At 44.7% G+C, this 144,179-nt stretch overlaps 1 protein-coding gene and 1 long non-coding RNA gene across 2 annotated transcripts; one reads left to right on the forward strand and one right to left on the reverse strand.

Moving 5' to 3' along the window:
* Window positions 1-16,151: 16,151 nt before the first annotated feature.
* cdh11 (cadherin 11, type 2, OB-cadherin (osteoblast)) lies at window positions 16,152-112,366 on the reverse strand. The gene is made up of 16 exons (XM_030441807.1): window positions 111,812-112,366; window positions 69,356-69,421; window positions 48,156-48,512; window positions 47,037-47,176; window positions 45,979-46,273; window positions 43,358-43,477; window positions 41,261-41,428; window positions 35,450-35,637; window positions 27,874-27,987; window positions 26,574-26,713; window positions 25,836-25,972; window positions 23,129-23,250; window positions 22,916-23,033; window positions 21,078-21,329; window positions 19,774-19,925; window positions 16,152-18,842 (listed from the first exon to the last, which is right to left on the reverse strand). Exons 3-16 carry the CDS (start codon window positions 48,298-48,300, stop codon window positions 18,480-18,482), a joined length of 2,454 nt encoding a protein of 817 aa, XP_030297667.1. The 5' UTR covers window positions 48,301-48,512; window positions 69,356-69,421; window positions 111,812-112,366; the 3' UTR covers window positions 16,152-18,479.
* LOC115596596 (uncharacterized) lies at window positions 39,669-54,263 on the forward strand. Its single transcript, XR_003986929.1, has 3 exons — window positions 39,669-40,272; window positions 53,487-53,603; window positions 53,725-54,263. It is a non-coding gene; the product is annotated as an uncharacterized LOC115596596 (long non-coding RNA).
* Window positions 112,367-144,179: the final 31,813 nt, after the last annotated feature.

Below are 144,179 nucleotides of genomic sequence, written 5' to 3' on the forward strand. Positions count from 1 at the left end.
TGCCCGTACACACTTCATACACACTTCACAGCGACCGTCATCTTTTAGCACGATGGTTAACCAGCAAAGAAGATTCATAACACACCAAATTAGCTTTAGATTTTGCAATGAATGATCAGTTCATTAAAAATGCATTAAATATGAGCGGGTTCAGTTGATGCTAAATGGAAGAGGGGGTGGGGGGGATTAATCTAGACTGTCTCTCTCCCCTGTCCCCCCTTTTATACTCTCGTTCCCTCTATCCACCCCGTGCGCTTTCTGCATTTTTTGGCGCATGCAGCATCACATCTCAAACAGCTGTAATATCTTCTTTTGTATCAGAGTCAGTATTTAACTAAGATGGTGCAGGATCAAACCATTCAACCTTCTCCATCCATTGGAGACACTGGTTTGGGCTCAGTTGGTGCACACTCGTCACGCACTGTAGTTTCACAATAGATTAAATCAGTGAAATATTTCTGAGGTATTTTGACAGTCTGGTTCTGGCCCCAGTGAGTTCACAGTTTTCTTTTGAGCATGTATGATTTACTAGGTGACACTGGCTAGAAACTGACAGACCCAACAGACATCACAATGTCACGATTATCGTGGCTAGAAGAGTTTGCTCTAACGACGTCATGATATCTACTAGCCTCTAACTATTGTCTGTCATCATGGAAGTACCGCGCTAACTGGCTAGCAAGTTACTTCATTGTCTTCTTTTAGGCAGCAATCAATGTTATGGTACATTTCTCCCAACTGCTGTGACAATGAGAATTATTTCATAGGCACCAGATTATTTACATGATATTATCATACGTGTGTTATTAACACGATATCAATATTTAAATCTTAAATTATCGCCTGTATCGTATCACTTTAGACTTTAGACTTTTATTCATCCCTAATTGGGGAAATTCACTTGTGACAGCAGCAGGTAGACATACGATAAGTACAAGACTTAAAAACACTAAAAAAGATTAAGATAAGAGAGAACAGATACAATATATAAAGGACTATATGCCATGTGCGTTATATACAGGAGGCAAAAATGTGCATTATATACATTTAAATAAAGTGTCAGAGTATTGCCTTGTTGGAGGTTGGATGCATAAATAAACACAGTGTTTAACGTGACACCCAGCAGGACTACAGTGGGACAAGGACAGACTCTGTGTTTGTAACATTGATGCTTGGTGCTCACACACAGTTGAAGTGGATGGACAGTGTTTCCCTGATGTCGAACTTTTGATGTGAAATTGCTGAGCACATTATTATCACTATCACTTTGCTGCTTTTTACAATTAACCTGACACTCATTTAAAAGATGCACTATGTGTTAATGTATATCTTGCGCTGGTCTGTGTCTGTACAGCTTTTCTCTGCGCTTCCTTCCGTAATGGCAGGCCTGCTTCCAAACGACCGCACCAAGACATTTAGTATCAAAATACAAAAACCAACAATACAAACAAAAAAACCCCACATATTTTTGTGGTTACAGACCTGCTGCCTAATGCATGCCGGCATGACAGAATGACAGAAGTCGGGATGAAAGGAGAAGAGTAACTGCAGGTTGGAGAACTGATAGCTGCTTCCCGAGGAGACGGCGAGGTGTGTGAGATTGTGTGAGGAAGACGAGACACATTCTCTGCACACCTATTGTTATCTTTGTGCAGGTGCCAGTGGGAGACAATGAGGTCATCATTTCAAGTAAAAACCCAGCATGCTAAGCTATTACGCTTTGGAGGAAAATTCAGGGACTTCATCTGAATGACTCATGCCGGCACAGGAATCTTATCCAATCATCCTCAAATGCAAAGTATATTTTGGGACATACAAATGCACACAAGCATGATTTAATTAAGAATGCATACTTTCTTCTGTGCTGTTCTTTAATCTGAGAGGGGGGAGGGGGAAGTAATATTTACAGAAGCTACATTTAAGATTTAAGATTTTACTCCTGCCGAGGATGAGCATACCGTGAGTGTAAATATTCTTTGTCCAATCTCTCGCTTAGTATGAAATTATACTGGAGCATGCACAGGATGTTCTGTAGTAAACACAGATTGTGGAAGTGCATTAGATGGGCTTACACTGGTCAGCAGAGACCGAGACAAAGCACATCTTGCAAATCTTACAAATGGAATCATGCAAAAGATTTAACTCAAATATCAGTAAAACCCAAATGCATCCTGACTAAAGGTGTCAATATACTCCAATTCAAGTAATTGATTGTTGGAGAGTCACACAGGCACAGCTGTCTGACTCTGCATCTGACAACTTCTTTAACTTTGGGGAAATAAAATTGATCTGAAAGTCATTTCCACTTCATAAAGCATTTTTCAATGTGTACAGAGGAGGGAGAGTCGGGCAGCAGGGATTAAGCTTCTTTCTCAATCTTTATTTTTTTCATTCCTTGCACAACTACTGTATTTCTGTCACTCTCGTTTCCCTCAGATCTTTAGAAATGTTAGGTACACGTAAATTTGGGGAATATCAGTATTTGTAAGTATGACACCACCTGGACATTTTGCAGCCATGTTTGTGGTGACAAAACTGGGTGTTTTAAAGAATATCTGCAGATCTTTCCTGCCGTGTTTTTGGCGGCCAAAACAGATATTTTAATCCCAAACATGACAAATGTTTTTTTTTTATGCTTAAACCTAACCAGAGCATTAGTATAGCCTTGTATGAAAGAAATTACATTTAACCTTAAAGGCTCCATATTATGAAAAACACGTTTTCTCTGGTCTCTACATATATAAACTGGTCCTCCCTGAGCTTGCCAACTCCCAGAATGAGGAAAGCAAACGAGTCCTGCATCGTCTCTGCAGCCCACACACTGGTAAAACGGTGCTCCTACAGGCTGTTCAGATTCAGCTCCTGTCGCTACGTAACGACATAGCAGTGTTTCGCAATGTCGTCGCTTGAAGCTAGACACGCAAATTGCTCTGTTGTTGGTTGTTAAAATCAACATCAGTGCCTATATTCTGTCCCAGCTACAGAACAACAGAAGAGACAGTGGTTGCGTTTCATTTTTAAATGACAACGTGCCAGCTGTGGTTCATGTTAGCTTGTTTGTGTGTGCTCACCACTTCACATCAGACTGCTTCAGTGACAAGGGTCAGTACAAAGCTGGCTTTGCCTCGACACTGACCCTCGTAAAAGGATCAGTCCCACCCATACTGGACCCAGCAACTGCACCCAAGCCACAGGTAAGTGTCGCCACGGTTTGATAGTATTTACAGATGCTGAAGAACTATAAGTTACCTTTACCGTTAGCGGGAGCTAGCATTAACTACATGGTAGTAACTGTAACAACACATACAAACAAATTAAGTAACATATTCAGACACACTAACCATTCTGAGACGTCCTGCTGCAGCTGCAGAGTCTGTACTTCTTCAGGAGCCTCTCCTTCTGGTTCTGATTCTGGGTCAAACTCTTAGCGGAGCTCATTAGCATTTAAAGGTGCAGGCACAGAAACAGCCTGCTCTCAGGAAAGCTCACTTAAGCGACTTTTAGACAGCTGAAATTCAGGACCACGGATGGGTTTGAGTCAATGCATTTCGAATACAGTGTTGTTGGACCTCTGACAGCTGTGTGAAATTGATGAAAAACTGTGTAATATGAGACCTTTAACATAAAGCTGCAACATAAAGACATGTAAAGCTTTAACTTATCTGTAGTTTTGCAGAAACATACTTGGCAAACATTTATTCTGGCAGAGCAGATAATGAATAAACAAAACACGAAAAGCTCAATGATAACTTGCTAAACAAGTCCACCGAGGACTGGCTGCAGACATAAGTTTGTTTTGATCCTCTCTATATTAATATTACTTTCATTTGGCTGAGGTGGTGCCCACATTGGCTCGGATGCTGCCCTTAAGCCTCATAATGTCAGTGAAAACGCCTCCCAGGAGAGGCTGCCCCAGATTATTGCGCCTTACCCCTCTCTATGGCGGCGGGCTCTTCCCCTGACCTTCAAGATCGGCCGTGCGAAGAGACCCACGGAGGATTTTGAGGACGGATCAGGAGAGGAGGACCAGGAGAGAGGGGGGACCTGGTCTCGGTGGATCCCACACAGACTTGTTTCACTGTCTCGGACTGGTGGCTCTGCTGCAGCAGTGTGAGGGATCAGGGAAAGAGAGATGATGATTATGGAAATGAGCAAGCTCTCTTTCTGAAAGATTAAACAGGCCACTGATTGCTTTTACATAACCTTCACTCACTGACACACAGGGTTGCGCCGTCCCCCTCTGCCTTACTTTCAATCACACACACACACACACACACACACACATGCACACACATAATGTCGTTGTTTTCTCCAAGTGTCCTCTCCTTAGCTTATGTCATTTGTTATGTTCGGCTTCAGAGACACACACCAACACACTTCACACAGCTACAGGGCTGCAGTTGGATTCATCAGACCTCAGGGGTCAATTGCTCTCCATAAGACGAGCTGCTCTCACGTCTCTGTGTGTTCGTGCATGATTTTTCTCGTGTATAGATTTCTTATTTTCGTATATATGTGCATGTGACCTTGTGTTGCAAGAGTTCACACTGTGTTTGTGTATCTGAGAACCAGGCGAACTCCAGACATGGATCTATACGCGAGGCCGTGACATGAAACAGGCGCCTGATGAAGGCGGTCATTTTTCACATAATGCAGCAATCAGTCAGAGCAATATATAGTTGATGGATGTATGTAAAGGGATGGACGGACAGATGGCTGGGTTGATGGATGATTAGATAGATGGGTAGAAAGAAAACAGAGATGTTTAGAAAATAGAAATAAGTTGTTTTTCTTATGACTCCTCTTTTTGTTATTTTCTTATTAAACCTGCTCAGCTATAGGCAAACCCGAGATGCATATTTGCATTGGTGGCAGTGGTGTTTATTTATTGTGGGAAGCCATTTTCTTAGCTTCCTCAGTTTAGCTAGCCATCTAACTTTGAGGTCAAACAGAGGTTAAACACATTATGCTCACCCGGCGGGGATGCAAACGTTTTGATCTGCCTGCTCTGCTCCCGTCGCTGCTGACAGGAGACAATTTTCTAAACTGGGTGAGGCGGTTGGAGGATGGTGTCATAGCGACAGCAGCAGCAGACAGCAGTGACTACACCGGTGACCTGGTAAGCAACTCCATCCCCTACGGCAACTCTGAGGGGACACGCTACCTCATCGACAGTGACACACGGTAACCACCAACCCTTCTCCCAAAAACAATGTCATTTTCATCCACCTTTTTTCACTGTGGACATCGCTGTATGCTTATTCAGTACATCAACCAACCCTGATAGATGGATAGAGACAGACATTTTCCTGGAAAGTGCACTTTTTCGTCAAACAGGGATTTTCCTGCATGCGGCAGCGCTTGCAGAGGCATTTTCGACAATAGGCTTGAATACCAATTTGTCCTGAATCATTTGGGGACCTTTTTAATCTTCCCATGACACAGCTTTGACTACCAAGCCAGATTTTGACACATAATGGTCCAGCTGGTGGCTTCAAACGGTGCTAAGCTTTTATCTCAACTAATTGCCAACACAACCTTCAATTTATCAGAAATTGCATTAAAAAACACCCTTTTTTTCCTCTCTCACGTGTCCCTGCAGGACATGTGGCAGGTGCGTCACACAGCTGAGATTTAGCCGCTGCAGTGGTCGGAGAGCTGGCTGCTGCGGTGAATCCTTGTGGACATGAAAAGTTTCCCACCTGAGGACATGCCTAACAGTGTCAGCAGTCAACAACATTATGAACAGTGTTTACCTTTCGACTTCAACAACTTCATGAAACAACCAGAATTGCCTCTCAGGGTGGAAATTGTTTTCCTTGTGATGTATTTTTTTGCAGAAAAGTCGGCCGTGATTAATTCGGGTAAGACTGGAACTCGTCTCTTGGCGCCTTGTCCTGCAGAACAATTTGGGAAATTGTTGCTGTCAGATTAGAGAATGAAAAAATGTTTTTTACTCAATTTTAGTCACTGCCAAAATTAAATAATATAACCCCACTCTGGCTGACTTAGTTTGTGTCGTGTCGTCCAGTGAAGCACATCACAATTCTCATCCTCAACTGGAGATGTGAAAGAATATCTGGTCAAGTTTTCCCGAGCCAGGACCTGATTTTAATTAAGTCTTAGTCTTGTGTTTGCATGAAAATATATATTTATTGTAGACATTTGATATTCTGTTAGTTTCAGTCTTAGTTTTGTCAACAAAGACTCCAGACATGGAGTCTAGTTTTTGTAATGAAAAACAATTAGTTTTAATGATTTTTGGCAGTCTGCCTTTATTTGACAAGCCGTAGAAAGAGAGAGGTCGTGGGGTACGACATGCATCGAAGGTCCCCTGGCTGGGAATCAACCCGTCGACGTTGTGGTTATATGGTATGTGCTTTCACAGTCGAGCTGCAGGGGCGCCCCTGTCGTGCATTTTGAGGCAACAGCTGTCGCCTTCTTTGTTGTGTTACAGTTCTATCACGAGGTGAGTGGAAAGGGCGCTGTTCACCTGTCCACACACACAATGTCCGCGTCACGGCTCTGCAGTAATAAAACACCCTCTGACTCCTCTCGGTAAATCCAGTTGTCATTCCCTCTGCTGCTCCCTGGCTGTTGTTTCTTTCTCACCTAGCATTACTGCAGCCGTGTGTTCTCTGCTCTGCAGGGCGGATTCACTCGCTTGTTTTTCTATACACCTGTTTGAGCTTGACTTGAAGTTGTCAGATAATGTAATGATATTTCTTTAGCAGATATCTAGTGGGAAATATAGACAGTCGACCGTCAACATTGATCCTGAAAATGACTCATTCCTTTTATAACAGTAACACGAGAGATAACAGACAGTTATGGTAACATCCGCATCCACAGTGCTTGATAACAATACGATAATCATCTCTGAAAATATTACAGTTTCACACTATCATGGTAATCTGTATCGCAATTTATTTATTTTTATTGTCAGTGTTGGTTGCTGTGACCCTTGAAGGAATGAAAATAGAGCGTTTCTTTTCGTTAAACGAATGCTGCCAAAATATGAAATCCTGACAGACATGAAACTTGCTGCAAACTTGAAATAAATATTTCTTACATATTACTGTCAGTTGCTTACCTGTCGTTATCATTTAGGGTGTAACGGTACAAACCTGATACCGGTAAAGGGGTCATGGTCATGGACTCTTAGCATCATTGATGGACACGTAGGTGATGCTATTTAATGTGTATTTACATGTTTAACGTGTCTCACATACAACTGTCAATCAACACTGACACAGCGCCCTCGTCCGATCTTCTACTCGCTCTCCGAATGTTTCTCACACAGCTGATCTGAAAGAATCTGACTGGTGTCTCATTTATACTTGTCATACCACACTCATAAGTCAATTCTTCATCTTCTTGATTTATTATTTCTTCTTTTGTTTCTGCTTTTGTTGTTGAGTGGTGGTTGGAAAACAGCTTTTCGGTGCATTCGCGCCACTTCCTGGGTTGGAGTGTGGATCGGAACGGTTGTACGCTCGGCCGTTGACGAACGCTCTGGCGTTTTACTTCTTCTGCGTGCACCAAACCTTGACTTAACCATGGCGAAAACATTTACCATCACACCCCTAATCCTCATTCTAGTTTTCTTTGACAAAAACAAACTCATTCTGATGCCTCTTCAGAGAATTCTGGAAGCTAGTCTGACATACGCTGTCTTGTTATGTTTGTGATGACTGAGGAGGATTGAATCGTAAGAGTTTTAAAGCTATTTTCCTGTGTAATATTATCATGTGAGAGCGTGTGGTTCTTTGGACTGTGTCAGACTTGACCACCTCCCTCATTCCACCATCTGTGAAATGCCTGTTGGATTAAGGTTCACGCAGAAAGATCAGTCCGACTGCCAAACCGAACGACTGACTGAGATACAAAGACGTAAAAACTTGCTCATTAGGGATCGTCTGGCTCCTTTAAATAACTTGACTAACTTTCCATTTCACTAATTAACTTACTGACTGACTGATGGGTTAATTTACCTTGTGCGCGGGTGTTCGCCGTGTTTTCTCTTTCGCTGTTTGCTCAAGGACATCCAGCTGATACAAAAACACATTCCCCATGCATCTAACCAACTTACGGGCTCACTGGCAAACTGGATGAGTAACTACATTACTGACTGGCTGCCTGACTGGTTAATTAACTTACTGTCTGTCTGTTTGTAGTGCACCCAAGGACATCCATCCAGCATCCAGTTTGTACACAAAACTATTCCACACACACATCGTCTCTCTCTGGAGTGACGGGGAGAATATTTCCCTGTTTACTCAAGTGCCACTTCATGATTAAAAACTAATCAGGCTTCAGCCAGCCTGGGATCCCCCCTACACACTGACACAGAATGAACTGTAATTATCTTAACAGGAGAGGGAAGAGCTCTGGAAGCAGAGACGGGGATGGTGAGAAGCGAAAAAAAAAAAAAAAAGGCAACTGTGATGAGGAGGTGAGGAGCGCGATGGAAAATCGAAAAGAAACGGAGATAAAGCGGAAGTGCTTTCAGATCCAGAAAGATGAGAAAAGGAGGTAAACAAAGAGGAACTACGCAGCTGCTGCTGTTAGAAGTTGATAATTCAGATAACTCGTCTTCTCTCCCCTCGTAGCAGTGTTTGTCCTTGTGTATTAATGTAACATTAGCACAGGTAAGATGGGAGCATTCTGTTTGGTTACGCTCCAAATTGTGACTCAATATCAGGGGATGGATACAAAAACCTGGTCGCCTCTGGAGCTACATTTTATAAGACGGTACTATTGATAAGATCCAACTTTACAATGTTTCTCCATTTGTCCTTTTTCAAAGTTTTGGTGTAATTTGTTATCAATTTGCAGCCTCTCATCTGCTGAACTCCTCCACACACATAGAAGGAAGTAAAAGCATAGCAGCCTACGGAGCAAAAACATATTCCAAAAAATTGTCGTCTTTGTCGAATTTGAAAAGACTTCCACTGAAAAGCCAGTTTTGCAACGCACGCTTGTTAAATGTTCAAGTGACATCCTGACAGAGTTCAAAATTAAAGTTTTTCCACAATGTTATTTTAGACCTTTATTCAACTTCTGTTACGGACAAGGACGACTTCTTGTGGTTCAGAAAGATGTCCAACACTCAGTGTCTGTGAGAGCTCTTTTATTCTGCTCTTTCTGCAGTCTCTCATGCCATGAAGCTATTTTTTACACAAGCACAGTGCGCTAGTTCAGCTACAGCGGATTGTTACATAAAAGCTACCGGCTCGCTAAAACAAAAAGCTGTCTGAATGTAGTCGGACTGTTTAGTTTAGCTTGTCATGTTCTGGTGTCTTACATTGAATTTATCAGTATTGAATCACATCAGCAGAGGAAGGGGGACTGATGATCGGTTCCTCATTCTCTCTCAACTTCACTCAGTATTTTGATTTCAGGAATATTATTTATTTTATCAACATTTTAGGATTCAAGGATTTAAGACTCAAAAATACTCCTGTTCTTATTTTTGTAACTAAAAAGAACCAAACTGATAAAGTGTGCCACTCAGAGTAGTGGGTTGATAAAGCCCTCAAGATACTCGTCCCTCCTCAGCATGAATCAAACATGTTCCTCTCAGATATTTTTCTGTTTTTAAAGCTCCCAAACAACTCACGTAGGCATCTAGCTCAGCTTAAAACTTGACACGCTGAAAGCGGAAGAAAGAAGAGTCCTGATTTGTGAGGCTAAGAAGTACCACTTCAAATAACTTGTATTCGTCCCAGTCTGCCTTCACTCGAGTTGCTGAGTCATTCCTCTTTCTATTTCGCTTCCCACAATGCTCGAGTACACAACGCGTTACAGCACAAGGTCTGCTGTGTGCAACTGAACAACACAGAAAATGTGAAGCTTCAACTCAAAATTGCAATTACTCTTCCCAGGGGGAAGTGATTTGTCACATAGCCGCTGTATTACTTTTTCATTACACTTGCAAATTGACAATTAAGGTCTTGCAGTTCATTCATCAAACTTAAAATAGTTGTCTGCGCTTTTTTGTCGGCGCGGTGAGAGTAATCAAATGTGTCGATGTCAAAGTTGTCACAGTGTCATGTCGACATTATTTATAGGGACACAGAGGAATCGGAGAGAGAGAACGAGAACGGCTCAGAAAAGGTGACAGGTGTATTTCAACACTGAAAATGAATGATGCAGCTTTATTTGACTTAAAGGGATATTCCGGTGTAAATTTAATCCATGGTCTAACACACCATGAAACTGTGTTAGACTCCCTCTCGAGAGATCAAGTTAGCAGACCGCTAATTTACGGAGTTTTATCAACCTCAGAAACGACCGCATGACAACAATACACTGCAGTAAATGGATCCAAATATAAACCGCCACCAAAAAGCCACAAATAATGCTCAGAACAGCACCAAACTTCAGCAACAGTACAAATAAGTTCTCAGCACATAGTCCGGGGCATCTAACCTCCGCTAGCTTAGCTGGATTTCTACTGAAAAGCTGACTAAATTTACCACTCTTCTGCAGCAGCTTCCTGTTGACGGGAAGTCCCGACGAGTCGATTACCGAGTGCAGTAGAGTTCTGCGGCTCATGGATGAAAATGTATGATTTTGACTCCATGGAAAAGCAATCAAAGTTCATATGTGTCTTACCTGCCAGTTTATAACAGTTATTATCGAGAGCGGACAGGGAAAAGAACGGAATTGAGCATTTTTAACTGCACTCGGTAATCGTCGCGTCGGGACTTCCCCGACCCGGAAGCTGATGGAGGAGAGTTGAAATCTGTTTTTAGCCTCACAATAGAAATCCAGCTTAGCTAGCGGAGGTTAGATGCCCCGGACTATGTGCTGGGACCCTATTTGTACTGTTGCTGAAGTTTGGTGCTGTTCTGAGCATTATTTGTGGCTTTTTGGTGGCGGTTTATATTTGGATCCATTTACTGCAGTGTATTGTTGTCGTGCGGTCGTTTCTGAGGATGCTAAAGCTACGTAAGCTAACTTTATCTCTCGAGGGGGGGGGGGTCCTACTCGGTGTGTTAGAACATAGATTAAACTTACACCGGAATATCCCTTTAAGGTCGGCTACCGAACTGTGTCACTTCTTAGGGTACCGTCCGGATGATGTTGGTACTACATGTTAAATCGGTCATCACCATATTTGACCTGAGAGTGCATGTTGGTGACATAATCTATAGAAAGAGGCAGATAAACTATGTCACTCCTGCAGCTTGTTTGAGGCCTAATTGAGGACGATGGGAAGCCGGATTGTGGTCAAAAGTGTGATCAAACTTTTCAAGATTTGACTAAGAAAAGACTGTGATATGTATTTGTAACGTGAAATCAAGAGCTGACCAGGGCAACACATCAAACCTGAGGACGCACCTGGTCTCAACAAAATACTGTACATTCACAAGCTGAAGGGTGCGCCGTGTTTGAGCCGTGAAGCTAATGCTGTATCCGCTCGGGACAACATGGCCGCAGCGAACAGATGTTTGTATTGAAAGTCTGCGAACTTTACAAGCAACCATGTCATCTGATTTAACAGATTAGGGCGCTTAAAAAGAGACGGGATGTGTAGGCTCATACCTCATGTGTTGTCGAGGCTTCTATCAAGCATAAAATCAACTGAATGGAGTTGAAAAGTAACAAGGTAATTGTTCTAGTATGCCTCGCCATACTGCTGTGATGTCATCTCTGTTTATGCTGGAGAAGGCGGGGCTTCACGGATCTCACCTGGGTACCTGACTTGTAACTCCATTGCGCTTCTCTGTGTCAGAGGTCCAGTTGTAAATGATTGAGGAAACTATAAGTGAGGCACCGACAGCGTCGACATTGGATAAGTTGTCGGGTTCTTTTTCACAGTCTTGGCTAATGGTAGCATAGCATTTTTACTAGTGTTAGCCAAAACTCAGCCACTTAACTAATAATTTTCTTTATCACAGAGAGATCACAATGTACCAAATAAAGATAACGTTGGTCACCTGCGATGCATTCCAGGTATCGGCAGCGGTATTCATTCAGTCCAGATGTGCAGAGACAATGTGTATTAACAGCTACTGATAGTATAGCAAGCTGTGGCCACAGCAGGTAGGGTTAGACAGGTAAGGAGCCTCATTTGCTGTCCCAGCTGAGGGTTGTTCTGCCTCTGTGGGTTTGCTCCCTAAAACTACTAATAAATAAGGGGGGCACCGTGCTAATGGTGTCCTCTGATAATGAGGGTAGTGAGTCATTATGTTTCATCATGATATACAGTGTAGTAAAACTATTAAACACTGGCAGGACTCCAGTAACAACCAGTCTTATTGATTTTCATTTGGGGATGATTGTGGCATTCATTACAATTCATTACCACGTCGCATCTGTTTGTGTGCCGTTTGGATTTTGCATCGTACCCCCGCGACGAGGATCCCACCGACAAACACACAAAACCAAACCGAAAGCCGAATCTTTTTTATTATCTAGTGTCCACGTTTCTTACGGCGAAAAGCCGGTCATCATGAAAACAGAAGCAAAAAGGAGGACAAAAAAAAACACACAAACCCCTGCTCAACACACACACCCACACTGGAGTCACCATGCAGAGACAGCGCAGCAGCTTGTTCTCCACATGAGGCACCAAAAACTGAGTGTGGGCTGCAGATTACTCCAAACAGCCACATCGTACAGTTTCAACATGAATACTAATGTCACTTCTCTACAACACACACACACACACACACACACACACACAAAGGAAAACAAACCTGAGCACAGAAAACACTTTCTCTCTCACACAGTCATCCCGTCCCCTCGTGCACATAAACCGTCTCTTCTCAGCGTCCGCTGATGATTCCGCGTGCCGCAGAATGCAGTCCGGCTCCGAGGGGACTCATGGAGTTTAGGTATTTAAGGATTTAAATAACAAGGACGGGACGCACACTGCACACACAGAAGGAGAGCGAGAGAAACGGGGAGGAAGAATATTAGGTTATAAATCTTACATATAAAAGTAATATAAAAGTTTGGTTGTAACAGTTGTAGTTGTAGAAACGAAGTAATGCTTTATATATGAATATAAATATCTCCTCTAGGCGCATTTTATGATGTTTATAGCCGGTATTTCCACCAAAATAAACGTACCTCCGAAAAACCTCTAAAAATTCCTGAAATCATAGAAAAATCCATGATGGTTATGTCCAAGATTAACTCCTAAGTAAACAGATGCACAGTAAAATCTCCTCATTATGAAGTCTTTACTTATTATTTTCTCTTTTGCTGCATTTAGTTGAATTTTAATGCTTTTTCCGAAGGTGTGCCATAAACAAACATCGACGGAGCTCCCTGGAGTTCTTCCACCTCGGCCCTTCAAACTAAGCTGCACTTTGAAATAAAAGTAAACATCAGCTGTTGCAGTAATATCTCATGATACGTTCACATTATTGGGATGATTGTGAATATTCTCACATCAGCGACTTGATGCAGCTGTGTGACGGTGGAGTCCTGTTGGGAGACTGTGGTGCAGCAGCCAGCTGATCCTCTGATGGCTGTTTAAACTCCCAAAATATTTTATTACTCTCACTAATGAGGTCACATTCAGGGAATAACTTCTCTCCGTTCATGAACCTGCCACGCTTGATCGTCCTTGTCTTTGCGTCTGTCTCGATCCCAGGTGGAGATGCTAAGTTTGCATAATCAGGTGCAAAAGTTCACCTCCCTTCTTCTCCTCTTCTCTTCATCCTCTCCTTTTCTTATCCTCACCAATTTACTCCTTTTTTATTTATGTGTGTCTCTTCGGTCCTCCTTCCTTCCCCTCTCTCACCTGCAGCTGGCGCACACAGTAGTTTACTTGTCCTCCGTCTCTTTCTGATTGATTCTCCTTCGATTTCCCCTCTGTCTCTTCTCTCTCTCTCCCAGTGGGACGCCGCGAAGCATCTTCGGCGAGGTGCAGGAGTTCACCCCTCCTCCCTCCACCCTCCGCTTGTCCAGAGGGACCACGGTTGGCAGCTGGTGCAAATATTAACTTCTTTTTCATCCTTTCTCACCTCCCCCCTGTTTCTTCCAACTATAGTTAGCAGTGAGTAAGTTCTCCATCTCCTTTTTGTCTCTAATTGTCTCTTTTCTCTCAACTTGATTCTATATTTGATTCTTACTTTTCTATGATGTTTTTTTTAAAAGAAAATGCTGCAATGTTTTGAGGTTGAGATTTGCAGGGCTCGCCTCCAGATGTGCAAAACACGTTTAAGACAATTTTGCCTATTAAAAACAATGTGATTTGTTGAAGGAAACACAAACAATTCAGAGTGCCAAAACAACACTGGCTATGCAAAACAAATGAGTAATTAAAATGGTAATAATAATACAAATGTCCAATCATTTAGTTGACTACTAACTATGATTGTAAACTCACTATCTTTGGATAATTGACTGCCTGTCAGACAAAACACGCTGCTTAATTATGTTCATTTTGGCAGATTGTGTCGAGAAAATTGCAATTCTTTTTTTAAACTGTTGTTGAGGGTTTTTTTTTCATAGACTAGAAGATTTAGAAATAATGACCAGATTAATTAATAATGAAAGTATTCTTCAGTAGTATCCATGATTCACTGCAAATTGAGCGTAGGAGGCTCTGCTTTTCATGCAACAAAAACTGCAGCATGGTCTGAGATGGTTTAATTTTTGCAGGCAGCGTTCCTCTCGTTCCTCGCCTCTCTCTCTCTCTCTCTCTCGCTCTCGGCTCATTCTGATCTGTTTCCCCTCTTTCCTTTCCTTTCACTTCTCCCTTTGTGTCTTCTCACTGTTTCTCCCTTTCAATATAACCTCTCATGTTGTTCATCCAAAGTGCAGCCTGACCTTTCTCAGTGCTGCTCCCCTAGGAGTGAGTGAATGAATCCTCTCTCTGTGTGTGTGTGTGTGCTCATGACATTTCTTCATGTGGACGTGACTGAAAACTGAAGTGTCTCTCGGTCTTTCCGTGTTTTCGTGGAGCCAATGGCTTAATCGGCGACACAATTCTTGAATAATTTCTCCTTGCGCCCACTTTGGCAATAAATAAGGTTGTGATAATTGGAAAGACAGCGTGTCCTTCGGTATGCAAAGCTTAACAGTTGAACATAAATCCCCCAAGGCCACAGTACCGTCTCTGAGAGGGTTTTGTTTTCACCTGCACTATAGAAGCAACCACAGTGTTTGTTTTGCATCCAGGTAGAAAACCCTGCATCATGTATTTGCTTAAATGCATTTAACTTTCCTTTTTCACAAGGTTATTTCAAAGTGTCTGGCATCTTATTCATCAAAAATGCAGGTTGACCAACCTAGAAATGTTGGCTAGGTCTGGCCACCATAATAAGCTGGATATATCATGTACTATATTAGCTTTTATCCTATTTTCACACATTTATTTTATTGTTTTTCATGTCCTATTTGCGTTTTGAGAAATTGTTGTCTCCGTGAATTTTTCATTTATGGCCTAATGTGGCAGAAATATCTTTGCAGATTTCACTTCGCCAAATGCAAATGTGCCACCAGTTGTCTACGTGGACATTGCTGCTGCTGTTGTCACGGTGATTCGGTCTACTGACGCGTCTCCATTATGGCAATATCACCAGGATTACGTTTGAATTCTAATTTAAGACCTCGATTTATCACAATAAACAAAAGCAATTAAAGTAAGCCGTTCCCATCGCCCTTAGCTGCACATTGTGTTTAGCGTCGGCTTTAGCGTTCGCTAGCTAACCTTCTAAGATCAGATGGTGAATATTATACCTAAACATCAGCTTGTTGGCCTGACAGAGCTGCTAGCTTAGCTTTGGACTCCTAGCGGATGTTCAGACTGAAAACATTTAAATGAAACAAAATGAAATATGAGGTTTTTTCCCCCAAAAAGTGCCCAGTGGTTTATAATTTTACTAGAGAAGACTTTGCAGTTCTGGGAAGATATCACAACGGTATTTATTTTATCTTGGAAAACAGCAGAGCTACAGCGCTGCAAGCCTTACAGCAAGAATATGCCCTTGCATATATTTGATAAGTCAGGTTGAGTGACTCCCACAGCTTTTGCTTTTTTCTTTCAGTGTAAAATGTATTTGATTGAACCTGGGTCCTCAGGTGATCGGCTGCTCATTTATGGATATCCTTTCATTAAGAGTGTCAGCAGCAGTAAAGTACAGAAAGCGTCCACAGAGTTTTCTCCCACACACACCGCCGTGTCATTTTATAAAAAGAGCATTTATTTCAAAGTTTTTTTTCGCTTCGGAGATTGAAGCACATAGTAAAGCAACAGTACAATGTTCAGAAAATATAAGTGTGATGCTGTAACATTTTTTTTTTTTTAATCTTATCTTCTTAACATGTTTTTTGTTGTAATACTGGAATATTCTGCATGTATACTAAAATAAGAACTTTTAAAATTGTACAAATCGGTACCATAAAACTTGACAGAGAATAAAAACGAGGCGTTCTCTCACTGCAACAGACACAGATTTCTAGTTTTTCCTCTTGAACAGGGAGAAAGAACGAAGAAACGCCAAAACAAAACAAAAAAAAGGAACAAAAACAAAAGAAATGAGAGAGGTTGTGTTCACGCAGGCAGAAACCAAAGCTGATATTTAACTTTTGGCAGTACATTTCTTACAGCTGTCCAAAAATGAAAAAAAAAAAAGAAATATCACGTATAGTCTCTCCATGTTTAGACATCCGTAAGATCAAATCGGAGCTGCAAAGAGTTAAACATGAATCCGGTCCTGTGTAGCTGCAGCCAAAGAAAGAACAGTTATCGTCATAATAATAATGATAATAATAATAATAATAATAATAATAATCATAAAAAAACAACAATAATAATCATAATAATAATATAATAACATTAAAAAAGAGATTGAACAAGAATCAGCACGCTTAAAAAAAGGATGTTCTGGTTTCAGCCCCTCCGCATATGTGGCTCAGAAGACACACCTTGTGTTATTTTCCAGTGTGCACATTTTATGTTGGAATAGCAACACATGTTGATACAACAGACGTTGCTGCTAACATAGCTGGTGTGGGGAAAAAGAAACACAAGGCACGTTTATCCTGGTCTACATTTACCGTGCTGGCAGAAACGGCACATCCTGTTTTTTTTTTTTAAGAATGCACGAGGCGCAGGTTGGATCCTCAACGTGATATATCACATGTCTGCACATTGCTCTGTACATACCTAACATGGACAATAGTTTGCTTTCTGGATATACTTCTCAAGTTACAAAAAGAAACAAAAAAAGGAGAAAAAAAAAGAGAATGCACTGCGTTGCAAGAGTGTCCATAAAGTTTAAGGCGATTTTTAGAGCTCACAGGTTTTTACTCATTGTGATTGATCATCATTGGTGGACTCTGGATGGAGAAGTGATCATTCATCGGTGGACTCGGTAGGGGAAGTGATTGTTGATGGGAGGATCGGGGGGACACGGGGGGGAGAAGGGCAGCTTTTCTTTTTTTTCACGTCTTCTCTGCAGTGAAGAATGAAAAACGAAGAATCGTCCACAGTTTTTTTTCCAGTTGGATCCGTGTCGAGTCCGTCTCTTTTTGGGAGTTGAAAAAAACAAAAAAACAAAAAAAAACAACAACAGGTATTTGAGTAGCGTTTTCACAGATACTCAGTCCTTGTGTGTTTTGTCTGTGTGTTCGCTACTCAAGCTAGCGGTCTCTTTCGTTACACGTGTTGTGTTTACCCCTGGAGTTGTTGTTTATTTATTATAAGGCCACCATACTGTGAAGATGCTGCGAGCGTCTTCAGAGTATCAACAACCCTCTGGGTCACGCTATCTAAACCACAGTACCTGCTGAACTCTGCACACACAACAACACATTGCAAAGAGTTTTGTTTGACTGTTTGATCCTACTGACACGTCGTCGTCACCTTTTCTAGGTCTCTTTCCTAACATCAGGCAGCTGCTGAATCCCATTCTAACTTTTTCTTTGATTTCGCTTGTATCTCGCTCTTCTTTCTCTTCCCGTGTGTTCTTTACAAACACCACTAAGGGAAATATATATATCCCACTCAGGAACCTGTGCGGGGGAATAACATTTCTCTCAGAAACCGTTAGCTAAGTACGTGAATCCAGTCCACAAAAGTATATAGAACCTCTAATAAACTAAACATTTAGCTATAAGCAAGTCTTTTTGATCATACAGCAACATTTTTTTCCCCCCAACAATTTACTTTTCAAACCAACAAACTGGTGACATAACAAAATCTCCCAGCCCTGCGATGCTCAGTCTGTAGAAAGAGAGTGGGGAAGAGAAATAGAAGGGAAAGGAGAGATTTGGGAAAAGCTGGGAGCGGTTCGAGTCCAAGCGTTCATTAAGTGTTCAATAACAAATCATCCTGGAGGACCAGGGAGGCGCCACGGGAGGGAGAGCTGTTAACGTCCGTTGACGAATTGGCATGAACTGATCAGGTGGTAACAATTGGGTATTGAGGAGTGTTAACCCTCAGCTAACGAATCCTCATGGAATCAATTAATCAGAAATCGGGGGGCGTCCACACAGAAAGACCGCTGTTAAGAGTCTTCACCGTCATCCCCGTCATGAATAGAGCAGTCTTTGGTCCCGTACAAATCTGCCAGCTTCTTAAACCTCGGCCCCCAACTCTGCAGATAGTCATAATCCAAGTCGGACTCTGTTGTGACAGACTCGAGGGAGCTCAACGACCCGGCCAACGATCCTCTGCCTTCATAGCCGTAGATCTGGATGGAGTCGTAAGGAGGTGCGGTCGGGTCGCTGTCGGCCTCTGCGATTCGAGTCTTAATGAAGTCATCAACGTCGACGCTGTTGGCTGCTGGACGGCCACCGGGTCTGAGGGGATACTGGAGCTCAGGTTTGATGTCCTTCCTTGGCAGGAAACCGTTGGCACCATCTGGGTTCTGAGCAATTAGAGAGAAAGCGCCTTGTTTTAAAGTGTAACAGTCAGACAAGGCTGTAGAGAGACTTTCAAGTTTTAATGAGAAAGATAATTGTAAGGATGAGGTGCATCCTCAAAAAACTATATGAAATACACAATTGGTGATGTAAAATAACTCTGACAACCATTTCCTTCTGATCCTCATATGCCTTTACCTTTAATTAAGGCTCAATTCCCCCTCAACACCCCTTGAACCCTAATCTTTTAGCGTATCTCTATCGAGGGAGGGTTGTTGTTGGTATAAAGGGGTAGGGCTGAGTGTAAGGACTATATGACTAGAGATTTTTTAGAGGCAAACTGTAAACAGAGGGCTTTGAGAACTCAAACTTTCAATGTTTTTCTTTTTAACGGTCATAAGAAAATCACTATTGGTAAGCCTTTCCCTGGTAGCTAACTAGCTAGCAAGCTATGGATCGATTGTTTTTGCTGATTTGTGATTGACAGTCCCACATCTTTACATATTTCAATGTTGCATTCCCCCGTTTGATGACATAGTATAAGGGCCAATATGTAATGTTTACTGAAGTTCAGGAGTGAAGCTGCTGTACCTGGTATCACTTTTCAAATATCAGTGCAGACTGGCAGAGCAGGAGCACAGAATGCTAATGGCTTTTAAATGATAACAGGATTTGTCCAGTAATGCAAAGTAATGTACCATAGCTGAAGAAATGTCCAGTTGCGTTTGTTTTAATTGATGACGTATGAGGGTCTTGAAGGTTTGTCCCACATTCAATCACCACCCCTTGAGACTCTAAAGGGTTGCTCTAGAAAACTACGGGTAGGAGTAAAAATTGGGATGGAATCAAGCCTTCCTGTGCCAACTATGTCCTTGGACAAATACTGACAAAAAGAGTAGGAGGTTTGTTTTCTCACTTTCACACTCCTTTGCATACCTGCAGTGTGGCGATGTCGAAAGCCTCCGTGTCCTCCTCGCCACCTCCCTCGTCATCATAGGTGATAATGTTCTCCCTGATGTCCTCCTCCTCGAACACTATCAATGGCTCCTTCTTCTGACGCCGCAGTGCAACAAACAGCACCACGATCGCTGCCAAAGAAAAACACACAAATCAAAAAAAATGTCCCGCATGTCGTGATTGCATAACAATCCTCACACAGTGTCTGACAGAAAAAAAAAAAAAAGAACTGGAGGAATGTGAGCGTTAGATAATTAGTATTCACTGTAGGAGATAGTGTAATTAGACCTTGGACAGTTAAATTAATATTATTATCGAATTTTGCAATGCACACACAAGCCGTTTTTAATTGCAGGTGGTTGAAAACGTGGCAGGCTTCTGAAAGGTTCTCAGCTCTGTAGTACTCTGGATGTCATACGTGGTATTAACAACAAGAATATTACAGTGTATATTTAAAAAAAGAAGAAAACTACAGTTAACAGCTGCGATGTGGGTTAGTGGACAAGAAAAGAAGAAACCTAAGGCTGGAGACACAAATGGAACCTGAAGAACATTTACTATTGTATGGCCTTCTTAAAAAAGATGTAGCTGTGTCTCCTGGAACTCTAATCTTTACAAAGACTCATTCTGCGAGATAATCTCAATCAGGCATCCAAGAAAGTGCTGCAGGAACGAGTCCGAACACCCAGGAATAAGTCAAATTTTTCAAAAAGATTTTTGGTTAGATGCCTGTGGTTATTTGGAAATGGTTCTTGCTTTATTCTACAACAAAAGAAATGTGTGTTAATACCCCACTTGCATATTTTAAAGCATTCATCTGTCTTTAGGTTACAAACAAGTGGCTAAATGGTCATTAAATGTCCATTTAATGTAACGTGCGTGTAGTTTAGCGCAGTGTGAAGCTTAGCGGTGCTGTCGCTGAGGCCACGTTTCAATCCTGGTGATTGCATATAAGCTTCAAAAAATCATAAACAAGTGGTGTTAACTCGTGAAGATTATCTTGCGGAACAAAACATGTAAGCATCATAAACATGTGTTTGCCACAGAGCTTATTTTCTGCAAAAATCCCAAAACCCCAATCGGGAAAAAAAAAAAAAAAATCTCATTGGCTTTTTTGGTGAGGGAACCAGAGCGATAATGACTTCAAGGGTGGCCTCCAAAAAAATATGTCGTCCCTGCAGCACTGTGTCAGAATTTCATCCACAACAAGGCAAACTTAATGTGAATCAGTAATCCTCGCCAGACCTAAACGTATCAAAACCAACAAACTGTCAGCTCCTTACCCAGCAGAATGACGATACAGGCCAGTATAGCTATCAGCGCCCCCGTGCTGAGACCGGCTGGCAGGACGTAGGGCTCCACATTGCAGGAGAGGATGGTGTTTTTACTGTCACAGGAGCAGACTCTGATGGTCAGGGTGTTGGTGCTGCTCATAGCTGGGAAACCGTTGTCATTTATCTCGATGGGAAGGTAGTAAACATCCTGGGTCAGGCGGCTGAATCCTTTGCGGAGCACGTAGATGCTGGCTGTGCTGTCTGTGTCGGGGGGGAGATAGAAATGTGTTGGTCAGTAAAGAAAGATGAGCCGGTGGAATGATAGAAAGGCTCCTCTCTTTAATCTATCAAAGAACAGGGGGAGCATAACAGAGAGCGAGCACACGGCCAATACCAAACTAGGTGTTTAGACTTCTATCATAGCTTGGACTGAAATACCGAGAGCCAATGAGGTGTGACTTTGGTGATATTACATCGCTGTTAAGTAGCGGATCCATTCTTCAGCCGGGGAAGGAAATGTAATCAAAAGCCGATGTCACTGCTGTTCTGACATCGGCTCGCTGGCTCTGCTTCTCTTCTTTCTTACTCTCTAAATAATTCTTTCCTAAAGTCACATTTGCTTTTTTTTGCAGGCTCACGAAGATATGAGGTAGTTGGGAGTCGTTTCAGGAGTTTCATCACTGAGAATACAGTCCGAACATTTATATTAAAAATACATCGTGCAGCAATATGAGTCAAAATTATGAAAGCTAATGCAGTGCAGCGAACACGAGCAATGGAAGGGAAACACTTCAGAATTGTTGGATGGAAAGGAAGTTATGTTATACAGATACTGGTGTTACTTGTAACCTTATACTATAGAAAATACAGCGCTTGATGAAGACAAAGAAGCAAACACTGCGCTAAAGCCCCCAGGTGAAAGCCAAGAATGATGCAACACAGTCGCAGTCGCAGAAATAACAAGATAAAGAAAACACAGAAAGCCAGAAGGGACTCAAACTTTTCCACCCCCGAAAGAGAGTGAAGGTAACTCCCAGCCCTCCGCCGCTGCTGATGTCACTGTCATCTGTTGCTATCAGCCTCCTGCCAACACCGGTACTCCCTGACAGCTGTGCGAGTGTGTCTGCGGATCTGAGGCGTCTGAGACTATGTGGACAGATGGATTGACTATCTAGCTATCTAGCTAGCTATCAACTACGCTTTTGGTGTCGCATCGAGCAGTTCCGCTCCGAAAGCCTCCCCGTGCAGCGTCTCTGCTGTGATATTGAAACACAGGACTCTCTGGGAGGCACTGCTGGCTCTGTGTATTACAGATACACTCCCTGATTTTATTATGGTGCCCAATAGGTCCCTTAAATCCCACACATCCCTTCCCTGTTGATTCACATTTCCACTTTTATGTTCCGTCTCCGACAGCTATAGCTTTATCTATCTGCGTTCCTCTCCTCTTCCCTCCCTCCCTCCCTCTCTGTTCTCGCTCTGTCTCTCTCCCAGCACTTGCAAAACTTAATTCAATCAGTTGGCCCCCAAAGATATGTGTACAGACGGACAGAGACCCCACTGCAATTAATACAGCCCGCAGGACACGTGTGCATTTGTGTGTGTGAGGGAAATTCAGAGCACCTGCTGCTTTCTACAAGGTAGTGTAAGCCTCCATCTGGTTATGCTTTGATCTAATCTCGGCGAGAGGGGAGAGAGAGAGACAGAGGAGAGGAGAGACCGCAGATGAAGAGACGCTAAGATTGAGCTGCTAGAAAGGGTGAGAGACTGAAATGAGTGAAGAAATGAACTGGAGCTAAAAAGAGGTGAGAGTAGCAGACGAAGATGACGCGTCAAAGGTCGTCTACCTCTGTTGTCCTTGAGGGAGAAGTTGTTGTTGTGGGCGACTTCCGGAGCGAGGCTGAACGTGAAGTGCTGCCTGTGAGCCATCTCGTCTTTGTCCACGGCGCTGACTGTTTCAATAACCTAAAACCAAAAACACGTCATTAGTATCACGTACTGTTAAATACATGTTTGTTTACCCTGATCCACCAAATCTGTTGATTTACTTAGTGACGTACCTTCCCCGGCGCGACCGATTCACACATGAGGACTTCGTTGTTGGTCGCAAACTCCGGAGGGTTGTCGTTCACGTCTTTGACTTTGATGTTAACGCGCACTTTGGTGTCTTGGTGGTGACCCCCTGCACACACACACACACACACACACACACACACACACACAGTAGGTCAAAAATGATGAGTGTTCTGCTGCGTACAAAAAAAAATTCAAAGCAGTGTCAAATTCATTACAGACCAAAATGTCATTTGTGGCTTGCTTGTGATTGCTTGTCTGTCTGCATTCTAATCCACGTTTGGCATTGGCTGAACACGACGCTAACTGTGAATATTTCCCAGCGAGATTGGCTGTCAATCAGTCAGCCACTCAGCCAGCCATTTGTTATTTTTGATTTGCTAAAAAAAAAAAAAAATTACAGACACGAGTTTGTGAGACATCAGAATATCCCGTCAGACAGCAGTGCCGCTCAGTTCGCCGGCTCCCACGCTTTTATTTTTTGCCGGAGCCATTTTTGATATGCAAAAAAGTGACAAATGTCAAGTTGTGCCTGCTGGAGATTCAAATGAAGGGGAAAAAAATAAAATATTTGGTGTGATGCTGACAGAATTATGTCTAAACAGCCGACATAGATTCATACAGCAAACTCTTGATTCATTCAGAATATTAACTAAGAGAGACGGAGAGAGGAGAGTGCATTTTTCGGTCCATGCAAAAAAAAAAAAAGAAAAAAAAAAGAGAAACCATCCATTTCTACATTGTGCTGCCTCACATATTTGCAATTCTAGTCAGTATGAGTTTTCCACTACCCTGTCATTACGAGGCATTTATTTAGCTTCCCAGGGCCTGTTAGCGGTTAGCGTAGCCTGCAATGGTCCTAGCTTTGTGGGCGGCGAGCCCGTTTCCATCTGGCCGTCTGGCGTCTAGCACGCCACAGGGAAACCACGCGGCGCTCTGCTAGTTTGAGCCCCGACCACAGAATACCAGGGTGGGGCCGCCGAGGCTCGCTGGCTGGAGGGATTGTGGGGATGAAGCTGGGGAGAGAAAAGGTCCAGAGGCCCTGTGGGTCGGCTGGCATTCCCCTGTTTTCTCCCCTCACTCTCTTTGTATAGTTAGCGGGGGCGTTTGTGGTGGAGACGGATAGTTTAATATTTTAGTGGTGCCTCAACCGCTTTTTACTTTTAATTATTTTTCACTGCATCAGATTTTGTTTTGTTTTATCAACGGGACAAATGAATAAAAACAGTTTAAACTGAAGTGGTGGTTCAACAGCTGTTTGTCTTCAGCTTTCGGATCCCCTTTAAATTTGTCAGATTTAATCTCTCTTTCATCTTTCTCTATCCAAACTGAACTAAACTAACACTTTAAGAATAAAGGAGGTGGATTTGACCAGAATTAACTGGACACATCTCAGATAACTTTTATCAATAGCAGACTAAACGCAACACTTCTATTTGTTTCTATTTCTGACCGAAGCGTTATATGAAAACGACATAAGACCGACAGTAAAACAGCGTTCAGTGTTCGGTGTCAACAGTCTATTTAGCCTAACAGCTGGATTCTCTCAACACAAATAATATCACCAGTTATCTGCATAAAACCAATCCCTCCTGGCTGAAGCTGAATGTATAATTAGTTCACCGAGGTCTCGGCACTTCACAGCAAAAATTCCAACTTTAGTCCCACCCAGAGGGAAAAAAATGAAAGGCAGCAGCTTGAATCCACTTAAATGCTGCACATAAGATGTCATGGAGTGTGTCCAGCACCGCAGAATGACAGGTTGGGCTCTGGATGCCAGCAAATGTACAGCCTGGTGGCTGTCTGGGAATTTTCCATCTGTTTGTTCATCTTTGACTTTTTTCTCTCCATCCTATGTACATCAGCGTAGTGTTGAGTATGTTCAGTAAAACAAACTGCCACGCACATGTGATTTCTGCTCGGCATCCACCACTTATCGCTTGAAAAGTGGGAACCGGATGACGATAAGCGGGAGAGGAAGCTACCGTTTTGTACCCCAAATGATGATCTGACGTCACCACAACCGGCTCGAAAGGCGGTTGGGTGCGCTCCGACCGAGCCCCGGAGATGGTGCACCACAACTGTGACTTGGCACATTTGAAACCGGTAATGAAAGCGCAGATTAAAGGATTTTAAAAAAATTACTGACGGAAAGTCGGGTGAAGTTTTGCAGTCCGCAAAACATTTCTGGAGCTTCGCAGCAAAAACAGCGTTGCGTAGGAGGAGACTTGTTTGACCTCAGACGAGCTGTATGTTTTAAAACAAGCTGCTTTAGGAGAACGCTGCAACGCTGTTTTGCTGTGAAGCTCCAGAAGCTCCATTTTTTTTGCAAGCTATGAAACTTTCCATCGGCGGCTGGGTGACCAGATAATGACTGCATTTTTCATTTTTGGGTGAACTTATCCTTTAAGATTTGACCGCCTCCCAGGTCCCAATTGGGCAAAAAAAAAAAAAAAGTGCCATTAGAGCACCCGATAACTATTCTGCTTAAATGTCTGAAAATATCAGTCAATTAGCGCTGACATTCTCCGAGCCGCGGCGTCCCTCCACATTTAACCGTAATAGGTGTGAGCGTGGAGGCTGGACCGTGATGAGTCACAGCGCTGCCTCAGCTCGTAGCACGATGGCTCACACACATCAGACTCAGCTCCAGTCTTTCATCACATCTCTGCATATTGGGGCGTGGATACGTACCGATCTCTGTGGCTGACACGGATATGTTATGCCAGTTCTGCGTTTCTCTGTCCAGCGGTCTCATCGTGGTGATCATGCCGTCTTCCGTGTTGATGGCGAAGAACTGCTCGACATCTGTGTACCGAGGGATCATGTACCTACGAGGAGGGAAAACACAACGGGCTATTATTATATTACGCCATTACGCATTAGGCTTAAGCAGTTTGTAGAAAATTAAATTGCATTTACAGCTCGTATTCTAAGACATTAGACATTGTCATTTTGCGAATGAACACTGAATTGAGGGGGAAGTCTCTTCTGGAGGGACGTATTGAGCTTCAGTGAGGACATTATGGAGATAATTGGATATTATTTATGTCCAAACGTAATATACCAAGTCTCGACTGTCGAGTGAGACAACATGAAAGACCCAGTGATTGTTCTCCACTTGTTTTATATAAATTGTGTCTGGTTATGCCTCTGTAATCCTTATTTTGCTTCCTTATTCTTTTGAAAACTTGTATGTATAATATGTAATCTGCATAAAAAACACGCCACACGAGAGTAAAGCCAAGCTCATCTATCTTTGTTCAGTGTAGCTGAAGGAACACTATTTACAAGTATTTGTTTTTTTGGCAGTGCTCCATGAGAATTTACACTTCTGAAAAATTCACATTCTCCCACTGCGGCAAGTGTGACTCGGTAAATTGTGTTTTTGTGCGGCGGTGTGCGTGTTTCAGTGTGTTTTGTGCGTGCTACCTGACGGGATTGTTGGCAACGTCGGTGTCCTTGGCATGGACGCGACCCACCAGGGTGCCTTCGGGCGCATTCTCCTCTACCTCAAAGGTGTAACTGGGAGCTACGAACACAGGGGGCTCATCTGCATCCTCCACTGATATCTGCAGACGCACAAACACAAAGAGTTGTTCTAAAGGCTCCCGTGACATTTATCTAGTCACACACACACATGAAAAGCCTCTCTTTCTTATGCCGTCACAAACACACAAACACTCTCACACATACACTAGGGATGCACAATATATACTGCACCGATAAATCATTGGTCTGGTATTGGGAAATGTGTATTTTCTGTGATTTATCGATGAAGTTTAAGGCGATAAGATGAGGCGAAACTTATTTCATTGACTCAGCTGGTTTGTGATCCACCAGTAAATAAAAAAAGAAGAAGATAAATATTCGTATTCATCTTCTTCTTTTTTTATTTGCTGGTGAATCACAAACTAGCAGAAGAAGAGGGAATAAGAAGAGGGAGGAGAAGGAAGAAGAAGAGGGAGAAAGAAGAAGAAGAGGGAGAAGAAGGAAGAAGAAGAGGGAGAAAGAAGAAGAAGATGGAGAAGGAAGAAGAAGAGGGAGAAGGAAGAAAAAGAGGAAGAAGAAGAGGGAGAAGGAAGAAGAAGAGGGAGAAGAAGGAAGAAGAAGAGGAGAAAGAAGAAGAAGAGGGAGAAGGAAGAAGAAGAAGAAAGAAGAGGAGGGAGAAGAAGGAAGAAGAATATGGAGGAGAAGGAAGAAGAAGAGGGAGGAGAAAGAAGAAGAAGAGGGAGAAGAAGGAAGAAGAAGAGGGAGAAAGAAGAAGAAGAGGGAGAAGGAAGAAGAAGAGGGAGGAGAAGGAAGAAGAAGAGGGAGAAGAAGGAGGAGCGACGGAACATGAACGGGGGGAGAGGGGAAGAGACGAAGGGAAGAAGAAGGAAGAAATATGAGAGAAGGAGGAAAGGGGAGAAAAAGATGCGTGAGGAGAAAACGAGAGAGGGAGAAGGAAGAAAAAGAAGGAAGAAGAAAGAGAAGAAGGGAGCCAAACATGTTGTCGGCAGTCGGTGAGGAGAGCTCTGGTGTCTTAAATCATCCATCTTGGCTCGCTTTTCTTACCCTCAAGTCCACATAAACTAAGAGTTAGGAACTTCTTGTGTGTGAAATTATGGGTTATCTTATTGGTAACAGCCTTGAGAAGCAAAATAAGTAAAAAAAAAATAAATCCATATTGTGAATCTCTAACACACTCAAGCACACTCTTACGTCTGACAAACATATATAACATGGTTACCTTTATCGTGGCTTCGTCTTTATAAGGACCCCAAGCGAGGAACTGCGGGTCGACGTGGGGGTTGGATCCCTCCACCTTCAAAGTGTACGACCGTTTAGTCTCAAAGTCCACCATCTGCAAGTGAGAGAGAGAGAGGAGAGAGAGGTCGGTGAATCAGTTCATTTCAAATCAACACTCATCCCCATTTTATTTGATATTAACTGCAAACGCACATTTTGCAGTGTAATGATATCTGAAGGGCTCTACACAGATTATCCACTGCAGACACCGGCTTTGAGTGAGCGTCTGCTGTTGTATCCTGGTCGTCTGATAGGGGGAGCTGTTGCTACACGGATGAGAGCAGCCGTAATATCACTTGTACTGAAAGTCAGACTGTCACCACCACTATTACACAGCAAAAGGATCAGGAGTAGCCCGAATGCTGACTTTTTTTACCTCAAGATAATTTGCATTGCACGATATTACATGATACAATATGAGTATTTTGGGACCACAATGGATCATGAATGAATCATTTTCGGGTTGTTTCTGTTGGGCCGTTTTCATCATCCAATGAAAACAATACTGGTCTGTTTTTTTTAATGAGCCGGGATTATGTTTGGGAGTTTGGGACACCGCGTGATAAAAGGGAGCAGAAAGTGTTTCTGGCTCACAAGGTGGGAGATGAAATTGAGAGGAACAACAATCTGGCTTTTTTATTTTGTAGTCTATTGTTTTTTTTTTCATTTATTATACCTTTATTATCGGAGACGGATGAATTAGGAATACATTTTAGATTCCCAGAGGTAGGCCGGAGGACAGACCCGAGATTCAATTCTCTCATATTGAACTGAGCTCTCAATTCACTTCACTCTGTATTGGTAGGGAACCCATTGACTTTTTAATGGCCTTGATATTAAATCGACTGAATTGAGCGTGTGCTTTGAGGTAAGTCATTCGATGCCTGTACTGAAAAGCATCATACATTTCTCTCACAATTTCTATCAGCCATAATAAAAAAGGCACAGCAGCCACAAAGAGATGACCCTCAGCGAGACGGTGCGTTCATCTAACCGATCCTCTCCTCTCTCCTGACTTCTTTTCTTATGTACTGAGCGTATACTACCGCGGCGGAAACCTGCAAGTCAACAAATGTGTTGGCAGACATTGTATAAAAGCTGTAATACCCAAGAGATTGCCAACAGCACTTGGCTGCGACTTGCACTCATCCGCTCCGGCTCCGTCGTCGGCATAATCACGGTGAAAAAAAAAACAAAAAAATGTTCTTCTGGGTATCAGTGCTGTATTATAAACCCTGATAATAAACCCCCCTTTTTTGTCCCCCCTCCCACCACTATTTTTCCAGCCAGTATGGAGATGTTGAACTGGCAACGTCCCAAGAGCGAGCTTGATCTTTTCATCTCCACGCTATCATCACTTAATGAAATCCCGTCGGGAGGAGCGAGAGCTCGTAAGCCTCGTGTGAAGTGTTGTAAAATCATTCACAGTGAAGCTGCTATGGATTTATGAGTGTGACACACGGGGGTTACCAGTGATTAAATGGTTACCAAAACTACTTATTCCAAATATGATGGATGGTTGCTGCTGATTGGTAAGACTGTGTTTGATCTTTAACACACCCCTTGCTTCCTACCACTTACAGCAGCCCTGCCCCTGTGTTTAGTGTATTTATGCCTCGGGGTAGGGTGTCCTGATCCGATGAAGTGTTAGAACTACGTGACCTTCGAAACTGATGTATTTCAGAGGCACACTCCAAGCTGAGGGGTTGTGAGGACTCATCATTTCAATGCATTAGGGGCCTTTTCGGCAGCCAAACAACCAGCTAGCTACCGTTACATGGTTATGCTGATTTATGAATGACAGTCCAGCATTTTGATTTATCTAAATGTTGTATTTCACCCCCCCTCTGATGGCTTTTAATTCCCAATTTGACCAAAGTCAGGCACTGCTAGCTGCCAGGTGCAACCTTTGCTCTTGTTCATCCGATGACTTGATTGATGGTAGGAAGTTCTGAATGAAAGCGAGCGTCCGTGCGTTTCCATCTCCATCAGATAAATGGCAAATAGCATTGTGATAACAGCAGGGGTTGCCACAGTAACACTGAAGATAGCGTATTGGAAATTTCCGGTCACGTCTGTTTGCACAAACACTGATGGTGTACGAGGGTCTTGAAGAGCCTTTGCATGATTGCATCAATGTCTTTTTCGGGGAAAAGGGTCTTCCATTATTGTTTCCTTTTGTTGTGAGGGATCAAACATGGTGGCCGGTCCCCATCATCTGCAAGACAGCTACCAGAAGCTCTTTTAATCTATCAGATTCACAACTGTTTTCATGTGACGCTGCTGCCAAATGACTCAACGCTTGGAGGGACGTCCCCCCTTTTCGATGGATCGCTCCACACCGATTCGCAGCAGCTTCTGGCTCGGTGGTGCCGGTGTAGGTGTCGAACGTGTTCACGACGGGTACGGTGCTAAAAGGATTGATGTGACCCAGTTCTTTCATTTCCTCCTTTCTTTTTTTGTGTTTTGTCACGCTCGCTCCGTCTCCGTCGTCCTCCCTCGCTTTCCGTCCCCTCCGTCTCTCAGTCAGTAGATCCACTCTCTCCTCATTCTCTCCGTCTTTATGTAATCAGCGTGCGGTAATAATATTCACAATAACGCCTTCCCTCTCTTTTCTCCTGAACACACTCACACACACACACAGCTCCTTAATATTCTGTGGACTGCTTTCGTCAGGACACAGTTGAAAGAGAATAGCTGATTAAAGCTCATCCCCGTGTGTGTGTGTGTGTGTGTGTGTGTGTGTGAGAAGGGGAGCGAGAGAATAGAGATTAGTGGAGGCCACTCCCGAAGGCTGATTTGAAAGTGTCTTCAGGTGCGAGTCTCCACATGCATTTCATGTGTGTAGTGTAATAAGTGTCTGGCCTTCTTTAATTGTGTGGCAAAATATGTTGATTTCCCCCGAGAGGCATGAAAACACAATAATCAGACGCACATACAAACATAAACATCCATGAAGTGCAGTTGCATGGTGTGAGCATCTCTCTCTCTCTCACACACACACACAGGCACACGCTTCAAATCAGCTTTAGGCTATTAAGGCTATTATTCCAGCAGACACGGGCGTTTATGAAGAGGGATTGTTGTTTGATCGCTCCTGGCATTAGTCGGCACCCCTTACCCACATGGATCTGTTAAATAAGGGGGGATCTGGATGTAGCGTCGGAGGAAAGCTGCTCGGTGGCGCGTGAAGCCAAAAAAAGAGTTCAACTTCCCCGGGATCTTCAGCATCACTTCTGGGAGCCGCTTTCCAGTTTAGACCTCCAATAACACGAATCAGTAGCCTCTTTTAGACAGAAAAGGTGGCACATTTGCAGCAAGGTAAAGGCTGCAATGTGCCACCTTGTCTATCTAAAAGGGAGGTGTAATATTCCCTCTATTCCAAAAATACTGAGGTAGGCGTAAACATGTGACGTGACGTGAAGCACGAAGTTGGGTGTGAACAGTGAAGCAGGTTGAATTTGTCTTCAAAATAAGAGCTTTACATTGCACCCCATTAGAGTTTGGAGCTGGGTACTTAGCGGGGGGGCTTTTAATTTGAAAGTAGCGACCGTTAGTAGCCTGCCGCTACAAAAACAAGTGGACAACGAAGACAGCTACAGAGACCGAGGAGATCAGCGGCTGTCCAGTTGCTCATCTTGACGTCCGCGGATGAAGTGATGGACTGACTGCTGTGATCAGCTGTTTCCTGGTTTTAACAACAGTGCGCGTCATCGACACCTCCGCCCATCTCACGCAATTGCCGGCACACCGACGGCTCGGATTTACAGCAATAGAGGTGGAAACAAGTCTTCCCTCTGAGGCGTCAAATTGGCGGACCAAAACAGACCCGTCCTCTGTTGAAATCCGCGTACCTAGACGCAAAAAGTACGGCCAAATTGGCGGCTTGCTGCCCAGTATAAAAACAGCTAATAGATGGATCAGAATCGGACTTCTTCTGACAGACACTTCTTTCCCAATGTTGGCTCATGGGAAAAAAAAAAAGTCTTCAGGCCAGTCTGCGTCGTGTGACATTGTAATTAGACGGTTTTGCCACCATGTCTGATTGTTGTTTCACTGCCTCGTCGCTACATGTGTGCTCTCCCCCTCAACACGTACACAAACATCCACCAACTCCCAAAAGTCGCCTCTAAATTTAATCAAGCCTCATCTAATATCAAACTGTACCACTCTACATTTAAAACCACCCCATCGCTGCTTCGCCATGATTTAAGCTCACCAGATCCGAGGAATGGATTTTTGTTTTTCTTCATCAACACTCATGCATTATTCATGGAGTAATTAGGGAAAACGCCGTATCCTCGCAATGTTAAAGAAAGCGAGACATAATTCCAGTTAATGACCCGTCGTCAATCCAAGTTTTGTGGGAAATCCTGCTGACAATCCAGCAGACGAACAAGCAAACACACAAACAGGGGCGAGAACATTAACCTCCTCGATGGAGATACTTCACAGAACTTGTTCTGAATGTACTGAGCTCAGCTGTCGGGTTCTGAAACAAGTTGTAGTTCTGTAGTTCTGATCTCGTGGTGTTTTCATAGCTAATTGCAACTTTATTATGACATTAATTATATTTATGTATCTATTTTCTCTATTCTATTCTGTATTAGTCGTGTTGACTACTGTTTGCAAACCAAAGAGCCTCTCGGGGACGATAAGGAACATCCACTCCATCCAACACTTGAACTCACGATGACACGTTTTGGAACCGTTGACTCCGAGTTTTGGGTCGACCCGACTTCAAACAGTTCAATTACACTGAACTGATCTTAAGAGGGCAACACTCTTCATTAAATTAACTGAGGTTTTACAGCTCTTGCCGTCACAGCCTTCCAAAAGAAAAAGACTTAAGTGTTGACATGTGGCTTCATTCAGCTTGTGTGTTTATTGTGCCAGACTGTTCTTTTTTGGTTTTTACAGTGAGATCAATGGTCCTGTCTAGATTTCGTTTTATTGAGTTTGAGCGTATGAGGTTCACCCACACATTTAATACTTCTCAAGCAAACTTTCCTGCCTTTAGGTGGGTTGAAAGCCAAACACACACACACACACACACACACACACACACACACACACAGATCGTGCCTCACTTGAGTATAATCAGCTCCTCTCGTTACTTTGATTGGACGGCCCTGTTTGGCTCTGCAGCACATCGAGTCAGTGACACATTCTTTTGAAGGATCGTCATTTGAAAACTACACATTCTTAACTGTTCCCATGCGCTTTTATCCAGTCGCGGCCTTCTGCGTGTTTCGGCGCTTCCCGCAATTGCAAATTAAAAAAAAAAATAATTCCCAGCTGATTACTGCCCGGTGAAAACCACGCAGACGCCTGCTCTCTGGGTTAACCGCCTCCCTCCAGGACACACAAATTGTATTTTTTGAGAGAGGCGAGAGAACATTACTCATTGTTATTATTCACTCATTTCCCTGCTCACTGCTGGTGACACCAGTGGGAGGAGAGCCCCGCTAACCCTGCCAGTCTTAATGCCAAGCTCCAGCACTGAGCTCCAAAGGAATCGCTCATGCAGCCGGTTGAGAGAAAAAGGCATGAAACAGACTTGTATCGATTGATTCAGACAGAAGATTTTCCCATCGCATCAGTGAAAACAAGCGGTGGGTTAAGGCTGGCTGCTCTTTTGAGCAACGTCACCGCTGTCTGGACGGGGGGAAGCGCAGCTCGCCGCGGATGCCATCATAGTTTTAAAGCACACGCGTAATAATTACAGATCTGACTGCCAAGATTTCAACCAAATAAGGATACGGTTTGGAGCCTCCCCCCCCCCTCCCCTTTCGTGAGACTGAATGTCTGACGAACCTAAAACGCTCTACGAAAACGACCTCTATTAATCCTCAGGATAAGTTTCCACAAGAGAAGAATAAAACCACCTTTTAGCAGACTGATTTGCGGTTCAGTTCATTGTCCTTTTTACCTCACACACCACACTGACAGCTCAACTGCAAAATGCCATTATTTTGTGACTGAGAGACTCTGAGGTCGGACGCCCCGGCGGGGAAAAGCAGAATACCGCAGCTCACTGGAAGATTCAGCTCATAATCCTGACCTGCAGCCACACATACAGTATAATAATATGTGTGTGCGCGCGCGCGTGTGAGTATATTTGACAGACCGCTGTGTGTGTTTTGAGACGGAGGGACTTGAATGTGTGTATATCAGAGAATAAGAGACTGTGTGTGTGTGTGTGTGTGCGACAGACACAGAGAGGCAGCGACAGAAAGAGTGAGAAAAAGTAATTGTGTGTGCTGAGCTGGATCACTGAAAGCTATAGTCATGGAGTGTGTGTGTGTGTGTGTGTGTGTGTGTGCACGTGTGGGTTACAGTCACAGCGCAGAAGATGAGCTCTCGTCCGTGGTTCTGTGAGCGAGAGTGCATTAACTTTCATGCCTCCCTCGGCCGGCCAGCGTTCGTATCAGACATAATAAGAACCTGCGCCGGTCGTCGGGGAAAAAGGAACACGGCGCCGCTTCCACCCACCCGCCTTATTGCGCCGTCGTTTTCTTTTCTTTTGTCAATCACCCTTTTTTTCCTTTTCTTCTATTATGGCGCGCGGCATTAAAGACACAAATCTGGAGACGGCGGCTGAAATGCGGGCTGACTGAGGCTGCACTTAACTTGCTGCGTCGGGAGGAAAAGTGCAGGCTCGACTCCATTTCTGCGCTGTTTATATTGAAAAATAATGGCCGATGACGCATTTGTTTCCATCAGCGCTCGCCGTTCGAGCAGCAAACAAGCACTTTTGACCAACACTCCTGACCATAAAGTGCTACGACGATTGTGAGCTTCCCCCCCCTCGGGGATCAATAAAGCCTTATCTTTACTAATCAAATGTTCCGTGTGCTGGATTTTCACGAGCGGAGGAACAACAACTGAACGTCTCTCCTGATGTTACCTTCTCCCTTCCCAGCGTGAATGGAAATCTTGAGTTGCCGCTGGGAACCGCTCTCTATAAATGAATCATTAAATCGTCGTTTTTTCCCTCTGGGCTCCGTAGCATAAAGATTTTTATGTGGAAAAACTTACAGTAACTCCGTCTACAGTACGAACGCCTTCCAACAGCTTTGACTAGCTTCGACCTCTGAAAGTCATTCCTCTCTCAGTCCCTCCCCTAAACTGGAGACGGTCAGCTGTTCTGCTTAGACATTTGGAAATACATATTGTTAAATAAACGCGAGGGCTATAAAGTTAAAGTGGCTGTAATTGAGATTTCTTAATTACAGTGTATCAGTGTTTAAGTGGTGATTATTCCAGCCCCCCTCTGCTTCACAAAGCTCTATAGCAACCTTCAGTTCCTTAAAGTGTGCCGCTGCAGCTTTGCTGTTTGGATTCAGCCGCTCGCTCCTGTCACAGCTACATTTTCAGCCATAAACATTATTCATGACCTGCTGAGTGACAAAGTGGAGCATTTTGCAGCCAAAGAGCCGCATCAGAGCCTTTTCCTCTTGTCACGTCAGCAGGTTTTTCGGGTCCGCGAGCCTCTTTTCTTTCATTTCCTTCACCTTCTTCAGTTTGATGACAGCCTCTCTGGTCTCGGAGTCGACGCTCAGCTCGAACATGTTCATCCCGTCGCCGTCTACCAAGCGGTAGTTCACCAGTCCGTTGTCTCCGAGGTCGGGGTCTTTGGCCTTGAGGCGGCCCACCTCCTCTCCTGGCACTTTGTCCTCTGATACGGACATCGGGTACACACCTGGGGAGGGGAGACAAAAAGCAGGTAATTAACTTGGCTGCGGTTGGCTCGCTGGTGGACTTCTGGTCACCGCTGGCTTTTTATGTCCAGCTCTTTGGAGGAGAGAAGTCCTGGCCGGCTGCCACCGTGTTTACTATCTGACTCAGGGTCAGTTTTGGAGGGCACAGAGGGATTAACGTGGAGCTATACCATCTGTCTTATATGGCCTCAAGGATATTAATACCCCCTATAGTGTCAGGTGTGTGTGTGTGTGTGTGTGTGGTAGACACCTGGCCTGCAGAATGAGAGCAGTGGGACCATATGTCTCCTCTCTCAGATATCTCCTCACTCCTCCCCAAACCTTTCCTCCCCTCTTATTCTCATCTGTCTCCAGTCTCTGCTCATTTCATCAGAGTCCATCATGCTATTTCTTCTCCTTTTCCATATCTGTCATTTCCTCCCTGCTTCTTCCGTCTTCTTCCCTTTCTTGTTTTGCACCTCGCCCTCCTCCCCACTTAATGGTTCAGGCGTTGAGGGCAGAGTGGACTCATCTTTTTATGGGGTCTACGTTATTAGCATGTTTATCCCGCTCGTCCAGGTGGAGCGGGAAATTCGTTCGGCCATGTGGCTTCTGAGAGCGATCCGCGGGAGTCCATCCATCCATCCTTAAATCCCTCCAGCCTTCAAACCTTCGACCAAATCCATCCTCTCCCATCTCCCCCTTCTCTCTCTCTCTCATCTCCATACCGTTTGACACACTTCTGGTATAACACTGTTCCCTCCATCTACCTCTCTCTCTCTCTCTCTCTCTCTTTCTTCTCCCCTTTCCACTCCACCCTTCCAAATCTCTCCACTCATCCTCACCTCTCCTCCCTCTCTCCGCCCTATTTCTCTCACGTCTGTCTCTCCGTCTCCTCCTCCGTCTCCTCCTCGCGTCCCGTCTGCCTATTCTGGCTAAACGCTCATTTCATCCCTGCCCTCCTTTTGCCCTCTTCCTCCCTCTCTTCTCCCGTCGTTCCATTCTTGCTTTTCCTAAGTAGCTTAACTCCGATGGCTTCTGGCAGCCCGAGTTAAACATTGTATGACAGAACACGCGGGCAGCAGGACGGCGTTACCTGGATGTGTGGCCGCACTTGCAGGAAGTGTAGTTTCTGTGAGGTGTTTACTTTTTTGGTCGCGCACTCGCCAAATAAAAAAACTGTGCTATTTGTGTTCACACAGATGTCCGATCGTGGAAGGAGGAGCTCATAAAACCAGCAAAGCTTAGATGTAAAGAGCCTCATATATAAAACTGATAATGTCCAGGATAATGTCTATTAGTTTCTTAGAGTTTTTAATACGTGTGTGTTGATTTTAATTTGGCTCTCAGAGCTTCCGTAGCACTGAGATCCATCCTTTCTTTAATTGACTTCCTTCCTTTGCTCAGCCTGTCCTGCTCAGATTATGAAAAACATATTGATATTTCAATGTCCTACATATTTGAGGCACATGAGTTCCACAGCTCAATGATCATCATTGAGCTGTGGAACTCTACTTCCACTCGGTAATCGACTTACAGGGCTTCCCCACAACAAGGAAGGCTTCTCGGGTGGTGAGATTTGTTTATCTATTCCAACAAATACGGCAACTATATCAAATGTTCGATGCCTCGAAATATGTGCTGGAAACCTGTTTCTAATGTTGCTGAAGTTTGGTGCTGTTCTGAGCATTATTTGTGGCTTTTTGATGGCGGTTTTATATTTGGATCCATTTACTGCAGTGTATTGTTGTCGTGTGGTCGTTTCTGAGGATGCTAAAGCTACGTTAGCTAGCACTCTGCAACCTTGATCTCTTGAGAGGGAGTCTAACACAGTTTCACGATGTGTTAGACCATGGATTACACTTACACCGGAATATCCCTTTAAGCCATTAATATTATACATTTTTATACAATTAATTATTTCTACCAGAGACAATCTGGTGGGCCAATCGAATCGCATTTTTCAGCAGCCCTGATAACGTAGACGATGATGTAGATGGAACTTTCTATCAAATATAAAAATGTGGTTAAGCTTTATAGTGTAGTTAACATAACTGTCACTTGAATTTCAAAACGTAGCTTCTCATTTATGTTACGTGTTGAGTGGAGGCTTGTTTATTCATGCAGAGAGCTAATATGTGTCTGTGGTGTGTGTTATTTTCGCTGCAGCCGGTTCGTGGTTAACAGCACTAAAACGATTCTCAGAGAGCATTTTCCCGTTATTAAACGTGACTCTGTTTGCAAGCAATTAACAGTGCATGCTTCAATTAACTCACTTGTGAGATGATAATCATTTATTACACTCAACCTAGCGTGCATTGTTTAAACGGACATCTTCCAACGCGGTATTTCATGTATTTGTGCCTCAACTCGGGAGATAAACTTCAAATAGAAGTTTGAAGATGTTTTTAACATCCCTGCAGAGTCTCAGAAATACCATTCGAATTGTAATCATCTTGTCAAGTTTTTTTTAATATAGTTTCTGGTTTGTTTTTTTGCTGATGAAAACAGACGATTCTGTCTTTACAATCCCAGAGAGAAACGGGGGGTAAATGACATGTGCAAATAAAATCCTGCAGACATCAACAAAAGATTATCGTCCGCAGCTTTTTCTCATCGTCTTCGTTCTGCATTGTTCATGTTTAAACAAGAATGAGAGCGAATCAAGCTGTGCGGGACGTATATTAGTAGTATAAACCCCTCTGTCTGTCATGCCAGTCTAAGAAATACCGAAGTCGGACGAGAGTTAAAAAAAAAACAAAAAAAAAACAGTCACTTCTCATTTGCCTTCCTTCCTCTTTTATATGTTCCTTGCTCCTCCTCCTCGTCTGTGCCGCGATGGATTCTCGCGGCTGGCACACGAGAGACGCTTGATAATGAAGGGAAACGTGAGAGAGTCGCAGGGACGACACGTCTGCGAGAGACGGAGAGATCAAGAGCGAAAGAGAGAGAGAAAAAAATATAACAGCTTGAATGAAAAACTGGAAAGCTGCTTGAACGCATGAGAGGGAGTCACGCTGTGCATCTCTCTCTCTGTCTGCTCTCATAACTTGTGTTTTCTCTCTTTGTATCTGTTTTATTTTTGTCTTTTTTTTTCCGCCTCATGCTTCGGTTCTGTTTTTTTTTTTTCTCTCTCTCTCTTTCTTGACTTGCTTATCTCATTTCCTATTTTCTCTCCCTCTCTCTGCTCTCTCGTACTCTGCCCATCTACTAAATAAGTGATCACTGTCCTCATTCACACCATCTGGGAGACTTTTTTTTTTTTTTCTCCGTGCAGGTGTTTGTACTGCTTCCGCTTCTTTTTAAAGAACAAGGGTACCCGCCGCCGCGACATATCGCCATTTGACGTGTTGTCTCGTGTCGCAGATGTAAACTGCCACTGACGTTGCGGCTGATATTTTGAGGTAACGTCCTTTCTTACACTCATGGCTGCAATTTTGTTTTATATCCACTTTGGATATGCAAACAGAAGGCCTGCGGTGAGAGACTCTGTCCTCGCTGACTGCTCACAACAAACATTTTAGCACATCATTGCATAAGCTTCCCATTATAATTAGATTACCCAAAGCAACAGAGGCAGACAGCGCTCGGATGTCTGTGGTTTGATCCTTCTTCACTAACACTCACTCTGGTCCTGATCCATCACAAGAAGGAATAAAAGCACTGGATTGGACAATGGAAAATACTACTGGATGTCCTTTTTAGGATACCACTTTATTAGGTACACCTCTCAAATCGCTTGCAATCCAACACAACAGCTCAGACGTGAATACTAACTGTATTAAGAATATAATGTTCAGTTGTTACAGCCAAACCGCCGACCACAGCTGGAGTCACACCCATGGATACACTGAAGGGGTGATGCATCAAAACAGGGTGTTTTTAAGAAAGCTGCAAACATTTCCTTTTTTTCTGTTGTTATCATCGGCTAGTTTTTGTGCCTAAACCTAACCGGGGCGTAAGTGAAGCATTGTGATAAGGCAGAAATAGAAAATCCAACATGAGTTGTGCAGAAACACACTTGGCTAACATTAATTCTGGCCGTTGAGCTCACAGTACGACGTTATCGGCATTAAACAAGCAGCAAGATGAATTCATCTCTGATGGTGTCGATCGGATGAACGTTATCGTCTTTGTAAAGGAAAACTAGCCTCCCTCTCAATTCCTTTTCGAAATGTTCCTTTTGTCTTCGGCTGCGACCTGCAGAATCGGATTTCAGCTTGGCAACGCAAGGCACCGAAACACAGTCGGCTCGTTGGAAAAACACGAACCGGAGTGACGGTTCTGACAGCCTCTTTCTCTCTCCCAGTCGTTTACATTCCCTAGCTCGCTGCTTCTGCTCGTGTCTCTCCCTTTTCTCGCCTATTCAGCTTCTCCACGGGCTAAATCCTGAGCCCTCGTCTCTTCTCCTCTCCATCCATCCCCGCAGCGTCTCTGCTGAATCTCTGCCAGGAGTCGCTCTCGCTCAGAGCTGCAGGAGGGAGAGGGAGAGGAGGCTGTGGAAGAAGGAAAAAGAAGAGAGGGGAAAAAAAGAGAGAGAGAGAGGCCGAGAGAAACTCAGAGACAGGGAAGAAAGAGGAGATGGACACGAAGAAAAAAAGGGAGGTGTCGGACACACCGGTGGACTTGAGATGGAGGTTTGTGTTGTTTATATTACATAGGTCCTTTTTCTGTCGGGTGGAGCAGAAGGATTGAATCTTTGGTCGAGCAGAAGCACCGAGGCTTATTTACCATCTGCGGGCTTGAAGCTTTTTTATAACCAGATTGCTGCGTTTTGAAAAAATTGCACTACATGTTGTCAGCAAACGACATCGGCTGACTCCTACCTCCTCCTAAAATTTGTGACGCCTTATCTTTTTAGTAAACACTGACAAACAGCATGAGCGAAGTGGAGTGAGTGCCCGCATGACAGCAAACTCACTGATCAGAGAGAAAACAAAACCAAAAATCACAGAAAGGGCAACTCGTCGCTCCCGCTGGTTGTTTCCTCAAGTCTGACCGTCCAATCAGAAAACTACGATTTGTTTACTTCATTTCATTGTTGCAGAGGTTAGAAATGTAAGACTTCTTTGGAGTAACACTTGCCAGAAATAATATACGTTCCTACAGCTTCTGCTGTTGATAAACCAAGGCGAAATATTTCACTCGTTTTTTTTTATGGCTCAGCAAATCAGCAATTCTGCAAATTTCCCAGGGAGAGGCTTAAACATAAACACACACGCACACACACACACTCACACACACACACACACACACACACGCCTCAGGACATTGCAGGGGGCCCTTAAAGAGCCTTTAATAATTGATTTCTTAAGTTATCTTTTATACCTTCTGCTGCGACTCCCCCAGTTTCTATACCGCTCGCGAGCGACATGTTTCTGGGTTGTACGCGCACACGTGTGCATGTACGCTACATGCATACATATCTACATGTATGTGGATTTGCATAATCTACATGCACATATGTGTAGCACAGAACAAAGGCCTCTGAAGCTGCAGGATGAAAGTGAATGCCGACACTGTGATGTGGCTGAGTTTGGTGAAATATCTGACCTTTGACTCCTCTAAAGGAAATGTTAGATAGATGGAGATGTATGGATGGATGGAGAAGGAGATCGTACTCACTCTGAGGGAACTTTGGAGGGTTGTCGTTGACGTCTGTGAGGGTGATTTTAACCTCGGTGGTCCCCGACAGCCCGCCCATGTGACCGCCCATGTCTTTGGCCTGGATGACGACATCATACTCCTGGCGGGCCTCACGGTCCATGTTGGGCAAGGCAGTACGAATTATTCCTGAAGGGACAGATCGGAACATCAAATTCATGCGCCGATGACACAGATACATGAGAGTAGAGTATGCAAAAGCTCTACACAGCGTATCTACATCTAAATGCTGCAGTGCCGACATGTTATTTTGAGAATTTCATGGTAATTAAAGAGTCATAAGTTAATCCTTCAGAAAATAGAACCATTTGCTAAAGAAACACGTTGGAGTGTAATTTCCTTCCCTCAGAGTGGGGTGTAATTTATTTCGAGATATTTCATTTTTTTGCCAGAAAACGCATCATCACTCATCGCTCACATTAATAAGAACTCCAGTTTAACATGTGTGAAGTCTTATTTTTCTCTATTTCAAGCCCTGGTAAGCTTTTCTATCTGTTTAATTCATCAGCGCCTGCTCTCTCTTTCCATCTCTCTCTCTCTCTCTCTCTTTTGCTTTTCTCCACATGTCTGACACTGCAGTGTTTGGGAGTTGGGGCTTTTCTACTGTCATATTATGCCAAGTTTGTGTATATGTGTGTGTGTGTGTGTGTGTGTGTGTGTGTGCGTGTGACAGCATGAAAAGCTGATAATCTCCAAACCAATTAGAAATGTGAGCTATGGATTTGAGCCAGTCAAATACCCAACACTGGTTTGATTAGCCAGATTTACTCGGCCCAAATCTCTCTCGCTCTCCGTGCCCTAACCACTCTCTTTCCATGGACTCACTCCTCTCTAAACCAATTTCTCTCTCCTCCTCTCTCCTAACCTCTCTTTTTTTTTTTTTCCCCTGTCCTTCTTCACCCTCCCTGACCCAACATAGCTCCATGTCTGCCCTAACCTCTCTCCTTACATCCAATTTCTTCTTTTAATGCAAACCCAAATATTAGGCCTCGGCTCTGCGGAGACCAAGCTCAAATCTCCTCTGGGGACCTTTTTTCAGCGGTGTCTTCGTCTCCTCACCAATTTCAGTGGAAAGGACGTGTAGTTACATGATCCCTGCAGCAGAGAGTTCTCAGCTTCTTCTTCTTTTTTTTTTTTATTATTTTTTTTACATGAAGAGTGGTTTGAAAATGTTGCAGAAAGAAACTGTTTTTTCACTTTGGTCTCAGGGACAAGCAGTTTCCACAAGATGCCACACGGATACAGCAGTTAATGTTTGTCGTGCACAATGTTGGAACGCCTTAATCATATATGTGACTTTATTTTTAATATGTCAGTATACTCAGTAATGACTATATGACCTGGAGGATATCCAAGACTTTGAAAAAAGCAGGTTATCTGGATAAGATTGAGCTGAGAAATGATTCATGGCCGAATTTGTTAGTTGGGAAAAGATGGCTAATATCATCACATATCATCAGCTGTGAGAATGAATACACAGAGACAGGTTTTAGGAAAGTGAATACACACGGATAGAAACAAAATCAAAGTGTTTGGTTGCAGTGAACATGACAGCTACTTGTGACTTTTTGATCAGGCTAAAATGAGGATATGTTACGTTTAGCGGCATGTTTAAGGCTTTTAAGACTGAGTCGAGCGGTTCCACGCAGATTTGCATTTCCAAGCCAAGCCTGAGATGGACCTTCACTTGAGTCGGGCCTACGCCTGCTCGACCCCCTGCGTGTGTGCTGCAGCGATGTCTTGCGACCACAGCTAACCCGTGACGAGTTCCCGTTATCCCCTCAAACAAGTTGTGATACTCGACTCATGTCTGCGTGGGAGAGCCGAGAAGAAACGTTTTGAAAAGTCTTTCTCTCCTGTGTTCCTGTTTGTACTTTCAGATATCTTCAGATCATTTTGTTGTGAAGAATTTATCGGGAATGAAAGCCCTGTTGCAATGGAAATGCAAATCCGTGCCGAGTCAATCCGAGCCAGCACGGAGGAACCACGCCTTCCTTTGTGTGGCACTACACCGAGGCCTGTTGGTGGCTGCAGTGTCGGGTCCGTTTCCAGCCTCACCTGTCTGAGGCTCCACAGAGAAGTAGGGTTGTCCCTGCAGAATGCTGTACACCAGCCTGGCGCTGTTGCCGTAGGTGGGGTCATCGGCATCTGTCGCTGTCACCTGCATCACTGACGTACCTACGGGACAAAAGCACAGACACGACAGTCCAGTCAGGAGATGACTCCGCCTCGGTGATCCGGTTCAGGAATAGTTTGACAAACAAGCATGTCGCAGAGAATATGCTGATTCGCCTGCCTGCGCCGGCTGAATTTGGATGTGAAATGAAAAACACTCGGCCTTTTTTCACAGACGCTGCAGCCTGTGCTGCACCTGCGAGGCCGGTCCCCGCTATGATTTCTCTACATTTCATCATTGTCGGGGGGGGGAAACATCCGCTCTCCACTTTGGTGATTTTCCACGTTTTTAAATAAAACATCAGATTTCCTCCGTGAGTTGACAGAACTCTACTCCCCCTTGATTTATGAAACGCTTTCAAAATCCATCACATAATCTGAATAAAAATTACGGTCCTCTCAAAAACAAGCGAGTCTGAAAATGTCTTGCTTCCAGCCGACAACAGCCATTTACGTCCCGATATCTCTGTTAACGAAACTTGACGCAGTAAGGCCGAGAGAACAGGCCAAGTAATTACATTTGCGAGGGTCTGAAATACATTCTATTAACTTTGCATATTTGTCTAAATGTGATTTTTCACAACTCATAACACTAACTCACTCAACATGCCATAAAATCACAGAAGTTCTACAACTGCCAGCCCACATTACCTGTTTGAAAAATCAGTTTAGAGCTGCAGATTGAACTTTGTCACCTCTTTGAGGCAGTGAAAGTACAAGCAGCATGCACCAACTGCAGGGCGAGTTTCACAGATGCAGTTTTCTTCCTTTTTAAAGCAGTTTTTTTTGTGCGTTTTAATGTTTAGCATCACGTTTTAAAAGGTTGTGAATTCATCCATCCTCTGGTGTTCTTTCTAAAAATATATGATGGAGGCTTAACGTTGTTTTGCAGATAAGACGAGACAGTTCTTAGTCGGCCAAGATAGCTCTTCTGGCTTCTCCATCTCACCGTCATTTCTTTTCATTGAATAGAAAATATCCGGTAATCTGAAGGACCACAGTGAGACGCTTCCTAATCTTCCTTTCACATGCTGTTTGGATGTTTAACTCTCCAAATGCAGCTGCATGAGAACCACTAACTATCCCACTCCGTACACAATCCATCAGGTACACAACTGTCATCAAGTTTCTTTCAATCCTAGTCTCCATGTGGCAGCTACCTGTAGTCTACAAGGTAAATTACTATTTGAAAGAGATTGGCTTCTCTGTCTGTTCTAATTCTGACATCCATGAGGGAACATGGACCTAGTTAGGCAAAGTGCTGCCTTATTCTATGTTCCACTTCTGTGATTGAGAATGACGGCTACCGGCGGCCCCTCCCTGCCAGACTCCTTTATTCTGGTTTTTCGGCTTTAAGAAAAAACGGATGGGTGAAAAAAAGAAGGCTGAACAGAAAGTCCTTTCAGAAGTTCTCTCTTTGGAAGTCCAGTTCATTGAGAGAAGGGATTTCTCTGGCTTTCAGAGGCAGCACCGCTGCCAGTGTGGTTCATTTCAGGTCAGCCTCGAGGGGTTTTTAAGACTATCCAAGACCACATAATATTCGGAAAGAAAATCTATCAAGATCTGAAGCTCTGAGTAAGGAGGCTCTGAGGAGACCGTGGAGGCTCTTGCCAATGCCAATCTGGTGCTAAATATCTTCTTTTTTTTTCCACTTAGGTACAAAGAAAGAAAAACATGACGAGGCCTTTTAGGAGCTGATTGTCTCGGCTAATGGAGCAGCCTGTTATCCACCTCTCTGTCACACTTCCTGTAGTCAGATTTCAGTGATAATTAATAATGTATGAAAAAGGCTGTTTCGCAGACAAACAACACCGTCGATGAACTCCATCAGTGACTTCATTAACAAACGTCACTCAAACTACAGCGGAAAGCGTTTCCGTTCTAAAAAGATGTAATTTGATTTTGATTTTTTTTTTCACTAATGTTATCAGATTGTATCTGATATCCTCAGACTGGACTGGCTTTACCAAAATAGAGCATTTAAGTAGCATTCTTATTACTGAAACTTAAGAGGTTCCCGTCCCTGTGCCCAGTTCTTGTCAGCTTTGACAGGAGTGCAATAAAAAGCCTCCTGACTGGAAACATCGCAAATTGGCAGGGTTCATGCCCGTCCAAGGACAGGACGGCTCTACAGCGGGTGATTAAAACAGCCCAGAACTTCACTGGTACCCGTCTACAGAGCACCGGTGAAGTCTCTGCACAGAGTCCATCGGATACTAAAAGACAACACCCACTCCAGCCACAGTCTGTTCACCCTGCTGCCATCTGGTAAAATATATAGTATCCACTGTCATACCATGAGAGTACAGAGCAGCTTCTCTCCTCAGGTTGTGAGTTTTCTCAACTCTCCACCATCAAAAATAGATTTCCTTGCGTATCGTAAAGGGACTACAACTTGCATTTTGTTAGTGAATGACAAATACATGAACCATGAAGACTGGGAAGCCTTAACGACTGACTCTTCAACCAAAACTTCTTCCCCAGCCGCGAACTTTACTACTCACCAACATTGGACATCTCAGGCACCCTGGCGTAGTACGGCCCGTGTAGAAACTCAGGCGGATTATCGTTGATGTCCTGAACTTTCACGATGAACTCTGACGGGGGCTCCAGAGGCTTGTTAGTGTCTCTGTCCACGGCCTGGGCTGTTAAAGTGTACTGGGCCTGCTCCTCTCGGTCCAAGGTTTTCGTGGCGTGGATGTTGCCCGTCTTGTCATCGATAACAAAGATTGTTCCCGCGCCTTCCCCGGACAGGATGTACTTGATGTTTCCGTTGCCTGAGTCTACGTCTGAGTGGAGCTGAAGTTGGGATGGAGGGAGGGAGGAGGAGAGTGAGATAAACCAGAAGGGAAACAGAGACATATGCAAAGACGGTACACAATTGGCGCGGACAGCATCTGGATTTCAGATGGTGTGGAACTTGGCGATCGCAGCAGAGTGAGACAGGTAGTCTGTTCGACAGGCAAAAAAAAAAAGGAAAACATCCTCTACAGCTCGAACGCTCGGCAGACGGGAGGCGAGGCTTCTATTCCTCAAGTCTACAAATTAAAGGTGCTGAAAGGCGGAGATAGACGGGCTCGCGGATGTGCCGTGTGAGACAGGCGAGCGCTAATAAGTAAGAGATTTAATACGTTGTCATCCCTCGGAAAAAAAAAAGAAAAAAAAAAGAGGAATGTTCAACATTCGATTAAACTCTTGTTCTTCCTTTACAACTCCTGGACTGTGAAATATGAGGCATTGTAAACATCATTTGTTGTTTGTTGTGAGAGCCACGGCTTCGGGTTTGAGTGATGTTGTTGTTGTGGAGGAGCACCACCAATCATCTTCACCCTTGGATGTGAACATGACCTCTCCCTCTCTCTTTTATTATAAATGGGCAAAAGCTCTTTTAAATCCTTTCCGAGTCGGTCGTTTGCTGTCACCCTGCATGCCCCCGCCGTGACTGTCAGCGCGAGCAGCGGCTATTCATCTACAGCAAATTTTTAGATTGTTATTTAGATACTAATCATGGTTCAGAAGTTGATGGAAGGATGCTTTATAACTCTGGTTGGATTGAACTCACCCTGCCCACCAGCACCGGGTCGGGTCCCGTGTACTCCTCAATGACGAAGAACTGATTCCAGACCCATCCTCGTTTGGACCTGTAGAGTACCTGCCCCTCCTTCCCTCCCCGCTGTCTGTGTCTGTGCAGCGACATGTGACCTACAAGCACAACAGCAAACACAGAAACGTTTCTTCAAACCATTGCTATATTTTTCGATCAGCTAATCTAAGTCCGCAGCACATCTACTGTTGGCTTTCATTCAATGTTTTAAATGGTTGCAAGCAAAATAAAGAAAAGAAAAAAAAGGCCCCTTTTGGGTCACTCGGTGTCAAATGGATGAATTATCCTCACGACTGCAGTTTGCTTTCTGAGAATACTTTCAATAGTGTGAATTCAAAAGTGGGTGGAAGGCGGTAACCTCATGAGCCGACGGGGCCCGCTTTTGAATTATGGGTCACCGGCTCAAATCCCGGCTGAGAAGATGCGGGTGGGCGGCGTGAACGACGCACACTTCAGCAAGCAGCCTTTTAGGTGGCTCTTAGCGAGGCACTTCAGCCATGTTTGTTGCAGTGCAGCTGCTCGGTGGCCAACAGGATCATGTCTGAACATCTGTTACTGAAGGGTGCCTCAACGGAACATATAAATAACTAAGTAAATCTTTTCTATGTAGGTAAAGGTAAAAAAAAAAAGATTGAAAATGTAAATTGAGAGAAGATAAATGTTTAAAATCCAGGAGCAAATACACTCACTGAGTAATTTGTAATTTGAAAGAATGCAAAAATACATCATGAACAAACTGGTATAATTACATTTTAGCCACTAAGTAGTTTCAATATGAGTTGAATTCACTATTTTGCATGATCATTTATAGCCTTCTTGGGTTTTGCATCAAAATAAGGTCATGTCAGCGGTTAAAACACTTTGCTAATGGATAATACCCCAAATATTTCATAGATTATTAATTACCAACCAATAATCGATTGCTAAGACAGCCAACTGCCAATTGAATTAAAATTGCTTCAAACTTCCATCTGTTGAAGAAATCATTCCATCATCATTACAGTTAAAGAATGTGGAACAGTGGAACGAGACACATTAAATCCAAACAATGAGGAAACCTCGTTGCTCTTGTCGTACCTTGATGTCTGTGTTTGTTGCCCCTTTGATCCAACGAAACATTTGCTCTCCGGGTTCCTAATGCGACGCTGCAGAGCGCAGAAACTCCGACCAACACCAGGAAGGCCCTCATCAGCCCGAGGCCGTGCCGCTTCAGCATCACCATCTTTCCCAACCGTTCGTTCTGTCCCAGACTCTCTGGTTCCTCTCAGTGGAGCTCAGCTCCCACTGAGGTGATATCCCGTGTTTGTTAATGTAATGTTGTTGATGAACTTCCTAGTTCATTAGCTGAGATGGGGCCCGTTGGTGCAGATATTCATCACCCACTTCCACGTTTTTTTCCGCTTTGTTCGCTCCTCTCTCCTCGAGTCACAAAGCCTGAAAGAGAGCAGAGGAATAAAGCCGATTGGTGCTTGACAGTCGTAACAAAGAAATTACTGCTTTTAGTTTAATTAAACTTTTTTTTCCCAGACAGATTAGATAACGAATTTAAAACCAAGAGAGCAAGAACAACACAAATAGTGCAGTCATCATCACTCATTCCTGGCTGTTCTAAAGGGTGATGTTGAGCGACTACAGTTGGAGAATAGTTGTTTAGTTGATTAGGACATTCGCACTAATTATCTCGACAACGCTGTCTGTAAAGTCATTAGCTTAAATTCAATTAGACACAGATGGATTCAGCGTGGGAGGCACAGCTCTTGTTCAACACCAGGTTGCTGTATTGTTCCATTTGCAGCCTTTTCAAATGCAATTAAAGTAATGTAAAGCTGAGTGATAATTTATGAAAGTCATTCCAGCCAAATGTTGCCGAGCGTCTCTCCCTCAAACGCCATTACGTAGGTTTCAGTTTGGTCTGCACAGGTGATGATTCGGGCTTATTTGCCTCCGCGGTAAATTCATCAGGAGACGGAAGACGTAATGTGATCATCACAAGATCCAATTTGACCACCAAGAGTCCTGACCTTGGAAGTGAAAGTTTGCTTGGAAACTGCAGATGAATGTCAGTGAAATGTCTCAAAAGTTCAGTTTGTAGGAAAGTTCATTTTTGAGAATCACTGCCAGTACTGACGCTTTGGGATTGTGGGTCGGGCTGACTGCCACCCCAAAGCGTCAGTATTTGACGTGTAATTTTGATTGAGAAAAAATGGTTATTCAGCCTAGCTGCATTTCTAAATTCCAGATCTTCTACCCTCATTTTTATGGTATAGTTCAGTTCAGATGTGTAGATCAGTGCTGTAGTCAAGACCATCTAAATCGAGACCAAGTCATGCCCAAGAACAGTGTCCCACACAATTTGGACTGGTCTTTGAAATAAAATCCAGAGTCCTCTTTGCCGTGAGACCAAGACCAATTTCAAGCAGTACAACACTCGTTTAGACGACACCGCTTGGTTATGGCGACGAAAGCTTCTAAGTGTGTGGTCTTGGTCGGTTGAAGCGCCTGATTACGCTTCACTTAAGGCAATAAAGTCATTTAATTGACCCACACCTATATGTCAGATATGTCTTTTACCAGACCAGTGGTTATAGGATATTGATGCATCATTTGCACACAGCTGCGTCTCCAATAAACTTCCATTATGGCACCTGACATGGTTGACAGGAGATTTGGGACACGACTGCAGACGCCCCCCCCTCACACTTTATATTCCACATAGACCTGCAGTGTCTCACACTGAAGAGCCCTGACAGCCGAACAATGCCACATTAGACTTGAAGACGATTGCACCAAATCTTTTTAGTATTCCAAAGTAATTCAACACATGCAAGAAGCAAACGCTGGAAGTGATTATGAGCACAAATCCCTTTACAGCAGCTACAAATAGCTGTGAATACAATCTCTTAAGGTGGGGCTCTCAGGGAATTGTCTTATTCTCTCTCATTTTCTTTTGTCTTAACCCGCACTTTGCTGTTTTTCTTTGCCTTCGCCACATGAATAAAGGCTGCGTATGCAAATGCGAGTATGTATTTAATATTCAACGGCTCATTAGGTGAGAAAATTCCCTCAGGGCTCATTGGCTCCTGTTGACCACATGACCAGTCAACCAGGAAATGTTGACGGTTAATTCCATACTGGCTCATCATCTGGCTAATTATCCTTGAGTCTTTTGATTGATGTGCAAGCGCATACGTGTCTGTGTGCTAGTTCCCCGTCTATTATTCATCTTCTATAACCCCCCCGGAGCCGTCTCGTCTTTCCCATCCACTTCAGCAAGGTGGCTGCTTGACGAGACGCATCTGGGACTGAAGTGAAAGTGCCGCGAGAAAAGAAAACACAAGGACTGAAGAGAAATCAGGGACAATCTGGAAAAAAAAGTTACTCTATCTGGATGTTGTTCCCATTTTATAGGTTTAAATATTAAATCACGTAAAGGTGCACTACGTAGTTTTGGGGAATTGATTTTGTTTTCATGCCTAAACCAACCGCATTAACAAAAATTTATTTTTTTTTCATGACTGAACAAACTGAATAATCAAACTGACCTTAAAGGAAAAACACAATTTCATACTGTTTAACTTTGAAGCCAGAAAAGGTGGCAGGAGAACGGTTTCTTTATTCAATCAAAGAATTACTTCATTAATACTAATAAATATTAAAATTCAGGTTTCTGGCTGTTTTAATCTGTGTTGGATGTCAGTTGAGAAACTCAGGACTGGTTAACAGTTTGCAACAGAAACACGACAGCAAAACATTCAGGGAAAAGCTATTCCTGGAACGTCGTCACTTGTCACAGGTGAAATCGTTTGCGAAGTTGATCAGAGAACGAGGCGAAAACCTGAAAGGAGTCTGAAAAACAACAACACGGAAACAATTACAAACCACTGTGCTCACTTGTTGTGCAGCGAGCTGACACCTGCTATGCTGAATCTAATAACGAGCTCTCAGACTGTCATTTATGCGTCAAATTAAGTGCCCGCTTTATTTAACGAGTAAAAAAGTAAAAGCAACTCCGAAATAAATTGCTTTCACCGAGTTATCCTGAAACCCTGCTACCGGTCATCTGGTTACGCGTCTGAAAAAAAAACTGTCAAGTCAAGCGACGTGAAAAAACAAAATAATAAGACAGATTGATAGCAGCGAACAGAGTGACGGCTCAGAAACCCTCAGTGTGGCTGTGAACATGATAACGTGCGACTTGTTTGATGACAAATGAAATGACCTCGTTGTTTATATCAAATGAAGCAAATGCTGGAAAATGACGTCCTCTCACACACGGAGGAGGATTAACAACACGATCCAAACGTCCTTTTTTGCTCCGTTTTAACTCCTGTGTACGTTCAAAGGAGGCCGATGTGGTGAGTTCAGGCGTTAGTTTAAAGATTCATCCGCCCTTATTGATGAGAAATCTTTTATAATCCCGCATGTGTCATGCTTTTTCGTACTTTTCTTTCCTTTACTGACCTCCCTAATGACCCGGAGAGCTGCAAAGAAAAAGAGAGAGAGCCGGAGAAAAAGAAAACGCAACACAGAAACAGACAGCGATAATGGCTCCCCAGGGCGAGCATGCCTTTTGGCCAGACCACTTCCTCTGTCTGAATACATGACTCAAGAGTCGCATTAGAATACTGAGCAGCATATGTGTGTGTGTGTGTGTGTGTGTGTGTGTGTGTGTGTGTGTGTGTGTGCGTGTGTGTGTGCACTGCTCCCCTGGGCTCATAGCGATGCTGTGAATCCATGAGTCAAGTGTTGGACTTGACTGCTGTGATTCATTGGCCAACATTAGACGGCAGCCAGACCCATACTGTGTGTGTGTGTGTGTGTGTGTGTGTGTGTGTGTCACAGAGGTCAGAGCAGTAGTTTTAAAAAGAATGCGGGCTGACATATCCTCACTGACTGACCAATCACACGTGTGCATCGGTACACGAATAAGTCTGACTCTGTTTCGGGATTTAAACATCTAAAAAGCAGCAGAACTTTTTGTTCTTGTGTTAACCAAAATGTTTCCAACGATGTCCAAACTCTGAGAAATACGTTATTTTATATAAGTAACGGTGTTTTTCATCTGGTCACCTGCCGCTACGACTTCCTAGAGCGAGTCAAAGAGAGAGGAAGGACGGTGAGCGTGGTGAAACACAATTTCTACCTGAGCAACGATGGAGGTTGTTCGACAATGAAGACAGCTCTCACACTACTCGGGGTCTTTTGTTTTAATCGAGAGAACCTTAACGTCCGTTTGTGTGCGACTGAGATTATCTGTGATTAAATAATCAGGTGGTTATAGATCAAAGTGACAAGCTGGAAAAACTCAGTTAAAGGGATATTCCGGTGCAAGTTTAATCCATGGTCTAAATCACCGTGAAACTGTGTTAGACTCCCTCTCGAGAGATCAAGTTAGCAGACCGCTAATTTACTGAGTTTTATCAACCTCAGAAACGACCGCACGACAACAATACACTGCAGTAAATGGATCCAAATATAAACCGCCACCAAAAAGCCACAAATAATGCTCAGAACAGCACCAAACTTCAGCAACAGTACAAATAGGGTCTCAGCACATAGTCCGGGGCATCTAACCTCCGCTAGCTTAGCTGGATTTCTACTGAAAAGCTGACTAAATTTACCACTCTTCTGCAGCAGCTTCCTGTTGACGGGAAGTCCCGACGAGTCGATTACCGAGTGCAGTAGAGTTCCGCGGCTCATGGATGAAAATGTATGATTATGACTCCATGGAAAAGCAATCAAAGTTCATATGTGTCTTACCTGCCAGTTTATAACAGTTATTATCGAGAGCGGACAGGGAAAAGAACGGAATTGAGCATTTCTAACCGCACTCGGTAATCGTCGCGTCGGGACTTCCCCGACCCGGAAGCTGATGGAGGAGAGTTGAACTCTGTTTTTAGCTTCACAATAGAAATCCAGCTAAGCTAGCGGAGGTTAGATGCCCCGGACTATGTGCTGAGACCCTATTTATACTGTTGCTGAAGTTTGGTGCTGTTCTGAGCATTATTTGTGGCTTTTTGGTGGCGGTTTATATTTGGATCCATTTACTGCAGTGTATTGTTGTCGTGCAGTCGTTTCTGAGGTTGATAAAACTCCTTAAAATTAGCGGTCTGCTAACTTGATCTCTCGAGAGGGAGTCCAACACAGTTTCACGGTGTGTTAGGCCATGGATTAAACGTACACCGGAATATCCCTTTAATCCTAATTTTCTGAGATTTTATTTTCTGATATTTGACCGATAGTTTAGCAGAGAAATCTTTCCTCCAGTCTTCATTTTAGAATACGCAACACCATGATTAAAAAGTGTTTAACGGAGAATCCGGGTCTGAAAGGCAGTGAAAGGTTGTTTAAGTAGGTAAACACGTGTCTCTGTTTGTCATGCTCTCTTTCTTCCTCTCTCTCTCTCAGGTTGTCTCACGCTGTGATCGCTTCAGTCGGTGATTACCTCCGGAGCCGTCGAAAAAAAACAAAACAAATAGGAGGATTTTTGCCATCTGTGAAGGAACGGAGGCAGTTTCTCAAAAGGTCTTTATCCTGTACCTGTTTTCAGACTGCTCTCCTGTTTCTGCACAGTCAAATCTTGTGGTTTTAATATCAATGAATAACCCTACGATGCCTTTTACTCATTCTCCGTCTCTATTTGCAGACATGTGGGAGAGTTGTCTCTGAAACCGTTGAGCAACAATGAAGTCTCTTTGGCTCTCTCTCCTTCCTCAACTCCCACTTTGTCTCTGCCTCTCTCGATCCCTCCGTCCTCTCATCCCTCAGCCATCTCTCTGTCGGCGTCTCCGTCTCGACATCTCTCTCTGCTTGCTGAGCCAAACCTCCAGCAGCAGCAGCATTGAAATAACATTGGAAAATCTTTGGAGAAAAGAAAAATACAGACTGAACTCTGCTTCTTTTTTTTTCTTCCGTGCTCCAACTTTCTCTATCTCCTTCCCTCTCTCAAGGGTTCAGTAGTAATAAAGGTGATTCATTCATGTACGAGGGAGATATATATCCCCCCGTCTGTGGCCGACTTTGTGTGTCTTTTCATTCTTCTTCACTCCTGTCTCCACATATTGCCTGTGTCAGGGATGTGAAGGCAAACAGTGGACTTGCTGTACCTTGTCTGCACATTGTGTACAAAAGGAATAATACATACATATGAGAATTAAAGGAGAGGGAAGGAGCGCTACGAGTATATTTGTTGTGATTTTTTTTCCTTCCGCAGCCTTGTACCTTCTCAAATTGGACGAGGCCTTTCAAACACCGGCTTAGTTTGATCTTGGAAATCAAAGATGGTCCCAGATCATCCCCCGCATAAATCTCCAAACCCATTTTTTTTTTTTATTATTTAGCTTTCTCAGGTGATGTTTGGCTCCTGTAAACACTGGCAAAGTTGAGCTTTAGCAAAGCGCGGCTGCCGTGACTTTACACAACTCCGCCGCTGACTCACATTCTTGGCATGTCTGAGCTGACCACAGTGAACATGAAGTGTCCCCGAGCCTCGAAACTAAAGGATTATGTCTGGCGTTAACTAGCCGGCCGACATGAACACAGAATGGATGTAAAATGTGTTGTTTGTTCCCACGGCGCGGCCCGAAGGCGACATTTGTCCCCTCTGTGTTCTCACAGCCACTGTATCATCGTTTTGTTCCTGCCACATTGCCGTCATTTGGCAGGGTGGCGAGTCTGCTCCGACATGAACCAAGATGGTGGTACAGCAGGGAATTGTGGGACTCGGCCTCATTCGAACTTGAGCGATGAAATCCCCTCCCGTCACCAGAGGCAGTTAACGTTTCTGCAAACCACTGATATGTTGTACGTGTCGTAATCAACGTACCGTGTTGACGTTGCGACATTAATTGGCAAATCACCGACTTTCATATCAAATGGTGGAGAAGATGGCGGCGGAGCTACAGGCGAGATGGCTACCAAGCCAGTGACCCCAGTTCAAGACTGCGTTTCAACATTTGTAAGCATGAAACCACTGGATTCTTTAAGGAAACCCAAGCATGTTTTTTTAACCAAAATACGGTCTTTTCCCAACCCTGACCAATTGGTTTCTTTGCCTAAACATAACCAGAGCATAAAAATGGCATCGTCGCAACATGAAATTGAAAGTTGGACCGAAAGAAACTTCAAAATAAACTTCCAATGTAAATACATTCACAGGTTGCAACATATCTGTGGGTTGCAGAAACTTTAATTCTGGCGATTTGGTTGAAACAATCTGACAAAGGAAAGCTTTGAGAAATGAGGCTGAATTACCCTCATTACCCCATTTTTGTTAAATTGACAAGTGAGATCTGACCCTGATAAGAAGCACCCACGCACACCAGAACACAGGATTGACTATTTCCATGAGCGAACCTGTGAGCATTCACTGAAACCGAAGCCCCTCCAGCCACCGGACCCCCCGATAACCCCGAACACTATTTGAACCAGATGTGGCGTTTTGTTCCACGCTTATGCCGGGATGAGAGAAGGGGTCATGTGAGGTTTAAAATGAGATTTTTCTTACTGTACAAATCCAGCCCCACTCTCCAAAACAAATCCCAGAGCTTCTCTGCTGTGGATGCAAAGCTGCAAAGTTTATTCTCTCTTTTTTTTTTTTTGCTTTTCTTTTAATGTCTGGTTGGGTTCGTTTCATCCGTCCCTTATCTTGTTAAATCGCTCTTTCCCGAACATGTCACAGAGGAGGACGAGGAGGGAGGGAGGGTGAACGGAATAAACGGCAAACCAACGGAAATAAACTCAAAAGTAGAGGTCGTGTTCCTGTCCAGCGACTGTCAAGAGAATTTCACACAAACTTTTGAGACGCTGCAAAGAACACGCGTCATCATCGCTTCCTGTCGGCTGGGTTGGATCAAGGGCATCAGATTTTTGAAAATTAGGTAAAAAAAAAGCAAAGGAAACACGATTTCCAGTTGAATATATTGACTTGATAACTGCTGCGGGGGACTGTGGGACTAAAGATGAAGAGGCTGAGAGGACAGGGAGAGATACAGAGAACTGAAAGAATGACCGACAGACAGCCAGAGAGCGAGACAGTCGGTGTATTAAACTTCACTTCGGGTGTCTCGTTTCGGTGGCCGGCTCTTTGTGGTCTGTTAAAAGCTTAAAAAACAGAGCGGCGCCGAAAACAGACACCCGGCGTTTAGCTCACACCACGAAACCTGAGGCTTAATTGCCTTTCAATTAGAGGAACTAATAGGCCTGTGTGTGCATGTGTGTGCGTGTCTGTGTGTGTGTGTGTGTGTGTGTGTGTGTGTGTGTGTGTGTGGTATAGCGATTACAAAGGAAAGACTGCAAAGCTTTCTCAGCATTCGCAAAAAAATAGGTATTAATGAGAGCCTAGCAACTGAACGGACCCATGGTTACTGCAGTGTTAGTCCTCACACAGAGCGTGTGTGTGTGTGTGTGTGTGCTTGTGCCTGTTATGTGTGTTATGAAATTTGTCGGTGTGTATGTACGTGTGTGGAGTGTGTGCTGATTCCTGTTAAGCCATTAGTGAAATTCAAGTGCTAATTACCACCCACAAGACCCCACGTCTGCTGTTTACACACAAACACACACACACACACACACACACACACACACACACACAGTTTGTTACTGTACTAATTTCTTTAATCAACCGCATTTTAACGCCATTAGCATCCTTTTACATCAAAGGGAATGAGTAACCGGATGATCTCGTGCTGTTTATCGTCCAGAACGTGGAAGTCCAAAAAAAAATATTTATCCAGAAATTCTGTAATTATGGAATCTGATCAATGTGCAGTCTGTTATTATGCGATTTGTGATCCCTCGTCAGCGTTTTGACTTCGTCAGACGGTTGACCTTGTGGAGGACGACTTAATGGTTTGCCTTTCGCCTCCACGAAACACAGGACGAAGCCCAGTCAAAGGTACGTGACTTCACTGACCACGATCGCTGACTTTGATAAGACCATTTTTTTGAGGTGGTGCAGTGAAAAAGGTGGCTTGTCATCCATCTGTCTCTGAAGGTAATGCACTTTGTGTTGCGGCACTTGGATACGATTTTTGATGGAGAGAGGAGTCTGAAGAGGATCAGTTTCCTCAGTGAAGCAGATCTCTTTCCTCTGGGGAGTCACAAAAGCATCAAGCGATTCCCTCGTGGGGAAGAGGGCAACAAAATCATCCTAAGTGAATGTGGACTCACTTTGCTTGAAAGCAGTAAACACAATTAGTTTTTTAGCGTCGTGGTCCTTGGAGAATAGTTTGGAAGCAGTTCAGTGATTCCCCAGTTGACCACAAGTACAGGGGAAAAAAATAATCCAGCAAGTCTTTGTCGATATAGACAGATCACTTCTTGTAATTGTTGTTTAGTCTTTGGAAATAATGACTCATTCTGAAACGATTCGGGTGATTCTGTAGGTGAGCGCAACCTTTTTAAACAACCCAAGAAGGCCCTGCTTTGAATTCGCAGCCCTAACTATTACATTTTAGAGAAAGAAACTAGAGTTAACTTTTCCAACATTGGTATCAGAACAATTGTGAAGAGGAGGGATCATTTAATTAATCCCCCTCATTGGAAATTCAGTGTTGTTGGCTGAACAAAAAAAAAAAAATGTTGTGACGAGCTATGCAAATCTGAAAAAAATGCTAAGTACACAAAGCTGTTGTTGAAGACGAACAATGTGTTGACAGCGCGCACAAACTTTGTTGCGCGCAGCTAACTAGCACCTAATTAACGCCGCCATTGTTGTGTTTGGGGAGTCTAGTTCACACCCAGAGCTAATTTATTCAGTTTAAAGCACTTTATTTTGTGAAAATAAACTCCGTTTACATGTGTATTTCTGTTTGGCTCATTTTTTTTTTTTTAGTGGCGTCCTCAATTACTAAGAATCACACTAATTTGTATGGAAATAATATGCAATTGGTGGCAAATTATGTGCAATCAGAACAATTCTCTCTGCTAACGAGACAGAGATGGCTTTTTAAAATCATTTGGCAAACACGCTCCGTTCAATCGATTCGGGAACCGATATTATTTCCTGTGTACGTCGCTGGGAACTTGCTTCACCTCTGTAAAGACAGCTGCCTCGTCGTTTTTACATATCATTTAATCAAAGGAGAGTTTGCAAAAACCCAAAACAAGCATTTCCAACATGTAATTATGGTTAAACTAATCAAAGTTTGAAGCAACAAAATGTAAACTCCTAAAAAAAGCTGGTTAAAAAATCTAACAGATGGCAAGACAGTGAACTGTTGAGTCTCATTCCCGACTTGTCAGGTACCAGACACTTTCAGTCGATCGTTCCGGTCCAAAGCGTCAGTATTTGATGAGTTGGGAATGAGACTCAACCATCAACTAGCTTTCAAATTGGACCTTTAGTTGTTAGAATCTCTTCCCAAGATCATCAAATATACTGGAGCTTTGGGTTTACAGCTCGGCTCGGATGCCAACCTGAAGTGTCCGTATTCGGGAACTTGTACCACAACCGAAAGTAAAGAACTGCTGCGTTGTAGAGTTCCCAAACCTCTCAACTGTTCCTAACATCCCCCCCTTCAATAAAAAAAAAGCTCCGACAATTAATTTGGGGGGAAGAAAAATAAGTTTTGAGTGCAGTCAAACATAATGAAAACACAAACAATGGCTCTAATGGGGTGAATTGCTTCAGCCGGGCTCGTCACTCTGCTGTTTTCCCAGATTTGGCTCCCTCCAATCCTGGAGGAAATCCTCTGGGCTTAAAAACAAGCTGATGACCGAACCAATCAGCTATCTGTGTTCCCTCCAAATGAGCAGCCGAAATAGACAGCGGAACAACAGACGAGCTGATGAGAAACAGTTAAGCTGGAGGGCGAAACAATGCGGCTCCAATTAGCCCTGCTGACCGCTGTTTATTGGCTGCTGGCCTGCACGGGAATGCCTCCGTCGCTGGCCTCGACTTTGTGACTATTAGGCCTTTCACTCCCGACAATTGGAAAGACGAACTCCACATCAGGGACTCTCGCAGTTAATTATGACGAGTAATCTCCGAAAATGGCCGACAGTACAATTTAGAAATGTGGAAATTAAAAAACGGGCAATGTTGTGTAAAAACACGGTGCTAACTATGTTAGAATTGACTTTGGTTAAATGGAGAGATTGTGAGCGAGGTTTTGGAGGGAGGTCCTTAATGAACCAGCGCTTTAATTATTCTCCTATTGCTCCGTCTTTTCTCTTCCTCCCTTTGTTTTCTTTCTCCCATTCTCTCTCTCTGCCATTTCCGTATATCTCTCATCTGTTTTTTCCTCTTTTTCTTCTTTTTTTTTTTTTCCCCCTGTCACAGTCCAGCAGGATCCGTCGCAGCAATTACAGCTGTGCATTACAGCGTTAGAATGACTCTGTAATTACGGCGGAGCGCTACGAGAATATACTTAGGGAGGGGAAATGAAAATGGATAATCACACGGCGCTGCGCAGCATCACCGGTTTGTGTTCTTGTGTGTTCCATTTGTACTTTTTCATCTCTCTCTCTCTTTGAGGGAACGGCTCATGACCCTCAGAAGCAAAAAAAAAAAAATAAATAAATAAGGAAACGTCCAGGATCAGTCATCCAGTCTTCTTTCCCCCCTCGTGTGTGTGTACGTATCCCCACACGGTTTAATGAATGAAGCGCTTCAAAAACAGCTCTCTGAAGACATCTGCGGCGGTTCAGAGGTCACAGTCGCGTACACACTCCATCGCGAGAGATTCATGACACCGTCAGCGCACCTTTTAATCTGGGAGATAAAAAGACAGATGAGCGCGACGGGAGACGCGCCAAGAGAAACACGGAGAGAGAAGAAGGGGATAGTCGCGGGGAGAGGATGATGCTTAATCATAAGCGCTAAAGAAAACACCCAATTCCTCGGAAAAGAAACGAGGGAGGGTGGAAAGTTTGAGGAATTTATGCTATGGAAAAGAAAAAACCTGAGACTCTCGATGCCTTTTTGCTCACTCTGTCTTTCTCACTCTGCTTCTGTGTGTGTGTGTGTGTGTGTGTTTGCGTGTGTGGTTTTGGTCTATAGCCCCTGAGGGAGGGAGAGCGAGCGAGAGGTGGGGGGGCAGGAAACGGTGGCGTCTGGAATTGATTTGAGGCTAAAGGAAAAATAAAATACTTCAGATTCTTAAAGGCTCGGGGAGCAGGGGCAGATGACCGCAAAAAGAAATGAAGAAAGGTAGGAGGGAGGGAAGAAAAGAGAGAGAGAGAGAGAGAGAGGCCACAGAACCACAAGGAAAAAAATAAAATAAAAATGGCGGTCGGGATATAAAGCAAACATATAGAAGGGTTTATACTTCTGCAATAAAGTCTGTCAGCTCGCCATAAGTGCTCTGCGGCCGGATCTCGTGTGCGCCTCTTCAAATATGCACAGAGGGGTTGGAGAGGCTGCGTGACATTGAGATTCTTCCGCTCGGGCCAGATTCTGTGTCTTTGTGTGCCGAGCTGCTGTGGACTGTTGACAGAAAAACAACAGTTGAAGACGGATTTCGAAGGACGGGCGGACGACTTTATATTCAAGGCGTGAGATCGCCCCGTAAAAATATCAGCCCCTGCGCCCGTTTTTGCAGCGGTGCCGGTCGGTGATTGAAGCGACGTGCAGGAATATGAATTAGTCACTTTGTCACAGTTACCTGCAGAGTGATAACAGCAACTTCACAGTGCAGGAGTGTAATCCAGGTGTAGAATAAGAGTAGAGCGGATACACACAGGCCTTTTTTTCCTCTGATGTTTGCGCTCAGGGTGGGAAGCTCAAATGTCAGGATGATGTTCTGCTGCCTTACGTCTTATTAAACGTCAATTCACCGTTTCCTGATTGATCGACAACTAAAAATATTATGGGTAGTGAACAGTGATGTGCACAAGGGGGGGGCAGGGGGGGCAGTGGCCCCCCCTCGTGGCCCAATTGTTGAAAAACGCGCGCTAAAGTGCCCTCCTGAGAGCCAAAACGCGCGCTAAAGTGCCCTCCTGAGAGCCAAAAAAGCATGCCAAAGTGCCCTCTTGGTTGGCAAAACACACTAAACTGCCCCCTTGGCTGGTTAGAACATGATAAACTGCCCTCTTGGGAGCCAGAACCTGTGCTAAAGTGCCCTCTTGGGAGCCAAAACGCGCGCTAAAGTGCCCTTCTTTTTGCCCCTGCCCTTCAAAAAGTCTGCGCACGCCACTGGTAGTGAACATATGGAGGGGCATTGCGCCTTATTTCAAGGCAAGACGGCATAATCCATTAGCTACTGTTAGCATTCAACCACTTTTAGGCTAACATTACCGTCTGATTACATCCTGTGCTTTTCTCTTCCAGGCTCGATTGAGTGTGTCCAAGACATACGCTGCTATTTAATGATTAACTATAGACTGTTTTAAGGTGTTAAAATAGATATTGAGTCTGGGACACAACTGTGTACCATTTGAGCTGCACGTATGGATGAACGCAAAGGCAAAGGGTGGTTGAAAGAATAAAGATATGAAGAAGAAGACGAAGAAGAAGAAGAACAGAGGAAGTATGCAGCGGATTCCTCTACGGAGAGCTGGAGCGAAGGGAAGACGAGGACCAGGAGGCGAGGAGGGTAACGTGAGACGCTGCTGCAGAGGCTTGAGATTCACTTTAAAACCTGTTTCACACTACAGCTGTGAATCTGTTTATCTTCTATCCCGTGTGAAAGCGCCGCGATCCCCACACATGTAGGAACCGTTTCTGGACAAGAGGATCCAAACCGAGCTCAACCATGAACGCTGCAAAAAAAACAACAACTCGCAGAAAGTCACAGAAAGCTTCCCTTTAAATATGGTCGCACTGAAACATCACCTATTTTATTAAAGAACTGCATGAACACTCTTAAAAATCGTGTCGCAAGCAAGTGAGCAGTAGCACGTCAGATGTTCAAGATTTAAACGCAGTCAAACAAACTTGCTTTAAAATCAGCCAAAACAAACAAATCAACGAGGGAGTTTTAACGGGAGAAACTCTATAATCTGTTGAACGTGTTGCCGTGCCAGAACACTGCTGCTGTAAAACCCCCGATCTGGCACCCGTGCTTAAATCAACCTTCATTTCAGTGTTTTTTTTTTATGAGAAAACCGTGAATTACTACGCTGCTGAGGGGCCAGCGAATGCGCCATTAACCGATCAGCAGGAAGCTCATTCGTCTTATTAGCAAAGCTCGTTAAACCGACCGCAACAATGATGAGCGCTGTTGTGTGTTATTGGCCCCGCGCAACAGTCACGCAGCTGCCAAAAAAAACGGCGGCAGATGGAGGAGAAAAGAAGCAGGTAAAAGGGATTTATGCTGCCTTCAAGTCCCGAACAAACAAGTGGAATTACGAGGAGAAGAAACAAATAACGGGTGATGATGTTGATCAACTTTAATCGATCCGCTGACGCGGAGGGAAAAAAAAGAGCCAGAGCGAGGGATTTGTGTCCAGCTAGGTTAGCGCTGTGAGCTCAGCGAGTCTGTTCCGACACGATGAATACAGACTAAAGATATTAGAATATGAGACAGAGAGAGAGAAAGCGAGAGAGAGAGAGAGATATCAAGGGGAGGCTGAGAGGATAGGAGGTGGAAATCCTCTTTTTTTTCCCTTTCTTCCCCATAGAGAAATGAGAGAGTTAATCCCCGGGAGCTTACATTTGTTTTTTTCTCTCTCTGTATCTGTCGGTATTTCAGATTCTCTGCCTTCTGACATTCTCCCTGTTCCCTCCTGATCCTCACGTTTCCCTTCCCTCTCAACTCTCTTTGTTTTCCTGCTCTCAGCCTGCATCCCTTCTTTCTGCTCCCCTTCATGTCCGTCCCCTTGTTGAATCCCCCTCCGTCGGCCGGTTCTCCATCTCTCCCCCTCCCTCGCAGGGGGTTTATGGGTTTATGATGCATGGTAATCTCAGCGCAAACACATTTATCTGCTCATTCTTTATCTTCCTTTCCCTTTCTCTCTCTCTCGCTCTCTCTTTTTTTGTATTCCTTGTTGCTCAGCAGGGCTCCGAGCTGCCTGATGATGCTTATAGGATATTTACATTTGATTTCCCGCACGCGGAACAGAGCGGCGCGTATGGACAGAAAAAGAAGGCAGAAACAGAGCAAAACTGCGCGATGAGATGCAGAACGGGGAAAAGAGCCAAGAGGAGCCGAACGTGAAGGAACAGAGCGGCGAATACAAATTCAGAGCACAGCGCTGCAGATAAAGGCCAACGCAGAGCAGAGGAGAATTAAAATGAAATCCATGAAAGGTCTGCGTGTTGGAAGAAGGAAGAACGCTGTCGTCTAATCTTTGAAATTAAATAAAGAATACAAATTTGTGAGAGAAGGAAAGTCTATCTAGACTTCCGCGTGTGATGGTTCAGCTATGTTTTTTAAAAAAGCAATAAAAACAAATATTTGGGTCACAAATTATTGGTTTTTCTACTTCTTATAAAAATCCAGTGCAGGTGGCTTTGTGGCTCGGTTGATCAAGCCAAACCTGTAATCTCATATTGGAGGATAACTCCGCATCTTGTGCCTCCGAAAAAGCAATTTCCCTCCATTCAGAAAATGCCATTTTCTCCCCTTAAGCTCTCAAATTAAACATCGTCACCGAAGATCTCGTCACTGTTCCCGAAGCTCGCGCCGTCACCTGCGCAGCCGAAATCAGGCTGCAGCGTAGACGTGGACGTAGCTGGGTCACCCAGTTTGCCGAATGAAAGTCCGGTTGTCAGGTAGATTCTCTTCAGAGGTCGGATTTCGTGCAACCAAAATCAAAACGCGAGGGAAGATATTAGATCAGCACAACCTGATTCACTTCTCTGCCCACAGGAAGTGACACAAGTTTCACGAAGAAATCCAAACGGCAGCCGATCGAGCTCGTCTGCGAGGCGTTTTTTCCTTCCTCTTCTTTGTGGTTACAAAGTGTTTTCTGGCGTGGCATTTCAAGATTGCCGGGTATTAGAGTTCATATTTTTCAAGCTGCCATTTTAATTGGCCAATCTCCGAAGGTGCCCAGGGCATCAATCGGAAAAATGTCAGTGACATTCAGTCGTAGTTTTTTTTTTTTTATATAATACCAGGGTTGGCTCTCTAACAGGGTAGATGTTTCTTGAAATGAGACTGCAATTGTGCCATTTTGTGAGTGTCACTCCACACAATACGTCCGTCATCGCTCGCATACAGACGACTGCGCCGCCCGCACTTTGGAATTTGTGTGCAGCCGAGAGTGATCCAAAGCTAAAACGAGTCCGTCTTTGACAAACTTCTGATGTAACGTTCTCCACGCTCGGTTTGAGGCATTAAGCTGATGCTCTTATTCAGAACGGCCGGAAAAAAAAAAGAAGGCTGAGTGCAAGAGTAGTGTAAGCTTTAAACCGCCGCATTGCAAATATTACAAAAGGCATCCGCGGACGCATCAAAGCCACCGTCGGGCGTCCAGACGGCATTTGTAGTGACGCGCCTCTGTAACCCTCGAATGATCCCGGAGAAGTGATGGCAGCTCGAGCAGGCGAGAGAGGGCGGCCGTTTTTATCCGAGAAGGCTCCATTAAAAGATTGATGTTTTTCAAAGATGCCCGCTTTCGTAGCCTCTCGCCACTTTTCTGATGATTCATCCACCCGTCACCGCCGACCAACGGATCGGCCTGTCTGCAACTTAAAAGAAATCAACAAAAAACAGCCCCTTTTTTTGTCATTTAAGTGGACCGACAATCAACAGGTGCTAATGAGCCTCCGCAGCTAATTAATCGCGCGCACTGTCAAGTTTTTATTGCAACAAACACGAGCACACAAGCAATAAACATCCGATATCCCAGTAGGACGGCGTCGGATGATGGATGTGGGGGGGGATGAGGGTGAGTGCAGCTGTGGAAAAACAACCAGAATCTCTAATTAAGTTACGAGCGGACCAATCGCACGCGAGCAGGTGGAATCAGAACGGTCGGCCGGATTTGCGTTCGTGCCGAAAAGATCAGAAGTGGTCAAGGTTTTTATTTTTTTCCATTTCATTTGGTTTAATTTAGCTTTTTTACCTGCCTGCTTTTCAACCCCTGACATGTAAATTCAGTTCGTAACAGCTTCAAAGAGAAACGGCCTCGTATCAGTCGGAGAGCTCGGGCGGTTTTTTTGGAGGGTTTTTAACTGACTGTCACCGGAGCGGCTCGCTGGACTTCGAGAATAATTTAATCACGTGGAAGCTGTTCAGAATGTGTGTGTGTGTGTGTGTGTGTGTGTGAAGCTGGGTGGGAAAAGGGCAGCGTCTTCAAAACTCTCCCCAGGTTTTTCTCGGAGTATTTTTTTTTTATTGATGTGTGCTTTTCTATATCGAGACCTCAATCAGTCAGACTGCCGGGTAATCAATACTGGTAGAGGGCATTAAAACTCACACCGTGTGTGTTTGTGTAAATCCCCTCAGAAGGACTCGTCTCCTCTCTAATTCCGGCTCCTTATCTTTCCCGCCAGACACCCATCAGTGTCACATTTTTTAAAGATATATGAGTCTGATAGTTAACGAGTTTTAGCGACATTTTCCTACTCCAAGTTCTGCTCTCGAGGAAAATAAAAAAAAAAAGAAGCTTATCGTGTCCCGCGTTGCACCCTCCACCGACTTCATGTGTTAATCATATACAGGAAACTGCTGCACCGCGCATGTTCTGCTTGTTGTGTTAACATTCACGGCCACGTTTTTTTTGCAAATGCCAGACATTTCTCTTTAGGTTGAGAAAACAATTCCCAACGTGACGGCGTGACATTAAACGGAGCTTGATCTCTGGCTGGTTTTTGACGTTTTTGTAATTTAAAGACTTTTTCAATCGAACACATCTTTTAAGAGCAAAAGCCTCCTTTTTAAAAACATCTATCAACTTGCTGTCATCGCAACTAAGGGTCCCCAAATCGTGTTTTTTCTCCCGCTTACACAATCAACGCCTGATCAGCGAAGCCCCGCGACTGATTAATAACGTCCTCTACAACAATCGTTGTGCTCCAGACTTGGAATCCACTACAAACAAACGCACAAGTAACGAGGCACATGTGCTGAGAGAGAGAGAGCGATTGTGACCCGGCTGACCCACTTTTTGAGGCACAAGCGTCTTACACGCCGAGTATCAGATCATTAGGAGATCAAAACGCCGGGCTTTTTTGATGCGGTTTGGTGTTTGCTGTTGGCAGAAGCACACAATCGTTTCAGGGGAATTCTCACTTCAGTATCTCATTTTGGAAATCGTTGCGCTGCAGCTACACTTGATCTCGCGACGACGCCGCTGCAAGCATTTACATTTGCTGTAGTTAACATGATGCACGCAAGTCAAATGATTTACGCTGCGTACGCGGTGTGCATGCAAACAAAGCCGGCCGTGGAAATGCAGCAGCAGGAGGAGGAGCTTCTTCCGTCTGAGAGAGTTGTGGACTCGCTCTTGACATTTTTTCCTGTAACTACTGCGATGACAAGTGTGTCTCGCTGAACCTGGAGTTGGCGTGCCGAGGATTGCGGCTAAAGTTTTTCAGCGCCGCCGCCAGACAGGATTAATTCTACCGAGCCCGGAGCCTTTGGCCGAGGCAGAGCTCTGTGCTCGGAAGGTGCCCGCGCGCCGAAAATGGAGCGTAATTTGGAAACTTTCTCCTCGTATCATGGAAACACAACAAAACGAACAGAGAGAATGGATGCTTGTCCTAATGTCCTCCTGCTGTCACTGTGTGTGTGTGTGTGTGTGTGTGTGTGAACTTGCTATTCACTGAAATAACTGAGGAACATAGCCCCGGGGCGGCCACATGCACGCACACACACACACACACACACACACACACACACACAGGACGATGAATTTGTTGCTTTCTTTTGGCAGCGAAAAGGAGAAGGTGCTAATCTGAGAGAGGAGGGAGGAGAGAGGGAGGGGTGATGTGACCTGAGACCGGTTCAGATAAGCACTTTTGTTCCATTTCTATCTCGTTCTGCACACACACACACACACACACACACACACACACACACACACACAGGATGTCTTTGTCGGTCTCGCCTGCCGCTGAGTTGTCGCGGCGACAGAAGAGGTCATCCGGATGAATGCGGCCTATTATGGGGATGTGCGCTCAGATCTCGGCTTGGAGGTCAAAAGGTTAAACATCCAATCAGCGCACGGCCTCGCCAAAGCCCCTTTTGAAAACCGAGAATCATAATAAGTAACGAGCGGGGATCAATAGATCTCGATGAGGAGACGTCCCCGCGGGCGACCTCAGAGTTTAATCCAGACGGAGGAAGAGTTCAAGTCTTGGTTTACGTCTCGCTGATGTGAGCTTTTAAAGGACAAACACTTAAGCCCGCGATTACTGATACTCCTTATCGGTGTCTTTAAACCCACGGAGACGCTGTTTCCACAACATCTATTGACGGCTGGACGGGAGAACATTATTTACACCTCGGGACAGACGCGGGATTAATTGGACACATGCTGTTGGTGAACGGGATGGATTGATAGGTGGCAGGAGACGACAGATAACGCGCCCGTGCGTTTAATCTAGATTGTAATTACTCTAATGCACACAGCATACTGATTTATTGTAGTTCAATATATCTGGAGTCTGGTGTGATTGGCGCTCATTGGCCGGTGTGATGCTTGGTTAATAAAAAGTCAGTTGTGACCAATATATAGACAGCGACTGACACTCATTGTAGTCGTGTGTTTGAAATGAGTAATATAAGCACCCTAATCATGATATGGATTTCAGTCTGCGGTGCTTGAACACATTGTGTAATAATGGACTCGTCTGTAGTGTCCCGGTGAGTCCAGTGTGTCAGATTTAGTGGCGTCATGGGCTGTACAACTCATCTCACTTTCCCCTTTGGTGGCCAGAGACCGTCCTGATCTACTGTGTTGTTGTTAATAACTGTTTGATTAAAGTTTTCCTCATCACTCAAATTCCTCTCAGCGACCACAACTGTGATCACCAGAGGTGGATTTCATCCTTCGATGTCGAGATTCAGTTCCCGTCGGTCAGTTCGGCAGGAAGAATCGTCCGTTCGTTCAGTCACGTTTCTGGCACAACGTCGTTCAGTGGTGAATCATGTAATCCATAGTTCTCAGCTCTTCGTTCTCAAACGATCGTGCTAACGGTCAACGTAACACTGAAGTTGAAGGCAAACACATACCTGCAACTTCATGTTAACAGTGGATAATGTGTATATTCACCTTGACATTAAATTGACATGTATTGAAGGAAAGCCAAAGGTGACTGACCGAGAACGATGAGCTGCGAACGAAATGAACTTTTTTTTTGTTTTTTTGTTTTTTTTCATGTAAACAGTTCCTTTGCTTTCCTGTTTCTCATTGGCTAAAATTAGACGACTGTGCCCTAGACTCAGCGTACGATTGGCTGGCTCTCAGTCTCTCTGGCTCTGAAACGTGGACTCAGGTCAGTTTGTTCACGTTAAAGAGTCGTTCCTACGAACTGATTCGTTTCGCAAACGAGCCATCTTTAGTGATCGTCCCTGGGAACACGTGATTCTTGTCTTAAGGTGTTTATACACAAATGTAAACATAATATAAAATATATGAATTTTCCGCCACTTGATCCCTCTCAGTCCTGCATGCTGGCCTTTAATGAAAACACACAGTGATTTGTTTTCCCTGTCTGTTCGGCTCTCTGTGAGTAGTTCGTACCTATTTGTCTTTTTCCCGTTTCCAGCCTGCAGTTGAAGGATTACAATGTGCTGTTCTGAAATCGGCTCGTCAGCCTGCCAGCCACTGATAAGCACACTCAGGATCGATTAGATCTGCCTTTAATCTATTCAACTTTTTTTTTCTTTTTTTTTCCAGGCGAACAGGAAAAAAAATGCTTAGTATGGGAGATGTGAGGTGTGCGATACGGTGACTTTGGGTACGCGTGCCCAGAGGGCAAATGGGTTGTAAGCTACATTTTTCAGGCATGAGATCATGTTAAATATGCATTCTTACAAGTCCCCTTTAACAAGCTGCTGCAGGCAAACACGAGCTAAACAATGCAGGAAAATTGTCTATTAACCGTGAAGGACAGAGATCAGTGCAGAGAGACGGAGGCGGGAACAGAGAAATGCCATTAGGAAGACAGGAAGCGAGGACAAACAACGAAATATCATGAAAGCACAAAGCAAAGAAAGAGCGAGTCAAAGAATTCGAGATAAAGCTCTCAGGGAGAAAACAGTGCACTTCGACTAATCACTCTGAGCCGCTCGCCATCTCTCTGAGAAGAGACGCAACCGGTTTAACAGAATGCTAAACAGGCTGGTGGCGCCTGATGTGTCGGCGCCGATCCACAGCTCCTTTGATTCCACACACACAAACACACACAGGAAAAGAAGAAGAAAAACGGCAGAACGCACCTTTAGCTCATTACTGGGGACGAAGACGTCGAGGGTTTTCTCCTCTGCACGGCGACACAGATCTGCCTGAGAGAAGGAGGAGAGCGGAGTTTAGATTGATCACACGTCGGAAGTCGTGTTTATTGTGGAGAAAAGGGTTCAAAGACATCGTACATTATGTGATCACGCCGTAATTGGATACGTCATGTCTCATAATTGAATGTACAAGCGTGTCTCGTTATCACAGAAAGAAAAAAAGTGTCTCATGCGAATTTTTAAAACATCAGCAAATTCCCAAACAAGCCTCTGAACACGTGTGAAGCTGTCAGATAGTGTTTCCAAACCTCCTTTCTCAACCTCTGGTGATAGATTTCTAGGTTTAAAAAAAATGTTTGCAGGCCATTAACTGCATCAACAAAGACAGCAGCAGCAGCGGGGCGAGGGCTCCAGCAGAGATCTGGGACTTTGCAAACCGTGTTCACGCTGCGTTCGCTGTCTTCTCAAATTTACTGCATTTCAGAAACACAGTTTTGGAGTGAGTAAAAGTTTTTTTTTGTTCGTTCATTTGTTGATATAGTCGGTACTGGTATAGTTATACATTCCTGATTTTCTTACAGTTTGCATCGCTCAGGGACGACAGAAAATAAGACCAAAAAAAAAACAAAGATTGCAACTTTGATGCATTATAAAGTCTCTTTAAAATGCTGTCTGTCTCAACCAGAGGTCGCAGCAAAACAAATCTAGCTTTAAATATTAAATGTTAGTCTTGGAACAGAGGTGGTGTGGCTCCATCTCTTTTTAATGAGCAGCCATCGTGACAAGATGAGATTCGATCATGACACGTGTGATTCAGCCCGTGCTCCTGATGCATTATTGCTCCGAAACTATTAAGAAACGCAGAAGAAAAAAAACATGTGTGTGGCACCGCTTGACGTATTATTTCACAGAGATGAATGGTCCGGGTTGTTTTTAAAGTACTTTTGATTCAGTGTTCTGTGGCGAGAGTGGTGTTACCAGTTCACTCGCGGTGGAATGAAGCTCAGGGGCTGCAAACACACTTTTTCTTTAGCGGTTGTGTAACCGCGGCGTCGCGGTCCAAGGTGTCCTGTCTTTCACCTCGTCTATTATTTACATACATGAGGACGGCTAATGTGTTCCCGCTTCCAGTGCACACAGTGGGACTTCAAATATGGGCAGGGGTACGGTGAAGTGTGCTCGAGGACACTTCAGGCAACCGAGGCGCTTCGTTTTTACGGGACCGCGTCTCTAACTGGAGAGTCGGCCGGGTAAACATCGGCTTTAAATAACCGGCCGCTGTTATGCAACGGTCGCCTCGCTGTTGCTATGAAAGCAAATGTCACGAAACGAAAACGTCTGTGTGCAGCAATATGTCGCTGACGTTAAAGGATAATTTCACCCAAAAGTGAAAGTTCAGGCATTTTCTAATCACCTTCATGCAGATGGAACGTTTTGTAGTCCAGGAAACGTTTCTGGAGCTTCACAGCAAAGCGACTGAAGCAGATGGATCGTTACATCTCGTCCGTGTTAGATTAATATTTCTTCTTTGAAACGGGTCCAAATAACCTCTTGAAATCTGTTTGGGTTCCAGGGTTTCCAGACACTTCTTACATTTTTAAAAAAGGTCCCCATCCACTGCAGTAGTTTAGGAAAAAGCTGCAGTACTGCTTTGCTGTGAAGAACCAGAAATGTTTCACCAACTGCAAAACTTCTCTGGACTTTCCCATCAGCATTGTGGCAGGTACTTAATGACAGACTTTGACCTCTTCCTTCGGGACATGTGTCAAGCGTCTGGAGCAGCACACGCACACCGCACTGACTGAAACCGAGGTAGCTAGCTGAGGGTTTTTCATTCAAAGTCCGGGTCAGAGCCTGAAGATTACTGAACTTTTAGAAATGGCTTTTGAGGACATTTGTAAGCCGCTGCCTTTATGTTTTCACCCCCAGATCACCTGAGGTTGTGTCTGGGCGGCGTGATGAACAGGACGTGCGCTCACCTCCATCGGTAACTACCAGCGAGAAGCCCTTGAGCAAGCTACTTAACCCGGGCCCTGTCCCGGTGGAGCGGTTACAGGTTCTGCGGCGGTGCTGAGTGGCTGTACAGAGCAGCTCCCCTGTGTGAGTGTGAAGCGTGGCGCCGCTGCAGTGGAAATGTGTAATTTGTGCCGGCTTTCACCGGGTGAATAAGGCTAAAATAACAGAAGAAAGCAGCTTAGTAACGTAAGATTTTTTTTTATTTTACTGAATGTGTTCCCTTTCCATCTGGTAATTATGTGGGTGTGATGGTACATGAGTGAAGAGACGGGGGAAAAAAATAGTGCGAGGGAGCGATTTCATAACGACGTGATGGCTAAATATCAAAAGGCCAAAAAAAAAAAAACTGCCTTTATCCTCTGTGCCACATTTCTTTTATCCACATCTTTATAAATGTGCAGCGAGAGATCACACAGCTCCGAGGACCGAGACTCTGCAATAATTAACCTCCCATCCATTTTTTTTTTTTTTTTTGCAGTAACTAAAGATCAGAGCCAGTAGCTTTAGCTGAAAAGACTCTGGCAAGAAATTAAATGTGTTTTATTTCTTTTTCCACACCAGCAGCGGAATAGGATGAAGATTTTGACACGTTTTGCGACTTAAAGTTTTGAGACGCTTCACGCGACGGCACCTGAGACGTTTCCAGCGTGACCTCCAACACGTGAGATTTTACACACGTTGAATTAACGGTTGCGTTTAATTGCTTTAGATCCTGTTCGGCGTTTCCTGGGAAATGATGTTTGCCGTCAGACTCAAACGGTTTAATAAAACCACGGAGACTTGTTAATATCGTGATATTTGCGCCACGTGCAAAACCCAAAAGGCTTTACGGAACAACGAGTGCCACGTTTCCCGTTTCTAAATATCTAATTAACGAGAGGAACGTGTTAACTTGTGTGCATTAGGAAGGAAGCGACGGCAGAAGTGCAATCATAATTTACAGCGCCGTCATGGTTTTCGGCGTAAACCTGTCACGAACACTTTCATCATCGGCGGAGCGCTTATAACAAATCATTGTTATTCAGCGTTGGTAATATCCCCTCAAGGGTAACCCCAATCATCATCATGCTGTCATCATCGTCATGTAGCAGATCAGCCTGCTTTGTATGCTAACAACCGGCGGCTCCTTTCACCTTGTTAAAGAAGAAAAATTGGATTTTCATCAGACTATCCGTAGCAACACGTGCTGACGCGGCACATGTTGCTCGCCAGCCAAAAAACTGAAGCCCCCGCGCTAATCATCATTGTGTGTGATGTGAGCGGTGTCGCCGTGGAATCGTCCCCCAATCACTATTGTGCTATCGTCGTTATCACTCCGCGGCTAAACCTGCCTGCTTTGTATGCGGAGACGATTGAGCTCATTCCAACCAGAAAATGACAGCTCGTTATGTGAGGGAAAATGGATTTCGCCATGTTGCGGTATTGTGAGGGACCCCGAGACAACACTGTCGATACTATAAAGCGCCGTCTGAATCGCTGCTCGTGTGAAATGTGCAGTGCATGAATAAAAGGCCTATTGATCGGGAGTCAGCTGCCGACAGCTCTGTTGCGTACATGTTTCACCGCGCGCCTCCAAGAAAGTGATAATACTTTTTCATTGATTTATTTTGATGAATTACGTTCATATCTGAGGAGCGATTTTCTTCGTTCCAATCTTATTTTTTATTTTTTTGGGGGTTTTCGGCAATAAATAACAATCGAAAGTAAAAACATTTGAACGATGTTATGATGTATGGCTGCACTCCAGCACGGCCCTGGGTGAACCGATAGCTCGGCCCATTCGGGCTGTTTAGAGCGCGGCGCCGATCCATACATCGAAAGCGCTGCACATCCCTCGCTCTGTGCCTCTCTCCCCCTCTCTCTCTCACACAACTGTGCAGGAAGCACCCAGAGGCAGCACGCCGGCACTTACAGCTCAGTTTTCATTTCATAATGCGAGAAATTGAATATTTCTGTTGTATCATGATGTGTTGTTGCACGAGTTCTGTTCTCCGCTTGTTCAACAAAGGCAGGTACGATATGATATTGGCCGCAGCTGCCGGGAACAAGGTCATCTCAGGATACAGACAGTCATCATCTCTCAGCTTAGCTACCCATCACTGCAGAAAATAATCAGATTTTTTTTTTCCTTTTTTTGTTGAGGGAGGGGGAGAGATTTTTTGGGACTTGTGTGCAAATACGGCGTGCGCGCTAAAACACACGGTTGCGCACACACATCTCGTGCACACATGCAAATAGACAGATTGAAACGCAGCCATTAGTGTTGTGTCTGTCATTAGCTAAAAGGCCCCGAAGCTGGAGTGAGACCAGAATAATTATTCTGATTATAGCCCTCTAGCTGAGCTCTATCCAAACACATTACACTCCCTCGGATTAAAATCCGGTGTTTCATCCAGTTTCCAAATCAAGATGCTCGGGTTTTATCCCATGATAGCGGCCAATTGGAGCCTCGGCGTTACCACCGAAACTGGAGGAGAGCCAAGTTTTGTGCAGCCCTGTAAAGGCAAACAGCGAGCGCTATTAGTTTGTCTGGGCTGGAGATAAAGTTCGAGGCCATTTTTTTACTCCTGGCACAGCTACTGCTCTCCGGGTTTATAGGGCAGTATAACAGATGACCTTTACACGGGGAAACTTAGCTACATCCGAGGTGCCCTGAAGATATTCCTGACCCGGAGTTCAAGAAGCACTTTGGCTTCTGCAGACCTGTTGGTTACCGAGAGGCACTCGTCATCGAGGGGCTGTCCTCTCCAACGCTGACTGAATATGCACCATCTGATCTGAAAATGAGAAAATCTTTCTATCGTGTGTGGCCTCCTTCTATCAGACGAAGGGTGACCGCGCAAAAAAAAAAAAAAAATCCCATTTCTAAAAAACATACGTTCGATAGCTTTAAGTGGCTCAAAACCACCTATATGTAATCACAGCGTCTCATGTCACTGGCTGGGTGTTTATGTGCGAAAGTGATTATATGCATGAGAGTAAGAGTGAATATGGGCTTGTAACTGGGAGCATGTGTTCACGAGTTTGATGTTCTCAGTATGACTGCGGTGAAATGATGCAAGCAGAATGTGATAGCAGCTTTGAGGATCAGCACAGTGGGCACAGCTGGTAGCTACACACACACACACACACACACACACACACATTCTCCCTCTCTCTCTCACACACACATATTGGCTGGCAAGGACTGGTGGATCCCAGCTGTGTCAGTATTATCCACGCGCCAGTATGCATTCACAGGTGCACAGGCGCATAGACAAACACACACACACACACACACACACAAGCGCATTTCATCGTACGAGTGTATACAAGCTAGCGAAGTGTTACCAGGTATCGGTCCGTGCGCACGCGTATCGCGAGTTGCTTAAAGGATGATATCACCCCAAAAATGAAAAAGCGGTCATTATCTACTCACTCCCATAACGACAGAAATGCTCCGTGGAGTACGAAACTCCGCCGGACTTTCCGTCAGCAGGGGTGTGAGTAGATAATGACTGGATTTGCATTTTTTGGGGTGAACTTATCCTTTAAATTTCCCTGCTTGATTTCCATGTTCATCACGTACCAAAAAAAAGGGGTCAGCAACGTCAGCATGTGGCCGAGCGGTCGGTCGGGAATACATATGAGCTCCGTCTAAGTTTGGCAGCAGGCTGTACAATAACCAGCTCCTGTATTTAACTATGCGTCCCTTCTTCATCTGCACTCTTTAAACTTATTTTTGGTGCACATTTCACTTTCATATATTTTATCTGCAGGCGAGCGTCCTCCTCTGACTACCCACCTCCTCCTCCTCCTCCTCCTCCTCCTCCTCCTCTCACATCCTCGTCTGACTCATTGCTGAGTCTAAAATAAAATGCTACACAGGAGATGCAGGTGCAATTGGCGGGCAGTTACTTTGCAGGGGATTGGCTGGTAACTATAGGCCTATATATATATATATTTTTTTTTTATCTTCGTGCTCAGACGTCCTGCACCCACAATAGCGCTCCTCCTACAACATTTGCTCTAGACAGCTCATGTATTTTTCCACTTCCTCATCTGAAAATATAAGCCTGCTTCTCTGTCAGATTCTCTGAAATAACTCTGGGTGGTTAGATAAGCCTGGAAGATAGAAGTCAGGGTGATTTTTTTATTCCACCCCGAGTGGTTAAGCGAGAACTTTCCGTCCACCCTTGAAAACTTCATTTTCATTATTCTATTTGGAAATCGACTTATAGCGAGGAAGGTCAAATAACTGAGATTTTAAAGCCCAACAATAGCTTGCGACTGAACATGAACGCAGCCTTTAAATCGTTCTAAGTTTTCAGTTTTTTCCCCCTCGGCAGTGCGAAATCTATAAAAAAGTCAAAGCCACGCAGATGCGAGGACAGCTGATGACTCAACTTCCTCCCATATTATTAAGATTAGGGCTGCAGATTGCTTCTTTCGTCCGACCAACAGTTAAATCTTTAATGACTAGGACAAAGTGGAATTGAACGCTAAGGTGTTTACTTGATGAATAATGTAAACTGTGATTGACTAATCACTCACCGGACAACTAATCAATTAATCAGTGGTGTATAAACTATCCAATAGTCATACTGGGATAAAAATAAAGATTTTGGTTGAAACATTAAAGAAGTGAAAGTCTCCCTTTAAGACTGGATAGCACTTGAATATTGTTCATGTATCCAGTCTTAAAGTATCTGAAGTTAGATGTACACATGTCCAAGTCCTTTTCTGGTAATAAGTGTACATGTATGTATATACTGTATACTTGGGAGCAGCTGATTGGTAGCTGATATCAGCTCTGATATTCAGCATTTTTCAGTTTTTTCAAAATCAGTTTTTTTTCTTCTTCTTTGGTTCTGATGCAATCTACAAAGTAACTAGTAACTAAAGTTATCTCATAAATATGGTGGAGTGAAAAGTACAATATTTGCCTCCATCATGTAGTAAAATGGAAGTACAAAGTTGTGGAAAACAGAAACACTCGTATAAAATGCCTCAACATTGTTCTTCAGTACAGTACAGGTTTCATCACGAGATTCACATTTACCACCAGAACTTAAATTCCAGTATCACTTAACACAAAGTCTTGCGACTACACAGACGATGTGATGGATATTTTTAAATGCACCTCTGAAGTGAGCTGCACTCACTTGAAAGCTAAATGTGCAGAATGTGTGAGCAGCAGGCAGGCGTGGGCGTAAGGTCGCCGGCAGACACGTCGATGCCGTGCGTCTTTTTAAAGCCGAGTTTGAGCGACCGAAGGCGAGATGGAGGACGTCCAGCGGCTGGGAGAGTTTGATTGTCTTCGTCACTGCCTCCTCCTACAGAGCCGCTAATTGATTTGTTCTACAAAGTGTCTGACGAAACGAACCTCCATACTGCGAGATGTTATTCAGCTCAAATATAAAACACACACACCTCTGACAGGGTGGTAACACAAGCTTGGCTGATTTCCATCGCTGCTAGTTGATGATGTGTCGTGGTACGGCGGCAAACCGGCGCGATGCTCCTGTGATCTGATTTTACTGTCTAGACTCTGTGATTACGTCTCGAGTCTGTGGCGCGCAGGGAATTATTTCAAAGCATTGCGCTGTGTCTGTGAGCCATCTGTATTGTCTTTTGCTGATGTTTCTTGTAAATTGTTGCTGGTTTTATTTCCCCACATTGATTTCTTCCTTAATTCTGCTCCGTCCCCGGAGGAGGCGATGTTGCTCATTTACAAAACGCTGCCCGTGGTTTTTTTTTGTTTTTGTTTTTTAAAAAAGGCAGTGAGGTAATTTAAAACTCTGAAGACTTCACCCTCAGCAGTCCCACCGCCTCAGACGTCTTCACTGCTTTAAGTGAGAAGCTTTTATTGGCCCCTCGAGGTTCTCATCCGAAGAAACTAGTCGTCATTTGCATCTTGTATATTCATTTTCTCCACATTTGATTGCGGTAATTTCTCCTTCCCCTCTTTACCGCTGCACAGATAAAATAAAGAAACTAAAAACTTCAACTTTAGCTCGGCAAAGACGGCATGTGGTAACACAGTTTGGACTCACCGGTAGAGATATCAAGACGGGTACATGAAGCTGGTGGAATAGAACGTTAGCATTTGATGAGATGTGCTGGACTTCAGACTCGTTCGTTAAACGCGGCTGTTAAAGCGGCAACCAGTGATCGTTTTCACAATGAACTGGTTGATTGTTCAGTGTCCTGGGGAGGTCACTTGGGAGGTTACAGGAGAAAAGATTATGGGTGATATAACCGGCGCTCAGCAGAACTCGTAAAGCACCATAAGAACAGAAACACCAGCAGCACTTTCAGGGTTTTAGTCAGTTAGCTAAGAGGGCTACGCAATAATAATACTGTCGGACATATTCACCAGATAATGTCGTACCAGTCGCTCTAAGAAAAAAAGGATTAGTGTCCTGTTACCGCGGAGAAAAACACTGGTTCTGGTTAAATGACAGGACACTCTGGAAGTCGCACCCATAATTTTATCGAAGTTTGACGCAGACTAGGAATCAAATGGATAAAATCCATTTTCGCAATTTCCTAGAAAGCCAAAGTGATGTCTTCAAATTGCTTCTTTTGTACAACCAACGGCCCGAAAACCCAAAGACTCTTCATCCGCTGTCAGAAATGACAAAGGAAAGCAGCGAATCCTCACATAAGGAGCTGAAAACAGCAAATGATTGACATTTGTGTCCAACTGATGTATCGCTTGGTCGATATTGGCATCAAAGATATATCTGTATTATATATGTGCAGATTATAATGCGTGGGTGGTAGTTAAATCCACAGTGCAGATTACTGTTTCCCTACATAGCTTATTGTTAATATCCTGCCTCTGCTACACGTCCTGATCACAAGTGTGTGATACCCACAATCGAAGCATCATTCCCACAAACATCTCTATACTGGCCGCTATGTCGATATTCAGATTTCAGCTCCAAACAAAAAGACCGATATGTTTTTTGCTGCCGACTCCAGAGCGACATCACTGCGTCCCGTGTCACCATTTGCCTCTACAGCAATGTGAATTGTGTGACAACAAGAGGAGACAGAAGGAACCGGCTACAGAATCTTTTTTTTGTAAAATGTTTTTTGTGCCTTAGATGAAAGCTGATGGAGAGACAGAGAGAGGGGACGGAGAAAGAAGTACAAGAAGAAGAAGAAGAAGAGGACGGCGAACATCTGAAGCTGGGAGGCAGCAGCTTTCCTGCACAGCCTTCTAGATACAAACACACACACACACACACACACTGTATGCTGGCTCCTACAAACACACACACACTCAGATTCACATGCGTACTCATACACGCATACGCCAGCACACATTTACATACCAACATAAATGCACATAATGCATCGCGCGGTGCATTTTCAAGCAAATACATTCGAGCACACACACTCGCATACATATACAAAAGCCACACACTAACTTCACCGCACATCCCAGACACAAAGACGGTGAGTGCTCGCACTGATAATGACGGTGTGCGTTGCTGACGACGCGACCGAGGGAAGAGATATATATTCTAGTTGGCTTGTTGACTTAGAGAGACAAGAGAGGAACGAGCGGCAGTCATTTAGCTGACAGGGCGGGGAGGAGGGATAGGCTGCGAGGGAAGAGATAGATGATGGATAAGGAGGGAGGGAGAGATAGAACGAGCGGGGAGAGGAAATAAATACGCTTTTTACATATTCAGTCCCGCATGGCTTGCTCGCTTATGCATGTACGCGCACGCTCAGTTATGACTCGCCTCACTTGTCGGTGATTTTCATTTAGATAGTTTGTTATTGTGTGACACGCTCTCTTACTCATCGAGCAGTCCAGCCAGCAGGTTACACACACGAATCCACACCCACACCAAGATGCAACCATCCCTCAGAACTGTATCTCCACACTTTGGCAGTGTGATTTTTACTTTTTGAAGTCTCTTTTTTTTTTTTTTTTTTCAGAGCAAGCTCACGTCTGAAATATAAATCCCACAATCAGATGGGACTGCTGCCCCGCTGCTGCTCACGCCGGGTCACGTATTCATGACGAGAGATAAAGTGAAAAGCTCATTTACATGTTTAGGAGAGAACGCGTCACCGTGATCTCTGGAATATCCAGCCTTACAGATGCTCGTTTTCATTTTTTTTTTTCCCCTGTGCACCCGCTTGGTTGAGTGTGGCTAGAAAGAACTTCCGAGCGCAGGACGCGATGCACGCTCAAAGCCTGGAAAGGGGAAAAGCATGCTTTGTGCTTCTCTGTGTCCTCCAGCAAGAGTCAGCGAGGCACACAAACTGTTCCAGCCCACGATGCATCTTATTTATAGCGACATTGTTATCATGTACATCAGCTCAAACGATCATCTGCGACCCTGTTAGAGCATGAACACCAAACACACAGACTAGAACACACAGACTAGAAATGCAACTGTAACAAGTCACTACACAAATGTTATATAAGTACAGATATGGAATCCTTATGTATTTATGTAATATGTACATATATATGAAACATGCTTGAATTTTGAGCAATTTCATATGTTGAAATATGTCTAGTCCATACAAATATGTAAGTGTATGTATGTAAATGACATATTTCAGCACATACTATATGCCATATGTCATTATTGATAGTGTTTGCATGAATGTGTAATATACAAACTATGCATATATGCACAGAAATGTATGAATCTCCATATATACAAGGTTGTATGTATGTAATAATCATATGTTGGATTTTAGGTAATACGTATGGCAGCATCACTCTTGATATTGGGGCATATCTGTTGTATATTACATTCTTGTATTAGTGTGTGTGTGTGTTTACTCATATTTTTTACATTCAGCTATAAAAAAGCTAGCACGGAGAGTAACAGAGAGTCATTTCAATTCAGGTGACACACATTTCATCTGGTCGCGTTGGCGTGAACTGGTAGTTTCTACACGTCATGTCGTGAATCTTTGGACGTACAGGACAGAACGTTGAGTTTGAGCAGGGCTCGGTTAGGACTCTCTCGGACTCGGTCGGGTTTGGACAGAAAACGAGTCGCACTCTAGAGGACATGAGCGTGTCGGGCGACTCTCGCTGGTGTCTTGATGCAAATACTGACAAGACACTTTCATCGCTTCGACGCGCTCCGACATATTAGTTCTCCAACCTTCATGGTTTATAACCCGACAGTGAAAAAGTCTATGCTTAGTTCTTGGAGTACCAAATTGCAGCGGGTGACAAAAACTGTACAGTTATATCTGAATTACAGAGCGAGACTCATTATGTTAAAACTTTCCCAAAGAAATACTCAATCACGACGAGGACTTATCGGCTACGTAGGAATTAGCTTTCTCCGTGACGATTGGCTGATTAAAGATCGCCGCCTCTCCCGGCTCTTTATTTACCAACCCATCACGCGGGCTTCATGTAAACACAGGCTATCATTGTCCCGCCCGCTAATTAACGAGTCCGGTCAGAGCGCTGGATGCCTGCACGCTCGCTCTGCCTCCTCAGAGAAAACTGCTGGCAGTCTTATGAATCACCGCATTCAAATGGTCTCGTGGTAAAAGAGCAAAAATGATTGAAAACCAAAGGGAGAAATTCATGAGGCTGGATGAGCGATGATAAATGTATTAGCACCAGATGACATTTCCATCACCACCTCATCGATCACCTTGGGGACATTTTAAATTGTGGACTGTGTGAATGTGTGTGTGTGTGTGTGTCGTATGCAGAATCAGGCAGATGAAAACAGCTCCTTAACACACACACACACACACACACACACACACACACGTTTGGCCATTGGATGAATATCTCTGCTTTCAGCGACCGGCTGAGACCGCGGCAGCGTTGTTGTTGTTGTTGTTGTTGTTGTTTTTCTCGGCCAAATGTTTGCCATTTTGTTCTATTTATTGGTGAGGTTGAGTACGAGTCGCCACTCGATGAAAGGCCGAGATACTCAATGAGTTAGCCCAGCAGCACATCTACACACCCGCTGAGCAGACAGCACGAGCGAAAGCGCCAGCGGCAACGACAAAACAGGCGGCGGGGGAAAATGTCACATCTAACCCGGTGATTTAAGGGTTTATTTTGACCGAATCAGAGTTGGAACCCAACTGGTTTTGCTTTGTTTCCACAGAGTTCGAATTAAGACTGTTTAACGACGAGTTAGCAAGGAAATGAAGCTTGTTGAGCTAGCTTAATCTATCAGGAGCTGCATTTAGTCATAACAGATCAGCTTCACTTCTAAAAAAATATGATTTGGTGATGTTTTTTTTTTTAGGTATTCAGGATTATTCCAGTCATTCTCTGGGGATGACTGAACGAATGAACGCCACCTCAGTAATGATGACTTGTGTATCTCCAGTAATCCCCAAAATTCATGTGTAATGAAGTCGTCAGATATCAGGTTTTACACTGTTGCCTCTGGCCTGTATATTTAGTAGACATAACTTATACTAAATATACTGAATGTACCTTTTCCTCCACCCACCGTCTACAGGTCTACAGAAGGAACCGACCACCACAACCTCACTTGAATCCAGCTGACAGCACGGTGGCCGTTGTGATATATCCTCCTGTTGTTTGCACAATCCTCCCTCGCATGCAAATGTTTGAAAAGGGGAGAAAGTCGAAGCAGAGGTAGATGCCACTCACGCTGCACAATGAGCCCGGTCGTCTGGTTTGATAAATAACTGTAACCTCTCTCGCCGCCGGAGGAGTCTGAAACAAAGTGCAAATGGCTCGGTGAGTCTGGCCCTGACTCTCTGCTCCTCACTGGCCTTCGCTCTCTTCTACTCCGGCGTGTCTCTTGGTATTCAGCGGCTGCTCTCTCGCAGCTCAGACTCTCTTATCTAAATCTCCATTCAGACGGAGAAAGAGTGAGAGCTGAGGAGGGCGACTCGGAGATAGATAATGCAGGTCACTCTCCAATGACAACTCTAAAAAGGCATCTGGGGAGAGAGGAGAGAAAAGGCGAGGACGGGAGGAGAGCTTGCGACAAAAAAACGCTTGCATGGATCTCCGTTTCTAAGCCGTGACCATGAGAAAACACGGAGACTTAATAAGCAGCTTGATGCGAAAGTTACTGTACATCTGGCGATTTCCGAGGCTCGCAGCGTCTTAGCCGTTTATTTTAAGATCCGCTGAAAGCCTGTGGCAATGATAAATCAGCAAAAAAAATATCCACCATATGCCTGAGTAATGGGAAGCTAAGCCGGGCTCCAGTGAGTGGTATTAACTCTTATCAGCGCAAGAAGGAATTTGTACCCTTTTGTCATTTTGATGCCACAAAAACAGTCATTTCATTTTTTTAACGTTCCGACAGCGTTGTGTCGGTGGCGCGTTTCCATCTGAAGGATAAAGGGCAACATTTAAAGGGTATCCAGATGTTTAATTCACCACAGAAGACGGCGGGAAATGCATTTTCACGACGGTTCTGATAGATTGCAGCACGCGGGCTTCTCGTATTTTGATCCTAACTGAGGAAAAAAAAAAATGCTTCCCGTCAGCCATCCCTCAAAAAATGTCAGCTGACCATCAACCCGATGTCAAGGAGAATCAAACCGTCTCAAATGGATGGTGCTCTTAGATGTTCGTCCTCCATCAATAGTCACGATACGTAGCACGGAAGGAGACTTGGAGGTGACGGAGGTTCCAGCTGGAATCGAAATGAACTTGTCACCGTGCTTACAGTAATCATGAGATTATGAGAAATGTGTGACAAGTGTTGACCTCCGGCGGATGATGTCGCTTCCGAGCGTTCGACCTGAGTGTCGCGACCTTCGAGTGTTTACGTCCTGCGGTTCACAGCAAACAAACGCGACCTTCGCACCTCGCTTGACCTCCACCGGGCTTATGCATTCATCAATCACGCTGTGTTTATATCAGGGATCAGCGGATTATCGCTGACAGTATTCAGTATACTGCATTGTGTTTGTCAGCTTTAGTTACTAGTTTCTTTGGGTCTGATGCAGACTGATATTTGAACGGTATATAGTTCATACACACATGTAAATATATGTATAATTTACTTTAGCTATTTGTGTGTTTATGGGCGGCTTCCACTTTTCCCAACGTGATATTTCAACATGATATCTTTACTTTTACTCAAGCGTATGTTGTATAATATACATTATAGCTGTATCAGTGCAGTATCAGCTTATCAACACTGAATAAACTGGTCGAAGTTTAACTAATACATGACTAATAATCATTATCTATAAATCCAAACATATCACTCCATCCCTGACATAAGTATCAGCTTGTATTGATGCTGCACGCAAATCCTCACTTTAATCCCCGCTCGTCCACGTCTCTCGTTTTTCCTTGAAGACGAGCTGATATTGATCTGATAGCCGAGCTGCACGCACACACACACACACACACACACCACGTCTTTGAGTTATGTTCAGTCCTGATCTGGAGTCGGAATGAGCGAGGGTCGGTCTAATACGAGGATGTTTGTTTTACCACCCGGCCTCTCCCTGCAGTCGCGGTGCGTTTATAGATGTCCGTTTATCTCCCGCGATTACTCTCAATCTCCCCTCTACCTTTTACCTGTCTCCCTCCCTCCATCCCAATCACCCCCTCCCTCTCCCTCTCCCTCTCCCTCTCCACACCCGAGGCGGGCAGTAAACCCCAAATTAAATTGAATTTGGCGAGTTCTCAAACCGCTGTCGAATATATACCGCTGCGAGCGAGCGGCAGCATTTTCATCGCGACTCCCGGATCTTTTCATATGATGGCAGCTTGGAAGTTTGCTGCGGGTGCTAACGGGCCTCTCCAGCCCCTTGAACACAGCTATACGCATGCTGGAATCAGAATGAAAGTGAGCCAACAAACTGGGAAAAAAAACTAGACCTGTTGTAGGCGAGGATGTACAGAAAGGCTAAAAGAGGCTGTGGGAAAAAATTCAGCTCGCCAAGCTGCCCACACTGCAGCCAGTGGAGCCTAAGAAAAGCAGCGTTACAATGCAGTAAAAGCTGGAGAGAAATCTACCCCGTCGGACTGTTTACAGTTGCTTTTATTGGCTCTGTGATCGTGTGTTGAATTGATCTACACCCCCAGCACAGCTATCCCCTTCAGCTCTCTCTCTCTCTCTCTCTTTTCTTTTCTTTTTTTTTCTTTTTTTTGAACCTACTCGTTATATATTTAGCCGTTTCTCCCTCCTCAGCCGTCCTGTATACTCTCTCTTCGTCTCTCTGCCCACCTCTACATCAAGTCAGCCTCGATCCATCTCTGCCGCCTCGCCTCGTCCTTCTTCTGCATGTGCTATCAGATCCAGTTGGTATAGCTTAAGTCAGCCCCTGCCGTTCGGGGCTAAATGAATGTTAAAAGCCTATTGAGTTTCTCTGCGCGAGCTGCGATAGCTTTGCCTTATATAGGTAATACGATGTGCTGCGTGTGTGTGTGTGTGTGTGCTGTATGTAATGTGATGCAGCAGTCTTTTAATTTAGGAAAGGACACACAGTCAGCAGGTAGAGGTTATGACCTCTGCTGGAGGACACACACCGTCACACACACACACACACTGTAACCCAACGTGAAATTGATTTCAAGGTAAAGTAGCAGAACATGTGAGGCTGCTGCTGGTGTGGGTGTGCGGCCGCTGTATTGGAAACTGTACGAGAACAAAAGAACAAAGGGTATTCTCCATTGTGGTATCTCAGAGAACCATCAATAAGAGTCACTGATAGCGTCAGCGGTGCTATATTTCTGACTGCAAGTCATTTCCTGTACTTTGGACCACTTGATGTCAAAGCCTCTCAAACAGTGCCGGGATAAAAACGAGCTTAAAATAATGTTGTGATAGCTTCAGGCTATATTGTGATACAGGACACGTGTCAGGATATTTTCAATCTCCTGAAAAAGCACCGAAAACATGCTAGGACTGGGAGGGAAAATCAGCATTATGTGGATATTTTGACTGAGTGGGTAAAGTAGAGCAGTCTGGTGAGGTCAGAAAATGACATCACAACAGGAGAAGACGATATACAGTCTCATATCACAATGATGACGTCATATTGATAGTTTTCAGAGCCCCGAACTCAGACGGGGAATCCTTCTCCCCTCCTCAATCAATTCACTTACAGAGCTCATTTCATAATGTTGACTGTCGTCCAGTTTCCATCTAAACGTGTTGCAAATACATACAAGTTTTGAGAAAACTGACGAATGAAAATGCGAACGATTCCTGGTTTCCTTCTGCCACTGTTGTGCAAGTAGGTGGCACCAAAGCTCGCGTCAGAAAAAAACTTCATACCTGCAGAAGAAGAGCACGCCAAAGAAAGAGTGTCGGTGAACCTGAAGCAGGGAGAAACATTTAAACGTGTTTGTTTCATGTATTGAGAAGGTTACATCAGATCTGTGTGGAGAGAAGACGAGACGATGTTTTCATCCCAGTCGGAGCGGAAGTATCTTAAAAGTTATTATTCAGAAAAAGGTGTTTTCATCTCCCAGTTAAGCACATTAACTAATCCAGTGCAAAGGAAACACCATCTTTTTCAAACTTGACTGTTTCCATCAGCCTTCTCTGATGCGACACTTCAAAACTAGCACAAAACACGTTGATGGAATCACGGCCCATGACACCAAAGTTGAGCATCGGTTCCAAACTGGCTTCTGGTTAAATCACCACTTGCTTTTTAAATCTAGACGTGAAGGCGCGGGTCAGAGTTTGAGCAGCTGACTGAGGGTTTTTGCATTAAAGTTGTATTTGAGGCCACGGGGGAGAAGTGCTCCTCTTCTCGGGCGATAATGACGAGGGGAATCACTCCGAGAGAGCCGAGCGGCGGCGGCGGCAGTAACTTGATCAATGAAGAGACTGCAGTTAGAAAATAGGGGTCGGCGTAATCAATTAGACTGTTAACTGCTGCTGGAATGGAAAACAACAACTGGTGGAGAATGTGAGGCTCTTCTCCCTGCAAACATTTTGGTTTCTGGTTTTAATAACTTCATATTTTAGTTGCTGCTACTTTTTCTCTCTGCCGCTGACCACTTTCTCTCATTTCCGTTATTCCCCACTTCTGCTCTGCCTTCATGAATTTGACCTTTTTGTGCTTTTAACTTCCTCATCTCGGCGTGCACTTACGTTTCTTCCAGTTTAGCCGACTGTCGCGTCTGGTATTCTAAAACCTTGACGCAGCGGGAGCGATTCAAAAAGCGTAAAGTCTTCCTCCGCCCCGTCCTAGGTCGCGCAAATTGAGTCTTTGCAAATTTGAATCCATTTGCCTTCAATCTGTCCTCCGCTTTTTATTCCGCCCTGCCTCGCCATGTTTTTTTTTTTTGTTTTTTTCCCTCTGATTTGTCATCACAAGGCTACAAGCTGGGTCCAAACACCCTGCGAGTGTCAGATATTTCCCTCTTAATTGGCTGCCTGTTACGCCGTCTTCTCTACAAGTGGTCTCTCTCTGCTGGCTGTCCTGCCTGGCTGCCTCGCTACCTGTTAGCCATCTGTAGCGCCAACGGAAAAAAAATCCCCAAAAAAACCTGAAGTGTCCCCATGTGGTGACACGGCAGGTGGTAGGCCATATTTGTGTTAATTAGCGAACGTGTTTTAAATTTTTTGGTGTCAGGTTAGCCTTTTTCTCCCCCTGCTGATTGTAGCACGAAGGACAGAACGCAAGTGGGACACGAACTTTGTATTTTTTAACCGTTAAGAGCAAAAAATATCGGCAATTGTTTCCAATCTCAAATCTCCTCTTTCCCTTTGTTTTGTTCCTGAAATGATTGTGTGTGTCCTTCACCAAACCGGCCTGGACAGTGTTTTCATGTGCAGCAACACACACACACATAGAAACACACACGAGCCAGTAGTCAAACACTATGGCGGCACTATAAATGGTTGATGTCACAGTCTTTGTGAAGCACCTCCCACCCACACACACACACACACACACACACACACACACACACAGTCCCTCAAGCATCCGCCATGGAATTGAAAAGCCACTTCAGAGAAATAATGGAGCTGAAGCATCCCTGCAGCATGTGTGTGTGTGTGTGTGTGTGTTTCAACGTGTGGGTGTTTTCTAAGAGTGTTTGTCCGCGTGAGAAAGTGCGCATTGCCGCGCTCTTCAAGGTGGGATGCGTGAATAGATTTCTGAATGGCTGCGGTCGAAGGGATTTGACCTATTTGCCAAGACGGCTGCGTTTGTGAATGAGAGGGAACATAACTCCCGAAATGAGTCTGCGATATGGATTTCACATATTGGACTGATTCATTTGCAGTTTTATATCCGATGAAAGTCTCATCCGGAATGATCTGTAATGAGAGAACCTGCAGAAGTGTCTTTAAAACGATTGACCTTTAGCGTTATAAGTAACAAATCGTGTGTGTGTGTGTGTGTGTGATGGAGCAGTCAGAGCTGCGGCGCTGTGACAATGTGCCTGTGAGATCAGGAGGTCGTGTAAGACGGCGGAAAACAAAAAAAAAGAATATAAAGAGCTTAGGAGTGAAGTAAAGAGGATTTTCTTTGATCTGTCATTATTCAGATGCATCATTGAGATAGAACGATTAATAGATGGAGGGCGAGCGAGCGAGCGAGCGAGAGAGGAGAGAGAGGAGAGAGAGGGCGTTTGCTTTGCTTGCAGAGACTTGGCTGGTGATGAATAACCCCATCTGCCTGTCATTACTACTAGAGCTACTAGTGCTACACGCACACACAGCAGAATCTGTCACAGATCCCCTCTAAACAGCCTCAGGGGATCCGCGGGAAGATAAAGAGGGGGGAGAGAGAGAGAGAGGGGGGGAGGGAGGGAGTGAGGGAGAGCAGAGGCGCTGGGTGTGTCCCGGGCTGGAGATAAGCTCAGAGCGGCTGCGTGAGGAAACGGAAAGCAGGACAGAACGCACTAGGAGAGAGTAAACACCTGTTCCCCCCCCCCCACACACACACACCGCCCGCCGCCCGCTCATTTTCAGGCAATCCACCTATTTTTAGTGCGTCATTAAACCGGATCTCAAAGGCTCTTTTGTGCTTTTGTTAGCCAGTTGCGACTTTAGCCGGCCGCGGTCTGGATCATTTGTAAAAGCCGACAGACTTTTAAGAGACGCTGGTGACACTATGAGCAGGTTACCGGTGGCCTGCAGAATCCCCGATGGCTTGTTTGGATAGACGGCCCCTTTTTTTGAAATGAAGCCCTTCCAGCGATCGATGGACGTAAAGTGTTGGAGGTTGATTAGAGACACGACCGGAGGTCAAACCAATCTAGCCGACGTTCAAAGCGTATTCGCAGTACTACTTGTTCAGGCGTTTTCTGGGTGCACGGTGAAAACGAGGCTTTGATTTATCCGTGTCAGCCTTTGCTAATTAAGATCAATTAGGATGCGACAATCAGGAGACACTGGAAGCAACACCAACTACCTTCCAAGTCAAGAATCTCCTACTGAAAGGTGTCCATCTTTTATGTGATGGTCTGATCTCAGGCAGGTTCCACACAACGAACGTCGGCTTTTTTCATAGTTGTAAAGTAACATTACAGTTCCAGAGTGCGTCCGAGCGAGAAGAGGAAGGTTGGATTCACAGAGACTTGCTGACAGAAGAGTTGTCGGCTTTTACTCCCAGAAGCCTTCAGAAATCGAGCCGGCCGCCCTTTTACCTATTTCCGCACCATTTCCCGGGAAACCTGCCCGTTGTTTTCTGAACTATTACAGTGTTTTTGTAGCAAACTTGCGGTGATTTGAATCCATCAAGCTGTTCTTTCTTTTATACCGCAGACTGAAAACCAGAGCTGAGGGCAGTTCTCCTCCAGTTTAATCAATCCGACAAGTGGACAGCTTGGACTCTGTAATAGCAAACAACTGGAGGTCACGGCCAGTGTCGGGTTTTTTTGTTGTTGGCTGTGTGTGGCGTGTGAGAGAGACAGAGAGAGAGAGGGAGAGAGAGAGGGAGAGGGGGAGGAAAATAAACAGGTCAAATAAAAAAGCAAACCCACCGAGGGCCACCGTAGGAAAAACCCGCTTGTTATTCTAATCGTCCTGACCTAAATTCATCTTATGTCATGCGACGACTCGGGAAGGAGTCTGTCGAGGTTGGAGCAGCTAACGGCGGACTCGGGGTGTAAGTGGACGGCGTAGTTAAGCAGACGCTTTGTTTACAACGCTAGGTGTGACGCATGTGTAGATGCACAGAGATAAAGGGAAGAGAGGCATGTAGTGGTTTCTCCAAGTGACTCAAACCCCCCACTTTCCATCCTACCAGCCATACACCCACACACACACACACACACACACAGACACACTCAGACGCACACACCTCCCCGCTTCCTGCGATCCCTCTGTGGCGGATGTGCCGAGGCCTTTTGAAACGTTTCGTATGTGCAGAACAAGGCTACTTTGTCTGCCTCTGCCGCACTTTTCCCTGACACACACACAAACTTCGGCGCACACAAAGATAAAGGGAGAGCATCATTACCTGTGAGCACAGGCGGGTATGATGACATCCGTACGCAATACCTCGCCATCCCATAATCCTATCTGTGTCTGTCTCTCTGCTGCTCTTAAGATCTACATACAAACCTAGTTTGTGTAATTCTACGTTCCTCTTTAGAAAGACAAAGGCGCGGATCGTGCAGCGTCCTTAGATAGGAGCTAATGTGGTATTCAGTAGAGCGCATACCTCTGCCAGGGCCCAAAAAATCCCAATTTGTACTCACTCATAGAAACCAGCCACGTAAATGTGCCAGATTTTTAACTTAACTTAATGAGGGTCCGTTCTGGGCTGAGACCCGTCCTCCATCCGAGTTTTGAGGAAATCTGTTCAGCAGTTTTTGTGTAATCCTGCTGACAAACCAGCTCACGAACAGACGCAGGTGAAAACATAACGGCGGAGGTGACGTGTGTCGGGTACTGAATCATCTTGCACATTGTATAATACTATAATAACTAATAGAATCATACAATGATGAGTATAAAGAGATTTGTTGTTTGAGAAAAAACCCAGATGCAGATCTGCAATCACCTTAATTTAGCGAAGAATACACTCTAATACTATTTTTACAAACCCTGCCAATTTGTTTTTCAGTTTTGTAACAGTTACATCTTTAACTTGAGTGTCTCTTACAGACTCAACGCTGACTGAACAATGTTCAAGAGATGAGCAGGGAGAGATTCATTTACATGCCAACGTCCGGAACGTCAACATGTGCCTGGAATAGGGAGGTGTAGATCAGCGTGTCCACCTGGGTGTCGTGTTTCAGCCGCTGCAAACTGGAGCTGGAGCCGAGAAAACAACCTGTGGCTGCCGTGGAGTCATTTGCCTTGAAAATTGATGCCGCTTGTATCCTCTACTGAAGACAGAAGACCGGCAGTAGAAGGTTTATTTGCCTGGTTAGAAAGTGTTTTCAATCTACAGCTGGCGAAGTATTTATCAAGAAAAGGCTTCTTTGGTAAATTCAGCATCGAATTGTGCCCCGCTGGATCGCAGTGGTTGTCCTTTCCCGCTTTTGTTTCGGTTAAAAAACCGAGGCTGAGTGGAACAAACGTTCAAATCAGCATCTCCGTGTGTTGTGATACACCAGGAAGTGTCCTCTTCCTGATGTGTCACAACAGGCTTTTGGTCAGCGAGCGCGGTATTAAAATAGGCAGGAAAAAGACCATTCGTGTTCTGACACACGCTCCCCGTGGATTGTGACGCACCAGAGAGCAGCCGGTCCGACACTCGGGGAGGTTAAAATCCGGGGTGAAAAGGTTGAATGGCGGCGGGAGGAACAAACAACAGAGGCTGTGAAAAGACCAACTATTAACATCACACTCAACTCATTTGTCAGCCGTTTACTGTGTATGTGTGTGTGTGTGTGTGTGTGTGTGTGTGTGTGTATTCTCTAACCTCCTGCTGTGGCTCCCCTGTGGGTCCGGCGCACACACCATTAAAATACTCGCCCCCTTTACGGCAGTTGACTGTAGTGTTATGCAAATGAGTTACAGCTCCTCTTCTTCTGTGTTTTACACAAAACTCTTTACTAGTTTAACTACGTTGTCTCGAACATCCTCCCTCCTCTACTGAGCGTTAATACCCACCACTGTCCCCCTGAATGGTCGCCCTGCCTCCTCTGGGACCACCCAGACGAGACTGTCGGGACGAGCTGAGCGAACCACAAGCTTCCGGAGAGGTTTGCCGCACTCAAGGAAAGAATAGTTGTACATTTGAACCTCTAGGCCGCGACACACCAAGCTGACGGTCGGCTGTTGGCCTGTATCGGGTCTGTCGGTGAGCGTCTGTGGCTCTAGTTATCGCGGCGTTTGGCCTTCGTTGGCGACTTTTTGCCCGATTGAGCGCGAAGAATTGGTGTCGGAGCCCATCGAGAGAAATCACTCTTTGGCGGATCAGCTAAGTGAATCGGTGAACGAGAAGAAACATATTATAATTAAAGGGAAAACCCCCCAAAAAATCATTTTTTGGCCTCGGCTTCTTCACCAGTTCCATTCACAGCTTCTTTTTTTCTTTTTATCAGACATTGTTGATCAAAAGTGGCTCTAATAGTGCGAGCCATGCAGACAATCAGTCCGGACTCTCGGTGGTTTCCCTTTAATACAGATGACTGCCAGCTGATGGTATGGAGAGGTATCTCCACCAACACGGGCTGGTCGGCCGTCGGCTGCGGCTCTGCGGTGTGTTCACGTGCAGCTCGCTCCGTTTATCTGCATCGGTTTGACGTGCGCCTCGCTCACACTAAAAGCTGACACACATTTAATCTGTGATTGCTCCCTGACCGTCGCTACAGATGATTCCTCGTGCACGGCAATGCACATCCGCGTGACCTCCCCACAACAGAACGAAAACGGGGACGTGGCTGAAGAGGGATGTTGCTCGGCTTCTGTGCAGATTTAGCATTTGATAAACAGCTTAGTACCTGAGATGGCGTGGTGAATGCAAATGTCATACTGTATGTTGAGCTACCGGAAGACAAACGTGACTCGGTGTAAAGTGCCCTTTTCAGTCATCGTGAAGCCGATCAAGGATGTGTTGATTTCTACAGCCAAACTTAAAATTTCTGCTCCAAAAGCCCTGCCTCTGTTATTTTGTCGTAACAAAAGAATGCCACTTTTCTCTCACTGCACAGTTTCCTCAGTCTAAAAGTGGTTTAGTAGAGACGTAAGAGAAAAAGTAAAAAAGAAGAAAACGGGAGGGGGGGGGGGAGTCTGAGGGTCAACGAGTAAAAGAAAGACGTAGGAAAGAATAAAAAAAAGCAAGAGAGTATGTGAAATCTGAGAAACAGTGGTGGGGACTTAAAAAGTCAGACTTTACTTAGCGTGTCCAACCAATCAAGAATGCCAGAAATAGCCCGGGTCTGTTTTGCCAAAACCACACACACGCTCATGCACACTGGAGAACCGGAGGGCCACGTCCATGGAAAAGTCATCAAATTAGGAGTCTGAGGAGGCCAAAAAATACATCTGCGGAGAAGGAACGAAATGGCATCCCCTCAAAGCAGGTAGACTCAGTGTGTGTGTGATTGCTGTCAGACTAGGTTTGTCTCGACAGAGCTGCTCACAGCTGGGGAACTGGCAACTCGCACTCATGCAACGATGTCCCTTCTGCCGTGAACACGCCGGGCCCGCACCGCTCAAATTTTTCCATTACTTGTTCTCCTTTTGCTCTGCTTCCTTTTTTTTTTCTATTCTCTGTCCTTCCGTGCTCCCATTCCTGCATCGTCTCTTCCCCATTTTGCCTCCATTTTTGTTTCTCTCTCCTCCTCTTCTTCCCCTTATCTGTTATTTTTTGCATATGATCTAAGAGGCCCACAAAGTGCTGACTGCAGAGGAAACACTGACGGAAGCTGCACTATTCCTATGCATCATTTTTTTGTAGAAATATCTAATCTAAAGTCTGATCGGTGGCTTTGAACTTCCCCCAAAGACGGAAACAACCTTTCCAATCGCAGCTCCAGACGTTTATTCCAGTGTTCACTCCTCTCGCAGGCTGAAAATGTGTCTCATCAAGAACTAATAAAGCGTTTCACGACCCCCCCCCCCCCCACCCGTCTCTCCCCACCTGTACTCGCCCTAATACGCTCTTATCTTGCAGCTGAAAAGCTTTTCTACTTCACTGCCCTGCTCTCATTTCTCTCCGGCGGCTCCGACTCTTCTCACCGCTCAGCATGCTGCTGATGTTTGTAATCTAGGAATTTCACCATATTCTTCTACAGCTGTAAGTGTGTCAAAAGAGACGCGCTCGGACTTCGGACAGCAGATCGCTTTCAGGGGGATTCGGCGAGACGTGCGTTCCGTCTGGAGGATAGAAAAGCGCTTTGATAGCCGATCCGCCATTAACCGGAGTGTTTACAGTTCAAGGCAGCTGTGTTAAAGGCGAGATAGGGAGGCAGGTATAGAGGCTTCGACTGTATTGGCTTATTGTGATTGAAGATTGTGTGTGTGCTGAGGCCACGCCGGCGACCTGAATCATGCAGCTCTGTTTGTCCGTCTCATTCAGCCTCGGTCTGTCTGTCTGCTTATCTTCCCCGCCGCCCGTCTGTCTGTCTGTCTGTCTGTCTGTTTGTGTCTGTGCCTTCAGGCTGCCATCTTTTATTGTTCTGGACAGATAAAGAGATTGGGTCGCATTTGAAAAGAAGGGCCCTGCGAAATAACTCACGCACACACACACAGATGCATGAACGGCCATGCACGCACACACACACACACACACACACACACACACACACACACACACACACACACACAATCAGACGGTTCTTCGGATGAAAGGGTCATTGTGGTGGCACAGCTACAAATCCTGGCAGCACTCAGCAGCTAAAACACACACACACACACCACAAAAAAAATTCTTGTTGGACAAAACGCTCCTTGTCTTAAAACCTGAGAGCCCGTCCAGTCTAAACACACATACACACACACACACACACACACACACACACACACACACAGCCCCGGCACACATGCACGGGGGGCTCGGAAAGGTGGATTACCCTCATTTACAAATGTATGGCTTTGTGACTGACCCATTAGCAAAACTAGTGGGAGCGCAACCTGATGAATTATTCAGCGCCTCCTTAAGGGTTAAAACAGGCGGAAAATATGCTTGTTAGGATCTGAAAGCGCAGACGGAATACACTTTTAAAGAGGAAGACGAAAAAAGAGACAAAACACAACAGAGGGGAGAAAAGAGGAGAAAGACAAATAATCCTCGTTGGAAGTTTCAGGAGTGGAACATATGAGATTTCGTCGATCAATCAAAGCGGAATTATTAATTGTGAAATATACGGCTCCGCACGAGGGCACATTCAAAGCCTGAAAAGAGGGAAGCAACAAAAGACGAATATTTTCAATATGTTCCCGACGAATCGCCATGAATTATTCAAAGCGTCCCTACGAGTGAAAACGGGCGGAAAACACACTTGTTACGAGTTTCTTTGGATTTTAAAGAGCACAAAAAGCAATTATTCTGGGATGTTATGAGATGGAAACATGATGAATCATCTAAAAGCCTCGCTGAGATTTAAAATAAAAAAAAAAAAAAAAAAAAAAGGAAAAAAACGTGTAAGAAGAAAAAATGATGAGAGATGATAATATTTACGGGTTCTTTCTACGAACGTCTGCCAGTCATGCCGGGCGTTATTCACATGTCAAGAGACAGAAAAAATATACTTGGGCGCAGACACATGAGCGAGCAGAAGAAATGACACATCCCCTCCGTAAAGAGCGCAGATCAGAAACCCTCCCGATGATTACATGACTCAGTGGCCTTGGAGAGCGAGGTGAATCAATCAAAAACAAATCTTTCCTCCGACTCCTTCCCCTTCCCTCTGCTCTCCCCCCCTTCCCTCCCATCTGTCCTCCTCCTCCTCCTCCCTCCTCCCATCCCCATCTAGCCTCTCTCTCTTTTTTCTCTCTCTTCATCCCTCTCTTCCTCAAACCTTCGATCGTCCCTTTCCGTACCCATCCAGGCGTGCGTAAGTGAGTGTGGCAGGCCTGGTTTGTGTGTCTTTGTGCATCACTGCTTTAGACTAACAAACCCCCAAACCCACCACCACCACCACCACCACCCCGTACCCTCCTTTCACACACACACACACACACACACACACTCAAACGTACAAATTCAAAAGGCTGGAGAACTTTTTTCTTTTCGAGAGTCACGCCAGATGTTCCCGAGCCTCATATTCATACAACAACATCCCCCCCTCGCTTCTCATTTTCCTTATTTCTGCTTTTCTGTCCCTCTTCCTCTCTCATCTGGTCCTTTTGTTCATGTGTTTTTATAGACCCTCCTCTCTCATCTCACTGTTTCCTTTATTGCTTCTTACAACATCTATTTCCCCCCCCCCCCCCCCTCTCCTTATGCATCCCCCCTTCCACTTTGCACCATTGTACTCTTTGTGTCACTCGCATCCTCCGCTTCCCCACCCCATCCCTGATTTGTTTGGATGCTTCGTACTCCTCATCTCGTCTCCATTTCCTCCCCCTGCTTCCCCCTTTTCCTCCCCGTCCCTCTACTGTAAAATGCAGTTCCATATTCTGTATTCACTTTTTTTTTTAGCTCAATCAGCTCAAAACATTTAAAGGAACAGTAGCTTCTTCTGCTATTGAAGGCTTGTTCCTTCTCATTATTCCCTCTAATAGTCTGGATGTGGCAGATGTGGCAACGTTTTTTTTTTTTTTTTTAAGTTTTCCATCCTTCCTTTTTCACTCTGCTCCATCGATCTTCCCTCGTGCTCTTTTATAAAGTTATCATTCACTCTCATTCTTTCGGGGTCTTTCTTGATTTAACTGACTTCACACTCCATTGATGCAAGCCTCCACACACTTCCTACATTCTTTCTTTCTCTTCAGTTAATGGCATGTTTCTTTATTAACCATCTGCATCCCTATTCCCTGCTTTCTTCCCTCATTTCCTCTCCTTTTTTTTTTTTGCATCATTTCGTGCTTTCCTTCCCTCAAAAGTCCCCCACATCCTCCTCCTCCTCCTCCTCCTCCTCCTCCTCCTCCTCTTCGCTCCCTGTCATTCTCTCTGAGGCCTATTGATTCTCTACTGGGGCCCTTTTTCCTCCCTCAGCTGTCAGAAGGAGATGGGATCGTCTGATGTCCCCAGCCATGATAAACAAATTCTGTCTCCCACAAAACTCTTTGGACTAGCGCGCGCACACCCACAAACTTAAATGCAAAACAGATGGGAGGAAGAGAGGGATGATCAGAAAGGCGAGATGGAGGAAGAGAGGGGAGGGGGGGGGGGGGGTGGCTGATTTGCACACCTATTCATTTTGAGCGTCTCTCGGGTGTTGCAAGCTGAGACTGCGCTTTATTACGGCACTAGTCTTTATTTATATCTCTGGATCCGTTTCTTTCTGCCTCTTTACCGCCATCGCTCTCCCCTTACGCTCCATTTTAGCATTTTCTCTTCCCGCATACATCTTTTCCTCTCCACACCTCCGCTTGACGTCATATTTTAATCATTTTCAGTACTTTTTACGAGCGACTCCGCGAGAAGTAATATGCCACCGTGTCTCGCGGCATCTTATTATTCACCGCAGCGCGTCGGTTCAGGGACTGGCTTGGTGCGGGTTTTTATTTCCTGTCATCCTTCCATCCAAAAACTCATCTGATCCCCTGCTTGCCTTCCTTTTGCTGCCCAAACCATCCCTCCACTCTTCATTGTCCATGTTGCATCCCTGCAGAGCTCCTTTTATCCCGCTGTCCAGCCACACTCTCTCTCTCCTTCGATCCATCCGAGCTCCCAGTCCTCCCTCACTGCCAGCCTCCATCCATTCGTCTGTCCCACCTTCTCTGATGATATGTCATGATGATTGGCAGCAACTAATTGGTTTAATCCCACCCTGGGGGCTTGTAGCTCTATGGCCGATCTGGATACAGCTGTCCCATTGTCCGACAGCTGACACCGTGACCCCCGAGAGCCGGCGAGGGGAGGGAGAGAGACGAGGTAGGGAGATGGTCAGAGAAGGATGCATGTATTTACAAGAGTAAATTCCCATTTTCGTTGGAATAGAGTATCCTTATGGGCGCATTTTAGTAGAAATTTTGAAGGAAAAGCTTCATTTTTTTGGAAGACTCCTTGGTCACTTCTTGTACGCCACAAAAACTACCCAAGTGTTGTGATAGTGTCGTCAAAATATCGAGTACTAGCTATATTTTTCCGGCTCTGATCTCCCACATCCTCCTCGAGTAAATACGCTTGGATGCTGTCATTTATTAACACGCGTTGCACAAGCCTTGTTATATTCATCTGCCACTGAAATCTTAAATGTTATTTCCTTGATGTTTTATCAGTTTTCCCCCTCGATTGAACACGGTATCTAATATCGATGTTTTTCCAAGGTTTTGTTTTAAAACATTCAGCAAATACCCAACTCGTCAAATATCAACCCTTTGGGATGGTTGCCAACCTGACCCACGATCCCAAAGCATGAATACTGAGACTCAAACATCATCTATTTTACAAATTGGACCTTTATAATGTGTATATATACTACAGCATGGATTGTGACACAGTCTTTGTATTCCCAAAACGTCGCAACCGACCGCTAAACTACCGGTGAGGGGACGGGTGCACGGAGAGCCGGGCGGGTGTCAGAGTCAGAAAAACAGAGCTTGATGGAGACCTCTGTACTCCGGGAGCGGCGCTTCATCAAGCGGTTTGACAGACGAGTCTCTGGCTCAAAGGTCAACACTTCTTTCTGCTGCAATATATGTGCATCGACAAGCATGTGTCCAGTCGCGGTGTCCTTGAGCGAGACAGTAAGTCGCTCGGGTCGGGGATGGAAGAGGGAGAAGGTTGGAGGGAGACAGTCGCCCAAGAGACGAAAGAAGCGGCCCTAAGCAGACCCAGATTAGCTCTGCTCTATTGAGGAGGCAAGGGGCAGAACACAGGGTCTTAGTGGATGCCACTAAGCCTTTTAAGACCACCCTTCAGCCTGGGATGTACGCCCCCCCTCCTCCCTTTCCCATTTATCCCGTCACTGACACTCTGTTTACATTGACATTAGCCCATGGAGACCTTATAGTGGCAGTACATGCAGCCTCAATGGCAGGTCATGATCCGCTCACCTAACAGTCATTAGCGGTTTAATAGCTTTGAATCCGTTTTTTTTTATACGTAATGATAAAGCGCAATAATGGGTTTGATTTGGAAGCACGATGCGGATCATCAAATGCTTCATTTCCTTGTAAGTGAAGGCCTCGGGGTGGCCAATAACTTCATTCGTGTTTAATAGCGAGTTCGTCTCTCACGTCAGCTGTTCAGCGTCGGACGTCTCGACACGGAAGAGAATATAAGATTTGGGGCGGGGAAATAAACATCAGAGCCTCGTTTTCTTACGGTTGTATTCAGAAACAAGAAGCTAGAATATGTATGACAGCGTGGTCGGGAAACTCAATGGATTCGACCTTTGATCCCACTGCCGATAAACCAAACACCACACCTCAGCACGCACTCAAAAGATTCATTCCAACATGATATTGATCCGTATGTGACATTACTTGGTGGCTGCAGCTTGTCAATATTCACATTTTTCAGCATAACGTATTGACAACCTTTGACTTAAACAATGTAGGCTGGAGTTTTATTAAGAGAAGTGGCCATTATTCTCAGTTTTTTTTCCGTTGCTAATAAATTGTTTTTCATTTAAAAACGGTTCGGATGAATGAGTTTTGACGAGTTGACGGGAACAGGCAGTGGACAGTGAGGTAAGAGGTAGAAATTGATCAGCAATGTAACGGACCATTACCCCTACCATGCATGTGTAATGACCCTAATTAACCCCGCCCCCCCAGAATCACCCTCTCCCACCCCCTCACCCAGGAACCGCCGACAAACACTCGACTCAATGACAACCTGGAGGACACAAGGGTCATTGTGCCAAACATCCTCCCCTGCAAATCCACCCCCCTCTGCTCTCACCCTCCATTCTCATCTTTCCCCTTGTTTTCTGTTCATCCCTCTCCAAACCATTGCACGGACGCGCCGGCTACTTGATAATAACCCCCGTCTTCCAGCCCCCCGCATGATTGTGGGGTGCCAAATCCCCTCCCTGCTTCCTCCAGGTTGACACAGAGAGGCCTTTGTTGTCCTGAGCTGTGATCACATACCTCAATAAGACTGCACTGTTGGTTCTCAAACTTCCCCCCTTGACCGAAGACCCCCGAAATGAATCCCATATCTCGACCAGGCTGCAAAAGTAGTCCCTTGTAGCGATGCAACCCCCCAAACCGATGGAAAAAATCCATTCCGTTTGCTTCAGCGCCCATTGGAATGTTTGAAACTTCTCACTAACTCGCATAACGTCCCCTCAAAAAGATCTGCCGCTTCTTGTGAATAGCACCCATCATGACTCGCCATCGAGAGATTAATATATGTATACCTGCGCTCGGCACCAGCAACACGGCGCTGTTAAGTGTCCTCAAGCATCTGAACCTGCTCCTCTCCACTCACATACATTCATCCCGTGGAATATAAACCCATCAGATAACTACTGTATCTGAAGGATAAACACAAAATGGAAATCCTCATAAATGAAAGGGACGTTTTTTTTTCCTCGCCTCTAAATGTCACAGCGAGATATATTCTTTGATTTGTTTCCTTTCATCTCGAGAGTGAAACCCGGTGACACGCGGCACTTATTGCTCTAAACTGCTCTTAAATATTGGTGCATCGCCTTGTTGAATAAAATATTAGCGTGCTCTGTGAATAAAACATCACGACTATTTTCTAATATAAAAAGGTCAAAACAGCTGTCTAGACAAGCGCTGATGTATTTAGCCTTGTACGCCCGGCGGTGTGCACACACAACACACACACACACACACACACACACACACACACACACTTGCATCATTATAACAGTGGACTTATAAGGACTTTAGAAGTTTAGATTCACTTCACAAATGCTTCACCTACTTCATACTGTGATCCAAATGATGCATCTAACTGTAAAGTTTAGGTCAAAACTAAAACCTTGTTTGCTGTCTGGAAGTCTCGTGTCTTTCTATGGCCGTGGAGACACCTGGGTCTAATAAAGATAAGAGCACGAGGTGATATGCATGCTTGCAGTTGGTCACACACTCGTGTATCTCAATGCGACCACGCATATCAACCTTTAGGTGAGATGGACGCACGCGGAAAGACGGCCTGAAACGACTTTTATTCGTTGTCCTGGCGGTGCAAGTGCTCACACGCATGGGCACACAAACACACAGACTCAACATTGACCTTGCACGGTCAGCTTTAGCACTCGTATGTGAAAACACACACACACACACACACACACTGTGACCTCGTTTGTTGGACCTTGCCAGTAGAATATAAACAGCCTTGATGGCACTTGCTTTCGTAACATCACAATAAAAATACACGTGGCCGTGACAAATCTGATGTCACTCCGCGTAAACATTGAAAACACATACAATGTATGAAAGTGGCTCAAAGCAACCGCGACTTCAGTGGGTTTAAAAATAACTCCCGCCGGATTATCTGCATACATTTCAAACTAATTGCTGTGACAGACACTGCCTTCTTATAGCCCACTGAAAAAAAACATATATATATATATATGGTATTGTATAAACCCACCACTACTACTGGGACCTTCAACTCACAACATCCCGAAAGTGGCAAAATGAAAAAAAGACTAATCAGATCAAACAAATATCAATATCTCTTAAAAACATAAAAACTGTTCCCCTGTTTCAAATATTTCATTTTAATAATTTAAACACAACACATCAGATGACGCCTGGAAATGATGTTGGACCCCCTGATGTCTCCTGACCCCCAGGACGAGAACCAGTGATCCAATCAAACATATCAGCCTTTTATAGCATTACATAGAACTCCAAAACTCCTGCAACCTGAAACACTCACTCACATGAATGAATGCCTTCTGAGAGTGACTTGGTGCACATCTTGAGGGCGAAGTTAAGAGAAAACTGACTTAAAGCAACAAAATGTAACTTCCTGGAGAATAATTTGTTAGTGGCTCGGGGGAAAGGTTATTACAAGCCAACAACGCTGCTTGGAGTCACACCACTTGATATTTTGGGGACATTTCCAGCCAGTTTTGAGGCTACTAATTTTCCACAGGAAGTCAAACCATCTCCATCCGTGTTTGTGGCAACCAAAACATGTATTTGAAGCCGAGCGATGATGTAATCACAACCCTAACCAGGTTGCTTTTGTGCCTGAACCTAACTGGAGCATAAGCACAGCACTGTAACAAGCCGGAAAAAAGAGTTTAAAAAACGTAAACAAACATAAAGAAACATTTTGTTTCAGCTTCACTCAGTGGTTTTGCAGAATGTTCTTAGGTAAGATTGATGCTTCACACATGGATTGGCAGTGTGACGTGTCGGTATCAGAGACTTGATCTGACGCGGTCCCTCCACCTCTTCCTATATATAACTACGGCTTTCGAGAGCTGAAATAACAATTAGCAGTCCTCGAGGAGACGTTATCTGTCACCGCCTCTCCTATCGCCGAAAAGGTCAATGCAGTCACAGCTGCAACTGTATCTGAGATCAAGATGGACAGAGGATGAGAAATGGAGACAGCCTGGAAGAGGAGACACAGATAGAAGACGGAGAAGAGAGAAACAAGCAGATATACCAACAAAACCTTCGAGGACGGATGACAAAGCGAGCCAGAGAGGTCACTTTAAGGGCCGCTCTTTAAGTCCCTGAGTCACGGTCGGGGATTAAGGCATAGACCCGAGCACAGAAATATACTGGAGTCAAGCCGTTCGCATGGAAAAAAGTGAAATTAATACTGTCCAGCGAAGAAGAAGCAGTCGTATTCAATCATATTACACCATTATAAGTGTCACGGTCAATGAAGCACGGCTAGAGAAAGACAGAGGGAGAGGAAGGAGAAAGATTTAGAAGGACAGGGGGAAAAAAAAAAATGAGGAAAGATGCAGAAAAGGGAGTGTGGGAGTTAGCGAGAGTGAGGACAGGGAGAGAGGGAAGGACGGCGGAGAATAAAGCAACACACATGAACCCAAAGAGACAGAGGGGAGCGAAATGGACGAGGTTATTATGGTAAAGAGGTCAACCTTGCAGTAATGCTCTGTCTTGTAGAAAAGAAAACAGGGTTTTTTTTTGTGTGTGTGTGTGTGTGTGTGTCGCGGCGCTCTGTTATCTCAGTTTCTCTTCTGTGTATGTGCACGCAGTCGGACCGTCATCTGCCACCGCGCCATCACATCGGATTCTGTAAAGTGTGCGCCTTTGTTCTGTGTGTTTAGTGAAGGACTCGGACTGGAGTTATATAACCGCGAGGCTTCTTCCTTGGCAACGGAATATGTGAATGCAGAAAAAGCATGAATAGGCTTCAGAGGTTTGGATGGGAGTGATAACATTTTAGCACTACCGATGCCATGACTGGTTGTACTCGTAGCAGTGAGCGCCATGAATCGTTCAATGAAGACGGTCGTTTGAATCCCATTTTGATCTGCATCAGGTCAGACTGTTGGAGAACATGGAGAACCACAGCCACGGTGTATGAATACGGATGGTCTTATGTTTCAAACACTCTGACCTGATCACGGTTCTCGGCACCCTCTTTTCATTCACATTATTTCCCGATAGCCTGGCGCGCCCGCGAGATGCCGGCCTACACTTCTTCACTCCCACGTCGTGCAGAAAGCCGTTTCGACGTCCTTCTACTGTTTGCTCTTTACTGGCACTGTTGTCGTTTCTCTTTGTGAAATGAAAGCCACACTTCAGACCGTGTCTTCTTCTCTGCCATGACTCCTTCCTGCTGATTCTCTCCAGCGTGAGGAGAAAAACATGGCGGCGGCATACATAAAAGGGAACCGATGAGCTCGGAGGTATATGATTCTGACGGATCGGACAAATCGGAGCCGGCTTTCAACTGCGACCGGTCCTCAATTCAGCACGCTGTCATATCCACGAGATTAGAAAACATGCTCATACCATAATGAAAATAACGTCCTCCGTGCAGTCCTGTTTGATGCTTAATTTAGCAAACATCACACTAAGTGATGATATAGAGATCTGTTGTAAAACTATGTTGCATATCGGCGGTGGTCGGGTTTATTTTTGGAACCTTTCGCAGGTGAGAAACCGCTCACCGTTCATCCACGGCTCAGTCGGGATAAACAGAGACGGGGGGGGGGGGGGGGAGAGAAGGGGTGAGCCACACTGAAGAGGACAGGCGGAGAAAATAGTAGGAGGGAGGAGTGACGAGAGGAGAGGGGGGGAAAGAGGAGAGAGAAGGGATGGAAGGAGAGGACGAGAGAGGAAGAGACAGGAGAGGATGAGAACTACTAGATAAGTCCCAGTGTGATCAAAGCCTTACTTTGACACCGAGAGCAGGCCTTGCCAGCAGACTGACTGGTTAATGTTCGAAATGCACACACAGACTTTGAAACATTAAAATATGTGCGACTAAGAAGCCTCTCCTCGTATTTATCCAGCTGGCGCTGATGTGCACGGAGAGATCGGCCGGGTTTCGCCCCATTTTTAACACATTGTGGTTTTGGGTCTGATCGTCTGATAGCCGTCCACACAGGCGCAAAGACTAGTTCTGATCACGTGCGTCTGATTGCTTTCATTTGCTTTAAACACAGGTAAGTCATACGTAAAAATCCCATTATCGTATCACCTAGCATACGACGATGCACGCAAAAAAAATGAGCTCCCGCTGCTCTCAGAACCAGAACCATCCAACAGCAGGCAGGACAAACAAAAACACTGTGCTGCTTGAGAAATGGGTCGCCATGACTTCAATTTCAAAATAACACAACCCACAAAATGACGTTTACCGGCGACTCAGTTCAAATGTGAGCACCATTACTCCTCTGTCTCCTCGGAGGCGACGACAGAAAACACCGAAGGCTTTTTTTTTCATTTAGGAACGAGGAAACTCGACCCCATAAATAATGTGGTTAGAAAAAAAAACAAAACACAAAGCAGGGACTTTAAAACATGGAGATCAGGCCACTTATTTCCTGCGAGATAGTTTTAATAAATAGGCCCCAGAACACCAGCGCCGGCCCCTCCCTCTCACCGTGACATCGGACACCACACATCACAGCAATTTGCCTCGGAGCTGTATGTTAGGGATGTTCATTATGCAGCTATTTCCGTCCGGCGTGCACCACGTCGTCAATTTAATTTCTCACTTTCTCGTTAGTCTGAACTGTGGCAGAAACAAAAGGGGCAGAGCGTGCAGGGGAGGAGACTTATGATGAATGTTGCCGGCCAGACGGAGGTCACAGCTACACAGTTTTCAGACCGTGGAGCCACCAGGTCGCCATTTTTTCTTTTTTTTTTCTCTTTTTTCCTAGTTAAACTATCTATCAGTCTGTTTATCTGCTCGTCTCTTCATGCAGAGTCCTCTATCCAACCCCGCTCATAATCAGATAAGCTCTATGCAGCATTTGCCGTATTGGCTGACCACTACGGCTGTTTATGTGTGTGTGTGTGTGTGTGTGTGTGTGTGTGTGTGTGTGTGTGTGGTCGTTTCTTTCTTCTCGACCTCATGACAGGTTGCTCGGCTTCTGGTTTCGACATCACTGTGTGCGTCTGTGTCAGCACGTGCGCTGCAAAATAAAGTGTTTCCAGGTGATACACGCCTTTTTTTGGAGGCGACCCATCGGCTGCTAACACGGACAGAACACACACACACACACACACACACGCGTGTCTACACACACACACACACGCTGTACCCCGAGGCAGTAGCCGTCTGTCTACAGAGTTCACCTTTACAAATGTGTTCCATCAGCAAAATTAACTTGCTTACAATTAACATAACCGTGTTAATTATGGTAATCGTCAACACGCCGCCTGCAAACACACACTCATACCTGCTCGTGTGTGTGTATGTGTGTGTGTGTGTCAGATTCACCTACTGGCAAGCTTGGTGGAGAGAGAAGCAGGATCAGGTGAAAGAGGTTAGTTGGTAATGATGAAGCAAGTCAATCGAAAAAGATTGATAATCAATATATTTTCGTTCTGAGGACGTCAGCCTGGGTTCATTTTACTGATGACAAAAGATTATCAATAATGAATGTCATCCGTTGCAGAAAATGGGGAAAGGATAGCGAGGTGAGTGGAAAGAGATGAGACGGCTGTGAATGACCGCTTCAGTGGCGGCTCCAACGAGAGAGTGAACACACACACACACACACACACACACACACACCATTAATTATTATTCAGAATAATGAGAAGCAAACGACTCATTAAATCTCTCCTTGACCCGCGCGCTCAAACTCGCCTCTCTTCCCTACTTCCTCTCTGTCTCGCTGGCTCGTACTGTACTCCGTATAAAAAGTCTGTCAGACCAGAAAACCCTCTCTGCTGTGAATTATTAATCGACGCTGACAAAAGAAGAGAAAAAAAAAAACACACACAAAAAAGATTCACCGACCCCAATCTGGAGACGTTCTCATACCAAACCGGGGAAAGAACACCGACTGAAACTCCTGAATTCACACGTGAGATGAACTTCTTTCTCGACCTTCATCCCGTTTCTCCTCCGTTGTTTTTTCCAGCGTCTCTCCCTGCTGAATTCTGCCGACCGACGTGAAAGAATGGAGTTAAAATTGGCCGTGAAAAAAAACAAAAAAAACAACAACCTTGCTTTTCTTTTTTCTCTCATGTGACCGGCGTCATGAGACCGCGCACCACCTGACTGCACCTAACGACTGTCAGGGAAAACAAATTACACTGGATTACACAGATATGCTCTCCCAGACACACGCACACACACGCACACACACCAGCAAAACTCACATTGGATTTGCATTTGCTTCCACCTATGGGGTTGCATTCGTGGAAAGCAAAGAGAGACACGCGCACATGAAACCACCAGGTGCTCGGCTCTCTATCTGGAGTAATCAATTCTCATTCTAACCCGATCGATACCCCTGCCAACACCGCATTCTGATCATCAATAGTGAAATCGATGAAATCGGCCATTAATCCTGAATTAACATCGATCCGGCTCCCTCCGTTATCACAATTACACCGCAGCCTCGTCGTCTGGCGGTAAATCCACGCGGCCCGTTCTCCTCTCGCTCCCGCGGACGAGGAGAAAAAAGGTCACGTGCAGAATGAAGAGCAGCTTCTCCTGACCAACGTTTCTAACGTCACCAAGCCGACTCACTCGAGCAGCGGCAAATTGATGCTTAAGTGTTTCTGTGCATTTTTAGAAATTTCTGTTGCTCTGTGGATTGAAGTGGCGTTCACTTCAAATGACTTCGATGTGACTTTCCTTCGTCAGACAACGCGAGCACGGGACGCATTCACGAACGACACTGCTACCGGTTTGTTTCCGTGCCCGAAGATGAAAAGCCTTTTTTCAGCTTCACTGACTTCAGTTTGATGTCTAATTTATTCTGTTTTCGTCCTTTTCCAGGGTTACGAGGAGTGGATTAACAAATCCCAGCATGCGTTTAGTTAAATGCGGGGCGAACTCTGTCGAAAATACGGAAAACACAGATAGGAAATCATCCACTTTGAAGCTGCGTGAGATTACTCACATGTTGTCTGACAAACTCTGACTCTAACTCGGCTCGGAAGATGAAGGCGACGCAGTTTTGGGCTTCTGAATCATGAAAGAATGACTTCAAATTTCCCCATCCAGGAAAAATTTGGACTAAAAGACAGAAGTTGGATGAATTAATCAACTCATTAAAACCTTCTTTTTCTCCGTTGTGGACTCTTGGGTGATCTAGCTTCTCGTCCACAGGCGTGCCACTAGAATGTAAAGCAACAGACTTCTAAGTGAAACCACATGAGCGCGAGTGAAAGGAAAAACATACAGACTCGTCACTTAGAGGCCGAGGAAACTGAACCCTGGACGCTAAACTGCGAGGAAACTGTGTCAACAGCAGCGAACCACCTGCGCTGCGTCTCAACCCACAAAGACCCGGTGAACCACCTCCCCCCCCTCGTTAAACGCAGACAAATCAGCCACTGTCTTTTTTTTTTTTTTTCCTTCCCTCTTGAGGGCAAGTAAAGAGATTAGAGGTCAGAAACACTAATTACCGACTCCGTCATTTAATCTGGTCGAGGCCCGGAGATTAGAGTTTTATAATCCCATCGTGTACGGCTACAGGAAATTATAAATCAGTGTAACATCTACCTGGCCTCCCATTGTGTGTCTGTCTCTCCAACCGAGAGGGAGGAGAGCGCGAGGAGGGGGATGGAGATGAACAGCATGAAGATCGACGGTGGAATGAAAAGAAAAGTCGTCTGCTAAACTGATTACCGTCTATCGAACCCGAGGACCCGGGGAGAGCAAAACAAAGTAGCGCGGAGGCGAAAAAAAGGAAGGAACCAACTGGATTTCCCCCCTCAGCACCCCCCTTTCTTTACTGCCGTCCCCTCCTCCTCCTCCTCTCTGGGCGGTAATGTGAATCTGAAGGTAACAGAAGCCAGTCACGATGGACATGCTTATCCAGACAGTGTGTGTGTGTGTGTGTGTGTGTGTGTGTGTGTGTTTGGCCCCCATACAGATTGAATCCGGCTTCCCTGGGGAGCCTAACTACCTCTCCATCTCTCTGACTGGCCCTCTTTAGAAAAAAAAAAAAAAAAAGAGGGAGAGAAAGGGGGGAAGAGACAGGGAGCGAGAGATTTGGAAAGAATTAGAGAGAAAGAGCAGAAAGAAGGAGAGGGAGAGAGAAAAAAAAAGGACGAGCAGAGCAGAGCAGAGCAGAGCAGAGCTGTCGTGGCTGCAGCGAAGCCCAACAGCTCCCTCTGTCGTCACCTAGAAAAGGTCTGGTACCTCCGTCATCCATCCCCCCCCCCCCGTCTCTCTCTTTACCTCCCCCTCCGTCTCCCCCGACTCCTCATCTTCAACTTCTCCCTTCTCCTTCATCACAGTTCCAAAAAGAACTAGTTTACGATTGCCACAACTTGTGAGAATCGGCAGCTGGCGCCTAATTAAATATAAATATACCGATTACAGTGTAATAAATTAATCCCTCTATCTCACCGCCTCCCCGCTGAGCTACGTCAGCAGTGTTTGGAGTCGGTCGTCTTTAAACTCATTCCAGTAGTTTTTTTCTTTCTTTCTTGTTCTCTCTTCAAAATTCAGTCCTTTTTTTGAAAAAAAAGGGGCAAATAAACACAACTGAGGAGCACGTCGTCCTTAAAAGTGGCTCCTGGCCCGGTCACAGTCCGACATCAGCATCTTCCCCGAGTGTTTGATGAACTCTAAACAACAGCCCTCGTCTGCATCTGTGTTTGTTTTATCTGCAAAGTGAGGGAATAAGTTCCCCTCCAAGTGATGAAACACTGGGAAACATCCGCAGATCAGACAGGAAATGAGAAAACGGCACTGTAACCAAACTCAATGTGGGATTCTCATAACCGGATTCGTCGTCAACCTTCAAGTCCCCGCCAACGTAAAGCGCTCTGTAATCTTGATCTGAACTTTTTTGGTCCCTGGCCCAGCTGTGTCTCCTCAAACGCACGTTTTTGATTACAACTCGGCAAACTATATAAACACACTCTGCCGTGAAGCAGAGCGCCTCCGAACGCCCAAAAAAACTGCTTCGATGAGTGATTCCAACAAATCAGACGACACTTCTGTGTCAGTTTCTGTGCGATTTCTTGGCTGCACATCAGTGAAAATATCTGATACCTCACCCACCCCGCTTTCATCTGCCATCCAAGCCTGGTTTCTGTATACCGCTCACCCTAAATAGCACAAAGATGCACCGGTACACGGGAGGAGGGGGGGGGGGATCCTGTGTTTCTGTCCTGCTTTTATAAGGTATACAATCGCTCTCCCAGACATGAATCCACACTTTCCCCTTGAAAAGGATCCGTGTTCGCCGCTCAGATAGCTCAGAGGAGGCGAGCACTTCCTTCAGGCTGCAGGTCTCCTTTCAGTGGCTCGCATGAAAGACGGGAGACGAAATACAGTGCTGATAGAAGTCACGCTGCCCTCCTCTCCTCCGCCTCCGCCTCCTCCTCCTCCTCCTCTGATAGGAGTCATGCTCTTCTTCTTCTCCTCCTCCTCCAACGGCCTCTCCTCTCCTCTCCTCTCCTGTCCTGTCGTCTCTGCCCTCATCGTCTTTCCTGCCTTTTGATCGTCTCCTCTATCCAAACTGAATGAGTGTGTGACTCAACTGCTTTAGCAAAGACGAATTAATTAGCAGATGAAATCAACCAAAAGAACAAATGAAGCGATACTGTGGTGCTGTTTTACTAAAAAATAAAAAAAAACTCTTTTCCAGATCCGGGCTGTGATGTCAGGCTCAGTCGTACAGCGACCGCGAGAAGCAGCGACTCGACACTCGGAAAATAACAAGGGGGGGGCCATTCTTTTCCTGTGATGTGTCTTTCGAGTGGCCACCGGACCGCAATGTAAACTCGCACAACCAAAAAAGGAAGAAAAAAAAAAGAGAAGAGAAAAGGGGGAATTTCTGCCTTTTCTTCTCGGTGTCGCTGACTGCTCGGTGGGCTAATTAGCAAAAAATGCAGGGGGGCAGAAATAAACAGTGAAGCGCTGTCTGCAAAGCAGCCACGTAATAAGGGAAATGTGGAGGAAAACCACAACATCGCTGGAAACTAGAGGGGAGACAACAAAAGCCTCTCGCCTGCGAGGATGAAACAGGAGAAGTTACCAACTCTTTCTGTGTTTTTTCTTTTTTTTTTTCTCAAGGACCTCTGTGTGCATATTTCTCTCCGTTGTTGACTGCAGACCATTTTTTTTTTTTATTATTTATTTTTATTTTTTTTTACAAAGGCGCTGCAAGAAGCAACCCCGCAAGAAAACCAGCCTCAGAACCCCCGGTCGAATAAAAAACCCAACAACAGCAAATGATTTTTCTGAATGGCTCCCACAAGACCGAAGAGTACAGAGAGAGAGAGAAGGAGAGGGAGAGGGAGAGGGAGTGTGGGGCCAGGAGAGATGAAGGAGAGGAAGAGGAGCTGGAGAGAGAGAGGACGAGGTAGAGGAGGAAGATGAAGAGGTGAGGAGAGAGAGAGGGAGAGGGGAGACATTTCATAGCGCAACAGTGTGGGAGACAGAAGAAGGGGAGAGGGAGAGAGATTATTGCTTGCTTGAGAGCAGCAATCTCGAGCTGTGCCATGAATACCAAAGACTGCACAGCCCTCCAGCTCGCTCTCTCCCTCTCTCTCTCCCCCTCTCTCCGTGCTCCCCCATTGAAAACGCAGCGGAATTGCAGCTGCCCAAATTATACACCGATAACTCACTTTACTCTCCGTCGAAAAAAACCGACTCGGCAGCAGCTCAGCACTCCATCCACCCGTAATTATTCACCTCAAGACCAGCGCGCACACACTCCAGAGACCCGCGGACCAGCCTGGAACGCGTTTTGAGCAGATTTCAATAGATGTCTGCGCAACAATTCAATAAATGATCTAACGTGGCCCTACAGGGGCGATGAGCCAAACGCACGGAACCTAATTGAGTGCAGAATGAGCCTGAGTGAGCCCACGGGCGAGTCATCTGCATGCAGCTTTTATGCAGTTTCAGCGGCGCTGGCGCACAGAGAGAGAGAGAGGGAGAGAGGGCAAGGACGCAGCGCCGGCTCAAGTCTTCAAATGGACTGAATGCGAAAAAAACAAACCGATCGGACTCTGGAGGCTTTCATACTGCGAGATCTTAATTATACAAAGAGGGATTATGAAGAGAGAAGGAAGAGAGAGAGGAGCGTGAGTGGGAGCGAGACAGACAGAAACACACTGATCAGCTGATGGGAGAGAGAGAAAAAAAAAAGTAAGAGGCCTCCAAAAAGTGACGACTGCCCCTCTTTTATTAGGGGAATTAATTGTTGTGGAGAATGATGTCATTTGACCGACACACACGCACACACACACACACACGAAGCCTGTGTTACGGTGATCCGAAGAAAAAGTTGTGCGTCGCCGTTACGCGGGGAGGCACCGCGGCGGAGAGAGAGCCCACACTATACGTGGCCAGACACACACACACACATGCAGACGCGCACGCAAGCACCGACCAAACGAGCGCAAATATGCAGACGCACACTGACACACACACACACACACACACACACATACACACAGAGTGAAAACCGCACAAGTCCAACCGTCATCCAGCGGCTCCGAGGAGCGAAGAAAGTCCGCTCTGTTCGGCACAAACACCCAAAATCTGTCCGTCGCTGATGCGCAGCGGCTCCGTGGGGTTCCCCTCACCTCACACCCGAGCTGCCCAAACACAACCAAGTCCGACATCCTCTCACCGTGACCTTTTTTTTAAAAAAAAAAACAAACAAACATGTATGTGCAGTGTTTGTGCGGCAACCCCTGAATCCATCCAGAATCCCCCTCAGCACCACCAGCACCACCCAGCATCCCGAGAGCAGAACGCATTTCACTTCTCTCTCGCCTGTTTTACGCTCATTAAAGCCTCTGCAGAGGCAGACTTGAGAGAGAGAGAGGGGGGGGGGACAGAGATGAATGAGACTGTGTCAGGGTGAAAGAAAAAAATCCCAGGCAGTCCTTTAACTTGAGCGGTCCTTACCTTGGAAGTGAGAGACTCCGTGCGCAGCCCGCCTCTCCAAGGAAACGTCCCCCCAAATACATACAAGCCAGCAGAGAACGATCACTTCTCTCAACTAGTATTCGCTTCTTGTATCAGATGTCCAACACACACATCCACTGATTTGAAAACCCAGTTCTTGCTGTTTGTGCGCTTGGAGAAGAGAGAGAGAGAGAGAGATGAGGATGGTGGGAGAGGAAACAAAAAACCCAAGGCTGAGCCGAGCCGGTTCTCCTCGAACCCAAAATGTTCTCTCTGCTTAATTATTATTTTTTTTTTTATCCGCTGGAGCGCAGAGGCGAAAAATAAACCAAAGATTACAAAAAAAAAATAATAAAAAAAAGAGAGACAGAGCAGGAGTGCGTCTTGATTAAAGGTTCCGAGGTCGAAGTGATGGAAGAGGAGGAGATGTGGGGAGACAAAAAAAAGAGGGGAAATCACCGTAGCATCCCTCTCCCTCCTTCGGGTATGAAAATCCGGTACCGTCAGCGGCGCTTATCCGTCCTCCCTCCAAGAGCCTCGGAAGCGGAGTGAGGAGGGAGCTGAACGGGAGCAGCGAGAGAGAGAGAGAGAGAGGGGGGGAGGGAGGGAGGGAGAGAGCGAGAGGGAGCGAGAGGGAGAGAGAGAGAGAGATGTCGCTGCCGATGGAGGGCGTTGGAAACTAGAGTAACTCCTCTCACTTTCTCTCCTCTCTCTCCACATCCATTCTCTCCATACTGATCATTTTATATATATATATATATATATATATATATATATATATATATATATATATATATATATATATTAATCGGATACTATTTGAAGAGCCTGTCAGGAGACTGCGGGGATCAGCTGCGGCACCACAGAGGAAGAATTAAAAAAAATCCGATGCATTTAGACGCAGATCTGACTGAATATCACAACTGAGTGGGGAGAAATATATTGATTTGTATGTATGCAGATGTTCCTGGTGTTGTTTTGGTGATGGAGCGTGTTTGGGGGTCTCCGTGGTTCTTCACCAGTGTGCGCACAGATCTCAGATCAGCGCCCGGACTGAAGCGAGGCTGCAGCAGAAGGAGCCCCGCAGGAGGGAGCCGAGAGGACGCAACAGTTGCTCTCTCCTCATTGGCTGTGAAGCGGATATCCAACCGCTGCCAGAGCGGATTCAGAACCTCACGGGCAGCCAATGAGAGGAACGGAGGGGGGGTGGGAGGGGCGCCCGTGGAAGACCCCGTGTTTCCTGAGAGGTGATTGGCTGATTAAAAAAGTCCCATTTAAAAAAAGTCTCCCAGCCAATGATGGAAGAGGAAGGCAAGAAAATGCATCATCATATCAGTCAGAACAGAACAGCTGCAGAGTAAAGCAACACTTTATATTTGTTGATGTGTTGGTTTTTTATGGATTTTATACTCGTCCACTGAATAAATGTGTGTTCGAGGAGACGTGTGAAGCTGTCGTGTGATGGAGCACCGTGTTAATGTTCCGTTAACGCTCCGAGAACATCACACTCGTCGTTTGCTGTGCATAGTGAAAATATATAAAATCTTTTTGGATTTAATCGAAGCTGAAGTCTGGAGTTTCTCACACAAACACCACACACAGAAAAATACCCAGATTTGTCAAAGTGCTCCTTTTTTTTTGCCTATGCTGTATGTGGGTGTTTTAAAAATGTGCAGATTCCCCCCTGGAGTTGTGTTTTATTCCTTTAATCCTTTAAAAATCCTCCGTCCAGAATTGCATTTGTTGGAAGGATTATACCCGATGATGATGATGATGATGATGATGATGATGATGATAGGTAGCAGGCCAGGGTTGATGAGTGGTTGAACTTAATCACGGTGTTCATTTCCTGTTTCAAGACGACATTCAGTGTGTGTCCACAACCCGGACCACGAGGATACAGGACTGACCTTAGACCTAACCAAAACCCTGTTGTGCCTCAACCTAATGGAGGAAGAATGCATGCATGGGACCAGTTACAGATCTTAACTAGTGCCTTTGGTCAACTGGTCTGACTGGAGAATCCACCCAGTGTGCATGTTTTGATGGTGGGAGAAACACTCGGAGTAAACCCACGCAAAGCACGCCAACTCTGCACAGGAACGTTCAGGCCTCAGTGGGATGAACCAAATACAACCAAACACAAACCACACCGTTGTCACGTCATCAGCTGAATTGATGTTCTAATAATAATTCATAATCCTGCCAGTAGGGGCAGAATATGTCAGGTGATGTCGTCTACATGGCAGGAAAAGTCTGTGGACGTCGGACGTTGAGTTGTTTTATGTCCTGTGTGGAAAAAAAGCTCATTGAATTGTTTTAATTTATGTTAATAGTTGTAATGTTTTGATGAATTTGACATACATAACAGTATTTGACACACATCTGAATCCAAAACAAGTGGTTTTGTTGCCCAAACCTCATTAAACCACCGCAGTTTCACAACGCGTTCATTTTTGTCACCTTGACTGAGAACGCCTCGCCCTGAATCTGCGTTCCACAGGACTGAATGGAAACGACTGGCACATCACCAGCCGCCGGCGCACTGCAGGTAGTCTGAAATATCGTATTTGTTCTCCGATTGGTGAGACTGTGTTGTTTTGTCGTTCAATCTGAAGGACTTGTTGAGACGTTTCTATAAAATCAGCAGCTGGACTTGAGCGGCTGCCAGCAAGCGTCTACGTCGGGAGGTTATCGACTCGGCTTTTGAAAGGCGTGAACAAAACCCACTCACGGATACGCAGGTGACCGCTTGACTAGTAAAACAGTTTAGGAATTGAAGATGAGACAAAGATTTTTTTTTTTTCACGTGGTCCCAGCTGCGGCTCGCTATCGTGCCGCGTTGAGACTTCAGAAAGATTTTTTAAAAGCGACGATGTCTGACATTAACTCCAAACGACTGGAAGCTCAGAGCGATCATTTCTGTACATTTCCGAGAGCGTTCTGAGCGTTAATGGCAGGTTTTTGAAAAGCTCTTGATAACGCGCTCATTTGCAAGAAGGACAGCGGGGGCTCTCATTCAGCGGATGATAATACACATTTTCATTATAGCATTCAGCGGGGCCTTTATTACTTTGGATGCAAAATGACATAATTAGATTAAGATAAAGGGCAGGTTGTCAAATGTAATTAGAGCGTATTTTTTGGCCGTAATGAATGAACATGTAAACAACCGCCGCCCATTTTTTTTCTTTTCTGCGCGCGCTCTCTTTATTCCAGGGCGTCTGGAATGCAGACAGATTAAAACTTTCATTAAATGACTTTGCATGTATTTAATATTCTTAATGCACACTTACTTTTTCCTCATATCTTTGTTTACTTTGTGTGTGTGTCTTCTTCTTTTTTTTGAATTCTCTGTCTAAGTCTGCGAGTGGACGGGACAGCGGGGCGACGCCGGGGACTACAAGAGGAATCGATTTGTTCATCCTCTTCAAAGACAGACGACTTTTAGGATTTTTTGTAAAGCTGAAATGCGCTCACACCTTTCTCTCCCTCTCTCTCTCTCTCTCTCCGTGGTGTCGAGTGAGGATAAAACCGCTTCACTGAAATGACTTGCTCAGAAACGTTACAGATCGATACAACAAATCTCTATTTCTTTATTTTCATGTGTATGATCCGATGGATGATTTCATTCAGATTCATTCCATGTGGCTTTGAAACATCTTACTCACGAGCCTTATTCTCTGATCCCCGTCCGTCGGACACGTAGATTTCGATCGCTCATCGGCGTTCGTTTTATCAAGATGCATATTCGCCTGATCAGAACGCACGGTTGTAAAAAGTTGTAAAAATGTCTCATGCAACTCAACACGGGCTTGTTTACTCTCTGCAAACTGCCGAGCTGTCAAAATCAAAGTGATGCGAAATATGAGTCGAGGGTTGTCGGGTCATGGGCTAACAGAAAATTAGATGCAGACACGACTTGTTTAGAGGATCATTATGTTGAAAACGACATGCTGTTGGGTGCCTTTGGGGCCGAATATCTTCGGCGTCCATTTGGTGTATGAAATTCCATGAAAAAGAGCCACAGAGCGGCGAAGCGCTGAGCTGAATAACTCAATAAGTAAGACGCTTTCTGAGCAGAGAAAACCATCTCGCCGTGGGATTACACCGGCGTCGATGCTCGTCAACATGGTCAACAGAATAAACCTGTTAACATTTCTGCAGACCACTGATACATTCATATTTATAACATTTCTGCAATGCGTGTCAAGTCGCACGGAGGTGATGGAGTTACTAACTAGCCAAGCCAGTGACCGCGGTTAGAGACTGCGTTTCAACGTTTGTTGAGCGACGGAATAATTTGACGAGAGAACGATGTGTCAACATTCGTAAGTGTGACGCCGCTGGGTCATTTTGTTTAGAAGCACCTCAGGATGATTTCTAGCTGAGTTTTTCTTGTGATTTTTTGTGCCTAAACCTAACTGAACCATCAGCACAGCATTGTCACAACATTAAAACTGAAACAGATGAAAACACTACCAACCTGCAGCGTCCTTGCTGCTGAAGAAGAGAAAGCAGAGTAAATATTTAAAGGTAGAAATGATGATTTACCCATCACCCTTTGGCCTCTTCCAACCTCTAAGTGATCTCTGTCTCTCGGCTGTGATGGCGTTTGAAACTGAAGCGCTGCAGGCCGGTGAGCGCTGCAGTCGGCCACAGAGAGAGCCTGCAGTCTCGTGTTGTAAACGTTCAGCTGAGGCTGCACTTCTCAGAGGTCTGGAGCTGGAAGACGATTCTGTCGTCGAAACACACTGACCCATAAAACCCCCCCGAGCGATAAAGGGAACATTCGCCGTGAGCTGGGCCACACACACACACACACGCAGCTGTATATATATATATATATAGACTGCGAGAGCCTGCAGAGTAAAAGACAAACAGGGAGAACAGAATGAGAGAGAGCTTCACCTCCTCACACCTCGATGATGTCACTGCTCAGTTATAAAGTATTCAGACTGTGTGTGTGTGTGTGTGTGTGTGTGTGTGTGTGTGGATCTGTAGAGCTGCCTGCTTGCGTGTGTGTTTCTCCGGAAGCAGACTTGTTTGCAATATTTTGTTGTGTGTTTTTTTTTAATTTTGTGTTTTAGCAAGGGTCCACTTGTGTGTTCACATAATTACGGTTGATGCTGGTGTGTGTTTGTTTGTGTGTTCGCGTGTGAGGCTGCTTCGGTCATGACTAAGAGTATTGTAAGCCATCGTCTGGGTGATTGGACGCGAGGGGAACACACACACACACCACAAAGTATACTTACAGGAACGTGCTCCACCGACTGCACGACTGAGACCTGAGTGTTATTTTTTACAGTCCGGTGCTGTAAACGGTTTGATTTCTCAGCTAGTTGTCTATAAATGTTCTGTTGTGTGGTTTCAGAGCAGCGTCGGTGTTGATGTTGGTCTTCGTGGCCAATCAGTCGGGACAAATGTGCAACACTGATTGGGAATCAATTGATGGATTGGCTGCGTGTTCAATATTGCCACCAAGCTGAGGATTTGTATTCGTCGGTTAATGTGCGAGTTGAAAAGCCTCCTGATCCTGAACAGAGCCTTTTTTCTAATCACGACCCGAGAGTTGAGTTATTCTACCCGCAGAAACGGCTTCTTCCGCCTTACTTGCACAAAAGCGATCGGCTACTAGGAAACAAGATCAATATCCGCGCCCATGACATGATATGATGACGTGTTGTGGAAACGTCGACAGGCACGTGGACACCAACAAATATAAATGTGTTGCTGATTTGCAGAAAACGTATGCCGCCAGCATTTCATCCCGCTGGCTGGGCTGAATATCACAGTTCTGTGACTCATTTCAGCGTTCAAGTGAGAAAACTCTTCCACACTCGGCGTAGTTACAGTCATTTGAGGCTTTCCTCTGGAGAACACCAGAAATTAGAGTCATCTTGTTCGACTTTCGTTCGACAGAAACAGGAAAAAACGTCTTGTATCGGTTTTCTGCCTCTCTTTGTGGTTTAGTGCCGCGATGCTCTTCCTCCTCGCTCACCTCTCGCTCGCCTACATGTGCTCTCTATATAAAGCCCACAGGATATAGGGTGAGAAAACGGTCCGTCCTCCAGACGCCGCAACAGCTGTCGTTTTCACATTTTATGTTGCTGATAAAATCCTGAGCGCTTGGTGTTTTCTTTTCTCTCGTGGAAAAAAAGCGCCCGACCTCCTGACTCGGCCCCGGCCTGCAGGCTGATGTGGAATAATCTTAAACCCCAATCGGGGAAATACGTTTTTTTATAAATTTGTCATCGTTAAACGCTCTGATCCAGATCTCCCCTGTGATTCCACATTGCGGATAGAAGCAATCTTCCAAATGACATTTTCGACTAACGTTCAGCGCGATGTGCCGGTCCGAGCGCCGGCTCTTTGATGTGGATTACGGCCAATTCATTTTAAACAAAAACACAGACATAGATCTCCGTCCTCACGCTCGTGTTTTGGTTACGTGTGGCGAGGCTGCCTGAGTGATTACACAGGGATTATGGAGTGGGCTTTTAAGGGCACGGTTGTTTGTTTTAGCTCGGGTCTGAAGGATCGCAGGGGCTTTGAGGGGATAAAAAGAGTGGGGCACATGTTTCTTTTTATTCCTTTAACCCCTGTCTTCAGTTCCCTCCTTCTATGCCACATTTTACATTCTGCCACACTTACAATTTCTGTGCATTAACCCTTTTATACCTCCTTGCACCATCCACCCTGCTGTGTTCATTTAATGGAGGGCTGTAGTGACCAATCGGTGGCCTGGGATTATGACACAGTCTGCAATAATTGAATTTGGGCTGTCGGCATGGTAACTGAGCTGTGGAAATTGAGGGAGCCGGGACCAACTTTAGAGGTACGGAGAATGACAGAGGGATGGAGTTTTTAATTCCGAGGTAGACGGAGACACGGGAGGGTAAATAAAACAATAATCCTGTTCAGGTGAAAAAATGAAACGGTTTGAGCGAATTCAAACAAGCGCGGAGGGATGACTTTCTTCTTTTTGGGGTAGCGTGAGGGAAAGCGAGCGAGAGTGACAGAGAGAGAGAGAGAGAGAGAGGATTGGGAGAATTAGTAAGGCGAAGGAGCAGAGATGGAGAATTAAAGGGAGATCTAGAGATGGAGAGATGTGGGGAGAGAGAGCGAACAGAGAGCAGCCTTGTGTATGAGTTAGCAGTGAGGAGCAGAGCTGCATAGCAATCACTTGTTTGCCATGCTTTAATCGGCCAGATAATGCTAAACATTAGCTCGCCTCCTACACTCTCGACTCATTTAATCAGAGCCCTAAGTCTGTGCATTAGCCTCCCCTTTATGTATCGGTGTCTGCAGCAGCAGTGGGATGGAGGCTTTCAATGGATGCATTTGAGAGAGAATGCAGCGGATGGAGTCGGAAAGAGGAGAGACTTTTACCCTCTTTTAGTAAACCGCGTCCTCTCCAATGAGAAAAGAAGGAGGAAGAAGTTAAAAGAAAAGGCAGGCGACTTGTTTTGGTGCACTGGGGATGCAGTAAACACGGGAGGGGGGCCGGGGCGGCGAGGGGAGGGGGAACTTTCAAGCCAAGAGAAAGAGAAAAAAAGAACTAAATGAAAAGAAGGAGGATGTCACAGCCGCAGCCAGAACCCGACACACACCACTGCTAATGAAATGCTGGTTAAGACATGAAATACATTTTATTCTAATGCAAATGAAAACTGTTGAAATGTTCGCCAAAAAAAAATGGAATAAAAACAAAGACATGAACACATTAGGGGACAGAAACTTGTGATAAGTGTTTTATAAAACTTCATGATGGACTGAACGGGCATTTAAAGGTGTACGCCAGAATTCAAAGGCAGCATATCACCAGAGTAACGATAACTGCTGCTCTGTGCCAGCTATCCCTGGCTAGCTCCTGGTTGCTAATTAGCTCATGACTCAGTTAGCCGGAGCGAGCGGCCCTGAAGTTCGCCTGGAACGAGACCTTGATTCACGGGGGGAGTCGGCATGTGCAACGAGGTCCCGGCTCAATTGGGACCTCCAAGACTGATGGAGGACGGCGGACACAGTATGGAGGTGATTTACACTCGACTCTGACCAGGACTATAAATTAATGGACAAGAATATAGGCAGGCGGGGAAACGGGGAGAGGATGAGAGGGAGTCTGGCATCAGCAGCAGACACAAATGGCTTGTTGAGCCAGAATATTTTCACATCTTACTCTGTGAATCAGAGATTTATCTTGACCAAACGAGAGGTGATTGTAAGAGCGCTTCCTCTCATGACATTTTGCAAAACTTATTTTGTTTATTCGCTACACTAAGAGCTTGTGAAACACAGCCAAACTCTCTGCTCAGCACCCATCTCTCATACATTACAAATTCCCCTTTTAATTAACACATATTTATTCAATCTGACATGGTCTTCTTGTTAGATTTTGACCAGACACAGTCCGATAATAATCCAATCCTTTATACAACGTTAAGCTGACAGAGAGGACATCTTAACCAGCGTGCAGTTAGCAGTTAACCAAAGTTAATATTTGAACAAAATTGGGCCTTAATTGGGAAAAAACGGAACTTCCATTGCTTACTTCACCATTATGTTGAACATCGTTCCCTCAACAGGCGGCTTCGTAAAATTCCCCGGTCCTGACAAACTGAGAAAAAAACTCACTAATGAGGACAGCTGCCTGTTCGCCAAAGTGCGACACCCTTATAATAACAAATATCCCACATTTAATGAAGCCGTGTTTCCTTTTCTGACTTCCGTTCTGCATGACCTGCACGTTTCTATGTTTCATCAGTCGGGACACTCATAAAGATTTTAACCGTTTACTGCAACAACAATAACAACAACATGCATTTTTTGGTTTGGGCGTCTTGGTCTTCTCATGTGATGCAACCAAACCTGAGCAAAGCTCGACACAGACTGTCCCATTCATTCAGAACAACTCTGCCAGCAGACCCAGAGATACACAGCATCGGTGAACATGAATACACATTAAAGAAACATGCTAATAAATGAATAATGCATGCTAATGCAGAAGGAGGGAGACGCGTTTCTGAAGGCAGCGGAGCAACAGCGATGCCGAGCTCAGCGCTGCTGTATGCAGGACTGCGTGTTATGACAGATTGGTTGTGGACGTACGTCATGGGAGATTTGTGTGATCTAACTTTCTGTCTGCTTCACAAAATCTTGCACCAGGACCTGTAAAGAAGCAGAACTAGAAAGCAGAGGGGCGTAGAAAGAGTTTTCAGGGAGTAGGTTCTGCACAAATCCCCACACAGTACTTTGGATCCACATTATGTGTACTTGTCTCTCCTCTGCCTCGTTTTGGCGCTCCACCCTTTACATTTCGATCTCTTTTCTAACTGTTTCACTACCCTCTTCTTATCTCTGACAGCGAGTCGCGGCCGGTTAGCCGACGACGGTAACCAGGCCAATAGTTTCTGATTCAGACAGCGGGGAGCAGCACGATAATTTACATACGAATCGCAGCAGGCCACACATGCACGCAGATCAAAGTATTTCTTTACAACGGCAACACTTTAAACTGTACCACGCATAGCACGTCGGATGCCTCGTAGAATGGAAATGTTTCCTGATCCTCGCTGGCTTTCTTACATCTGAAGTGGAAGAGAGGAGGCGCCCGTGATAAACACCCTCCCAACACACACCCGGCGGCACACAGTGCGAGCAAAGCACACCACATCACACGAAACGTCATTCACCAACACTCACCAGACGCCGCGGATTTAGCTTCTGACAAAATATTGACGATTGGATTTCACAGTGTAAGTATCCCTCCGTGCAGCGTTCTCTCTTTCCTATATCTCACTCCTCGTCTTCTTCCATCCTTCCCTCAATTTAACTGTCCTTCGCTTTTTTTTTTTTTTTTTTTTCTCGCCTCCTTCTCCTCCTCACGCGCACAAACACAGCATGCCCTTTACCACTTTCTACCTCAATTCATTCCAATTAGAAAATATTGACATGGGGCTCGCTGCTACACACTACAGCCAAAGAAATGGGTTGGGGGCATTTTTAAAAGTCGCTGCATAACGATCCCTAACCATGATGACACACACACACACACACACACACACTCGCGCTACAACCACACTTTCCTTCAAGACATCTCGAATGTTTTCATGCTGTTGTGCCCGAGAAATTGGCAGCTGTGCCCTATTTGCATTTGGTAGTCACAGTCAATGGGGAACCAAAGTATTTCACTCTTTAAACAACATGCAAGCTGTTTAGTTTAAACTCCTCGGTTTCTCTTCAACTGTCCCACCACTCTAACAAAGCTTCGCTTAGTTAAAAAAAAAAGATGCAGGCGTTCTGCAGGAGACTTTTCTAGTGCACGTCAACAGGGAACCGAAAACATTTCACTTAACTAGATGGAAATTCTTTCCAAATTGACCGCCTCACAGTCACCGACTCCTAATTCTCCCCGAAGTGCTTGATCCCGCTGATACTTCACATCTGCCTGGAAACTGCCGATCTCGTTTGTATATTCATATGTGAGATATGGCCAGCAGCCTTGATGCTCAGTTAGCATGCTAACCAGCTAGCCCCGGCCTGCAAGCTGCCAGTTCTCTTCATTCTTTTTTCATAACTTTTTCAAAAATGAACTTGCAAAATGTCAGAAATGTGAAGAATCTGTCGTCACTTTACATTAATTAAGACAAGCTCCACCGGCCTGTTTACTCATGGTCACACACGCTTCATGCAATTTGACGTTAACAAAATTAAACTCACTAAAACACTCTCGGTCTTGATTCGTCTTCAGAATAAATCCTGTCCAGTCGTGTTCACTGGGAGGCTGCAGAGCTGAGCTGTGTTGGCTGGGGTTACTTCGAGGTTACGGTCCAGGCATTCAGGGAACACGTCAGCTAATAGTGCCACTTAGCTGCAAGGCTAACTGAGCTAACTTTAGACCAAAGACAACTACAGTAATAAGCATAGTGAGCAGCTCCCTTGGCAACCTTTAGAGCAACCTTCGAAAGGTACCATTGCACCGTGTACACAAACAGCAACGTGGGAGCGTGCAGAGATATATTGCAAAAGATAAGTTTTTTGTTGGCATATTAAAGAGAGAAGATGTGATAAAAGCTGTCAAATACATCGTATGATACCTGTTTCTTTGTCTTCTGGTGCAGAAAAACCATCCATGTCATGCTGCCACTAATCGTTACGTGCCTCCGTGTCATCAGAAAGCCTGATTCGATTCCACACGGGGTCTTTTGCTGCCTGTCACACCCCGATCTATCTCCTTAGCAGGGGATACAAACACCACAGGGTGCATGCGGTTCATTAATTAATCAAAGAAAGCACACATGCCATCTTAGGTGGGAAGCAACAATGAAATGCCATGATGTATCAGAGTTACCGGCGCTCCGTTAATTACCTGAGGTGGTTGACGGAGGCTTCTTCAGCTGTCATTTCAGAAATGTTCCCAGAATATGTCTAATATTTCATTAGAGTCATAACTTCTGATTTTGCTCGGGTGCTTTGTCACTCTCCAGTGGTAAAACATGCTTTCAGTGGCACCAGTGCAGCAATCTGTCCACCCAAAACAATGCTATGCTCACTGAGAGCGCGTTCCACTGCAGCTGATGGTAAGCAGATTTTGCTTTTCAGGCGTTCAGCTGACGCTGTAGATCACTGCGGATAAGTGCAAGTCAGTATTTATGAATCCCGCCATTCCAAATAGCCCGGAGACAAAGAGGGTTCATGCTAAGACGCGGACACTCTTTCCTTCTAGGAAGATATTTTGCCTTCATCAATAAATAACAAGCAGCTAAATTCAATCTTACCAGCGGTGGTGAGACGGCTTTGAACTCCTGCCGAGCTGCCCCTCAGCTGTCACACACACCCACAGGTCTGATCTCCAGCTCTCCGTCAATCAATTTAAAGGTGAAAGGTGTGTTTTGGTTTTCCAGTGGGGGGTGAAGCATTTTGTTTTTGTTGCGATTTCAGATCCCTTTTAAAAACAGCACAGGTAATTAAAGATTGAGCCCATTTTCCGCCTGTAAACACAGACACGGGCCTGTGTAATTATTTGTCGGGGGTTTAATCATAGTTGCACTCTGTTATTGTTGTGTAGATGAACAAGAGCAAAAGTCCATCACGATCTTTTCCGCTTATAGGGGTCTGCTGAGGAAAAAAACAACCTAGCATGATTATCTGCTAAGACTTTTTTTTATTTATTTATGTGGCAGAATATCCCTTTAAACCATTTTTTTTTTTGGGGTCGGGTTTTCCACTCGACTGCTTAACGTGTGAAAACCTCCTGTGTTTTCCTGGTATGTGCGTCGCATGCTGCTGGCTAATGTGTGAAAACCACTTCTGTTTTCTTTAGCCCACAACCCCCCTGCTGCTACACACACACACACACACACACCCACACACACACACACACAAACACTCACACTCCTGTGTTTTTTTTTCATCTCCTCTCTCAGCAGGACGCCTCCCTTCGTCCATCTCCTGTCATTATCTTATCGCTCACTGATGACTGAGTGGAGGGTGCCTTTGCATGTGTGTGTGTGTGTGTGTGTGTGTGTGTGTGTGTGTGTGTGTGCGGGAGAGAGATAAAGAAAATGAATGAGTAAACACAGACGCTGTGATCCCTCTCTCTATTAATGCCCATCAGAGCCGCCGCACTTCTCTCCTTAACACCACCTGCGTCTTCTCTGTACCGTCGCTTCATTAACACTCATTTTAAAGTACACAAGTTTTCTTCTTCTCTGTTTGTTTTTCAGATTAAAATTCTCTCTCCCCCGTGGGCTGCCCGGTGCAAGCACAAGGCTTTTTGCTGCCGGCCACCAAACAAACTGCACTGAAGCGTCGAGCCTCGCTCGGAGATACTTAAATGTTAATTGTTCACTTTTCCCGCCCCTTATTTTTTTTCCAGCATGGCTGGAGAATCTAATATTTATGGCTTAGCAGATTCTGCTTTGTTTTTTTTTTTAAAGTGAAAAATAAAGGAACTCGCACAACAAAGAAGATTAATTGTGTTAAATTAACACCACATCTTAGCTCCAATCCCAAACTTCTGGCTGTTATTAGTGTTAAAACAGTACAACATCAGCTGATGTTAATGTAATATTTAGTTTATTTTTGAAATATCTCCTCAAAGCAACCACCTCCAACCACTTTTGCAGGGAGGACGATCATTCAGCTCAGCTCAGCATACTAAACCTTATCATTTACAGAAAACGGTAATTCAACATCACAAAAACCAAAAACAAACCTTAACTAATGTCAAAACATCAAACAGTAATTTCAGTACTTAACACCCTATTGTTTTGTATGATGGTAAGCAGTGTGACATTCACATTTTAACAAAATCTGATGTCTCTGGAACTTATTTAACAAATGTGGTCGTCATTCTATCATTCTGTCTTGTATGAATTCATTTATTGAACCAACACAGATCTCAGTGGGAGCCGGCGAAGAGCGACTCGGCCGTGACCCGACAGACTTCTCTTGTTGATTGTCGGGTTTCGTTCCCAGATGGTCAAATACTGACAGTCTGGGTCGGCGTCCAAAAGTCTGTTATTTGACAATCTGTGGATGAGACTTAACAATCGACTGTCCTTCTTCCAGGAAGTTATAATTTGCTGTGAACGGCAGTGATCTTGTAAGAACTCACGAAATACACTTTTGATTTGATTGGCAGCGAGTAAACAACCCACCAACTGTGCTTCACTAAATCCTGATTGGAGCACAGGAGTATGAGACATGATCTTTTTATAGACTCCCGCCCACTTCAAACCCATGATTACAGCTACAGATAAAAACAGAAACACAGATAAAGCCGCCGCCTGTGAGCCACCGCAACCGGTCGATCGCTGGTGGAAAGCACATGTTAATGTAGGATCCCGTTAATTTGCAGCAAGTGTTCGGCCTCTCGAAGCTTCTCAGCGTCATATCCAGCCGTGATCACACGCATTGCAGTTGCACATGCAGCAGGGGATGAGTGCTATCCGCTATAGATTTCCTGCCTCAACAAATCCACGCTCTGCGCAACGCAACACGGCTCACGCAGGCAGCTAGAGAGTCAGCGCAATTCATAAAAGTCTGCTCATCTGTTTGTTCTATTTTCATCGCTTTTTCCTGCATCACGCGCTCTGATTATGATTGCTCACAGCGTGGCTCGGTGTGGGACTCCCAACCACTTACCATATGTGTGAAGCTGAAGTGAAAGGAAGTGGGGTCGGATGTTCCCAACATAGTAGTTCATCACCAGCAGGGAATAATTGCGGTGGGGAAAAAAAACAAAAAACAAAAAAACAAAAATGAAGCTGGCATTGTTACAGATTGAATCTTCTGAAGGAACACAGAAATCAAGTGTAAATATTGTTTTGGGGACATGTTCCCCATCACTTTTTTAAAACATAATCAACTAAAAATGCGCTGATAAAAGATTACACCAATAAATGTGAGCTAACAAATTAGATTAAATGGATTTTAATGCACCGTTCTTCCATTTTCTTTACACTTTTCAGCTCAAAGTAAAAGCTTTTCAGTACTGTGCTGGGTCAGACTGGTATATGTGAACATCTAGAAGAATTACTGGCACCTTTTGATCAATTTGCCAGAGCCAGCATCTTGTTGTTGGAAGGTCGCTGGTTCGATTCCCCTGGCCTGGTTGTCGAAGTGTCGTTGGGCAGGATACTGAACCCCCAAACTGCTCCTGATGTGCTGGTCGGCACCTTGCCTGGCAGCCACCGCCGTCACTGTATGAATGTATGTATGATTTCCTGTAAGTTGCTTTGGACAAAAGCTAAATTCCCTAAATGTAAATGTAAATGTAAATGTAAATCAACACATGACTTGAGATGTTTGTCTGTATTTACTGTGCGCCGTCAGTGACATCATCTTAGCCCTTTTGTCCCGAACAACTTCAACACAAATGTAATTCTGGCAAGGATGCAAATTTACATTAGTATGCTCCGATATGCTAATGTCCAACATGAGTGTACAGAATCATTAAGCAGGACATGGACTGGCGGAGAAACGGCACCGGCTTGCAGAGGTCCGAGAAGGTTCCCCGGGGGTCTCTGGGGTCGCACTGCAGCACTGACCAGCTCGGCGACAGGTAGAGAGGTTGCCTGTCCCAAAGCTGCAGTCTGATCTGTTAAAGGTGTGTTTATACATTAAAATACCTAAGTTACAAACCATCTGACGGATCGGCGCCGCAGTAGACCAGCAACCCACCTGTTCTGCGAGGGAAGTTCATTGTTTTTATGAAGTCTGGTGGATTTGAAGAGAGCACGGATGGATGTAACCACTTTAATTTCACCCATCGGTAAATCGCACAAATCCCAGCAATCGAGGTTTCTCAGTCCGCGTCACCTTTGTATCATTGCCTACATAATTTTCTGTCCGTTGTCAGTTGTGACAAACAATCAACAAGTCCGCCATCGTCACGAGATGTGAGGCGGCGTCTGTTTTGCCTTCGTTCAAAAGGGTGAAGCTCGGAAAAATCCAACTCGTTCCTGTTGCTTTTATAGCGTGTGACATCCGCTTTCTGTTTCCGTTACAGCGGCTTCAGCGAAAACATCGACGTGCGAACCGAACGCCGCCCGTGTTTAATGGCCTCGAGGAGGCAACGCAGTGACCGACGAGAACGTCTGCGGCGAACTCTGCACACGCACACTCAGAACCGAGTCCAACCCCGTGGTTTTGTTTATTCTTTAATTAGAGAATTGCGCCTTTATCAAGGAGGGCTCCTGTGCGGGATGCCATGGCAACAAATAATTAATGAGGTGATGAATCAGACGGACGCTCTGAGGTTCACATCTAGAGCAACTAACAGCAAGACGCCACCAAATTGTACCCGCACACACACACAGATGCTCACACACTTATTAAGAACAACAAACAGCAAGACGTCTCGGGGTCAAAATCAACATTTACACCCAGAACGGAGAGACGGGAGGGAGGAGAGACAGACCGAGGAAGAAATATCAGGAAATAAAACTGCGTAAATGCATCTATCGTCTTTAAGGATTGGAATATTGTTCACGTTCACACCGAGTTTGCGTTCAAAGGTGTCAGAGTGTGCATTCGTTCCCGGTCTTGCATGCGATGTGTGTTGCTATTTTAACAGATGTATAATTCAGTGACGAAGGGTTATTCCTGTCACTCACAACCAATCACAGCTGCATCCGGGGGGGGGGGAAAGATTGGAAGATTAAAATTTGATGTGTGAATATAACGGCACGGCTGCCTTTTGTAGAAAAAAAAAGAAGAAGAATACAAGTCTGCAAAGAGAAAGGTGGGGAGGGTGTCATCAAACAGATCGGTCGCATTTCATTTATTCATGTGTCAGAATCCGTACCGTCTTTTGGTCTTTAAGAATAAGAAACAGTACGTGTTGGAAAAGATTCGTCAACAGCTGCATTCACATTATTGTATAGATGTTTTTTTAAAACGACGAAACAGGTGATTTTCTTCAAGGAATCTTTCACCGTGAAGACGTTTGGCATTTACATGCACGACGGTTCTACACGCAGTTACGTACTTAAGCAGATTTATGCATGTTCCCAGCATACGGAGGGTTACGGTAAGGACGAGAGGCTTCTGTTTGCACAAAGTATTTAAGTCAACTGTTCCTACTTCCAATGAGGCAGCTCCCAACGGGCGGCAGTTAATTGCCACTTTAGAAGACTCAAATGAGAGTGCAAATTAGATGAAACTGTTCGGCTGACCTCGACTTCGGTTAATTTCTGGGGGTCAGTACATCCAACACGACGACGTTATTTCAGCAGCTTTCAAGAATCCATCGGAGGATTTCCCCCCCTCCCCCTCGAGGACCGCTGGTTGAAAAATGTCTCTCCAGGTGATCAGTAATCTATTAATGATTTGATTTTGATAACGGAGTCTCAGCCAGTGTGCATATCGTTTCAGCTCACTTCGGCGGATGTGTGCATTCCCGTAGGGTGACAATTAGCTCAAAACAAGCGCTTGTGTTCGGGCCCCGAGGGACAATTAGCGAGCAGTGAGTTAGCGATTTGTCATATTTGTAACACAATAGCACAACACGAGCATCCACTGTGGAATAGCTTGAGTTATGAAGCTGCCACGTAGATCCTCATAAGCACGCACACACACACACACACACACGCGCTAGCCCACCCGCCCTCTCTCTTTCTCTCTCGCTCTTTGACACACAGCTACACACAAATAAGTCTATAAATAAAAACGGCAAAGTTGGGAGCATGAGCCTGTTATAGGTCACTGATCAGCTGGCAGGCCGATGTAAAATCATTACAGCATTCCTCTGTGCAAAGGTCTGAAGAATGCTTTATCAAGTATGAATGCAGAGAAATATGTGCGTCTAGGAATGAATCAGCTATTTTTTTATCATCCTTCCTCCATTAAAACTCCTCTTCCATGTTGATGTTTTCTTTTCCGGAGACACAGCGCGGGAATGATTAGCGTTCATCCCCGTCGACTGTGAGAAAATGTCAGACAGCCACCGCCGAATGTAGAATACCAGAATCGCACGGGTGTCGATTGGAAAAATCGAATCAAAAGTGGATATTGTTCTCAGGTCTCGTGAGAAGTGTGAAAACGCGACGCTGTGCCTCCCGTTTGTCTGAAGGCAGCGTTGGTGCTCGTCGTCAGGAGGCGCTTTCACGCGTGTCACTTGGTTGTCAGGGTTCACGAGCGCAGCAGCACCAGCGAAAGATAGAAAGAAAACGCTTCAGTGAAGATGCATAAAGGCCCAGTCACTGAAAAATATAACATCTGCAGGACTCAATTAACACGTTAGGATTATTGTCTTTTATCACAAATTTGTCATGAACACAAATTCATGTAGTTAAAGTTCCCATGGAGTCAGAAATTATACATAATTTTCCAAAGTAACCGGACGCTAATCCTCGTTCTTAGAGGAATCACCCGTAATTGTTTCCCCGTCGACCTCCCCTGGAATCTCACGGATTAAAAACACATCCTCTAACTTTATTCACCGACTCTGGTGAGACTGGATTATATTTTACGGAGGAAATATACTCAACTCTTGAAAGAAAACTGGAGCTTTACCTGGTGCTGAAGTAACTCCTTTAAAACCTCTGGACTGAGGGCATACAGGGCCTTCAAGAACGTGGGAGGCCAATTACACAACAGAGTTGATTTATAGTGTTTCCTGATGGACAGATACCGATAGCTGTCTTGCTAAAGTAACCATTGATTGCTTGTTAAATGTCACTGCCGTTAGGTATTAAGCTCTGTTAGCGACGCAGCTAAGTTAGCAGTGCTCTTTACTGCCTCCGGTGCAGCTTTATTCACTCGTGGCTGCCAGTCTGGGAAGCGTCGGTGGACTGCTAGCTCCACGGCGAGGTTTGCAACACACCTTCAGCGCTACAGTATATTCCAATAACACTCCACCAGCCATTTCTCGGGAATTTGAAACGTGCTGCGGCTGCCGGATGAAAGAAGCTGTTTTTTCGCTAACCACTGGTGAACTGTTTCGTTCCAAACCGTGAAAGTACCTCAGCGGGAGTTAAAGTCACAGCGACGTAAAAAAATGCAAAAACAATTTCACAGCAGCTTACGTGTGTTAAATGAATGCAAATGTGAAGTTTTAAAGATTCTGCGGGTGAAAAAAAAAATGTGCTCTCGCTTCCTGCGTGTCATCTTCCTTCTGCTCGTTGGACTGAGACCCTGTGAAAACACTTTCCTGCGAGAAAGAGACGCGTTTGTTTGGTTTCTTGTCTTTTAGGATCACTACTGGTAGCAACTAGGACATGAATGCCTCTACTTTAAGGGAGCTGACCAAACATGTGCTAGTTATATGGCCAAAGCTACAAAACGAGCTGCCAAGAGACTTCTCCCAGTGCAAAAAACTAAATACGGGGTTTCGAGTGAGTAAAAATCCACATTTTAGTGTGGAATGGATGTGAGGAAAGCATAAAACATGTACTATGAATTGTAGAAATGTTTGTGTTTTGGCCGCGGTCACTGGATGTCCTGTTAGTTCTGGTTTCAGTCGCATGTAACCGTTATTACCTTTGAGAGGGAACATACGGAGAGGTTCAGACAGCGGCTGATTTAGCTACGTGTGTAAGTGGATGTATTGGAGATTTGTGTGACATTCTACATTTTAATAGGCTTAACTTAAACTTTCCATGACACGTATATTACATGTGAGAACCGGCTCTGTTGCCTGGTTTATTCTTAATTTATTCGAGCCGCCCGGGTGATGCTGTCTCTCTTTTTTTTAAAGGAAGAAAAAAAAAAAAGACTAAAGCAGAGAAGAAAGTAATCACTTTCTTAACTCAAGCTGTTGCTCTCTCAGTTAAACAATCAGAGACGAGTTTCCAGCTGTCTGTCTTTCTCGCTTTGAATTAAAATTTTTGATTTTGTGTATTTGTACCACAACTACCGCTGTGCTGCAGCCTTTAGAGGGGGACGCCTTTTCGCTTCTTCCTCTTTGCTGCTTTCCTCTCTTTTTCTTTTCTTGACCGGTGACGACAACTCAGCCTTTTGCCAAGAGTTGAAATCACCATATTTTCCAAGAATATTAAAGTTAATGTGAAACTCATCCATACTAATGGCCTCGGAGTAATTTTTTCCCGATATGAAGTAGACAACAGATCAGCTGACGTCGCTTAGCGACCGAAGACGCTGGGGTGATAAGTGACCGGACTACTTCCGGATCAAAGATTTTAGAGCGCGGAGTGCTACGAAATACGTGAATCAGAGGCAAAAAGGCCACTTTCCTTGACAACGGTCAAATATGCTTAGCAGCGGTCAATTATATGAAAATAATTGACCACCGAAGGTTGGGAAGGCCCATTCAAGTGAATGAAGCATTCTACAGCATTAAGAAGAGCCGTGTAATAAAGGTCTTTATTAACAGCTTGGAAGAAAAGACAATTATCACTCACAGACTGTCAAATTCAGACGCTTGGTTGGTGACCTTCAGCTTTGGCAATAATGCCTTATATGCAATGTATTTCTTTCAAAATAAAAGCCCTGTCCTTAAGTTTGCAATGATACCCTATAAGCGATGCCAGCTAAGACTTTCAAATAAAGGCTTCTTGGTTAAATTATTATTAATATACCATGTCCAATTAGACTTTCAAAATAAAGCTAGCTGTCTCACAGTGTACATATTATGGTTTTTGGAATGTTTTTATAACATTTAATAACAGCGGTCATTATTTGGTTAGGGTTAGGGTTAAATACTAATTGGTAAGTTTTAGGAAAAGATCACAACTAGGATTAACTAAGTAACTACATTTGGTCTCGTAACTTAAGTTGCACAAGTGAAGTCACTCTCATAAAGTGATGTGGGTAATGCCATCGATGCACGTTGTCAAGCTTCTGTTTCATGATTTAAAAACAAATGACTCTTGACTCTTGGTCGCAAACCACATTCTCTGGAGCAAAAGTCCCGTGAATGACTCACCCACCAACCACTGACCGGCCCATGACTCAGACTTTTCTCACTCTGCACTAGAAGACGTAGCGTTGGGAGGGAGAAGGCTCTGATATTTCGGACTGTCACAAATGTAGGAGGTAGTTTCTTTTCTGCACATTCAAAGCGTCACATTCTGTCCCTGCAGACACCAGCTGGAACGTAGTACACAAACGAGACGTTTTACAGCCTGCCCTCAGACGCAGCCTTTACATTCAAGTTCTCTCTTACGAAACAGACGAAGGACAGTGTACACAAACTGTTTTCTCTCTTTCTAAATCTTCTCTTTTACTGTCTTCCTCCGCCTAACCGTCGTGTAAGTTCACTCACACTGTTTGCTATGCGTCACTCTCGTACTCTCTCCCGCTCCCCTGCCTCCCACTCCCTCCCCTCTTTTACTGTCTCTCTCTCTGTCCAACCATTTAGTATCCCTTGACTCTCTCTTTTCTGTGTTTGGCTTTATCTCCATCCTTCTCGGTCTAGTGATGGATGGTTCAGGGTGAGGGCCAGTGACTTTAGCTGGACAGAAAACAACTGGCTTCTCCCTCTCTCTCTCTCTTTCTAACTCACTTACTCTATCTGCACACACACACACAAACACACACACACACACTGACAGACTGGCCCTTGGGTGGTCCTGTCTGTGGTCAAGCCAGTTATCTGAGTGATTGACAGGCAGCAGGCATCCAGCTGCCTTGGATATAAACCGTACACAGACTGAGTCAGAGAGACACACAGTGAGTGCAAATCAGCATTTCCTCTGTTCTGTATTTCTTGGGGCTGAATTCCTCAGCAGCAGTGTTTGCAAAGTCATTTTACAGTCACACCCTACTTTGTTGAGCATCAGAAACTGTAAATCAGGGTTCGCTTGCCGCAACATTTGCTGTTACTGGTGTCACATGACGTTCAGGCGTACACCGATTACTCAAGATACACGACACGCCCGACGCCCAAATGACGTTTTTAATTTTTCACTTCCGCCAAGGAGGTTATGTTTTCAACCCTGTGATTTGGTAAGTTTGTCAGCAGGATGATGCAAAATAACCATGGAATGCATATCTACGAAACATGGATGAGGACGGGTCTTGACCAAGAAAAGGCCTCATCTACTTCTGGTGTTGGTCTGGATAAATGAAATCTCTGGAAGAAGGCACTCATCATCTTCCTGTATCAGCTACAGACAATCACTGCCTGACGTGAAGTTGCTTTAGAACTGGACACGGTTGGACTGAAATCTCCTGAAAACGCGAATTGAATATAAAATTCCTCAACAAAATCAAAAGGTCATGCGGTAATACAAAGGTGTGTAACCAACGGCTAACTTCACGAAAACCAAGACCAAACCTTGACGAGGAGCCAACATTACAACGGGCGTGTACGCAACGTAAGCGTGAATTCACAACTCAGTGGACTTCAGCTGCAGCTGTCGGGATCACTGCGGGGGGATGCCTGACAGACCTGACAACTCCAGACTTGGCAATGAACCAACGTTCAAAGCATCTGTCTTTGTTCAAAGTATGGGGAAGATCTAAAGATCTAACATTTAAACTTTAAAGATAAAAGTAAGCGCTCAGATATCGAGAATCATCTGTGAATATCTTGCCTCGCAAAAAAATGCTCGACCCGACTTTTAAACGCCACAATGCTCAACATTCCGAACATTAAGGGAAGTTGAGCTGCAAACACATTTAATTAAGTGAGATCAGATATGTAGCTTCTCTTCTGTGAAGCTCAAAAGCTCCAGTGTCAGCAGTGTGACCGCACAGTACTGTCGTTTTTATTTAAAGCCTCTTTTTCTGTAATGAATTCCAGAGCGATATGATTGACTCCTCAATAACAGAGCTGAACCCAGAGTCCTTCACCTGCTGCATCTGGCCTTGTTTCTGACAGCTGTGTGTGTGTGTGGGTGTGTGTATGTGTGTGTGTGTGTGTGGGAGAGAGAGAGAGAGCGGTCATGTGATTGCAATCAGTTCTTACCGTACTTTCAGTCAGTCCCTGATATGTCCATGGCCACAATTACGCTGCTTATGTAACCAGGTCATTGCAAGTTTAGGATCAAATGGTGAAATACACACACACACACACACACACACACACACACACACACCTGCACACAGATACACTCCGTGGAATCAATTTAGTCTGACTGCCACGTCTTATAACCCATCACGGCTCTGAACGGATTGAATCTACAGCAGAATTCTGATCAGCGATACTTTAAATTCTGTTCACACACAAACCCTTCATACTTTCAGCCCCGCAGATAACGTATGGTATGTTTGGAAAATACATTATATGGCTGCACAGTTCTGCACAAAGTTCACGTTCTCAATTTTATATACCGATATTGTGTTTGTATTGCCAAGAAAAACCAATACTGTCTGCCACATGACCTATAAAAAAATGCTTTATTATCCTGACACCAAGCCAAACCAACAATATCTGTTTATAAAAACTAAAAAAAAATATATACTGTTTAACTTTATATGGTCCCAGAAAGCCAGTTTTGGATGACACCGATGACTTGTCATTTAAATACAGCTGCACAGGATTTAGAAATGCTTGCACATAAATACTCTCCTGAAAGCCTCGTATCAGTCATAAATCCACTGGGGAGCTGATATAAAAATGGAAAGTTGTGCAGTGCACTGCCAAGACATAAAAGTATTTAATTCCAACGTTTGTAGCCAACATTTCAGAAAACTGTCAAGGACACAGACAAAGTGAGAATTATCTCAGAAGTAAAAAATGTAGAATATAAAGTGTGTGCAGTCAAAGGGATCCTCATGTGTGTAACTGATGAGAGGCAAAATAATAATCTTTCCAATTTTCTTATTAAATTGATGCTCAATACTTCACTTTATCCGTGGCACCAGGTCGTAGGAGTTCCTCTCAACCAGCTACGTGAAACAAGCTTGTTACATCGGAAGATTACTGCCATCAAAAAGTAACTTGTTTCGTTACAGCATTACGTGATGAGTAAAGTAACTCTTTAGAGCACTTTTACGTTACCTTAAATAAAAAAGCCATTTTTGGTTTGTCGTGCAAGTGGATTTTACTTTTTAAATGTACTCTACTGACATTAAATAACATATTCTACGATCTTTAAGTCTGCAGGTTTATTATAACAGAAATGACGGATAAAAATCCTCTACATCACTCTTTTTAATCTTTTATGTTTGATTGCAAAGCATAAAATCGAGTGTGTACAGGGACCCTATACAACATGCAAAGGGTACCAGACATGTGCAATCACATGTGCAATGTGAAACAATACCACCGCACTGCTTACCGCTTGCCAATAATCAGGTAAGAAACAAAAACAGTGCAAATGCTTCTGGGATTTTACTTTGGCAACTTTTGTGGCCACAAAAGGAACATGGGAAAGCGGGTACATTCAGTTACAGATTACTTATTTGAAAACATAATAGTGCATAAAAAAGCAAAAGTTATGCATATGTTATTTTTTACAACAAAAGAGTAACCCAAGTTCTCTCACTGGTTACAAGATAAGACATTAAGACAATGAGTGACACCAGCGTTGGCCTTTTTTCTCCTTCATCTATTCACTATTCCGTGAGAAATTAAGCAAAATGCTGAAAGATACCCTCCCAACGTGAGAGAGAAAAACCTGGATCCAGACCAAAGGTAATGGGGTCTTTTCTGGGCCAAAACCCAGTTCCCATCTAGGTTTTGTGGAAATCCGTTCCGTTGTTTGTGTGTAATCCTGCTGACAAACCACCCGAACCCTAACCCGACCATCCGACAAAACAAACGGACGTGGGCGAAAACCATAACCGCCAGAGAGAAGGAAAATAAGCTGCTGTAGACACGCAGGTCTCGAAGGTGGATGGCCTGAGTGACATTGTAGGTGGTGCAAGTACAAACTCTGACCTTCGGCATGCCCGTCGAACACTCCCATCCACCACCTCCACCTCTGACTCCACACTCTTTCTTTACCTCGCTACATAAAAAAAACCCACAAAAGTTCCTGCAGAAATCTGCAATATGACGCTATCTCCAAGGGACACTGGGCTGGGAGGCAACACTGCTCATGTCCAAAAATTACCCGCATGTCATTGCCCATAATTTGCCCTATAACAGTGTTATAGTCTCTATGTAAAGCCAGAGTCATTTGCTGAAGGTGAATTTTACCACTGAGAAATAGTTGTCCTACCACATTTCAGAGGGGATTTAGAGCCAAGGAGAAGTTTAGTCTATTCAGTGGTAGCGCTGGATTTATACACATCACTGCGCTGGGAGTAAGGGATGGGGGGAGAAAAAAAAAAAAGGGGGGTGAGGAAGAGGAGAGAGGGGTGGAGGTTTTCAAATGTCAAGTCCGGGGAGATTAACAAGCTAGCGAGGGAGGACTAAGCTCGATTCCACTCTCCTCCCTCTTCCTCTCCGCCACTCGAACATCCCCTCTTTCCCCGACGTGTCGTCTTGAGGACACACTCCGTCTTTCTCCTCTTTTCACCCTCCAACATCCTCCGTGTCTCCGGCACACACTCATAAACATGCATGCATTCTTGTGTCTCTCCCTTTTCTTTTCTTTTCTTTTCTTTTCTTTCACTCACACTCGCTCTCTCCCTGCTCCCTGCGAATTTAATACCCATACAGTGTGGGGATTCGGTGAATGAGAAGGGATGGGAAAAAAAAAAAAAAAATAGAAAAGCCTGAATACATTTTAGAACGGGGTTAGTGGTGGGAAATACGTGGTCTCTCTTGTTATGCATGAAAACTCTGGCTGAGCGGGAGAGAATGTGGAGAGACGGACGAGCAGAGAGGAGAGAGGAGGAAGGTGAAGCAGACACCAGCAGCTGTGTTTTTAAAAAAAATATTATGCAGAGTTATTATCGATTGATATGAATAATCAATCGGGCTGCGAGGGGAACCTGGTCTCACACTACTCATGCTACAAATGCCGAGCTATTGTGAAGACAAAATAAAACCATTCAAGGCGAGGCAGGGGGTAGCAACATGGGATTGAGCCCCTGAATGGAGGGAAACAATGGGACGAAAAAGACGAGATACAAAGCAGCACCAACGGGAAACCGCAGTGTGATTTGAGGAAGTTGGGCCAAAGTATGTTTCGCCCAAAGCATCGCAGGGGGGAGCAATCTGGAAAGTGTAGAGCGGAAAGTTAGCAACAATTATACTGATGTCAGCAGTTGACGTTTCTATAAACCACCAGAAATGTCCGAGGTTGATGGACCACAGGTTTGGGGCGCCCAAAACCGGATATTTTTCACTGGAAGTTCGACCATCGCTATCCGTGATTGTGGCGATCAGTTTTTTAAGCCAAGCCATGATGTTTCCCTAACTCTAAGTGTTTTTTGTGCCTAAACCTAACCAGAGTACAAGCACAGCGTTGTGACAAGAGTGACAAAGAAAATGTGACCTAAACAAACGTAAAGTTGCGACACAAAGATACGTCAGTTTTAAAATATCCGTGGCTTTTGCACTGAACATTTATTCTGGAGATTGGGTCGGCTGCCATTCACCCGAAAACCTCCATTCGTGTTTTAATAGAGGCTTCGTTTCTCTCCTGCATTTATGCATTTCATCATGAAATGGGAGGACAGCTGGGAGATAAAATCATACCGTGTGTTTAATCATTCTAATCTTCTGATCGAGTCACTTCCTGTCATTAACGCAATCTTTTAGTCCATCAAGGGCAGAGTTACAGTCCAACCGCCCATGTTTTCCATGTTTCTCTTAACAGTTTCGTCTATTTTTTGGTTTATTTTCCTATTTTCTTTCCACACGTATTGAAGCTTGCGATGATTTGTGTTCATATTGGACTAAAAATATTCCTCTTCCGTATCCTCTCTCTGGTGTCACTAACCCTAAGGACTGTCCCCAGCTTCAGGCTCCTGATGTTCCGTTACAATCCTAAACATTTAGCATCAAAACGGTGTCATAGATAAAAGGGGAAAGCCAGAAGAGATTATTATAGACAAGGCATGACTTTGGGAAGCTATGTGAGCCTCGCAAATAAAAAAAAAAAAGGAAAGACAAGCTAACCTCAGCCAAAAAGCAGTCTCCAGTCTTGCCAGAGCTCATTAGACCTAAGACCTGACCTGGCGTTAGGTCCAGCGTTTGGCAGCCCGTGTGCTTAAAAGTTTTCCCAGCCACTGGAAGATGCAGCAGATGAGGCGTTTGAAAAAGCAGAAGCAGGGATTCACTGAGCTAGCAGCCAAAGATGATTAGCGAGGATGGAGAGGCAGAGAGAAGCCCACGCTCCCCCTCGCTCTCCCTCGTGTCCTCCCGAGAGAGATGCGAGAACGAGACGGATGGAGGGTGGAGGATGGAGGAGCTGAATTTACCAATACATGTTTCTGCAATACTGCCAGCACACGGATGCACTTGGAAACGAGATAAAGAAGAGAAGTAGAGCAGAAAAAAAACAACGTTTTGGCTAGTGAAGAAGAAGCAGACAAAGTACAGTACAGCTCAGCCCATCAGATGAGCTGACCAATCAAAGGGGTGTTGTCATCTGGTAAACAACTTCACATAGGGATACACCTCTTTGCTCCGTTCACTCCACGCTTCCCTGGGAGCCTCCTCTCCGTGCTTAACGCCTCCTCAGAGACACGTTGAAGTTAGCGGAGCATCCTCTGTGACGACGGACCTCAGATGATTTCTGGGTCACGGGCTGCAGGGGCGAAGATGAGAGGGAGCGTAATTAGCCGGACTGGAAAGCATCTGCGGAAGCTGGTGCTGCAGGACACAAGTGACCCAATCATCAACCTAATCGTTAACGGCATCACGTTCCTTCATGTTGCAACTAAGTATTTGTTTAGGTTCACGTTTCTACCTCTTTCTTGTCACAGCACTGTGCTCATGCTCCGGTTAGGCTGTGAGGGAAGCATCACGGCGTGGCTCATCGTCTGGTTCTGTCTCGGATAACTTGTGCCACATACAAGCTTGGACACATCTGTGGCAGAACCGTTAGCCGCTAACATATTCAGCTAGGCTACATCCACTGCTCGTTTTGCTTCAGGCGGTGAGATCTTCGTGGTCGCTGTCAGGGCCGAGCTGCAGAAACAGCCAACGAGAAGTAACAGAGACTCACTTGTTCCCGTGCATGGAGGCTCAGCTCTCATCAGCAGAACCAACGAGGAAGTAACGATGAGCGGGTTACGTCTTCTATTAACGTAATGAGGAAATATCGTTTCACACCTTAATATCTCATCCTGCAGTACAACCTCCACTCACAGTGAGTTCAGTTTGCTTTGTCTCACTCTAATGAAAGGACGATCATGTAACAGTTGCAGCTCGAGCAGACTAATCCAACATTACAACGTCTCTCTGCTGTATTTTCTCCGCAGTAGAATGCCGTCTCATGTCCCAATGACTCTCTAACCTAAAACAGTGACTTTGCTTACATGAAAGCATCTGATTTAACAGTGTGGAGGCTGACGGCACCACATCGGGACGCTACAAAGGGAGCGTGGAGCTCATTACTGATTTTCAAGACCGCTTTGCAGCAGTAACAGTCGGCCGACAATAAGCCCGACGCACGCTGCATCGCATACCGCTCATAACCAGGACAATTAGTTAATTATTCATGGCACGGCAATGTCTATATGAAAGAAGGGAAGCGCCAGTGTCGGAGTGTGTATTTTAAAGAATGTATGTGTGTGTGTGTGTGTGGGAGAGGGAAAGAGAGCAGGCACCCTGGCCCTGAGGCCATGAGCTAGAAACCAGGAAGTCTAAAAAAGACGGAGAAAAGTGGCACAGAGCCTCGTCTCTTTTGTAAGCTCCTCTCCGCTCTCTAATTTCCTTTTCTCATCTTCCTCTCCTCTCCTTTTTTTTTCCACCAAGTGTCACTTCCATTCAGTAACATTCATCCATTCATTGATAACCTATTTTTTCATGACCGGAATCTAAAAAAAAAAACTCAATGAAAATGAGTCGAACAGATGAACTTATTACTATTCTAATCGTATTCAGCGACCTGCATACACGCAGATTCCCACACGTAGCCTCCAGCTCTGGATCAGAAATGCAACCTCCCGCCAAAAATGTCATATTCAGGGGTTATTTTTAGCTGCTTGACCTGCTGTACTACCTTTTAATAAGAAGTGTCTCGCATTCGGTGACATTTTGTCTCTGTTTGTCGTGTTAGCTTACATTTCTCGGGGGTTGGAAGCGACGGATTTCATGGTAGGTGCAACTGAAAATCCAACAAAAACAGCTGATAGATGACAAGTTTAAGAAAAGGGGTTGGAAGCTAATGTAGCGCGCTGCTGATATACAGTCACATTACTTAAATTTGGTCATCTGCTGTGTTGTTATTGGAAGGAACGTGTACCTGCAGGGATTACTGTCAGTATCAAATGAATATGTGAGTATTTGAGGGAACTTGTGAGTAATTTCATCTTCTAAATGATTCACTTCTCTCCGAGAGGAAAAGTCGTCCGGTTTTATTTCTGCTGTTTGCGCCTTTGACACGGGGAATGTGCGACGTGTGCGTGCGTGCGAACACAACATTCCTTTTAGACTAATTAATGATGAATTAGAACACCTCCCAAACATCAAACATGGTGACTGAGCACAACAATTACTGAACGGCGACAGTCGGCGCGTGATAAAACGAGGCCCATCCAGACTGAAATGTTAATGTGAGGTGATTAAAAACCATCAAAAAAAAAAAAAAAAAGAAAAAAGAAAAATCTAATTACCAGAATTTCACAAACTAATAAACATTTTACTTGTAAGTCATTAGGTGCCTACATTAGCACCGGCTAGAACATCACTTTGTGCCTGCATAATTTAAATGTCCTATATTTAGCAGGAAGTGTTTCCTCATCGGTCTGTCGGGTTTTAACTTTGGAAAGACAATATAAGACTATCTCACAGACACACACCACTCGCACACACCCGCGCATCTGTTTTGTCCCCTCGAATGACTAATCATTCGTGCTGTGTAGAGTGTGTGTGTGTGTGTGTGTGTGTGTGTGGCTGAATTGTGGATTCAGCAGTCCTGCAACATCTGCAGCTGTCTTGCTCTGACACTCGCTCTACCTCGTCACACACACACACACAGCGACACAAAGACGTGCACTGCCTCGCTCGCTCAGTATGCGTGCACACATGCATAAAGGCACATGTAAATATAAACACACACACACACACACACACAGCTGGAGAGTTCACCGGAGATGTGAGAGGTGTTTTTTTTTTTCTTTTCAGAGGCACAACAGACGTAACGCAGATGGGGACATGTGTGTGTTCTGTGTGTGTGTGTGAGTGTGCGGCTTTGAAGTGAACAGTCATTAACTGGAAAATCAAGCTGCTTTGAAGACCTCAAGCACACACACACACACACACACACACACACACAGAGACTTTAATGATAAATACGATACAAAGAGTAAGTTGAATGTAAATTGCCTCAAGATGGTTACACATACTCTTCTACACACACACACACACACACACACGTGCACACACACAATAGGAGCACATTCCACTTTTTCTCACACATGTGGGTCCTTTTCCTGAAGCTTTTCTCTCCCATGTTTTAGTATTACATGAAGTATTCATACTTTGCTTTTCAGGCACACACACACACACACACACACACACGTGCACGCTGCGATCTTTCCTTCTCCGCGGCCTGCTGTCATGTTAAATCGCCGGCAGCAGCAGCAGGTACGTGAAGGCCGAGCCACCGTTTGCTACCAGGCTGTCTGCTCGCATTGGAAACGCAGAAGTATGACACAAAGAGACGCGGCGGACGTGGTGGAGGGAGAGAACAGACTGAAACAGACAGCCCTCCCTTCTGTGTGTGTGTGTGTGTGTGTGTTTGTGTGTGTGGTAGGGGTGTGTGTGTGTGGTGGTCTCTGCGCTTCAATCAACTGACTAACCCGCGCTGTTATAATTACATACAGACGGCAGTACGCAGGACTTAAAGCAACAAAATGTAACTTCCTGGAGGGAGATGGTTGATCTGTTGAGTCTCCTCCACAGATTGTCAAATATCTGAAGCTGCGGGTTGGCAGCTCGCGGTCAGAAGCCGTCTATCCGTCTCCAGGAAGTTGCTTTAAATACGAGCGTATAAAACTTCAGTCCCGTGAGCGTGTCTGTTCTCTGATTTTCTTTAGTTTTTCTTTCGTAACGCCGTCTTTTCAGGAGTATTCACGAGTATAATCAGTGCGAATTAACGTTCTGCCGTCCTAAAGTGCATTTAACATTCGTTCGACTGCCACATGCTGTAAGTTCAGACGATCAATGTATTCAAGGTGAAGTCTATTAAGTGAAAGCATTAGCAGGAGAGTCACTCTGCGGCTGTAACACGTGTTCTGAGTGATTCTGTTCAGTTCTATTCTTCGTAGAGATCCTCCTAAAAACAACCAACAAGAACAATAACCACAACGATCACAGTAACGAGATCTATAACGATGACTACAACAGTAACGATGTGAGCAACACTAACGTTCCGTAAGCTGTGGCGTCAACACGCGTACAGCTTCAGCTTCAGCTCAGGAAAATGGATATCCAAGATCCAAGACGCTGATACAGGGTTGTCGTCTTTGGAAAACACATTTTATTAACACCTTGTTGGACATAAGCAAACGCAAAATGAACTTCAGGGACTTCAAGGTATGTCTCAGTTAAAATCACTGTGTAATTTGCCTTATATAAATGATATAAGTGTTTAATGAGTTGTATTAATAACCAAGATTCATTAGAGTTGACCATTTAATACATTTTTTACTTAAAGCTATCAGTTAGCTTACATTAAAGAGGTTGGCTACAGTTAAAACCAATATTAAAAGCACTCATGCATCATTATTTTGTATAAAAAGTTCTCCAGAATCATGGCTGGATAGATTTTGATTGGCTGTCAGTTGTTCACCCGTCCATATCTAAACTTTTCCTCCTAATGTTTGCAATTAAACATCCCAGCATGCACCTCAAAAAAAGGTGATTGCTGTCTTCCTACTATCGACTCTTGTCTACTGTCCAAGCCTTTTCCTTTTTATCGTTGGTCTCGTTAGCTCTTCTTTAAAAAAAAACCTTGTTGTTTGAAACTCTATAATAATGTTTGCTGGTTAAAACTCAAACTGCTAGCCATCGAGGGCGATGCCCCTCCTCGTTCACGGTGATTAAGCTGGTCTGAATCTAGAATTTAAAAAAAAAAGCTCATTTGGATCCTTACGGCCTTGTTTCCAGTCAGAAAGCGGCGGTGTCTGTGCCAGCTTTATTAAAAATCTCACGTTAGTCCTACTGAAGATGATTAAAGTGATAGAGAAAGAGGAAAGTCAGTCAGTGCAGCCTGATGGTGGAGCGTTGGATGTCTGTGTGAGAACTGAGTTCAACTCTGGTCCGTTACAGTTCGACATCCATTTTAAAAACAGTATCTGCTCACCCATCAACTCTGTCTGATACCAGTGATTTGTATGGCGGGGGGGTAGACTGCAGGATTTAAACTGCAGCCTTCAGCTTCTCTTTTTTTCTTTAAATCATTGATTTAAACCCAGAATTCAACTTATGTCCTCACGTTGCTGTGTATTGAGAACAGGAGGGGATATTCAGCCGGCCATCTAATCTCCATGTATGAGATGTTTTACCACCTTCTTGCATTTTCCAAGCATATTAACAGCGGCATGTTTTTTTCTTTTTTTTTTTCCCTCTCTCATCCTGAAAGGCTTAAACGGACTGGATGTGACTGATCGTTCAAGGTAGAAATTGAGCTGACTGTGAGAGGCTGCATCCAATCAGCTCAGCCGACTGAGTGACATTGCCCAAAGGTATCAACAAACATGATCTTTAAATTAAAATCCGAATGTGTTATGGACTGAATTTCATTAGCTTCTCACTCCCTCGGGTGGCAGTTTCCCTTTTTTTTTCAGTATAAGTATAAAAAATAGTCTGATATTTATCCAGAACCGTCGTCACGAAGGAAAAATGTGACGAACCAACTATCTGGCTCAAATCTGAGGCCGGTGGTCG

This window comes from Sparus aurata, chromosome 15, assembly GCF_900880675.1.
Source record: "Sparus aurata chromosome 15, fSpaAur1.1, whole genome shotgun sequence".
In the NCBI taxonomy this organism is placed as follows: domain Eukaryota; kingdom Metazoa; phylum Chordata; class Actinopteri; order Spariformes; family Sparidae; genus Sparus; species Sparus aurata.

Excerpts from the sequence above, each read along its gene's own strand:
- cdh11 (XM_030441807.1), bottom strand. The coding sequence starts at position 48,300 with ATGGTGATGCTGAAGCGGCACGGCCTCGGGCTGATGAGGGCCTTCCTG. Across the intron at positions 47,177-48,155 it reads CAACAAACACAGACATCAAG|GTCACATGTCGCTGCACAGA; the intron begins GTACGACAAGAG and ends TTGTGCTTGTAG. Across the intron at positions 27,988-35,449 it reads CTGTCATCAAACTGAAGAAG|ATGGTGGACTTTGAGACTAA; the intron begins GTGAAGGAAATG and ends TCTCACTTGCAG.